This window comes from Arvicola amphibius, chromosome 14, assembly GCF_903992535.2.
Source record: "Arvicola amphibius chromosome 14, mArvAmp1.2, whole genome shotgun sequence".
In the NCBI taxonomy this organism is placed as follows: domain Eukaryota; kingdom Metazoa; phylum Chordata; class Mammalia; order Rodentia; family Cricetidae; genus Arvicola; species Arvicola amphibius.
Window position 1 is genome coordinate 10240658 of NC_052060.1, and position 118319 is coordinate 10358976.

Consider the following 118319-nt stretch of genomic DNA (forward strand, 5'->3'; position numbering starts at 1 on the left):
CATAATGCTTTACTAACCTTAAATTTTCTCAACGCTAATGAGAAGGGGACAACGGCTGCAGAAAGACATTGGATAATAAAAAAGTCTGCTGAATTAAATCAACCAGTTTATTTCAAGGATGTGCTGACCTCACAATGGAAGCCAGGGGATATGCTGCGTTGGGGAAGGAGTTTTGCTCTTGTCTCCACAAGAGAAGAAAAATTGTGGATACCATCAAAGTTAATAAAGTTTAAAGAGGAGAAACCCCTTAAAAAAGAAAAATAACAATTCATACACAAGGATGGTAAACATATTGATGGTAAGAGAACTATAGTTTGGGGGCAGGGTTCTTTTCTTATCTCCACAGAAAAACACTCACCTTCAAAGGATCTGAGGGACCCTGGATATCTAAATACGGATGGATGGAAACCAGTTACAACACACTAAGTATCAACAATAACATTGGATAATCTTCGTGAGTATGAAATACACTTTTTTAAAATGTGTGTCAATGTACATTTATTTATAAATATTTAGAGCTGGTTTTTGGAGTTGTACTCTGGCCCAGTCCCTCTCCAATTCCAATCCTGTTTATAAAAGATTTCTCAGAGTTTCTATCTCAGGTTAGGAGTCATGTTATGAGACAAAATAATAATAGTAATAATGATAGTAATGATACTGATATATTTGCCTTCTGTGCCTTCCCTCATATCTGTGTCTGTCTTCAATACACCTTTCATTGCATATATATATGTCTGTATATGTCTGTGTAGATAATGCTTACCTTTCCCGTAACAAACAAAAAAATTTTTCTTCAGTAATCTTTAAAATTTCCAGGATGAAGATGGGGCCCCACAACATCAACTCCAACTGGTTATTATGATGTCATGTTTTTGTAGCGCTAAAGTTAGGCCTGTTTTTTGGTACCAATTGCACAGAACACTTTTAAATAGTGCACATTTTTGACAACATTCTGTCCAGATCTCCTCAAAATATTCAGAGGCTAGACACATTCTTCCTAGATAAAATGTTACCCTGGGTATTTTACCGTCATTTGCTTTCACAGGACCCCCTGAGAAGAAAAGTCACCCCTATGTCAGCTGAAAGCAGTCTTAGATGACGACGCCCCCTCTCCCAACAAAGTTTACTCTCGGGTTTAGGGACACTAATTGGTGGCTGATATAGGGTTGAGGGGTTGAGGGAGGTATTATATGGACTCAGGGGTATAAACTATGTATATATACATACACACATATATATATATATATATATATGTTAAAAAAAGGAGGGATTAACTGGTCTAAAGGAATAATTGATATTTGTGAGTTATTGTTTTTTGAAAACTGTATTGGTGCTGATTCTTATATATTGATATATTGAACATTGTATGAGAGTATGATCCTACCTCTGTTTGAAACAATTGTTAGATTGAGATATATACCATATTGCAATGTACATCTCTACCTCTGATATTATTTATGTAATGACATTGTTTACCATATTGCAATGTACATCTCTACCTCTGATATTATTTATGTAATGACATTGTTTACCATATTGCAATGTACATTTCTACCTCGGATATTATTTATGTAATGACCCTGTTTACATTTGGAAATCATTGTCTTCATTTATTGCACAGTTGTCCATTCTATTAGTCTTAAAGTTAGATAAGTGTTGAGAATTATATGTTTGTCATATTTATATTTAGGATAATCAGGTTTTTTAGAGACATAGAGATTATATTTAATATAGATAGTATAATCTTCTACCTCTTCGAAGAGCTGTAGAACATGGCCTTTAATCTAACCTAGAGTTTTGTACTTATGAGACACAATCACCTCTGGCAACAATGCTCTACTCCCCAGAGAACCTTGAGCACCAAAGGCACTCCACTGGGAGTTTGTCTTCTTCTTGGCAGAACTGGCCTTTGGGCAAAGAAAAGCTCATACCTTCACTACTGACTAAGATACCAAATATCTATAAGAAAATAAAACAGAATTGTCTTATCTTGCCAAGACAGGATAGAATAGTTCTACTAAAGGTTCATTGCCATTGAAAAATGGTATGTCAGGTAGTGTTAGGCCTTAGGCAAAGTTGGTTGCCTCAACATTGCTAGCGAGACTTTGTGTGGTTACCCAGGTAGACAGTTGTCTCTGTCATCTGTTGCACATTTTGGAAGTTTCTCGTTTGTGCTTCCTGGTTGCTTTAGTAATATTACTTCCCTTCTCAGATCTTTGATGGGGTTAAAGATTAGATAATTGTAGCTACCTTCTACATTATTTAGACTTCCTGAAGTAGAATGTGTTGTAAAATTTGTTATATGTTTCTCGCCTAATATTGTTTGCTTCTTGTAATTTTATATGATCTATTCCCATTGTATATAGTTGTACTTGGTTTCTGAATCTGCCTTAATTAGACAAAAGGGGGAGATGTTGGGGCAGCTGACCAATCCCTGCTTTCAGGGGCGTGGCTGCTCCAGGTGAAAAAGGTACCTTTAAAAAGAACCGGGTTGGGGATAGGCGACCCTGTTTTTCCTCCCGCTTGACTCTCTGCTTCTCTGGAACCTTGGCTTTGTAAGTGTATCCCACTTTCTCTTTTTATTAAAACTGGTTTATTCTAAAAGGACTATTTTTGGTTATATCCAAATTCCTCCGACTGCCGATACATATAACTTATTTACAAATTTTTTCCTCTTAATTTAAATTTTGTCCTACATTTCTACATTCCTTTAAATTCTGATCTCTATTTCTGAGCACTTAATACTCACATATCCACCGATTTTTTTCTCGTGGGTCCCTCATGTCTTGTCACTTCTTTTTTGGGGGGGGGGTTGCAATTATCCTCACATCTGGGTCCCATTATGCTGGGATTTGATGCTAGCCAGGACCCTCAATTATTTCTCTCGACCAGACCCTAACCTAAACTATCTCTCTCTGGACTGGTGTGGAGTCACAGAAATAAAGACACTACTCACATGAATTTATCAGGAGGGAGATTCTCAGTGGTCCTTCATGAAGTCCTGAGTTCACATCCTGAAGAATTCTTCTCGTTTATTCTTCAAACAGTCTTTATATCAAAACTTAAGTTAGGGGACATACATTAGCATTCTGTCTCCTAGGTAACCAGGTTAATGGCTTTCAGTCACATCCACAACTACCTGTCTACTGTGTATGCTAGCTGTCACATAGGTTTGAATTAGCATTCCTCTTAGGCATCCTCCAAATTACAAAGAAGGAGCCTGCTTGTTGGGGTTTCTGTCCTGCCTGGTTCCCACAGTTGTTAGGTCCCAAAGAATCACCCAGAAGGTCTACATACGTTATAAAATTGATTGGCCCATTAGCTCAGGCTTTGTATTAGCTCCAACTTATATTAACCCATTATTCTTATCTATGTTAGCCACTTGGCTTGGTACCTTTTACAGTGGCGAAGGTCACATCCTGCTTCTTTGGTGTCTGGCCAGGATTGCACAGAGAGCTTCCTTCTTCCCAGAATACTCCTGTTCTCATTGCCCTGCCTCTACTTCCTGTCTGTTTGTCCTGCTTATGCTTCCTGCCTGGCTACTGGCAAATCAGCATTTATTTAAAACATAATTGACAGGATATAGAATTGTCCTGCACTATTGATTCAAATAGTATTTTGCCCCTATACCCATGTAGGATGATCAATTTGCACATCAGGACTGCTCTGAACCTCCACCAGAGTTTCCTTGGGCGTCGCCCTGCCCAGGCATAGGTCACCACCTTTCTGGTCCTAATGTGTGTGCTCGTGCTCCACCTCCCCAGACCTTTAATCATTCACTTTACCAGATAAAACTGTGTTCTGCAAGAGCGCCAGCTGTAGGAGGTTCTTCTATGTGTCATTTTCATTGGTTAACCAATAGAGAAACTGCTTGGCCTAATAGGGTAGAACTTAGGTAGGTGGAGATGACAGAACTGTATTCTGGAAGGAAGAAAGCAGAGAGTCGGAGAGAGCCACCATGGAGCTGTCAGGTCAGACAAGCTGAATCTTTTCCGGTAAGCCGTGACCTTGTGGTGATATACAGATTATTAGAAATAGGTTAAATCAAGATGTGAGAGTTAGCCAATAAGAGGCTAGAGATAATGGCCAATCAGTGTCTTAATTAATACAATTTCTGTGTGATTATTTCAGATGTAAGCTAGCCAGGTGGCTGGAACAGAACAAAACCTCCCCCGGCTCTCCATGCAACAGTTTGGTGGCCCAACGTGGCCAACTAAATCTACTTAAAAACCTGAGAAAGCTCAATTTTAAACACAGAAAAAAAAACAGAGTTTAACACAGCTTTTTGCTGTTTGCTGGTAGTGTGCTGCAGAGAGATTTTCCTGACTTAGCAGTAAAAACAAAACAAAACGAGAAGAATAACCCCCCACCCTTTTAAAAGGAGGCTTCCTGGGCCCTGCCACTGGTGCAAACTCTGGCTATGGAGCATTTGTGGGCCTGATGTTTGTGTTCCCACTTGGAGTTAGGAACAGAGTTCCTGAGACCATGCCTGTGCTTGGTGCTCCCTGCCTGGGCAGGCAGTGGGATCAGGTCTACTAGGCATGCACAGGCAGGAGAGCATGGCAGATTCCTGCTGCCATACACAGGGATTTTTCCACACTCTGCAGGGCTCTGTGTGGCAGATTTGGCTGTACCTCAGATAAAAAGAGCTTATGTGCTGCAAACTCATTCTCAGAGTTAAAGTGCCGAGTGTGGCTCCTACCTGGTGGTCCCAGAGCTAGCAGAAATGGTCCATCCACCATTTTGAAATTGGAGAGAGGTGGAGCCAACATCCAGAACAGCTGCAACCAACCTGCTTAGCATTTTAAAATCTCTTCAAGACAGTAGAGAATTAAAGACAATGCAATAGGACAGATTCAGACATAAAAGACCTCTAAATTGGTCACAATCTTGGATAAATGTATGAGGCTTGGGAGAGAGAAGAAAAAGAGTATAGAGATTCCTAAAATAAAGTTAATGCTTTAAAAAAGGGTAAAGTCTTTAAAGAGACAGAGTACAGATAATCATAGTTTAAAGGAAATAAAAAAATGAGACACGTAAAAATGGAAAATTCACACAGAGTCTGGATTCTGTATATTATTGTGTTTTCTTTAAATTTTTTGACTGTGAAGGAGCTAAGTACAGAGAGATGTTTCATTGTGTGGGCTGTTAAGCTAAACCAGCATGGATGTTATAAAGGTATTATGACTTCAGAATTTGGGTCTAAGGATATGATGTTTTGGAAAAGAGGTTCTTCTTTTGTTTTCACAGAAGATGAGAACCTGTGGATTGCCTCTAGGCAAATATGGTTTGATAGATCACGCCCTCCCGAAAGGTTTCTGTGAACACCCTCAAGAAATTATTTTGCCCAACTGGTGACTGAGATGAATCTAGCACACAGGATACACCTTGAAAGACCTGATTAACAGTGCCCCCAATCAACACGAAGCAGTATGGATAAATCTATGCCATATTCCCAAATATTGTTTATAAATGTTCTTTTACATTTAAAGGGAGAATATTATATAGATACGAATAATTTGCATTGGTATAAATCTTGCTTAATTGATATAAATTTAAGGTCAATTTTGTTATATGTATATGTATTTCTGATCTTGATTAAGGTATTGTGTAGCTCATTTAAAAATGTAATGTATAATTAAGAAATATAGGTTAATAGGTAATCATCTATAACAGTCAATTTGTAGTTACATTAGTTAGATTTTCTAGATGTGCATATTTTTATTTTTATTTATATTTCAGATAGGCATTCTTCAGATCTTTCAAAGACTACAGAATATGGCATTTAAAATATTTTAATAAGTTAGGACTTTTCATGATAATGAGACACATCTGCTCCTGGCAGCACCAAGCTACTTCGTGAGGATGTTGGGCATTGAAGATGCTCCTTATGGAGTTAGTTATGGAGTTTCTGGCCATTTGGGCCAGAAACTGCTCTTGCCTGGACTGTTGTATAAACTTGACATGACAAACCCACAGAGAGATGACTGCTGAACTTGCCAAAAGGCGAGATGGTCTTTCGGGGTTCCTGATTCATAAAAGAGTCTGTGAGACATTCTGCAGGATACAGAAGAAAGTGACTGAACTGTCTTTGAAATTTCCTGCTTCCTGGAAAAGTCTGCTGGATACTACGGGCCTGTAGGCTGAAGATCGATGCCCCAATGGTACAGAATAACTTTGGGTAGGCAGCGAGATGTCTCTGTCATTTCTAGAGTTTTGGAAGTTGCTTACAATGCACTTCCTGTTTACTTAGGTAATATTATATCCTTCTGGAGTCTTTGATGGAATTGAAGAATAGATAGATAGTTATAGTTTTCCTTTGTTATAATAAAAGTTAAAATAGATATAAATATTGTAACTGTAATTCTTGCTTGATAACTGTTTTGTTATAGGTAATTTTACTATGTTAAAGTTAAAGCCTTCCTTTCTTTTTAAACAGAAAAGGGAAAATGGTGTGAGAGGTCCTTCTGTTTATGTGTTGGTTTCATTGGTTAATCAGTAAAGAAACTGCTTGACCTGATAGGGCATAACTTAGGTAGGCAGAGAAGACAGAACTGAATTCTCGGAGGAAGAAAGCAGAGAGTCAGAGAGAGCCACCATGGAGCCTCCAGGTCAGACATGCTGAGTCTTTCTCAGTAAGCCACGACCTTGTGGTGATATATACAGATTATTAGAAATGGGTTAAATCAATATGTGAGAGTTAGCCAATAAGGGGCTAAAGATAATGGGCCAGGTAGTTATTTAAATGAATACAGTTTTGGTGTGATTACTTCGGGTGTAAGATAGCCAGGCAGCTGGGAACAAAGCGCCACCCTCTTGCCATCAACAGAGCAACAACATCCTGACCTTTTGTTAGGTTGTAACTGCCTGTCTAGTAGGCTAGTGACCATCCTCATGTGGGGCCTATGGCTTTAGAGCCTGGATGCCACACCATACAGAAATATGGGCCTACAACAGTTCAACAATTTCATTGGCAGATAAGCTTAATTTGTTATGTTATTGTCACACATGCAATTCATATGGATTAAACTCTTTTTAAAACTATTTTATAGACTCTTTGAAATTTCATAGAGTGTATTTTGATCCTATCCACCTGCAACTCCCTACCTTTAGCTTCTCCCAGATCCACCCCTACTCAACGTAAATAAAAATGTTTGCTGGTAAATAGATAGAACTATTTGGGAAGGGGAGAAAAGAGACAAGGGAAGGAATACTGGGCAGGATAGCTAAAACTAAGTGCCATTTGAGGGGTTGTTTAGAAACTTCTTAAAATATAACATACATAAAATAATTCTAAACTGGAATCACCACTTGCAGGGGAGACAAAGCCCCAACTAGACATCTCTCACCACCAAATGAAACCACCAGTACTGGAAATGGTTACCTATAATCTAGTTTGGTTGTTGGCCATTGGAGCCCCATAGCAATCTATAGATAACCCTGGCTATTGGCAAGTCTGTTGGTTGTTCTCCCCAAACTGGTGTTAAGGTCTTATTGTTGAAGAGAGCACTTTCATAGCTCACTAAACATGGACAAGTTGAACTGGTGCCTGCATAGAGCAAATAATTTTGTTTGTGTTTTCTTCCTTGACTCCTTTCAGTTTTCAAGTCTTGAACTGTTTCTATTATCTGTTTGATTGTTTTTCCTTGGTTTCCTAGGATATCATTTACGGATTTACTCAATTCTTCAAACTTTTTGTTATTCTTCTCATCTATTTCTTTTTCTCTCTCATTTTTTTTAATTAAAATTTACCATCTCCTCCCCTCTTACTTCCCCTTCCCTCTCCTCCCCTCCACCCATACCCCAACTCCCTCCCTCTCCAGGCCAAAGAGCCATCAGGGTTCCCTACACTATATTAAGTCCAAGGTCCTCCCAACTCCCTCCAGGTCCAGGAAGGTGAGCAACCAAACTGACAAGGCTCACACAGAGCCCGTCCTTGTCGTAGAGACCAAGCCCATCGCCATTGTCCTTGGCTTCTCAGTCAGCCTCCACCGTCAGCCACTTTCAGAGAGTCCGGATTGGTCGGATGTTCCATCAGTCCTATTCCAACTGGACTTGGTGATCTCCCGTTAGTTCTCTCCCGCCGTCTCCGTGGGTGAACGCATCCCTCACGGTTCTGACTTTCTTTCTCATGTTCTTCCTCTCATCTATTTCTTTAAGAGAGTTTTCACCTTTTGTTTAAGGGCCTCTATCACTTTCAAAAAGTCAATGCTTTCTACTTCTTCTTGATTGAGGTGTTCAAATCTTCCTGTTGTATGATTGCTGGGTTCTGGTGATTTCATGTTATTTTTCAGATTGCTGGAGGAATTCTTGCATTGGCGCCTGCCCATCTCTTCTTCTGAATGCTACTCTATGGATCTTCTTTTACAGGATCAGGTGTCCATGCTTGCCAAGGAGATCCCAGAAAAAGGGCCTACCTTGCTGCAGGCAGGCTATTGAAACAAAGAAACTCCCTCCCGCCAGTTGCACTCCCTACCTGGTCCCAGTGCCCAGATCAGGCTGAGCTGGAGATGTTATGTACCCGAAGACTGGAGGAAGAAGGGAGGGTTTTTCTGGATGCAAGCCGGATGGGGTAGGAAGAGAGAGGCAGTAGCCAGGGTGGTACATTAACTTTTAAAGTCAGACTTTCCTTGTTTTTTTTTTTAAATTTTTATAGCACAGCAGTCCTATGGGTATTATTTTATTTTAGAACTTTATTAAATTTCCCTTCTTGTTCCTTTGTAGGTGATATTTGCTTTCATGGAAGTCTTCTGTGTCTTCTCAAGTCTGTCAGTCTCTTTTCCTGTGCCTGCCTCCCTTTCTCCTTCTGTCCCTCCTTCCCTCCCTCTCCCTCCCTTTGTCCTACCCTCCCTTCCTCCCTCCTTTCTCTCCTTATCATGCTCCCTCCTTTACAGGTGATGTGAAGGAGCCCTTCTTACTGCTGTGCTCCCGAGTGCACCCCGATTCCCATAATGATGACTTATAAGGCTTGCTGAAATGCCCAAGTCACTTCTGTTGCTGTGATAAATTCCCTGGCTAGAAGCAGCATAAGGGGGAGAGAGTTTTATTTGGCATACTGTCACGGGTTATGGTCCATTGTTTTGGGGAAATCAAGGCAGAGACTTAAGAGGCTGGTCACATACACAGTCAAGAGCACAGAGGTGCAAATGCATCCATGCAGCCGGCCTGTGGCTTCTGCTCCCTGTAGCTTTCTTAGCTCTCACACCATCTCACCTTGATTAAGAACAGACATGCACAGGGGTCAACCTGTTCTACATACTTCCTTGGAAAGGCTGTCTTCCCAGGAGATTCCAGGTCAAGTCAAGACCATGGTTATAACTAACCAGCAGAGGGGGCTGTGTGATGTCAGGTTTCTATCTGGAGCAAATGAGCCCTGGGTTAGCAGTGAGGAACCTTTTTCCTCCCTGGTGTCTCGTCCACTCCGCCCCAAGCTTGCCTCACTAGACCTGAATTCCATTTTGCTGCAGTCACATGCACCTGACATCCATCTTACTATTAGATTCTTGGGGTGTCCCCTCATCTTTTCAAATTCATCTGCCCCAGGAAGCTGAACGTAAATACCTACTGCTTTTCATAGGATATTGAGCAGGGCCTGGGGTCTGTCCCGTGACTGTCATTATCCATTACTAAAGCTGACAGTTTCTACTTCCCTCATCCAGCTAGAATACCGCCCTCCCTTAGCACTTGACCACTCTCGGGGCACTGATCCCCTACCCAATGTCACGGTTTTCTCCCTCTACTAGACTATAAGCCTAGATATGAGATGGAGCACTGAGGTCAAAGCCCCGGGTTCAGCATCAACTACGTTTTCTTAGCCTGCTTACTTCTTTTCTGTCAGATTGCAAGTCTTTAAATTGAAAGCTTGTATCAAGTTTTCTGAAGGTTCCGGTTTTGATGATGTGTATGTGTGGGAGTCACACCAAGGGCAAAGAGTTAGGTCACTGTTGCCTCCCATCATCTTGTTAAGAAACAGCATTCCACACTCTTACCGGGGAGCAGGAGCCACCCACCCTCTTCCTTGAGCTGTGTGTTCTCACTCTGCTTGCCAAAGCTCACACTCCAGTACTTGGCGATCTAAGACCAAGCATTGCCTCTGGCCATTGTCCTACAGATGGTCTCATTCGCTGGACACTCTGCTGGGTCCCCAGAGGCCACCCTTGTCCAGTGCCTGACTCTGTATGGCACCCAGGACACGCACCGACTCTCAGCAAACCCGGCTTCAGTGGTGTCCAGTGTCTTTACTCACCTCGGCCCTCCCCTGCTTGAACACGCCTCCTCTGCACCATCTCTCCAGCTGTCGGCCCAGCATGGATCCATCTGACTCGCCTTTCCAAGTCCCACCTGTCTCCTGAACCTTTCCCAGACACCTTCTGCTCAGTTCCTTTCTTTCAGTCATATGCACACCACACTTAAACCCGTGGGGGAGCTCTGCCCTGTGCTTCCCTTATTCCATGACCACAGACTGCATAATCCTGGGGAAAAGGAAAGGGGGTTCACAGGCTTGGGCAGGTGCCGTTTTTTTGAGCCTTTACTGCCTCCTTGTGGTAATTTGCATGTAGTACATAGCCCCTTTGTGAAGGCCTTTACCACTCTGTGTTTAGATGAGTAGGTAAGGGGGGGTCTTTGTTATTCAAAGCATACTAAGGCCTTATGTTTGTCAGGCTAGATACACAAACCAGTTTCTTCTTTCCAGCCACTCTGGCTAGACCTTGGGAGACTGCTTTTCCCAGAGAAAACGGTCCAGTGGATTCAGTGAGGGATTTCAGCAGGCTGAAATCAAGATTGAAGATCCTTTCCCATACCCCACCAGAATCACTTCCTTCTGAGCTAATAGAACCTGCTTATGGAAGGTGTTCAGTGTACCCCAGGTGTGTGGACACTCACTCTGGACAAGCTGCCTGGGGTGTATGTGCACCAGTCCTCAGCTGTGCCCAACCTGGATGCCCAGTAAGAGCTTTTCCTTGTGTCATTGCAGATAGAGCATTTCCCCCTTCCTTCTGGACAGTGACTGCTGGGGCTAAATCCTTAGTCACTGTTCAGCTCAAAGAATTTATGGATGTAGGAGTCAACACATAATCATATAACCAACTGTTGTTAGAAAGAAATCTTCCTTGGGATTAATGTTCCAAGGTAACTCTTCCTTTTATTCCATAGGACATCGTCCAGTGAGCTGAACTGAGGGGGGTCTCTTGGCCTGGCAGGGACAAAGAAAGCAGAACCAGATAAGAAGGCAGAGCGTACACTGCCAGATGACCAAGGCAGAGCGTACACTTCCAGATGACCCTCTGTACACGTGAGACAAAGTGGACTTCCTAGGCTATGAACGGCCTGTTTGAAAGTGAGGCTGTTTCCTCATATGTCAGTGGTCAGGGTAACACTCTTCCATTTGGTTTACTGTAAGGAACTCCAGCGTGGCTTTGTCTCCTGATCCTAGCACAGGAGCTCAGTCCCAGCCAATGGCTTCCTATAAACATTAATTAATGCAGGGTGAGAAAGAAGTTTTGATGTTGGGTGAGACTTTAGTGTTGTCTGTGAAACCAAAAGGCAGGCAAGTTAATACCCAGTTGGGACAAGAGACAGTTTTTTCCTCTATACTGTGTCCCCACAGCTCCTTCAGTTTGATGGTGTCCGGTGGAGCTGACAGGGCTTCTTTGAACTGCGGGTTCTGTAGTCAGCGACTTACTCAGTTCTCCTGTAAGACCTCAGGTTTGCTTTGACTGGGTTCCTATGCTCAGGGAAACTGAGGGATGAGGAGGGAGAGGGGGTAAAAGATGCTAAGGCAATAGAAGGATGTGGCGTGGGAGATGGGGAAACAGAAGACAAGAGAAGGAGAGGCAGTTACATTTAGAGGTCGGATTGTAGATCTTCATTATAGGCTCAGGAGGAAGTACATTAGAAAGAGACTCTCAGATCATCTCTGATGCCCAGGGCCATCTGTGACAGTTCTCACACCCTCCCAGGTACCTCTTAAGGCTTGTCCTGGTTCTAAAGAGGCCCTCGAAAGTTGGTAAGAAGGGTAAGAAGGAGGGAGACGAAGGGAGGCAAGACTCTTCCCTCAAGGAAGAGTCTATGTTCCAGGGCTCTGCTGGTACCCACTGACAAGCACTGTGAGCTCCACCATGCAGTGGGAGGAGGGTTTGAACTTCCTAAGACCATAGGCAAGATGCTGTCTGTGACCTGGTGATGCTGAACCGAGGAACTCTAGGTCAGTCAGGTAGTCTGTGCTTGGGCCCGTCGACCGACGCAGGAGTGAGATCCTGTTTCTGTTCTGACTATAGCCTTAACTGGATACGGAAAGGGAAGCCGGAAATGAGATTGACCAAACCAAGTTGCAGATTAGGCATTAATATTTTTTTATTGTTCTTTACCGCGAGCTTTATGAAGCCATGGAAATCTTCCCTGACAAAAAATGCTGTGGGTCTCTGAGAGGGGAAGTGGAAACACTGACGGAATTCTAAGTTACAAGAGGCTCCAGGCAGTTCAGCGCCAGCAACTGAGCCTTTGGTCCTAGCAGCTGAGGCACAGCCTCTTGTTTTGCTGCACAAGTGTTTAGGGCAGAAGGTTGTGGCTGGACCAGAGGCTGGCAAGGCTTCTGGTGACCTGAAGACAAGTTGGCCAGTATATCAAAGGGAAGTGTAAGAGTTGGCTTGTGTCTTAGACCTGTTCTTGAGGCTCTGATGGCACCTAGGGCCATGTTCCTGCCATCATCACGTCACTGAGTCTTTGTGTTCAGTGTCCCCTTGTGCTGCTCCACCAGTGACCCGACCCACTCCGAAGTTTTCTCCCTGGCTTCCTCCCAGCTGACAGGTGGCTCATAGCCCAGATCTCTCTGCGCTTTCTTGTATGAGAAGGTGAACACACTATTTAACACTGTGACCATGAAGCGGCTTAAGGGAGGCTGGTAGTTGTAGATTGGATGCAGCAGGAAGCTCACAACTTCCAGTAGGAAGCCAAGCCAGTACAGCAGGGACAGAGGAAGGCTCCAACCGGAATCGAGGTGGAGGCCCCATTCCTTGCTCATGTTACTAACTAAATCACAAAAGCTTTGGTGAGGAGTGTCATCTGAGATGTAGTAGAATTGTCCTTGGATGTTTGATGACGTCTTGGGGTCTCGAAGGTTCCTGGCAGCCAGAATGTGTGCCCAGGCCCCATTGGTCACATACACTGAGTTGGCCACAGAGAATTTGGAAAAATTCCGAATAACGCCATTGTTTTTGAGTGCTCTATTCACTGTGCCCAAAAGCAGTTGGCTTCCTTCTCCATAGATGAATGGGAGTCTTAAGGCACAAGTCTGCAAAGTGCCGCCAGCTTTCAGGGTGCGCCCATTGGCTGCCAGCACAGCCTTCTCACCCATCTTCTTGCTGTATGGGTATGGGTGAGACCACTTGCTTTCGAGATTCTCTTCCTCACAGGCATTCCGGACGATCTCCTTGTAGGAGTTTGGTCCAGCCACGGACACTGAGCTGCTGTAGATGAAGACTGGAACACTCTCTTCCACACAAGCATCCAACAGGAGCTGAGTACCTGCTCATAGGAAGCTCGCCATTACCGACAGGAAATAAACCAAAGGGCTCATTGTGGTCATGATGTCAGATTCAGGGCCTCCTCGACCCCACTGGAAGGGCCGCTACAGATCCAAATGCCTTCTGACCTGATCTTGACTCAAATCGCCATTCTACAGCCACAGACTAACCCTAAAATTAGATTCTGGAAAACAGGGATTTCTAGGTTTCTCAATTCATAGGTCTCTCTCTCTGTCTCTCTCTGTCTCCCTCTGTCTCTCTCTGTCTCTCTGTCTCTCTGTCTGTCTGTCTCTGTCTCTCTCTGTCTCTGTCTCTCTCTGTCTCTGTCTCTGTCTCTCTCTCTCTTTCTGTCTGTCTGTCTGTCTCTCTCTGCATGTACTTACTTTTCAGTGCTAGGGATCAAACCTAGGATTTCCATATGTTAGATTAGGCCCGCCCCACCGAGCCACTGAGTCTTCGTTTGCTTTTTGTTCCTGTGAAAAGGTTTATATATTGCTTAGATGTTCTGATAAGTTTCACAGAGGAAAGTCACCCCAGGAACCAAGGCAGAAACCATGGAGGAATGCTATTTATTACTTTGTTTCCCATGTTCCCAGCAAGCTTGCCCATAGAATAAAGGACCACCTGCCAAGTGGTAACAGCTCACAGTGGCCCCAGAGCCCTCCCATATCAATCATTAATCAAGAAAGTAGCCCACTGATATCCCCAGAGGCCAATCTGATAGAAGCAACTCTGCAGTTGTGGGTCCCTCTTTCCAGGTGACTGCTATGTTTCAAGATGATACAAACTAAAGCCAGCATTTTTATTCTGGAAAATTATTCCTTTCTGTTTTCTAAAAACTGGCATCAATAAATTCCCATTTAGTTTGGGGATGTTGCTCAGTGTTTGAGCCTTTGCCTTGTGTTGAGAGTTTGATCCCGAGAAACAACATAAACAACATCAAAAAGATTCCTCCCCCAAATAAAAGCAAACAGTTACTTATATTCATGCATTTCCTTTCATTAAAGGAGGGCCAGCTTTTAATCCAAAAATTCAAGACACATTTTCTCAGAAGTAGCGCAGAACTTACAGCAGGCCCACTCAGGTCCACACATAGAAACAATATGTATTTTTATTCTACTTCTCAGGTAGAGTCTTATGACTGTGCAGTCCAGACCAGCCTGGAAGGTGTGATCTTCCTGACTCAGCCTCCTGAGTGCTAGGATTACAGATGGGCACCAGTACACCTGGGGATGCAGTGTACACTCACAATTAGACACTAACGGCTGGTATTTTTCTTTTCTCATTTAGTAAAGACTAATACAGGATTGAGAATCCGAGTATTCCCAGCACCAGCCTGCAGAGCAGAGTATGAACAAAGGACCTAGGTAGAACTCAAAGGGATCCTTTTGAGTTGGTAATGGAGAATCCCCAAGTAATTAGTTGATTTGGAAAAGGAGCCCGAGTCACTAAATTTGGAGGTCACCTGGAGCATACAAGCCAGGCAAGACCTCAGAGCACAGTGGTACTAAGAAGACTGACTTGGGGATGGGGGACAGTCAGAGTGATCGTGTTATACAGTAAAGTCCTTTATTAAAGTACATCAGAAGCTACTTTCAGAGGCACTAAGCATTTAGGGATGGGGATTTGAGGAAGAGACTGTGCTCTGGCTAGGAGCAGTCTTCAAGAGGAGATGGATGCTGATCTGAAGAGATGGCATTGTGGAAATTGAAACACTGTTGCCTTTAAGACAACAAGTGCTGGGTTCTTCTTCTTGGCAGACCCCTGTGGAGCAGCTGTGGTGGCCTCGACAGAGCAGAGGCCAGGGTCTGCTGCAGAGAGACCCCTGTGGAGCAGCTGTGGTGGCCTCTGCAGAGGAGAGGCCAGGGTCTGCTGCAGAGAGGCAGTGGGTGGATGGACATCAAACATTTGGAGATGGAGTCCCCTCACTTTGGCAGGGAGGAACAGTAGAACTTCCCTAGCAGTCAGAATGTCATGGTTGTGACTTTGTGTCTTTTCTGTCCTACGGACTATCTGTGGGGTCACTGTTCCTTCCTCTCTCAGTCCGGTGTCTTCTTGTAAACATCGAGGACAATAGCCCTGAGTTCTGCTCACTGGGCTGGTAAGCCGAGGCAACCCAGAGCGGAGCAGGCGTTCCACCATTGGCACGTCCCTTCCTGTCCTCATGCTATTTGGCCATTCAGATTTTCCCACTCACTCCATACCTTCCTGAGGTACTGTACCTTTCAGATTGATATCTATGATGGTCTGTCTGGGTATGACACCTGAGATGTCAACAGCGGCCGCGGTATGGATGACAACAGACATGCCCTGGCAGGCTCTCCGCAGGCACTGGGCATCCAGAATGTCTCCTTTCAGCACGGTAACCTTGGCTTTTGTCTTCAACTCTGAGGAGCACAAAGCAGGTCACTGGGAAACCTTTCTGCACGGGATGAAAGATTCCTGACAGAGTAGGCCCAGGCCTTCAAGGGCTGTCAGAGCGTGGGGAACTTGGGGAGGGGGCCTTTCTGCTGAAGGAACAATAATTGCACCACAGTCAGAATGCAGCATTTGTAGGGAAGGAGGGAGCATCGTTTCCACCCCCATCCTTTTGTAGAAGTGAATCTGAGCAGTAAAATGTCATTTGTGCTTTGCACATGAAAACAGAGTTATGGAAACTCATAAACTCATTAAAGCAACCAGAGAACTGGTGGTAGTCAAATGTAAAAAGGGAGAAGTGGGATTTGATTGACAGAGAAGGGGAATCACTTGTGGTTTTGGACTGAGGGAGAAGCAGAGACAGAGTCCTGCCGTGGGAAGCTGTAACAGCGGTCGCAGGTTGTGAATGTCTAGGCATGAAGATGTCAGAATAACCCGGACCAGGAACAGGTTACTCAGACTGTGTCCTCCAGAGCTCCAGTGAGGAGGACCCAGAAGAGGGGGGGCACAGAGATGGGAAATTCAGTTCCGCCCTGATAGGACTCGATGTTTTCTGGGTCTGTGCTGAGTACAAATGGAGAGTCAGCTTAGTTACAAGGGGAAACTTGAGCAGGAATGGGAAAAACTCAGAATGGGCTCCAGTGAGGGTTTAGGTGAGTATTTCTTATCAGATAGATACATTGTAAACGAGGTCTCCTCCAAAGGACCGTACTACATTAGGGGCAATGGATTCTCTTCAGGTTCTTCTCAAATTTAGGGGATGATACCAGCAATCACAATGCTGGTTCACAAAATTGACAGTGTGCCACATGCAGCCTGTACCAATGACCCGCACTGGTTTGAGCTTCATAATTTATATTTGACTTTCTCAGTCTGCTATCTTCTTTCCCGGCTACCTCATGAAGCTGGGATCCTGATGTCCCTGGCAAATGTTGGGGTAAGTGCAGAACGCTCCAGGACATGTCTGCGGACACACATATTTCCAGTGACGGCTCTGTTGTCCCTCTGCCTCCTCCTAATCCATCCTCACTTCTCTACGAACTCTAAAAACGAGACTCCTTTGGAATCAACTCTCTTGAAACAATCCGGTCAACTGAATTTGCAAGGAATGCCAAAGAATCCTTTGACAGAGGCAGAAGTAAAAATCTAGAGCAAGAGAAATCCCTCTCGGGATAGACTCCAGCCTCTGCTGAATGTGTCTACTCTAGGCCCCCATCCCTCGTCAGACAACCCCAAGAAGACCTTGAAGTAGAGAAGGATGGGGGGAAGCCTTTGGGATGGAGGTAGATATCAGGATCTGAGTCTCTTCCTGTGCGGTTTTTCCTCTGCTCTGCTTTGCTACTGACTTTAGACAGACTGGGTCCAAAGGGCTGATGTGCCAGGGCCGGAGGAGCCCAGACACAGGATAAAGTAGACTCACAAGTCAGTTCTTTGGGGAGTCCTGAGATAGCAGGAGGGGATACCTTGAGTGTTATGTTGTAGAGCCACATCTCCCACCTTGTCCAAGACACCACAGACTTGGCAACTGTTCTCCCCTGCCACATTGTGGAGCTGATGTTGTGCTGTGGGGAAGCAGTAGAAGAACCAGAGAGAAGCTACTACACCCCAGCCTTTAAAGGACAGGACTCCTACCCTTCCTTGTCTTATTTTAGCTGCAGGATCGTGGAGAAGTCCGTTGTCTTCTTGACTGTATGTGGCACCAACTGTGGTTATCTCTGTTGAGCCTCTTTACAGATCTACCTGTTTTGATTTGGTGACCAGAGACCCCTCCCCACACCTAGTGCATGTTCACCAGCCTCTAGGTCACTTACTGGATAGCTCCTCCCTGTGTTTTGGAGTGAAGGACCTGTACAAGGCCCTGATCTCCTGCAGATCTTCCTCCTGAGTCAACATGCGGACGACCCTCTGGCCCAGAAACCCTCCTGCTCCTGTCACCAGGCAGCTCCACCCAGGCATGGTCAACACAGGAAGCAGTCGGCAGAGGGAGCAGGCACGATGTAGGAGACCCTGGGGAGGGGTAGAGAGAGAGAGAGAGAGAGAGAGAGAGAGAGAGAGAGAGAGAGAGAGAGAGAGATGCGATGGATTGGTACAGAGTCATGGAGTTTTTACTGTGATGGCATAGTAGAAAAGAGGTGTTTCCTGACCACTTCCTTCATAACATCACTTCTGTGATTCCAAAGTGTGTGGATCATCTTCAGAAAGTAAGCAGAAGGTCACTTTCGCAGCAGACACTAGGCATGCAACCTCTAATTCAGATCAGCTCTGACACCGAGACACCTTTGGATCTCAGTGTCAGGCTGTACTCCACAGTTGCCCCTCTCATATGAGCTGCCACTTCCAAGGCCCAGACTCTTAACCCGTGCTTTTGATAAACCTCACACACACTGGGATTTCACAACCCCTCATTGCATGTGGTTAGTTCCTGCAGCTTCCCATAGACTTCAGAGACCGATGCTTACATTGGTTGTCTTCCTATGAAGAATGCCACAATGTAATGGAGGAAGAGATGCAGAGGTTGAAGAATGAGAAACAGGAACAAGACGTCTACATTTTGCTTGACGTACCAACCTTCAAGATGCTGTGGGATTTCTTTCCGTACACTGTAAATATGTATTGCTCTCATTGGCTGATTAAAAAAAAGCTTCTTTGGCCTATGGCAAGGCAGGATAGAGCCAGGTAGGAAATCCCAGCAGAGCTCCGGGAGAAGAAATGTGGAGTCTGGGAGATGCCAAATAGCCACGCAAGGAACAACATGCCAGTGGAATAATAAATGTCACGGCCATATGGCAATACTTAGATTAATAGAAGTGGGTTAATTTAAATGTAAGAGCTAGCTAGTAATAAGTCTGAGCCATCTGTCAAACATATATAATTGATATTTAGCCTCTGAATGATTATTTAAGAACTTGCAGGCAGGAGAAAAACCTCCATTTATATCAAGAATATCTAACTGTTTGGCTACCCAGAAGCTTAGAAGGCTGGGTCCTTCTGTGCCAATTAACAATCGAGACAATGCCTCACAAGTCAATATGATGTAGGCAATTTGAGATTTCCTTATTTCTGATGATACTAGGTTATGCTGTATATAATCAAGGCTAATCAGATGAGATCAGGTGCATTCAGGGTGGTATGGCTGTAACAGAGACGGAACCAAGCCTAATCAAACATGGCCAAAGAGTAGTCTCTCAGTGTGTTAGCTGTAATGTTCCTTATTACTGTTTTTATAAACTTCTCTTTGTCCCAACTTCTTTGAGAAGCTCACATGTAACTACAGAGCGTGCATATGCTCATCTAAAAGACACATCAATATTTATTAGAATAAATGACTTCTGATTATTTGTTTGTGGGTTGGTTTGTTTATATTGACAATAGTAGGCAAAAAAAAGTCACCTTATGGCTTTGTCCAATCCAGCCTATAGGCCCATGTGGCCAAAGATATCTATAAATGCAGCCCAATACAAAGTTAAGAATTTACTTAGAACATTATGAAAAGTTCATTCCATTTTTTGATTCCATTGTGAGTTTTGTAACCATGAACTTTGTAGGTGAGCAAGCCTTGTTGCGGTTTCCAGTGGTTGAGCATACCTGCATGGAAGGGGCGTGCAGCCCTTCTACTGGTTAGGGTGCACACAGACCCCAGTGTAGGTCCCACATGGGTCGACTTTGTGGAGCCCTCAAACACAGCAGCACATGCTCTCTCCACAGAAAGCACATACATTTCACCCATTCATACTTAAACTCTTCCTTCATATTACCTGAAAGTCATGTAGACACACCTAGGTACACACTTAGATTATAGAACTCGATGGATGAATATTTTCCAATGAGATACATACCCATGCCTATAATACAGTGAAGTGCAAGGGAGGTAACCGTAACACGAGAAGCCCATTGCAGGATGACCGTGAGCTTTTCTCTTTACTCCAGCCACCCTCACTTTTCCAACTAAAACATCCCTTGAGACTCTGTGAGTACCTTGGTTTGACAGTTCCTCATAGAAGAGTATGCTCAGAACAGACAGGTACCCCTTCCCATCACACATGCAGGTGCAGGAGACACAGCTTGCTTGTACACAGTCTGTTTCAACTTTTCAGTTTCCATAATCTTTTTTAAAGCACCATTGTTTTCTTTATTGAAAGTACGTTCTTTTCTCACATAATATTTCCTGATATGGTGTCCCCACCCTTTACTCCTGTAAGCATCTCTCCCCTCCCCTCCCATTTGGATCCACCCCCTCTCTGTCTCTCATTAGAAAGCAACTAGGTTTTTATGTGGTGATGGTGATATAAAATATAATAAGATAAAAAAAACGATCACATCAGAATTGAACAAACAAATGACGAAAAGAGCCCAAGGGAAGGTACAAGAAACAGACCCACTAGTTTGCACACTCAGGAATTCCAGACAACCACTAAATTGGAAGCTACAATGTATTGCAAAGGACAGGGTTTTTAATCAAACAAGTCCTCCACTTGCTTGGTCAGAGTTACCCCCAAGATATTTTGTATTGTTTGAGGCTATTGTGAAGGGTGTTGTTTCCCAAATTTCTTCCTCAGTCCATTTGTAATTTGTATACAGGAGGGCTCTTGGTTTATGTGAGTTATCTATCTTGCTACTTTGCTGAAAGTGTTTAATAGCTTTAGGAGTTTTCTGGTGGAATTTTTTTGATCACTTAAGTAGACTATCATATTATCTGCAAATAAAGATGTTTTGGCTTCTTCCTTTTCAAGATGTACCCCTTGATCTTCTTCAGTTGTGCTGTTGCACTAGTCAAGACTTCAGGTGTAGAGAGAGTGGACAGCGTTGTCTTGTTCCTGATATTAGTGCAAATACTTTGAGTTCCTGTCCATTTATGTTGACGTTGGCTGTGGATTTGCTATAAATTGCCCTTATTATGTTGAGGTACGTCCCTTGTGTCCCTGATCTCCCCAGGACTTTTATCACAAAGGGCTGTTGATTTCTGTCAAGGTCTTTTTTACGTCTAATGAAATGACCTTGTGGTTTTTGGCTCTCAGTTTGTGCCTATGGTGTGTTAGATTTATTGACTTATATATGTTGACCCATCCTTGTATCTCTGGGATAAAGCCTACTTGATCATGGTGGATGATCTTTTTGGTGCTCTTCAATTCAGTTTGCAAGTATTTCATTCAGAATTTTTGCATCTATGTTTATAAAGGAAATTGTTCTGTAACCCTATATCTTTGTGGGTCTTTATGTGGTTTGGGTATTCTAAGTTTAAACTGTCTGACCTATCTGACCCTGGGCTCTTATTTGGTTGGGAGACTTTAGATAATAGCTTCTATTTCTTTAGGTGTTATGGGTGTGTTTAAGTTGCTTATCTGATCTTAGTTATTGAGAAAATCCTTTTTCCCTTTTTTTAGTTTTTCCAATTTGTTTGAGTATAGGTTTTAAAATAATCCTTGTAATCCTCAAGATTTCCGTATTGTCTGTTGTAATAACTTTCCAGCTATGATTTTGTTAATTTGTATATTCTCTCTGCCTTTTGGTTAATATGTATATGGATTTATCAATATTGTAACTTTTCTCAAAGAACCAACTCTGTTTTTTTTTATTCTTACATTTTTGTTTCTATTTTATTTATTTCAACCCTGAGTTTGCTTATTTCTTGCTACTCCTGTTAAATGTAATTCTTCTGTTTGCTCTAGTGCTCTCAGGTGTGCTTTAAGTTACTAGTGTGAGGTTTTTTTTTTTTTTTTTTAATGTAGGCAGTTAGTGCTATGAACTTGCTTTCTAGAATGGCTTCATTGTGTCCCTTACATTTGGGTATGTTGTGTTTTCATTTTATTCAATTCTAAAATGTCTTAAATGTCTCTCTTATTTCTGTCCTATTTTTCATATAGTAGAGAGTTGTTTTCTTCCATGAGTTCGTAAGCTTTCTGTTGTTGTTGGTAGCCAGTTTTATTGTGTGGGGTCAGACAGGATACAGGGTGTTATTTAAACATGTTTTTCGTATCTGTTGAGGCTTGGTTTTTGTCCAAGCATGTGGTCAATTTTGGAGAAAGTTCCAGGAGGTGGGGAAAACTGTACTGAATGCTGGGAGAAGGAAGGCGAAGTGGGAGACACCATGGAGCTGCCACCAGAGTAAGACATGCTAAAACTTTGCCAATAGGTCATGATCTTGTGGTGATGCACAGATTAATAAAAAATGGTTAAATTAATATGTAAGAGTTATCATTAAGAATCTAGAACTAATATGCCAAGTGGTATTTAATTAATATTGTTTCTGTGCAATTATTTTGAGTCTAAGCTAGCTGGTTGGCCCTGATGAAGAAGCAACTCCCTCCTACACATGTGGGTCCCAGGGACAGAATTCAGGTTACCAGGTCTGGCAACAGGCACCTTTACCCACTGAGCCATCACTTTGGAGTAGCCTGAATGGTTATTTTAGCAAACATGATGGGGATTCCATAGGATCAGTTAGTTAATTGCCTCTTTTCCTTCTTGGGCATGAAGTATAAGCCAAAAACTTTATATATGCCTAAGGAAATGGAAAATATGAACGTACAATATAGGGTTTCTGATGCATTGCCTGTGGGCTACTGGAGGCTTCCTTTCTCATATGCTCTCCAAATGGTGGGGTCATAAATATAGTCTGTACAGTGCCTGTGTTTGATTTCCAATAATAGGCAAGAAGAGGCCTGGGAGACAGGCCTGGGAGGTGTGCCTACCTATCCTTCTGTTTGTCCTCTGACTGTTTGCTTTTCTCCCTGCCTCTCTGACCTCCATTCCCCACTCATCTCACTAACTAGAAAACTCTCCACGTCACTCCTCCTCAGCTTTCCTTGAGAATCTGGATACTTCCACTCCCTCTGCTCTGGTGGCAAAGGGTGCACAACCTGCCAACTCAGGATGGGTAGTCTAGTGCCAGGCTCTGTGGTTTTCCCTTCAGAGTCCCCAGTGACTTACAGGTTTTTGTTCACTGCAGCCAGTCTGAGCTTTCAAAGTCAGCACCTCTGACTCAAAGCACATTCCAACGTGCTTCCATTTGCCGCTGCCCTTGAGGGATGCAGGCAGGAATTACTCACTCTGCCTACATCTGGTGCCTTGCTTGTCCCAAGCAGCAAGACATTGCTTGTCTTGGACACTATTGAGAGGGGGTGGCTATGTATCCCCTTGTATGCAAAGATGGCTGACTATGTTACACAGCGATGCTCAGGGGAACAGTCCATCCAGGATATGGATTGCATCAAAGCTTCAAACCCACCAGCTCCTGGGAGACACTGGTTAGATCCAGGAGTTTTTAAGGTAAATGGGTACAGACTGGAGACCATGCGATCACTGTAGGTAGCTTGATGCTGTCATTCTATTTGCAACACGCTCCACACCACAGGACAAGTTATCTGAACAAGGGAGGGCACAGATCCACACGAGGTTCCATAACGTCCTGAACAAATGATTAGCTGTGATAGAGCTCTCTCATGGTTCAGATCTCTATCTCATTTATAGCACCATAAATATATGGTGCAGCCAGGTACAGGGCTGGCAATCCAATGCCGCGTAAGGGTGAAAGGCTTCTGTGTTCCCTGCCAATCATCAGTCCAGATCCTGCACAGCGAGGAATTTCACAAGTCATCAAGCTAGCTTTTGATATTTGACCTGAGGGAGGCTAGCATGAAGCAGGGCCAGAAACACGTCCTGCGTCAGTTCCAAGGTTCCCTTCATGTGCTATCCACTGGCTACTATTTTACTCTTTTTGTTTATTCTGGTTGTTCCAGTCAGGGTTTCCCTGTAGCTTTTGGAACCTGTCCTGGATCTAGCTCTTGTAGACCAGGCTGACCTTGAACTCACAGAGACCCACCTGCCTCTGCCTCCTGAGTGCTGGGATTAAAGGCGCGTGCCACCACTGCCCAGCTTTGGTTAGCATTTTAAAGCAGTGAAGACTCAGGGTTTAAGCACGTCATCATAAACTTCATGCAACCTAAGAGGGAAGGGGCAGTGTCTAGGAAGTGAGCGGAGCAGAGCAGAGATGTTCATCAACAGAGTGTGGTCTTGATCGAGGCTCTGACTTTTCTGGGTGTCTGTGTCCCCACTGTGATGTTCAGTGGCTGCAAATGAGTTTCAAACTCACCATCCCCTGGGAAACACCTAGAATTCAATGCAGGAATGCTAGGCAGTCCTACTGGTGTCAACATTCAGCCAGCAAGTCAAGGAGGCCACTGATATATCAGGGAAAGGGCTGGCTTCAGGCTCTCAGCTTCCCAGTCCTTGAGAGGTCTCATGACCCTCGACAGGTGTCGGGAGGACTGGGAATCCCTGCCACTCCACTGCAGCTGTGCCTTCATACCAGCAAATATTCAAATGCAGGACTGTTGCACTTTTCAGGTGAGGAAATTTCCTGAAGCCCGAGGGAAAAATGGAAGTGGCAGCCCAGGAATTTGGCTCTAACTTGGGGGAGGCATCTGCTTGTGAAACAAGAGAACCCTGTCTTCTGTGTTTGTCCTCTCTACCTTTTGCAGAACTCACTGGCAGCTCGTTTTACTGTGCTGCATCATGAAGGTCCACCTTTGTCCACCACGATTACCCAGAACAGTGCCTGCTGGCTCTGTTTGTGGGGAGACCTGGGGCTGAGTTGTTGAGATTTGCCTCTAGGTCTTTTCCTCATTCTTCCCGTGCTCTCATCCCAGGTACTTTTGTCTCGTTTTGTTTTTAGACAGGGAAGCTATAAAATGTCTTGTATGAGACCTTGTGTGTACCTGGTGCCATTGGAAGCCACAAGAAGAGGGCATTGGATTTCCTAGAGCTGGAATTATAGGTGGTTGTGTGAATGAAAATTCCTGAATGGAAGCTGTGTCTGATTGTGAGCAAAAACCTCCTGCAAGGTGTGTGTGTGTGTCTGCAGAGACTGATGGGCCAGTTGGAATCTCAGTCCTGTGGGGAGATTGGAATTTTGTTGGTTCAGGAGCTCAATATTTTATCTTGGGCTAGTTTTAGCTTTATGAGACATCCATTCCTTGTACCACTCTGTATCTGAACCAATACCTAGTGATAATAAATAAGCTATTAACTTAGAAATAATTTCTAGTAATAATAAGTAAATATCTCTTAATAGTTATTAACCAAGCAAAACTTAAGCTTCCACCAATCCAAGAGCTAAGAATAACATCAGACAGCATCATCCCATGTCTCATTCTACCTGCCTTTCTGGTGTGCTCACCAATGTATTTTAAAGTTGTCTTGATGTGTGACTGTCCTTGTTTTCTAAAATGATAAAAAAAAAAAAAAAACCCCTGTGAAACTGCTTCCATGTTGGAACATGGCTTTTGAGTTAATCCATGTTTCAGGTCATTGTCACTCAAAATGGCTTCAGAACAAACTTAAGTTTCTTTTAAGATGAGAGCTGTGTTCTTACATTGATAGTTGAGAGCTGCTCTCTGTGTGCTGGGAACAGAAGATGGCCCTTTGGTTTTTTTCTTTTTTCTAATATTTTATTACAAATTTTCACCTCCTTCCCTCCTCCCATTTCCCTCCCCTCCCTCCTTCCCCCTCCCTCTCCAGTCCAAAGAGTAGTCAGGGTTTCCTGCCCTGTGGGAAGTCCAAGGACCTTCCCCCCTCCCTCCAGGTCTAGGAAGGTGAGGATCCAAACAGCCTGGGTTCCCAAAAGCCAGTCCATGCAGTAGACTCAGAGCCCAGTGCCATGGTCCTTGGCTTCTCAGTCAGCCCTCCTTGTCAGCCACAGAACATGGCCCCTTTGTAAGAGAAGCGAATGCTCTTAACCACTGAGCTGTCTCTTCAGACCCTCAATTTATCTTCTCCCCGTTTCTTGAACAAAGCTGTCTAAAAGCGGCCAGCAACAACCAATGCCACAGCCTGAAAGGCAGTGATGGCATTTGGAAAACTGTTGTTGGGTGGCTTTGAAGGTCATAGTCTGGCCCTTTGAAGGTCAAACTTCTAGCTTTGTTCTCTTCATGGTTCACCACAAAAAGGCTGGAGAATTCCTAGGCTACCAAAAGCATATAACCTTTTGCTGATTCTTTGTGGGTTTCCCATCATGCATTCTTATCCTGCTCATCTCCCTGTCCCCTCACACCCTCCCTCTACCCTTGCAATCTCCCCTACCAAAAAAAAAATAAAATAAAAACTGAAAAATCAAACAAAACAAAGAAATAAAACAAAACCAAAATGAACAAAAATCAAAAAAGGAAGGAGGAGAAGGAGGAGGAGGAAAAGAAGAATCTTATCATAGAAGCTGTATTATCTTAACACAAGTAAGTAAAATTTTATCCTTCTCAAAATCTCTGATGCAGTTTGACAGATGAGACCTCACCAAATAAATTTTAGTAAAATACAAATACATATACAAAACTTGCAAGTTACGAAGTTGTGAGGACAAATACAAGTTATCAAATTTCTCTCTCATGTTGCCTTTTATAGTCTTAAAAATACTTTTCATTGTGAAAAAATATCTGTCACAGTTATTCTGACATGAATATGCTACTGTTTATGGAATGTATATGTCTAAAACTTCTGTTTCACAAACTCAAAGAATTCTTGTGAGTTCCAGGGAGTGGAATTGAAGGATCCACCTTAAAATGTCAGATACACCCCCTTAAATTCCCTAGTCCTATTTTTTTCCTCTAAACCTAACTTTGTCTTCTGTTCTGCCAATACCTTAAACAGACACCAGACATTTCCGTACCACAAACACTGGACAGGAGCAAGGAGAAGAGCTATGCCAGGATGCCCGCCATGGTCTCTTGCCCATTGCCCACTACCACCACTCAGGGACATGTGGCATTTTAGTTTTACCATAACAGTAAGGCCATAGGGATATGACAGCCCAAGCCAGTTGGAACATACTGGACATGGAGCCTCAGGGTCTTTTTTATGGATATTGTCTTCTCTCAGTCTTGCCTCCTGCAAATTCAGGCAATACTCATTTTGACCCCAGTTCAGATATGAGCACAAGTTTTTGGTGCAAAGGTCTCAGGGGTTCTGCTGGAGTCTAGAGAGACCAGTGGGATGATCAGTAAGTTAAAGAACAATCATAGTCAACAGGGAGAGGTCCCCTGAACCAGTAGGCAACTCTGTCTAGTGGGCTGAAAATTCCCCAGAGAAGGTAGCCTGAGACAAGAGGAAGTGGTTAAAAACCACCATAGGGAGTAGGAGGCACTGTGAGAAGGCTAGTCCTGGAGGAACTAGGCTGGGCAAGGTGACCCAGGATGAGGAGCAGGGTCCCAAAAGCCAGTAAAAGAGTCAGCTTCCCCCTTTCCTTTCCTCCTTCCATATGCTTCCCTCTTTCCTTTTCTCTTATATATAGTATAGTGATTAAATGTTTTGGCTGTAGACTCTCAGTAACCTTCTGTTTCTTGATTCTCCTCATGATTATGCAACTTGCTTATGTTCAACAACACTTTAAATTCATATTTATGTTCAAAGAATTCTGCCTCTTCCCTACTTATGCCAGCTATTTGATAAAAATCTGTGTATGCTGTACCTTATTTTTGTCTTTATTCACTCTTAGTTGCCTACCTGATCAGACACTGTTGACATATATGTGAAATAGGGCATACACCCTCAACACAGAAATGAGCTAGATGACACTCATCGATGGCATTTATAAGGGCAGTGCCATCAACTATGGAGCACACATGGAGGTGGTGAACTGAGAAGCTTTGTATAGTGAGTGAGCAGGGAGCTGAGAAGTGTTAGCGGAAGACACGCCTGCTCCTTCTCTTGTTGGTAAATTGATATGCACTGTTTATACATATTGGGAGCCAAATCTGAGAGCGTGAATCCTCCAATTTCAGACACAAGCATTTATCTCAAACGTCCTTTAAGAGCCCTTCCCCAGACAGACTCCCTCTCTCTCACCCCTGTGATGAGGAGAAAAGAGAACAGAAAACAATTAAAGGTGTTCAAGCCATTGAGCCCCCAGAACAGAGGGTTAGAACAGCTAGAGCAATCATTGCCAAAAGAGGTTATTGCTTGTCTCATGGTATCAGAATACCTACTGGGGGAACAACAAACAGGAAGCTCACTCATGTAACCAGAAACTTTCCTACAAGGCCAGGATTAGTTGCTTTGTATTGCTGTCAGTAGACTTCACTGCCAAAGCAGTTTACAAAAGCAAACATTTAATTGGACTTACGTTTTGTTTCCAGGGGTCGGAGATCTGGGTGACAGCAAGCACAGCAGAGAGAGCTCCTTTCTAGATCTGGAAGAGGGGGTAGAGGTTGCTCTAGGAGCAGCAGCTGCTCAAAGTCCACCCTCAGGGACACCTCTGCCCTACTCCCTTTCCAACATTTCTACCAATGGGGACCAAGGATTCAAGCAGGTGAGCCTGTGGAACTGTTCTCTAGTTACAATATTTATATCTACTTTATCTTTTATCATAACAAAGGAAAACTATAACTATCTTAACTCCCAACATTTACAGGGTGTGTCAATCTTTTCTCGGCAGTGGACAGGTCAATATCATAATTCTTAGCACTGTTGGTCAATACCAACTTTCTAAATATCTTTGTCAGTATCATAATTCTCAGCATTGTTGGTCAATACCAACTTTTCCAAGTATCTTTGTCAGTACCATAATTCTCAGTATTCTCGGTCAATACCAACTTTTCCAAATCTCTTTAGGTCAGTACCATGATTCTTGCCATTATTGGTCAATACCAACTTTTCTCAACATGTTATCTACAGTTATAAATATCAGGTCAATACCAGTAAGAGTACAATGACATTGCTGTTCTCAAATACCAGTTCAAGTCTCTGAACAGCACTAAACCTTTAGTCTTCCCCCTTCTCAAGTGAAGAGGGGTTTTAGTCATTTCTTATTTTGAGTCTTTCTTTCCCTGAGGGGAAAATTTAGGTCTTAGTTCTTAGGTTCAATATTTTAACCAAAATGAATTCTATGTCCCAGAAATTAAAAATACTCAAATGTTCAGCCTGCATCTCAGTTCCAAAGCAAACAGGATTCAAACTTCAGAAAATTGTAGTCATCGCAGTCAGGTCATCTCAGCAGGGCCTCTGGGTCTGTGTGTGTCCCAGGTTTCTGGAAGCAGCTCAGCATCTGTCCCTCAGTGCAGCATGGCACCCTGCAGTGTAGAGTGCTGGCAGCAGTTCCTGCAATCAGGCACTCCTCTCTGTTGGGGGCAAGGAAGACTGGACCATGAATTCTTCTCCAACTCCTTTCTCCAACTCCTCTACGGGGCGTTTGCACTATGATGCCATCTGGTCTGCCGCTCCTTACTGTATATTCAGTCATCTCATCCAGCTTTTATTTTCTTTCTGTGAAAAAAGAACATAAACACATCCTTGACCCTAAATATGTATAGGTCGGGTCTTTTTATAATTCATTGCAAGGGCTTTTAAAAAAATATATTTATTTATTATGTATACAATATTCTGTCTGCATATATGCCTGCAGGCCAGAAGAGGGCATCAGACCTCATTACAGATGGTTGTGAGCCATCATGTGATTGCTGGGAATTGAACTCAGGACCTTTGGAATAGTAGGCAATGCTCTTAACCACTCAGCCATCTCTCTAGCCCCATTGCAAGAGCTTTTACACCTTGCCTTAGCAAAGGTCACCTTGGTGTCATTATGTCAGATCTATCTGTAGCACATCTGTCTGCAACTTTTATAACTTGCTTTCAGGGAGCCATATCACGCTCCATGATTCTTTTTATTATTAATCGTATATGCGGTTCTTCCATTGGAAAATCCATTTGTAAAATTTTGCATAACATCCTTTAAAGGATCTTTAGCTATAACATTAGCAAAATATAGTTGTGCAAATTACAGTAACAATCATCTGAAAAAGATTATTTTTCTGACCTTTGAATTCAGAAAATACAATTGTCTAAAAATTAGCAATACCCCTTTTGGGCCTATGTACAAAAGATGCTCAAGCATACCATAAGGACACGTGCTCAATTATGTTCACAGAAGAATTACTTTATCATAGCCAGAATCTGAAAACAAACCAAAATACACCTCTTCTACATATGTGATAAATGAGATATAATATTCTATACAATAACCGCAAATATCATAAAGTATCTTTGAGTATCTCTAATCACACAAATTGAAAAGCCTGTATAAAAAGAACTTTAAATCTTTGAAGGAAGAAATTTGAGACATCAGAAAATGGAAAGATCTACTTTCTTGCTAAGATAGAGCCAACACAACAAAATTGACAATCTTACTGATCTCAATCTGCAGATTCAATGCAAATGCCCATTAAATTATAACAAAATTCTTCACAGACCTTGAAAGAACAATTCTCAACTTTATAAGAAAAAAAAAAAACCTCAGGATAGCCTAAACAATTTTAAAATCCTATATAATCAAGGAACTTCTGAATGCATCACTATCTCTGACTTTAAAACTTCACTATAGATCCATAGTACTGAAATCAATCCACCTTGGATACGATTTCACATGCCTACAAACAGCAGACTTTTGACAAAGAAGAAAAATTGTGAAATGGAAAACAAACATGTTTAACCTTTTTATTTATTTTTAATTGACCTGAAGCTGCAGTTCTCAGAGGCTACCTTATTTTAAACCTGTCTTTCAGTTTCCAGTTGAAGCTGTGCCTCACTGTAGGGGGTAGGACACAGGCTCTCCCCACCTGCCAGCCTGCCTTCTCAAGCTCTGGTGGGCAGATTTTTAACTATCTTTTTTTATTTTAACTTGTAAATCATAAAATTAGGAGAATTTCTGAATCCTCTCCTCTGTTCTATTGACTGACTCTGGGGTACTGACTATGTGAGGTTAAATTTGTTCTCTAAATTTACCCTGTCTCCTGCTTGCTCTCCCCCCAACAAGTGTGTTTGATTATCTGGCCACTATGCCCATGTGGCTCCATAATCTCAGCAGTAACCTGGTGATTTTTTGGGGCCAAAAGTCATTTTCCTTCACTTTTTCTACCCGTTTATGTAGTATGAGGTGAGTGGGCTGCATCCCACCACCCGGCTAGCTTAACCCCTGAAATAACCACACAGAAATTGTATTAATTAAATTACTGCCTGGCCCATTAGCTCTAGCCTCTTATTGGCTAATGCTCACATCTTGATTAACCCATTTCTAGTAATCTGTATAGAACCTCGTGACTGTGGCTTACCAGCAAGATTCTAACCTACATCCATCTCAGGCTGGAGATTCATGGCATCTACCTGTCTCTGCCTTCTTCCTCCCAGAATTCAGTTCTGTCCTCTCTGCCTACCTAAGTTCCACCCTATCAAAAGGCCAAGCAGTTTCTTTATTCAGCCAATGAAAGGAATACAAGTACAGAAGGACCTCCTACACATTTAGCAAGTGATAAAAGTTGTAATTCTGCATCTATCATGCTTATAGATCTAATGTCTCTGCCATTGTTTCTGCTCTACTTTATAACTCACTTTAGATATCAACATATATAACTGAATACTTTTTCCTTATCCCATTTATATAACTGTTGGGGCAGCTGACCAATCCCTGCTTTCTTGGGCATGGCTGCTCCAGGGGAAAAAGGTACCTTTAAAAAAATCGGGTTGGGGATAGGCGACCCTGTTTTTCCTCCTGCTTGACTCTCTGCTTCGCTGGAACCTTGGCTTTGTAAGTGTATCCCACTTTCTCCTTTTATTAAAACGGATTTATTCTAAAAGGACTATTTTTGGTTATTTCCAAATTCCTCCGACCACCAGTACACTTGGCGCTCTTGTGGGGCTCGAACCCACGACCCTGAGATTAAGAGTCTCATGCTCTACCACCAAATAAAGACGGATAATGGTCCAGCTTATGTCTCTAGGAAAATTAAATGTTTTTTGATTATTACAATAGTAAGCATGTTACAGGCATACCCTACAATCCTACAGGTCAAGCAGTCATTGAAAGATCAAATACAACTATAAAGGATTTGTTAAACAAACCAAAGGGGGTGTATAATACCCCCAGAAATAGATTACATAATGCTTTACTAACCTTAAATTTTCTCAACGCTAATGAGAAGGGGACAACGGCTGCAGAAAGACATTGGATAATAAAAAAGTCTGCTGAATTAAATCAACCAGTTTATTTCAAGGATGTGCTGACCTCACAATGGAAGCCAGGGGATATGCTGCGTTGGGGAAGGAGTTTTGCTCTTGTCTCCACAAGAGAAGAAAAATTGTGGATACCATCAAAGTTAATAAAGTTTAAAGAGGAGAAACCCCTTAAAAAAGAAAAATAACAATTCATACACAAGGATGGTAAACATATTGATGGTAAGAGAACTATAGTTTGGGGGCAGGGTTCTTTTCTTATCTCCACAGAAAAACACTCACCTTCAAAGGATCTGAGGGACCCTGGATATCTAAATACGGATGGATGGAAACCAGTTACAACACACTAAGTATCAACAATAACATTGGATAATCTTCGTGAGTATGAAATACACTTTTTTAAAATGTGTGTCAATGTACATTTATTTATAAATATTTAGAGCTGGTTTTTGGAGTTGTACTCTGGCCCAGTCCCTCTCCAATTCCAATCCTGTTTATAAAAGATTTCTCAGAGTTTCTATCTCAGGTTAGGAGTCATGTTATGAGACAAAATAATAATAGTAATAATGATAGTAATGATACTGATATATTTGCCTTCTGTGCCTTCCCTCATATCTGTGTCTGTCTTCAATACACCTTTCATTGCATATATATATGTCTGTATATGTCTGTGTAGATAATGCTTACCTTTCCCGTAACAAACAAAAAAATTTTTCTTCAGTAATCTTTAAAATTTCCAGGATGAAGATGGGGCCCCACAACATCAACTCCAACTGGTTATTATGATGTCATGTTTTTGTAGCGCTAAAGTTAGGCCTGTTTTTTGGTACCAATTGCACAGAACACTTTTAAATAGTGCACATTTTTGACAACATTCTGTCCAGATCTCCTCAAAATATTCAGAGGCTAGACACATTCTTCCTAGATAAAATGTTACCCTGGGTATTTTACCGTCATTTGCTTTCACAGGACCCCCTGAGAAGAAAAGTCACCCCTATGTCAGCTGAAAGCAGTCTTAGATGACGACGCCCCCTCTCCCAACAAAGTTTACTCTCGGGTTTAGGGACACTAATTGGTGGCTGATATAGGGTTGAGGGGTTGAGGGAGGTATTATATGGACTCAGGGGTATAAACTATGTATATATACATACACACACACACATATATATATATATATATGTTAAAAAAAGGAGGGATTAACTGGTCTAAAGGAATAATTGATATTTGTGAGTTATTGTTTTTTGAAAACTGTATTGGTGCTGATTCTTATATATTGATATATTGAACATTGTATGAGAGTATGATCCTACCTCTGTTTGAAACAATTGTTAGATTGAGATATATACCATATTGCAATGTACATCTCTACCTCTGATATTATTTATGTAATGACATTGTTTACCATATTGCAATGTACATCTCTACCTCTGATATTATTTATGTAATGACATTGTTTACCATATTGCAATGTACATTTCTACCTCGGATATTATTTATGTAATGACCCTGTTTACATTTGGAAATCATTGTCTTCATTTATTGCACAGTTGTCCATTCTATTAGTCTTAAAGTTAGATAAGTGTTGAGAATTATATGTTTGTCATATTTATATTTAGGATAATCAGGTTTTTTAGAGACATAGAGATTATATTTAATATAGATAGTATAATCTTCTACCTCTTCGAAGAGCTGTAGAACATGGCCTTTAATCTAACCTAGAGTTTTGTACTTATGAGACACAATCACCTCTGGCAACAATGCTCTACTCCCCAGAGAACCTTGAGCACCAAAGGCACTCCACTGGGAGTTTGTCTTCTTCTTGGCAGAACTGGCCTTTGGGCAAAGAAAAGCTCATACCTTCACTACTGACTAAGATACCAAATATCTATAAGAAAATAAAACAGAATTGTCTTATCTTGCCAAGACAGGATAGAATAGTTCTACTAAAGGTTCATTGCCATTGAAAAATGGTATGTCAGGTAGTGTTAGGCCTTAGGCAAAGTTGGTTGCCTCAACATTGCTAGCGAGACTTTGTGTGGTTACCCAGGTAGACAGTTGTCTCTGTCATCTGTTGCACATTTTGGAAGTTTCTCGTTTGTGCTTCCTGGTTGCTTTAGTAATATTACTTCCCTTCTCAGATCTTTGATGGGGTTAAAGATTAGATAATTGTAGCTACCTTCTACATTATTTAGACTTCCTGAAGTAGAATGTGTTGTAAAATTTGTTATATGTTTCTCGCCTAATATTGTTTGCTTCTTGTAATTTTATATGATCTATTCCCATTGTATATAGTTGTACTTGGTTTCTGAATCTGCCTTAATTAGACAAAAGGGGGAGATGTTGGGGCAGCTGACCAATCCCTGCTTTCAGGGGCGTGGCTGCTCCAGGTGAAAAAGGTACCTTTAAAAAGAACCGGGTTGGGGATAGGCGACCCTGTTTTTCCTCCCGCTTGACTCTCTGATTCTCTGGAACCTTGGCTTTGTAAGTGTATCCCACTTTCTCTTTTTATTAAAACTGGTTTATTCTAAAAGGACTATTTTTGGTTATATCCAAATTCCTCCGACTGCCGATACATATAACTTATTTACAAATTTTTTCCTCTTAATTTAAATTTTGTCCTACATTTCTACATTCCTTTAAATTCTGATCTCTATTTCTGAGCACTTAATACTCACATATCCACCGATTTTTTTCTCGTGGGTCCCTCATGTCTAGTCACTTCTTTTTTTGGGGGGGGGGTTGCAATTATCCTCACATCTGGGTCCCATTATGCTGGGATTTGATGCTAGCCAGGACCCTCAATTATTTCTCTCGACCAGACCCTAACCTAAACTATCTCTCTCTGGACTGGTGTGGAGTCACAGAAATAAAGACACTACTCACATGAATTTATCAGGAGGGAGATTCTCAGTGGTCCTTCATGAAGTCCTGAGTTCACATCCTGAAGAATTCTTCTCGTTTATTCTTCAAACAGTCTTTATATCAAAACTTAAGTTAGGGGACATACATTAGCATTCTGTCTCCTAGGTAACCAGGTTAATGGCTTTCAGTCACATCCACAACTACCTGTCTACTGTGTATGCTAGCTGTCACATAGGTTTGAATTAGCATTCCTCTTAGGCATCCTCCAAATTACAAAGAAGGAGCCTGCTTGTTGGGGTTTCTGTCCTGCCTGGTTCCCACAGTTGTTAGGTCCCAAAGAATCACCCAGAAGGTCTACATACGTTATAAAATTGATTGGCCCATTAGCTCAGGCTTTGTATTAGCTCCAACTTATATTAACCCATTATTCTTATCTATGTTAGCCACTTGGCTTGGTACCTTTTACAGTGGCGAAGGTCACATCCTGCTTCTTTGGTGTCTGGCCAGGATTGCACAGAGAGCTTCCTTCTTCCCAGAATACTCCTGTTCTCATTGCCCTGCCTCTACTTCCTGTCTGTTTGTCCTGCTTATGCTTCCTGCCTGGCTACTGGCAAATCAGCATTTATTTAAAACATAATTGACAGGATATAGAATTGTCCTGCACTATTGATTCAAATAGTATTTTGCCCCTATACCCATGTAGGATGATCAATTTGCACATCAGGACTGCTCTGAACCTCCACCAGAGTTTCCTTGGGCGTCGCCCTGCCCAGGCATAGGTCACCACCTTTCTGGTCCTAATGTGTGTGCTCGTGCTCCACCTCCCCAGACCTTTAATCATTCACTTTACCAGATAAAACTGTGTTCTGCAAGAGCGCCAGCTGTAGGAGGTTCTTCTATGTGTCATTTTCATTGGTTAACCAATAGAGAAACTGCTTGGCCTAATAGGGTAGAACTTAGGTAGGTGGAGATGACAGAACTGTATTCTGGAAGGAAGAAAGCAGAGAGTCGGAGAGAGCCACCATGGAGCTGTCAGGTCAGACAAGCTGAATCTTTTCCGGTAAGCCGTGACCTTGTGGTGATATACAGATTATTAGAAATAGGTTAAATCAAGATGTGAGAGTTAGCCAATAAGAGGCTAGAGATAATGGCCAATCAGTGTCTTAATTAATACAATTTCTGTGTGATTATTTCAGATGTAAGCTAGCCAGGTGGCTGGAACAGAACAAAACCTCCCCCGGCTCTCCATGCAACAGTTTGGTGGCCCAACGTGGCCAACTAAATCTACTTAAAAACCTGAGAAAGCTCAATTTTAAACACAGAAAAAAAAACAGAGTTTAACACAGCTTTTTGCTGTTTGCTGGTAGTGTGCTGCAGAGAGATTTTCCTGACTTAGCAGTAAAAACAAAACAAAACGAGAAGAATAACCCCCCACCCTTTTAAAAGGAGGCTTCCTGGGCCCTGCCACTGGTGCAAACTCTGGCTATGGAGCATTTGTGGGCCTGATGTTTGTGTTCCCACTTGGAGTTAGGAACAGAGTTCCTGAGACCATGCCTGTGCTTGGTGCTCCCTGCCTGGGCAGGCAGTGGGATCAGGTCTACTAGGCATGCACAGGCAGGAGAGCATGGCAGATTCCTGCTGCCATACACAGGGATTTTTCCACACTCTGCAGGGCTCTGTGTGGCAGATTTGGCTGTACCTCAGATAAAAAGAGCTTATGTGCTGCAAACTCATTCTCAGAGTTAAAGTGCCGAGTGTGGCTCCTACCTGGTGGTCCCAGAGCTAGCAGAAATGGTCCATCCACCATTTTGAAATTGGAGAGAGGTGGAGCCAACATCCAGAACAGCTGCAACCAACCTGCTTAGCATTTTAAAATCTCTTCAAGACAGTAGAGAATTAAAGACAATGCAATAGGACAGATTCAGACATAAAAGACCTCTAAATTGGTCACAATCTTGGATAAATGTATGAGGCTTGGGAGAGAGAAGAAAAAGAGTATAGAGATTCCTAAAATAAAGTTAATGCTTTAAAAAAGGGTAAAGTCTTTAAAGAGACAGAGTACAGATAATCATAGTTTAAAGGAAATAAAAAAATGAGACACGTAAAAATGGAAAATTCACACAGAGTCTGGATTCTGTATATTATTGTGTTTTCTTTAAATTTTTTGACTGTGAAGGAGCTAAGTACAGAGAGATGTTTCATTGTGTGGGCTGTTAAGCTAAACCAGCATGGATGTTATAAAGGTATTATGACTTCAGAATTTGGGTCTAAGGATATGATGTTTTGGAAAAGAGGTTCTTCTTTTGTTTTCACAGAAGATGAGAACCTGTGGATTGCCTCTAGGCAAATATGGTTTGATAGATCACGCCCTCCCGAAAGGTTTCTGTGAACACCCTCAAGAAATTATTTTGCCCAACTGGTGACTGAGATGAATCTAGCACACAGGATACACCTTGAAAGACCTGATTAACAGTGCCCCCAATCAACACGAAGCAGTATGGATAAATCTATGCCATATTCCCAAATATTGTTTATAAATGTTCTTTTACATTTAAAGGGAGAATATTATATAGATACGAATAATTTGCATTGGTATAAATCTTGCTTAATTGATATAAATTTAAGGTCAATTTTGTTATATGTATATGTATTTCTGATCTTGATTAAGGTATTGTGTAGCTCATTTAAAAATGTAATGTATAATTAAGAAATATAGGTTAATAGGTAATCATCTATAACAGTCAATTTGTAGTTACATTAGTTAGATTTTCTAGATGTGCATATTTTTATTTTTATTTATATTTCAGATAGGCATTCTTCAGATCTTTCAAAGACTACAGAATATGGCATTTAAAATATTTTAATAAGTTAGGACTTTTCATGATAATGAGACACATCTGCTCCTGGCAGCACCAAGCTACTTCGTGAGGATGTTGGGCATTGAAGATGCTCCTTATGGAGTTAGTTATGGAGTTTCTGGCCATTTGGGCCAGAAACTGCTCTTGCCTGGACTGTTGTATAAACTTGACATGACAAACCCACAGAGAGATGACTGCTGAACTTGCCAAAAGGCGAGATGGTCTTTCGGGGTTCCTGATTCATAAAAGAGTCTGTGAGACATTCTGCAGGATACAGAAGAAAGTGACTGAACTGTCTTTGAAATTTCCTGCTTCCTGGAAAAGTCTGCTGGATACTACGGGCCTGTAGGCTGAAGATCGATGCCCCAATGGTACAGAATAACTTTGGGTAGGCAGCGAGATGTCTCTGTCATTTCTAGAGTTTTGGAAGTTGCTTACAATGCACTTCCTGTTTACTTAGGTAATATTATATCCTTCTGGAGTCTTTGATGGAATTGAAGAATAGATAGATAGTTATAGTTTTCCTTTGTTATAATAAAAGTTAAAATAGATATAAATATTGTAACTGTAATTCTTGCTTGATAACTGTTTTGTTATAGGTAATTTTACTATGTTAAAGTTAAAGCCTTCCTTTCTTTTTAAACAGAAAAGGGAAAATGGTGTGAGAGGTCCTTCTGTTTATGTGTTGGTTTCATTGGTTAATCAGTAAAGAAACTGCTTGACCTGATAGGGCATAACTTAGGTAGGCAGAGAAGACAGAACTGAATTCTCGGAGGAAGAAAGCAGAGAGTCAGAGAGAGCCACCATGGAGCCTCCAGGTCAGACATGCTGAGTCTTTCTCAGTAAGCCACGACCTTGTGGTGATATATACAGATTATTAGAAATGGGTTAAATCAATATGTGAGAGTTAGCCAATAAGGGGCTAAAGATAATGGGCCAGGTAGTTATTTAAATGAATACAGTTTTGGTGTGATTACTTCGGGTGTAAGATAGCCAGGCAGCTGGGAACAAAGCGCCACCCTCTTGCCATCAACAGAGCAACAACATCCTGACCTTTTGTTAGGTTGTAACTGCCTGTCTAGTAGGCTAGTGACCATCCTCATGTGGGGCCTATGGCTTTAGAGCCTGGATGCCACACCATACAGAAATATGGGCCTACAACAGTTCAACAATTTCATTGGCAGATAAGCTTAATTTGTTATGTTATTGTCACACATGCAATTCATATGGATTAAACTCTTTTTAAAACTATTTTATAGACTCTTTGAAATTTCATAGAGTGTATTTTGATCCTATCCACCTGCAACTCCCTACCTTTAGCTTCTCCCAGATCCACCCCTACTCAACGTAAATAAAAATGTTTGCTGGTAAATAGATAGAACTATTTGGGAAGGGGAGAAAAGAGACAAGGGAAGGAATACTGGGCAGGATAGCTAAAACTAAGTGCCATTTGAGGGGTTGTTTAGAAACTTCTTAAAATATAACATACATAAAATAATTCTAAACTGGAATCACCACTTGCAGGGGAGACAAAGCCCCAACTAGACATCTCTCACCACCAAATGAAACCACCAGTACTGGAAATGGTTACCTATAATCTAGTTTGGTTGTTGGCCATTGGAGCCCCATAGCAATCTATAGATAACCCTGGCTATTGGCAAGTCTGTTGGTTGTTCTCCCCAAACTGGTGTTAAGGTCTTATTGTTGAAGAGAGCACTTTCATAGCTCACTAAACATGGACAAGTTGAACTGGTGCCTGCATAGAGCAAATAATTTTGTTTGTGTTTTCTTCCTTGACTCCTTTCAGTTTTCAAGTCTTGAACTGTTTCTATTATCTGTTTGATTGTTTTTCCTTGGTTTCCTAGGATATCATTTACGGATTTACTCAATTCTTCAAACTTTTTGTTATTCTTCTCATCTATTTCTTTTTCTCTCTCATTTTTTTTAATTAAAATTTACCATCTCCTCCCCTCTTACTTCCCCTTCCCTCTCCTCCCCTCCACCCATACCCCAACTCCCTCCCTCTCCAGGCCAAAGAGCCATCAGGGTTCCCTACACTATATTAAGTCCAAGGTCCTCCCAACTCCCTCCAGGTCCAGGAAGGTGAGCAACCAAACTGACAAGGCTCACACAGAGCCCGTCCTTGTCGTAGAGACCAAGCCCATCGCCATTGTCCTTGGCTTCTCAGTCAGCCTCCACCGTCAGCCACTTTCAGAGAGTCCGGATTGGTCGGATGTTCCATCAGTCCTATTCCAACTGGACTTGGTGATCTCCCGTTAGTTCTCTCCCGCCGTCTCCGTGGGTGAACGCATCCCTCACGGTTCTGACTTTCTTTCTCATGTTCTTCCTCTCATCTATTTCTTTAAGAGAGTTTTCACCTTTTGTTTAAGGGCCTCTATCACTTTCAAAAAGTCAATGCTTTCTACTTCTTCTTGATTGAGGTGTTCAAATCTTCCTGTTGTATGATTGCTGGGTTCTGGTGATTTCATGTTATTTTTCAGATTGCTGGAGGAATTCTTGCATTGGCGCCTGCCCATCTCTTCTTCTGAATGCTACTCTATGGATCTTCTTTTACAGGATCAGGTGTCCATGCTTGCCAAGGAGATCCCAGAAAAAGGGCCTACCTTGCTGCAGGCAGGCTATTGAAACAAAGAAACTCCCTCCCGCCAGTTGCACTCCCTACCTGGTCCCAGTGCCCAGATCAGGCTGAGCTGGAGATGTTATGTACCCGAAGACTGGAGGAAGAAGGGAGGGTTTTTCTGGATGCAAGCCGGATGGGGTAGGAAGAGAGAGGCAGTAGCCAGGGTGGTACATTAACTTTTAAAGTCAGACTTTCCTTGTTTTTTTTTTTAAATTTTTATAGCACAGCAGTCCTATGGGTATTATTTTATTTTAGAACTTTATTAAATTTCCCTTCTTGTTCCTTTGTAGGTGATATTTGCTTTCATGGAAGTCTTCTGTGTCTTCTCAAGTCTGTCAGTCTCTTTTCCTGTGCCTGCCTCCCTTTCTCCTTCTGTCCCTCCTTCCCTCCCTCTCCCTCCCTTTGTCCTACCCTCCCTTCCTCCCTCCTTTCTCTCCTTATCATGCTCCCTCCTTTACAGGTGATGTGAAGGAGCCCTTCTTACTGCTGTGCTCCCGAGTGCACCCCGATTCCCATAATGATGACTTATAAGGCTTGCTGAAATGCCCAAGTCACTTCTGTTGCTGTGATAAATTCCCTGGCTAGAAGCAGCATAAGGGGGAGAGAGTTTTATTTGGCATACTGTCACGGGTTATGGTCCATTGTTTTGGGGAAATCAAGGCAGAGACTTAAGAGGCTGGTCACATACACAGTCAAGAGCACAGAGGTGCAAATGCATCCATGCAGCCGGCCTGTGGCTTCTGCTCCCTGTAGCTTTCTTAGCTCTCACACCATCTCACCTTGATTAAGAACAGACATGCACAGGGGTCAACCTGTTCTACATACTTCCTTGGAAAGGCTGTCTTCCCAGGAGATTCCAGGTCAAGTCAAGACCATGGTTATAACTAACCAGCAGAGGGGGCTGTGTGATGTCAGGTTTCTATCTGGAGCAAATGAGCCCTGGGTTAGCAGTGAGGAACCTTTTTCCTCCCTGGTGTCTCGTCCACTCCGCCCCAAGCTTGCCTCACTAGACCTGAATTCCATTTTGCTGCAGTCACATGCACCTGACATCCATCTTACTATTAGATTCTTGGGGTGTCCCCTCATCTTTTCAAATTCATCTGCCCCAGGAAGCTGAACGTAAATACCTACTGCTTTTCATAGGATATTGAGCAGGGCCTGGGGTCTGTCCCGTGACTGTCATTATCCATTACTAAAGCTGACAGTTTCTACTTCCCTCATCCAGCTAGAATACCGCCCTCCCTTAGCACTTGACCACTCTCGGGGCACTGATCCCCTACCCAATGTCACGGTTTTCTCCCTCTACTAGACTATAAGCCTAGATATGAGATGGAGCACTGAGGTCAAAGCCCCGGGTTCAGCATCAACTACGTTTTCTTAGCCTGCTTACTTCTTTTCTGTCAGATTGCAAGTCTTTAAATTGAAAGCTTGTATCAAGTTTTCTGAAGGTTCCGGTTTTGATGATGTGTATGTGTGGGAGTCACACCAAGGGCAAAGAGTTAGGTCACTGTTGCCTCCCATCATCTTGTTAAGAAACAGCATTCCACACTCTTACCGGGGAGCAGGAGCCACCCACCCTCTTCCTTGAGCTGTGTGTTCTCACTCTGCTTGCCAAAGCTCACACTCCAGTACTTGGCGATCTAAGACCAAGCATTGCCTCTGGCCATTGTCCTACAGATGGTCTCATTCGCTGGACACTCTGCTGGGTCCCCAGAGGCCACCCTTGTCCAGTGCCTGACTCTGTATGGCACCCAGGACACGCACCGACTCTCAGCAAACCCGGCTTCAGTGGTGTCCAGTGTCTTTACTCACCTCGGCCCTCCCCTGCTTGAACACGCCTCCTCTGCACCATCTCTCCAGCTGTCGGCCCAGCATGGATCCATCTGACTCGCCTTTCCAAGTCCCACCTGTCTCCTGAACCTTTCCCAGACACCTTCTGCTCAGTTCCTTTCTTTCAGTCATATGCACACCACACTTAAACCCGTGGGGGAGCTCTGCCCTGTGCTTCCCTTATTCCATGACCACAGACTGCATAATCCTGGGGAAAAGGAAAGGGGGTTCACAGGCTTGGGCAGGTGCCGTTTTTTTGAGCCTTTACTGCCTCCTTGTGGTAATTTGCATGTAGTACATAGCCCCTTTGTGAAGGCCTTTACCACTCTGTGTTTAGATGAGTAGGTAAGGGGGGGTCTTTGTTATTCAAAGCATACTAAGGCCTTATGTTTGTCAGGCTAGATACACAAACCAGTTTCTTCTTTCCAGCCACTCTGGCTAGACCTTGGGAGACTGCTTTTCCCAGAGAAAACGGTCCAGTGGATTCAGTGAGGGATTTCAGCAGGCTGAAATCAAGATTGAAGATCCTTTCCCATACCCCACCAGAATCACTTCCTTCTGAGCTAATAGAACCTGCTTATGGAAGGTGTTCAGTGTACCCCAGGTGTGTGGACACTCACTCTGGACAAGCTGCCTGGGGTGTATGTGCACCAGTCCTCAGCTGTGCCCAACCTGGATGCCCAGTAAGAGCTTTTCCTTGTGTCATTGCAGATAGAGCATTTCCCCCTTCCTTCTGGACAGTGACTGCTGGGGCTAAATCCTTAGTCACTGTTCAGCTCAAAGAATTTATGGATGTAGGAGTCAACACATAATCATATAACCAACTGTTGTTAGAAAGAAATCTTCCTTGGGATTAATGTTCCAAGGTAACTCTTCCTTTTATTCCATAGGACATCGTCCAGTGAGCTGAACTGAGGGGGTCTCTTGGCCTGGCAGGGACAAAGAAAGCAGAACCAGATAAGAAGGCAGAGCGTACACTGCCAGATGACCAAGGCAGAGCGTACACTTCCAGATGACCCTCTGTACACGTGAGACAAAGTGGACTTCCTAGGCTATGAACGGCCTGTTTGAAAGTGAGGCTGTTTCCTCATATGTCAGTGGTCAGGGTAACACTCTTCCATTTGGTTTACTGTAAGGAACTCCAGCGTGGCTTTGTCTCCTGATCCTAGCACAGGAGCTCAGTCCCAGCCAATGGCTTCCTATAAACATTAATTAATGCAGGGTGAGAAAGAAGTTTTGATGTTGGGTGAGACTTTAGTGTTGTCTGTGAAACCAAAAGGCAGGCAAGTTAATACCCAGTTGGGACAAGAGACAGTTTTTTCCTCTATACTGTGTCCCCACAGCTCCTTCAGTTTGATGGTGTCCGGTGGAGCTGACAGGGCTTCTTTGAACTGCGGGTTCTGTAGTCAGCGACTTACTCAGTTCTCCTGTAAGACCTCAGGTTTGCTTTGACTGGGTTCCTATGCTCAGGGAAACTGAGGGATGAGGAGGGAGAGGGGGTAAAAGATGCTAAGGCAATAGAAGGATGTGGCGTGGGAGATGGGGAAACAGAAGACAAGAGAAGGAGAGGCAGTTACATTTAGAGGTCGGATTGTAGATCTTCATTATAGGCTCAGGAGGAAGTACATTAGAAAGAGACTCTCAGATCATCTCTGATGCCCAGGGCCATCTGTGACAGTTCTCACACCCTCCCAGGTACCTCTTAAGGCTTGTCCTGGTTCTAAAGAGGCCCTCGAAAGTTGGTAAGAAGGGTAAGAAGGAGGGAGACGAAGGGAGGCAAGACTCTTCCCTCAAGGAAGAGTCTATGTTCCAGGGCTCTGCTGGTACCCACTGACAAGCACTGTGAGCTCCACCATGCAGTGGGAGGAGGGTTTGAACTTCCTAAGACCATAGGCAAGATGCTGTCTGTGACCTGGTGATGCTGAACCGAGGAACTCTAGGTCAGTCAGGTAGTCTGTGCTTGGGCCCGTCGACCGACGCAGGAGTGAGATCCTGTTTCTGTTCTGACTATAGCCTTAACTGGATACGGAAAGGGAAGCCGGAAATGAGATTGACCAAACCAAGTTGCAGATTAGGCATTAATATTTTTTTATTGTTCTTTACCGCGAGCTTTATGAAGCCATGGAAATCTTCCCTGACAAAAAATGCTGTGGGTCTCTGAGAGGGGAAGTGGAAACACTGACGGAATTCTAAGTTACAAGAGGCTCCAGGCAGTTCAGCGCCAGCAACTGAGCCTTTGGTCCTAGCAGCTGAGGCACAGCCTCTTGTTTTGCTGCACAAGTGTTTAGGGCAGAAGGTTGTGGCTGGACCAGAGGCTGGCAAGGCTTCTGGTGACCTGAAGACAAGTTGGCCAGTATATCAAAGGGAAGTGTAAGAGTTGGCTTGTGTCTTAGACCTGTTCTTGAGGCTCTGATGGCACCTAGGGCCATGTTCCTGCCATCATCACGTCACTGAGTCTTTGTGTTCAGTGTCCCCTTGTGCTGCTCCACTAGTGACCCGACCCACTCCGAAGTTTTCTCCCTGGCTTCCTCCCAGCTGACAGGTGGCTCATAGCCCAGATCTCTCTGAGCTTTCTTGTAGGAGAAGGTGAACACACTATTTAACACTGTGACCATGAAGCGGCTTAAGGGAGGCTGGTAGTTGTAGATTGGACGCAGCAGGAAGCTCACAGCTTCCAGCAGGAAGCCAAGCCAGTACAGCACGGACAGAGGAGGGCTCCAGCTGGAATCATAGTGGAAACCGCATGTCTTGCTTAGATTGTAATATAAGTCATCATAGCTTTGGTGAGGAGTGTCATCTGAGATGTAGTAGAATTGTCCTTGGATGTTTGATGACGTCTTGGGGTCTCGAAGGCTCCTGGCAGCCAAAATGTGTGCCCAGGCCCCATTGGTCACATACACTGAGTTGGCCACAGAGAATTTGGAAAAATTCCGAATAACGCCATTGTTTTCGAGTGCTCTATTCATTATGCCCCAAAGCAGTTGGCTTCCTTCTCCATAGATGAATGGGAGTCTTAAGGCACAAGTCTGCAAAGTGCCGCCAGCTTTCAGGGTGCGCCCATTGGCTGCCAGCACAGCCTTCTCAGCCATCTTCTTGCTGTATGGATATGGGTCAGACCACTTGCTTTCGTGATTCTCTTCCTCACAGGCATTCCGGACGATCTCCTTGTAGGAGTTTGGTCCAGCCACGGACATTGAGCTGCTGTAGATGAAGACTGGAACACTCTCTTCCACACAAGCATCCAACAGGAGCTGAGTACCTGCTCACAGGAAGCTCGCCATTACCAACAGGAAATAAACCAAAGGGCCCATTGTGGTCATGATATCAGATTCATGGCCTCCTCGACCCCACTGGAAGGGCCGCTACAGATCCAAATGCCTTCTGACCTGATCTTGACTCAAATCGCCATTCTACAGCCACAGACTAACCCTAAAATTAGATTCTGGAAAACAGGGATTTCTAGGTTTCTCAATTCATAGGACTCTCTCTCTCTGTCTCTCTCTGTCTCTCTGTCTCTCTCTTTCTATGTCTCTCTCTGTCTGCTTCTCTTTGTCTCTGTCTCTGTCTCTGTCTCTCTGTCTCTGTCTCTTCCCCCCCCTCCCTCTCTTTGCATGTACTTACTTTTCAGTGCTAGGGATCAAATCTAGGTTCTTCCATATGTTAGACAAGGCCAGCCCCACTGAGCCACTGAGTCTTATTTTGCTTTTTGTTGCTGTGAAAAGGTTTATATATAGTTTAGATATTCTGATAAGTTTCACTGAGGAAAGTCACCCCAGGAAAAAAGGCAGAAACCATGGAGGAATGCTATTTACTACTTTGTTTCCCATAGAATGCAGGACCACCTGCCACATGGTGATAGCTTGCAGTGGCTCCGGGGGCCCTCCCATATCAATCATTAATCAAGAAAGTAGCCCACTGATATCCCCAGAGGCCAATCTGATGGAAGCAACACTGCAGTTGAGGGTCCCTCTTTCCAGGTGACTGCTATGTTTCAAGGAGATACAAACTAAAGCCAGCATTTTTATTCTGGAAAATTATTCCTTTCTGTTTTCTAAAAACAATTCCCATTTAGTTTGGGGATGTTGCTCAGTGGTTGAGCCTTTGTCTTGTGTTGAGGATTTGGTCCCGAGAAACAACAACAACAACAACAACCACAACAAAAAAAATTAAAAAGATTCCTCCCCCAAATAAAAGCAAACAGTTACTTATGTTCATGCATTTCATTTCATTAAAGGAGGGCCAGCTTTTAATTCAAAAATTCAAGACACATTTTCTCAGAAGTAGCGCAGAACTTACAGCAGGCCCACTCAGGTCCACACATAGAAGCAATATATATTTTTATTCTACTTCTCAGGTAGAGTCTTATGACTGTGCAGTCCAGACCGGCCTGGAAGGTGTGATCTTCCTGACTCAGCCTCCCGAGTGCTAGGATTACAGATGGGCACCAGTACACCTGGGGATGCAGTGTACACTCAAAATTAGACACTAACGGCTGGTATTTTTCTTTTCTCATTTAGTAAAGACTAATACAGGATTGAGAATCCGAATATTCCCAGCACCAGCCTGCAGAGCAGAGTATGAACAAAGGACCTAGGCAGAACTCAAAGGGATCCTTTTGAGTTGGTAATGGAGAATCCCCAAGTAATTAGTTGATTTGGAAAAGGAGCCCGAGTCACTAAATTTGGAGGTCACCTGGAGCATACAAGCCAGGCAGGACCTCAGAGCACAGTGGTACTAAGAAGACCGACTTGGGGTTGGGGGACAGTCAGAGTGATCGTGTTATACAGTAAAGTCCTTTATTAAAGTACATGAGAAGCTACTTTCAGAGGCACTAAGCATTTAGGGATGGGGATTTGAGGAAGAGACTGTGCTCTGGCTAGGAGCAGTCTTCAAGAGGAGATGGATGCTGATCTGAAGAGATGGCATTGTGGAAATTGAAAAACTGTTGCTTCTAAGAAAACAAGTTCTGGGTTCTTTTTCTAGGCAGACCCCTGTGGAGCAGCTGTGGTGGCTCTCAACAGAGGAGAGGCCAGGGTCTGCTTCAGAGAGGTGGATGGATATCAAACATTTGGAGATGGAGTCCCCTCACTTTGGCAGGGAGGAACAATAGAACTTCCCTAGCCGTCAGAATGTCATGGTTGTGACTTTGTGTCTTTTCTGTCCTACGGACTATCTGTGGGGTCACTGTTCCCTCCTCTCTCAGTCCAGGGTCTTCTTCTAAACATCGAGGACAATAGCCCCAAGTTCTGCTCACTGGGCTGGTAAGCCGAGGCAACCCAGAGCGGAGCAGGCCTTCCACAATTGGCACATCCCTTCCTGTCCTCATGCTATTTGGCCATTCAGATTTTCCCACTCACTCCATATCTTCCTGAGGTACTGTACCTTTCAGATTGATATCCACGATGGTCTGTCTGGGACTGACACCTGAGAGATCAACAGCGGCCGCGGTATGGATGACAACAGACATGCCCTGGCAGGCTCTCCGCAGGCACTGGGCATCCAGAATGTCTCCTTTCAGCACAGTTACCTTGGCTTTTGTCTGCAGCTCTGAGGAGCACAAAGCAGGTCATTGGGAAACCTTTCTGCACGGGATGGAAGTTTCCTGACAGAGTAGCCCAGGCGTTCAAGGGCAATCAGAGCGAGGGGATCCTGGGGAGCCTGCCTTTCTGCTGAAGGAACAATAAATGCACCACACTCAAAATGCAGCATTTGTAGGGAAGGAGGGAGCATCGTTTCCACCCCCATCCTTTTGTAGAAGTGAATCTGAGCAGTAAGATGTCAGTTGTGCCTTGCACATGAAAACAGAGTTATGGAAACTCATAAACTCATTAAAGCAACCAGAGAAGTGGTGGTAGTCAAATGTAAAAGGGAGAAGTGGGATTTGATTGACAGAGAAGGGGAATCACTTGTGGATTTGGACTAAGGGAGAAGCAGAGGCAGAGTCCTGCCGTGGGAAGCTGTAACAGCGGTCACAGGTTGTGAATATCCAGGCATGAAGACATCAGAGTAACCCGGACCAGGAACAGGTTACTCAGACTGTGTCCTCCAGAGCTCCAGTGAGGAGGACCCAGAAGAGAGGGGCACAGAGATGGAAAATTCAGTTCCGCCCTGATAGGACTCGATGTTTTCTGGGTCTGTGTTGAGTACAAATGGAGAGTCAGCTTAGTCACAAGAGGAAACTTGAGTGGCATTGAGAGACCTCAGAATGGGCTCCAGTGAGGGTTTAGGTGAGTATTTCTTATCAGATAGATACACTGTAATTGAAGACTCCTCCAAGGGACGGTACTACATTAGGGGCAATGGATTCTCTTCAGGTTCCTCTCAAATATAGGGGACGATACCAGCAATCACAATGTTGGTTTAGAATATTGACAGTTTGACACATGCAGCCTGTACCAATACCCGCACTGGTTTGAGCTTCATAATTTGTATATGACTTTCTCAGTCTGCTATCTTCTTTCCCGGCTACCTCATGAAGCTGGGATCCTGATGTCCCTGGCAAATGTTGGGGTAAGTGCAGAATGCTCCAGGACATGTCTGCGGACACACATATTTCCAGTGACAGCTCTGTTGTCCCTCTGCCTCCTCCCAATCCATCCTCACTTCTCTACGAGCTCTAAAAACGAGACTCCTTTGGAATCAACTCTCTTGAAACAATCCGGTCAACGGAATTTGCAAGGAATGCCAAAGAGTCCTTTGACAGAGGCAGAAGTAAAATTCTATGGCAAGAGAAATCCCTCTCAGGATAGACTCCAGCCTCTGCTGAATGTGTCTACTCTAGACCTCCATCCCTTGTCAGACAACCCCAAGAAGGCCTTGAAGTAGAGAAGGATGGGGGGAAGCCTTTGGGATGGAGGTAGATATCAGGATCTGATTCTCTTCCTGTGCAATTTTTCCTCTGCTCTGCTTTGCTACTGACTTTAGACAGACTGGGTCAAAAGGGCTGATGTGCCAGGGCTGGAGAAGCCCAGACACAGGATAAAGTAGACTCACATGTCAGTTCTTTGGGGAGTCCTGAGATAGCAGGAGGGGATACCTTGAGTGTTATGTGGTAGAGCCACATCTCCCACCTTGTCTAAGACACCACAGACTTGGCAATTTTTCTCTCCTGCCACATCGTGGAGCTGATGTTGCGCTGTGGGGAAGCAGTAGAAGAACCAGAGAGAAGCTACTACACCCCAGCCTTTAAAGGAAAGGACTCCTACCCTTCCTTGTCTTATTTTAGCTGCAGGATCGTGGAGAAGTCCGTTGTCTTCTTGACTGTATGTGGCACCAACTGTGATTATCTCTGTTGAGCCTTTTTATAGATCTACCTGTTTTGATTTGGTGACCAGAGACCCCTCCCCACACCTAGTATATGTTCACCAGCATCTAGGTCACTTACTGCATAGCTCCTCCCTGTGTTTTGGAGTGAAGGACCTGTACAAGGCCCTGATCTCCTGCAGATCTTTCTCCTGAGTCAACATGCGGACGACCCTCTGGCCCAGAAATCCTCCTGCTCCTGTCACCAGGCAGCTCCACCCAGGCATGGTCAACACAGGAAGCTGATGGCAGAGGGAGCAGGCACGATGTAGGAGACCCTGGGGAGCAGAGGAGAGAGAGAGAGAGAGAGAGAGAGAGAGAGAGAGAGAGAGAGAGAGAGAGAGAGAGAGAGAGAGAGAGACAGAGAGAGACAGAGAGAGACAGAGAGAGAGAGAGATGCGATGGATTGGTACAGAGTCATGGAGTTTTTACTGTGATGGCATAGTAGAAAAGAGGTGTTTCCTGACCACTTCCTTCATAACATCACTTCTGTGATTCCAAAGTGTGTGGATCATCTTCAGAAAGTAAGCAGAAGGTCACTTTCGCAGCAGACACTAGGCATGCAACCTCTAATTCAGATCAGCTCTGACACCGAGACACCTTTGGATCTCAGTGTCAGGCTGTACTCCACAGTTGCCCCTCTCATATGAGCTGCCACTTCCAAGGCCCAGACTCTTAACCCGTGCTTTTGATAAACCTCACACACACTGGGATTTCACAACCCCTCATTGCATGTGGTTAGTTCCTGCAGCTTCCCATAGACTTCAGAGACCGATGCTTACATTGGTTGTCTTCCTATGAAGAATGCCACAATGTAATGGAGGAAGAGATGCAGAGGTTGAAGAATGAGAAACAGGAACAAGACGTCTACATTTTGCTTGACGTACCAACCTTCAAGATGCTGTGGGATTTCTTTCCGTACACTGTAAATATGTATTGCTCTCATTGGCTGATTAAAAAAAAGCTTCTTTGGCCTATGGCAAGGCAGGATAGAGCCAGGTAGGAAATCCCAGCAGAGCTCCGGGAGAAGAAATGTGGAGTCTGGGAGATGCCAAATAGCCACGCAAGGAACAACATGCCAGTGGAATAATAAATGTCACGGCCATATGGCAATACTTAGATTAATAGAAGTGGGTTAATTTAAATGTAAGAGCTAGCTAGTAATAAGTCTGAGCCATCTGTCAAACATATATAATTGATATTTAGCCTCTGAATGATTATTTAAGAACTTGCAGGCAGGAGAAAAACCTCCATTTATATCAAGAATATCTAACTGTTTGGCTACCCAGAAGCTTAGAAGGCTGGGTCCTTCTGTGCCAATTAACAATCGAGACAATGCCTCACAAGTCAATATGATGTAGGCAATTTGAGATTTCCTTATTTCTGATGATACTAGGTTATGCTGTATATAATCAAGGCTAATCAGATGAGATCAGGTGCATTCAGGGTGGTATGGCTGTAACAGAGACGGAACCAAGCCTAATCAAACATGGCCAAAGAGTAGTCTCTCAGTGTGTTAGCTGTAATGTTCCTTATTACTGTTTTTATAAACTTCTCTTTGTCCCAACTTCTTTGAGAAGCTCACATGTAACTACAGAGCGTGCATATGCTCATCTAAAAGACACATCAATATTTATTAGAATAAATGACTTCTGATTATTTGTTTGTGGGTTGGTTTGTTTATATTGACAATAGTAGGCAAAAAAAAGTCACCTTATGGCTTTGTCCAATCCAGCCTATAGGCCCATGTGGCCAAAGATATCTATAAATGCAGCCCAATACAAAGTTGAGAATTTACTTAGAACATTATGAAAAGTTCATTCCATTTTTTGATTCCATTGTGAGTTTTGTAACCATGAACTTTGTAGGTGAGCAAGCCTTGTTGCGGTTTCAAGTGGTTGAGCATACCTGCATGGAAGGGGCGTGCAGCCCTTCTACTGGTTAGGGTGCACACAGACCCCAGTGTAGGTCCCACATGGGTCGACTTTGTGGAGCCCTCAAACACAGCAGCACATGCTCTCTCCACAGAAAGCACATACATTTCACCCATTCACACTTAAACTCTTCCTTTATATTACCTGAAAGTCATGTAGACACACCTAGGTACACACTTAGATTATAGAACTCGATGGATGAATATTTTCCAATGAGATACATACCCATGCCTATAATACAGTGAAGTGCAAGGGAGGTAACCGTAACACGAGAAGCCCATTGCAGGATGACCGTGAGCTTTCCTCTTTACTCCAGCCACCCTCACTTTTCCAACTAAAACATCCCTTGAGACTCTGTGAGTACCTTGGTTTGACAGTTCCTCATAGAAGAGTATGCTCAGAACAGACAGGTACCCCTTCCCATCACACATGCAGGTGCAGGAGACACAGCTTGCTTGTACACAGTCTGTTTCAACTTTTCAGTTTCCATAATCTTTTTTAAAGCACCATTGTTTTCTTTATTGAAAGTACGTTCTTTTCTCACATAATATTTCCTGATATGGTGTCCCCACCCTTTACTCCTGTAAGCATCTCTCCCCTCCCCTCCCATTTGGATCCACCCCCTCTCTGTCTCTCATTAGAAAGCAACTAGGTTTTTATGTGGTGATGGTGATATAAAATATAATAAGATAAAAAAAACGATCACATCAGAATTGAACAAACAAATGACGAAAAGAGCCCAAGGGAAGGTACAAGAAACAGACCCACTAGTTTGCACACTCAGGAATTCCAGACAACCACTAAATTGGAAGCTACAATGTATTGCAAAGGACAGGGTTTTTAATCAAACAAGTCCTCCACTTGCTTGGTCAGAGTTACCCCCAAGATATTTTGTATTGTTTGAGGCTATTGTGAAGGGTGTTGTTTCCCAAATTTCTTCCTCAGTCCATTTGTAATTTGTATACAGGAGGGCTCTTGGTTTATATGATTTATCTATCTTGCTACTTTGCTGAAAGTGTTTAATAGCTTTAGGAGTTTTCTGGTGGAATTTTTTTGATCACTTAAGTAGACTATCATATTATCTGCAAATAAAGATGTTTTGGCTTCTTCCTTTTCAAGATGTACCCCTTGATCTTCTTCAGTTGTGCTGTTGCACTAGTCAAGACTTCAGGTGTAGAGAGAGTGGACAGCGTTGTCTTGTTCCTGATATTAGTGCAAATACTTTGAGTTCCTGTCCATTTATGTTGACGTTGGCTGTGGATTTGCTATAAATTGCCCTTATTATGTTGAGGTACGTCCCTTGTGTCCCTGATCTCCCCAGGACTTTTATCACAAAGGGCTGTTGATTTCTGTCAAGGTCTTTTTTACGTCTAATGAAATGACCTTGTGGTTTTTGGCTCTCAGTTTGTGCCTATGGTGTGTTAGATTTATTGACTTATATATGTTGACCCATCCTTGTATCTCTGGGATAAAGCCTACTTGATCATGGTGGATGATCTTTTTGGTGCTCTTCAATTCAGTTTGCAAGTATTTCATTCAGAATTTTTGCATCTATGTTTATAAAGGAAATTGTTCTGTAACCCTATATCTTTGTGGGTCTTTATGTGGTTTGGGTATTCTAAGTTTAAACTGTCTGACCTATCTGACCCTGGGCTCTTATTTGGTTGGGAGACTTTAGATAATAGCTTCTATTTCTTTAGGTGTTATGGGTGTGTTTAAGTTGCTTATCTGATCTTAGTTATTGAGAAAATCCTTTTTCCCTTTTTTTAGTTTTTCCAATTTGTTTGAGTATAGGTTTTAAAATAATCCTTGTAATCCTCAAGATTTCCGTATTGTCTGTTGTAATAACTTTCCAGCTATGATTTTGTTAATTTGTATATTCTCTCTGCCTTTTGGTTAATATGTATATGGATTTATCAATATTGTAACTTTTCTCAAAGAACCAACTCTGTTTTTTTTTTATTCTTACATTTTTGTTTCTATTTTATTTATTTCAACCCTGAGTTTGCTTATTTCTTGCTACTCCTGTTAAATGTAATTCTTCTGTTTGCTCTAGTGCTCTCAGGTGTGCTTTAAGTTACTAGTGTGAGGTGTTTTTTTTTTTTTTTAATGTAGGCAGTTAGTGCTATGAACTTGCTTTCTAGAATGGCTTCATTGTGTCCCTTACATTTGGGTATGTTGTGTTTTCATTTTATTCAATTCTAAAATGTCTTAAATGTCTCTCTTATTTCTGTCCTATTTTTCATATAGTAGAGAGTTGTTTTCTTCCATGAGTTCGTAAGCTTTCTGTTGTTGTTGGTAGCCAGTTTTATTGTGTGGGGTCAGACAGGATACAGGGTGTTATTTAAACATGTTTTTCGTATCTGTTGAGGCTTGGTTTTTGTCCAAGCATGTGGTCAATTTTGGAGAAAGTTCCAGGAGGTGGGGAAAACTGTACTGAATGCTGGGAGAAGTAAGGCGAAGTGGGAGACACCATGGAGCTGCCACCAGAGTAAGACATGCTAAAACTTTGCCAATAGGTCATGATCTTGTGGTGATGCACAGATTAATAAAAAATGGTTAAATTAATATGTAAGAGTTATCATTAAGAATCTAGAACTAATATGCCAAGTGGTATTTAATTAATATTGTTTCTGTGCAATTATTTTGAGTCTAAGCTAGCTGGTTGGCCCTGATGAAGAAGCAACTCCCTCCTACACATGTGGGTCCCAGGGACAGAATTCAGGTTACCAGGTCTGGCAACAGGCACCTTTACCCACTGAGCCATCACTTTGGAGTAGCCTGAATGGTTATTTTAGCAAACATGATGGGGATTCCATAGGATCAGTTAGTTAATTGCCTCTTTTCCTTCTTGGGCATGAAGTATAAGCCAAAAACTTTATATATGCCTAAGGAAATGGAAAATATGAACGTACATTATAGGGTTTCTGATGCATTGCCTGTGGGCTACTGGAGGCTTCCTTTCTCATATGCTCTCCAAATGGTGGGGTCATAAATACAGTCTGTACAGTGCCTGTGTTTGATTTCCAATAATAGGCAAGAAGAGGCCTGGGAGACAGGCCTGGGAGGCATGCCTACCTATCCTTCTGTTTGTCCTCTGACTGTTTGCTTTTCTCTCTGCCTCTCTGACCTCCATTCCCCACTCATCTCACTAACTAGAAAACTCTCCACGTCACTCCTCCTCAGCTTTCCTTGAGAATCTGGATACTTCCACTCCCTCTGCTCTGGTGGCAGAGGGTGCACAACCTGCCCACTCAGGATGGGTACTCTAGTGCCGGGCTCTGTGGTTTTCCCTTCAGAGTCCCCAGTGACTTACAGGTTTTTGTTCACTGCAGCCATTCTGAGCTTTCAAAGTCAGCACCTCTGACTCAAAGCACATTCCAACGTGCTTCCATTTGCCGCTGCCCTTGAGGGATGCAGGCAGGAATTACTCACTCTGCCTACATCTGGTGCCTTGCTTGTCCCAAGCAGCAAGACATTGCTTGTCTTGGACACTATTGAGAGGGGGTGGCTATGTATCCCCGTGTATGCAAAGATGGCTGACTATGTTACACAGCGATGCTCAGAGGAACAGTCCATCCAGGATATGGATTGCATCAAAGCTTCAAACCCACCAGCTCCTGGGAGACACTGGTTAGATCCAGGAGTTTTTAAGGTAAATGGGTACAGACTGGAGACCATGCGATCACTGTAGGTAGCTTGATGCTGTCATTCTATTTGCAACACGCTCCACACCACAGGACAAGTTATCTGAACAAGGGAGGGCACAGATCCACACGAGGTTCCATAACGTCCTGAACAAATGATTAGCTGTGATAGAGCTCTCTCATGGTTCAGATCTCTATCTCATTTATAGCACCATAAATATATGGTGCAGCCAGGTACAGGGCTGGCAATCCAATGCCGCGTAAGGGTGAAAGGCTTCTGTGTTCCCTGCCAATCATCAGTCCAGATCCTGCACAGCGAGGAATTTCACAAGTCATCAAGCTAGCTTTTGATATTTGACCCTGAGGGAGGCTAGCATGAAGCAGGGCCAGAAACACGTCCTGCGTCAGTTCCAAGGTTCCCTTCATGTGCTATCCACTGGCTACTATTTTACTCTTTTTGTTTATTCTGGTTGTTCCAATCAGGGTTTCCCTGTAGCTTTTGGAACCTGTCCTGGATCTAGCTCTTGTAGACCAGGCTGACCTTGAACTCACAGAGACCCACCTGCCTCTGCCTCCTGAGTGCTGGGATTAAAGGCGCGTGCCACCACTGCCCAGCTTTGGTTAGCATTTTAAAGCAGTGAAGACTCAGGGTTTAAGCACGTCATCATAAACTTCATGCAACCTAAGAGGGAAGGGGCAGTGTCTAGGAAGTGAGCGGAGCAGAGCAGAGATGTTCATCAACAGAGTGTGGTCTTGATCGAGGCTCTGACTTTTCTGGGTGTCTGTGTCCCCACTGTGATGTTCAGTGGCTGCAAATGAGTTTCAAACTCACCATCCCCTGGGAAACACCTAGAATTCAATGCAGGAATGCTAGGCAGTCCTACTGGTGTCAACATTCAGCCAGCAAGTCAAGGAGGCCACTGATATATCAGGGAAAGGGCTGGCTTCAGGCTCTCAGCTTCCCAGTCCTTGAGAGGTCTCATGACCCTCGACAGGTGTCGGGAGGACTGGGAATCCCTGCCACTCCACTGCAGCTGTGCCTTCATACCAGCAAATATTCAAATGCAGGACTGTTGCACTTTTCAGGTGAGGAAATTTCCTGAAGCCCGAGGGAAAAATGGAAGTGGCAGCCCAGGAATTTGGCTCTAACTTGGGGGAGGCATCTGCTTGTGAAACAAGAGAACCCTGTCTTCTGTGTTTGTCCTCTCTACCTTTTGCAGAACTCACTGGCAGCTCGTTTTACTGTGCTACATCATGAAGGTCCACCTTTGTCCACCACGATTACCCAGAACAGTGCCTGCTGGCTCTGTTTGTGGGGAGACCTGGGGCTGAGTTGTTGAGATTTGCCTCTAGGTCTTTTCCTCATTCTTCCCGTGCTCTCATCCCAGGTACTTTTGTCTCGTTTTGTTTTTAGACAGGGAAGCTATAAAATGTCTTGTATGAGACCTTGTGTGTACCTGGTGCCATTGGAAGCCACAAGAAGAGGGCATTGGATTTCCTAGAGCTGGAATTATAGGTGGTTGTGTGAATGAAAATTCCTGAATGGAAGCTGTGTCTGATTGTGAGCAAAAACCTCCTGCAAGGTGTGTGTGTGTGTCTGCAGAGACTGATGGGCCAGTTGGAATCTCAGTCCTGTGGGGAGATTGGAATTTTGTTGGTTCAGGAGCTCAATATTTTATCTTGGGCTAGTTTTAGCTTTATGAGACATCCATTCCTTGTACCACTCTGTATCTGAACCAATACCTAGTGATAATAAATAAGCTATTAACTTAGAAATAATTTCTAGTAATAATAAGTAAATATCTCTTAATAGTTATTAACCAAGCAAAACTTAAGCTTCCACCAATCCAAGAGCTAAGAATAACATCAGACAGCATCATCCCATGTCTCATTCTACCTGCCTTTCTGGTGTGCTCACCAATGTATTTTAAAGTTATCTTGATGTGTGACTGTCCTTGTTTTCTAAAATGATAAAAAAAAAAAAAAAACCCTGTGAAACTGCTTCCATGTTGGAACATGGCTTTTGAGTTAATCCATGTTTCAGGTCATTGTCACTCAAAATGGCTTCAGAACAAACTTAAGTTTCTTTTAAGATGAGAGCTGTGTTCTTACATTGATAGTTGAGAGCTGCTCTCTGTGTGCTGGGAACAGAACATGGCCCTTTGGTTTTTTTCTTTTTTCTAATATTTTATTACAAATTTTCACCTCCTTCCCTCCTCCCATTTCCCTCCCCTCCCTCCTTCCCCCTCCCTCTCCAGTCCAAAGAGTAGTCAGGGTTTCCTGCCCTGTGGGAAGTCCAAGGACCTTCCCCCCTCCCTCCAGGTCTAGGAAGGTGAGGATCCAAACAGACTGGGTTCCCAAAAGCCAGTCCATGCAGTAGACTCAGAGCCCAGTGCCATGGTCCTTGGCTTCTCAGTCAGCCCTCCTTGTCAGCCACAGAACATGGCCCCTTTGTAAGAGAAGCGAATGCTCTTAACCACTGAGCTGTCTCTTCAGACCCTCAATTTATCTTCTCCCCGATTCTTGAACAAAGCTGTCTAAAAGCGGCCAGCAACAACCAATGCCACAGCCTGAAAGGCAGTGATGGCATTTGGAAAACTGTTGTCGGGTGGCTTTGAAGGTCATAGTCTGGCCCTTTGAAGGTCAAACTTCTAGCTTTGTTCTCTTCATGGTTCACCACAAAAAGGCTGGAGAATTCCTAGGCTACCAAAAGCATATAACCTTTTGCTGATTCTTTGTGGGTTTCCCATCATGCATTCTTATCCCGCTCATCTCCCTGTCCCCTCACACCCTCCCTCTACCCTTGCAATCTCCCCTACCAAAAAAAAAAATAAAATAAAAACTGAAAAATCAAACAAAACAAAGAAATAAAACAAAACCAAAATGAACAAAAATCAAAAAAGGAAGGAGGAGAAGGAGGAGGAGGAAAAGAAGAATCTTATCATGGAAGCTGTATTATCTTAACACAAGTAAGTAAAATTTTATCCTTCTCAAAATCTCTGATGCAGTTTGACAGATGAGACCTCACCAAATAAATTTCAGTAAAATACAAATACATATACAAAACTTGCAAGTTACGAAGTTGTGAGGACAAATACAAGTTATCAAATTTCTCTCTCATGTTGCCTTTTATAGTCTTAAAAATACTTTTCATTGTGCAAAAATATCTGTCACAGTTATTCTGACATAAATATGCTACTGTTTATGGAATGTATATGTCTAAAACTTCTGTTTCACAAACTCAAAGAATTCTTGTGAGTTCCAGGGAGTGGAATTGAAGGATCCACCTTAAAATGTCAGATACACCCCCTTAAATTCCCTAGTCCTATTTTTTTCCTCTAAACCTAACTTTGTCTTCTGTTCTGCCAATACCTTAAACAGACACCAGACATTTCCGTACCACAAACACTGGACAGGAGCAAGGAGAAGAGCTATGCCAGGATGCCCGCCATGGTCTCTTGCCCATTGCCCACTACCACCACTCAGGGACATGTGGCATTTTAGTTTTACCATAACAGTAAGGCCATAGGGATATGACAGCCCAAGCCAGTTGGAACATACTGGACATGGAGCCTCAGGGTCTTTTTTATGGATATTGTCTTCTCTCAGTCTTGCCTCCTGCAAATTCAGGCAATACTCATTTTGACCCCAGTTCAGATATGAGCACAAGTTTTTGGTGCAAAGGTTTCAGGGGTTCTGCTGGAGTCTAGAGAGACCAGTGGGATGATCAGTAAGTTAAAGAACAATCATAGTCAACAGGGAGAGGTCCCCTGAACCAGTAGGCAACTCTTTCTAGTGGGCTGAAAATTCCCCAGAGAAGGTAGCCTGAGACAAGAGGAAGTGGTTAAAAACCACCATAGGGAGTAGGAGGCACTGTGAGAAGGCTAGTCCTGGAGGAACTAGGCTGGGCAAGGTGACGAAGGATGAGGAGCAGGGTCCCAAAAGCCAGTAAAAGAGTCAGCTTCCCCCTTTCCTTTCCTCCTTCCATATGCTTCCCTCTTTCCTTTTCTCTTATATATAGTATAGTGATTAAATGTTTTGGCTGTAGACTCTCAGTAACCTTCTGTTTTTTGATTCTCCTCATGATTATGCAACTTGCTTATGTTCAACAACACTTTAAATTCAGACTTATGATCAAAGAATTCTGCCTCTTCCCTACTTATGCCAGCTATTTGATAAAAATCTGTGTATGCTGTACCTTATTTTTGTCTTTATTCACTCTTAGTTGCCTACCTGATCAGACACTGTTGACATATATGTGAAATAGGGCATACCCCCTCAACACAGAAATGAGCTAGATGACACTCATCGATGGCATTTATGAGGGCAGTGCCATCAACTATGGAGCACACATGGAGGTGGTGAACTGAGAAGCTTTGTATAGTAAGTGAGCAGGGAGCTGAGAAGTGTTAGCGGAAGACACGCCTGCTCCTTCTCTTGTTGGTAAATTGATATGCACTGTTTATACATATTGGGAGCCAAATCTGAGAGCGTGAATCCTCCAATTTCAGACACAAGCATTTATCTCAAACGTCCTTTAAGAGCCCTTCCCCAGACAGACTCCCTCTCTCTCACCCCTGTGATGAGGAGAAAAGAGAACAGAAAACAATTAAAGGTGTTCAAGCCATTGAGCCCCCAGAACAGAGGGTTAGAACAGCTAGAGCAATCATTGCCAAAAGAGGTTATTGCTTGTCTCATGGTATCAGAATACCTACTGGGGGAACAACAAACAGGAAGCTCACTCATGTAACCAGAAACTTTCCTACAAGGCCAGGATTAGTTGCTTTGTATTGCTGTCAGTAGACTTCACTGCCAAAGCAGTTTACAAAAGCAAACATTTAATTGGACTTACGTTTTGTTTCCAGGGGTCGGAGATCTGGGTGACAGCAAGCACAGCAGAGAGAGCTCCCTTCTAGATCTGGAAAGAGGAGGTAGAGGTTGCTCTAGGAGCAGCAGCTGCTCAAAGTCCACCCTCAGGGACACCTCTTCCCTACTCCCTTTCCAACATTTCTACCAATGGGGACCAAGGATTCAAGCAGGTGAGCCTGTGGAACTGTTCTCATCCAAAGTCACCAAAGCTGTCAACCTTCAGTATGACTACTTCAACAGGGCCTCTCTAATCTGTAATATCCGGGTCTTAAGAGTCTTATGTGAGATTACATTTCCTTTTTCTCTCATGTGGGCTACTCTTGTCCTTCCTGTAGGGTTATTTAAGCTCCTGATTTGATGATGTTTCTTTGCCACTTCTCTCTACTTGGCTACTTTTTATTTGTAATTTTACTCTTGCTAGCTATATATAAAACCACTCCTTCAATACTGGAAGAATAATAGAGCATTTCACTATATGGAACATAATTGATGTAGTTGTCAAAATCAACAAGATGATGTTTCTGTTTTTGAAGATGTTATTATAAAAAAACAAAAGGGGAAAATGAAGACTTAAAGAAAGGAGTATATCTGGCCATTGCCACTGTGCAGCTGCGCTGGGAACTTGACAAGTGAGCTGGGGGTGTAATGTGATGATTAAAGCCTCACCCCATGGAAGCTTGGCCTTTCATTCCCAATGGGTAGGAAAACAATGGGAGCAAATGACTTTTTAAAACTTCAACAAAGGGTTAACATGTAAAGATTTGTTGGCTCTCTGTATTTTTTCTTCTCCTTTTTCCTGGTTGCAGAGTTCAATGGTCATGTTGACTTGGGAATTCCTTTATCTTAGCTGGCTCGAGCTCAGTGTGACATTTTGCAATTATCAGACTTTTATAGGAGAAATCAATGTGTGAAAAAAAAAAAAAACATTTAATGAAATCCAAGCAGCTGCAAGGTTTGCCCAAGGAACGGCAATAGGCAAAACTCTTATAAGGGTCTGATGCTAGCCCAGACCTTCAATTATTTCTCTCGACTAGACCCCAACATAAACTATCTCTCTCTGCACTGGCGTAGAGGCATGGAAATAGAGACACAACTCGTATATTTTTATTGGGAGGGAGTTTCTCAGTGGTCCCTCATGAAGTCCTGAGTTTACATCCTGAAGAATTCTTCTTGTTTATTCTCCAAACAGTCTTTATACCAAAACTTAAGTTAGGGGACATACATTAGCATTCTGTCTCCTAGGTAACCAGGTTAATGGCTTTCAGTCACATCCACAATACCTGCCTACTGTGTATGCTAGCTGTCACATAGGTTTGAATTAGCATTTCTATCAGGCATCCTCCAAATTACAAAGAAGGAACAACAACATTCTGACCTTTTGTTAGGTTGCAACAGCTTGTCTGGTAGTCTACGTGTCTGTCCTCAGGTTATGTCTATGGCTTTAGAGCCTGGCTGGCACACCATATAGAAATATGGGCCTGCAATCTATTCTCTCTTCTTAATTTTAATAAAATCTGTGCTTCTGCAACAGGATAGAATGATCATGCCTGACTTGGGCAAAGTCCTCTTCATTTACCCAAATTTTTTCATCTTTGGAACAGGCATTCATATATGCGAGCTCCTGTCCTAGGCATCTGGGGAGAAGAAGCTTTAAACCCATCATTGACTGCTGATCTCTGAGAAGAAAAGAGATTAATGGAGAGAGATACTTTTGGGCCCTGGGTCTTGGAGCCATACTTTCTTGTCAGGACAAATTATAATGCTTTATAAATAATCACGCTCCCAAAGGCTATAGTATGCTATTTAAAGGAGAAGAGAATCACCTCAATTGAGAATGCTTCTTTAGCTAGTTTAGTGCAGCTCTTAAATCTTTTACATTGTATCAAAATCTAAAATTCTTAACTCCCAACATTTACAGGGTATGTCAAACTTTTCTCGGCAGTGGACAGGTCAATATCATAATTCTCAGCATTGTTGGTCAATACCAACTTTTCCAAGTATCTTTGTCAGTACCATATTTCTCAGTATTCTCGGTCAATACCAACTTTTCTCAACATGTTATCTACAGTTATAAATATCAGGTCAATACCAGTAAGGGTACAATGACATTGCTGTTCTCAAATACCAGTTCTAGTCTCTGAACAGCAGTTAAACCCTTAGTCTGCCCCCTTCTCAAGTGAAGAGGGGTTTTAGTCATTTCTTATTTTGAGTCTTTCTTTCCCTGAGGGGAAAACTTAGGTCTTAGTTCTTAGGTTCAAAATTTTAACCAAAATGAATTCTATGTCCCAGAAATTAAAAATACTCAAATGTTCAGTCTGCATCTCAGTTCCAAAGCAAACAGGATTCAAACTGCAGAAAATTGTAGTCATCGCAGTCAGGTCATCTCAGCTGGGCCTCTGGGTCTGTGTGTGTCCCAGGTTTCTGGAAGCAGCTCAGCATCTGTCCCTCAGTGCAGCATGGCACCCTGCAGTGTAGAGTGCTGGCAGCAGTTCCTGCAATCAGGCACTCCTCTCTGTTGGGGGCAAGGAAGACTGGACCATGAATTCTTCTCCAACTCCTTTCTTCAACTCCTCTACGGGGCATTTGCACTATGATGTCATCTGGTCTGCCGCTCCTTACTGTATATTCAGTCATCTCATCCAGCTTTTATTTTCTTTCTGTGAAAAAAATAACAAACACATCCTCGACCCCAAATATGTATAGGTTGGGTCTTTTTATAATTCACTGCAAGGGCTTTTTAAAAAATATATTTACTTATTATGTATATAATATTCTGTCTGCATATATGCCTGCAGGCCAGAAGAGGACATCAGACCTCATTACAGATGGTTTTGAGCCACCATGTGGTTGCTGGGAATTGAACTCAGGACCTTTGGAATAGTAGGCAATGCTCTTAAACACTGAGCCATCTCTCTAGCCCCATTGCAAGAGCTTTTACACCTTGCCTTAGCAAAGGTCACCTTGGTGTCATTATGTCAGATCTATCTGTAGCACATCTGTCTGCAACTTTTATACGTTGCTTTCAAGGAGCCATATCATGCTCCATGATTCTTTTCATTATTAACCGTATATGCGGTTCTTCCATTGGAAAATCCATTTGTAAAATTTTGCATAACATCCTTTAAAGGATCTTTAGCTATAACATTAGCAAAATATAGTTGTGCAAATTGAAGCAACAATCATCTGAAAAAGATTATTTTTCTGACCTTTGAACTGAGAAAATACAATTGTCTAAAAATTAGCAATACCCCTTTTGGGCCTATGTACAAAAGATGCTCAAGCATACCATAAGGACACGTGCTCAACTATGTTCACAGAAGAATTACTTTATCATAGCCAGAATCTGAAAACAAACCAAAATACACCTCTTCTACATATGTGATAAATGAGAAATAATATTCTATATAATAACCGCAAATATCATAAAATATCTTTGAGTATCTCTAATCACACAAATTGAAAAGCCTGTATAAAAAGAACTTTAAATCTTTGAAGGAAGAAATTTAAGACATCAGAAAATGGAAAGATCTCCTACTTTCTTGCTAAGATAGAGCCAACACAACAAAATTGACAATCTTACTGAAATCAATCTGCAGATTCAATGCAAATGCCCATTAAAATTATAACAAAATTCTTCACAGACCTTGAAAGAACAATTCTCAACTTTATAAGAAACAATAAAAACTCAGGATAGCCTAAACAATTTTAAAATCCTATATAATCAAGGAACTTCTGAATGCATCACTATCTCTGACTTTAAAACTTCACTATAGATCCATAGTACTGAAATCAATCCACCTTGGATACAAATTCACATGCCTACAAACAGCAGACTTTTGACAAAGAAGAAAAATTGCGAAATGGAAAACAAACATGTTTAACCTTTTTATTTATTTTTAATTGACCTGAAGCTGCAGTTCTCAGAGGCTACCTTATTTCAAACCTGTCTTTCAGTTTCCAGTTGAAGCTGTGCCTCACTGTAGCGGGTAGGACACAGGCTCTCCCCACCTGCCAGCCTGCCTTCTCAAGCTCTGGTGGGCAGATTTTTAACTATCTTTTTTTATTTTAACTTGTAAATCATAAAATTAGGAGAATTTCTGAATCCTCTCCTCTATTCTATTGAATGACTCTGGGGTATTGTGTGAGGTTAAATTTGTTCTCTAAACTTATCCTGTCTCCTGCTTGCTCCCCCCACACATGTGTGTTTGATTATCTGGCCACTATGCACATGTGGCTCCTCAATCCCAGCAGTAACCTGGTGATTCTTTTGGGCCCAAAGTCATTTTTCCTTCACTTTTTCTATCCATTTATGTAGTATGAGGTGAGATGGCTGCATCCCACCGTCCAGCTATCTTAACCCTTGAAATAACCACACAGAAATTGTATTAATTAAATTAATGCCTGGCCCATTAGCTCTAGTCTCTTATTGGCTAACTCTCACATCTTGATTAACCCATTTTTAATAATCTGTGTAGAACCACGTGACTGTGGCTTACCAGCAAGATTCTAACCTACATCCATCTCAGGCCGGAGATTCATGGCATCTGCCTGTCTCTGCCTTCTTCCTCCCAGAATTCAGTTCTGTCCTCTCTGCCTACCTAAGTTCCACCCTATGAAAAGGCCAAGGCAGTTTCTTTATTCAGCCAATAAAAGCAATACAAGTACAGAAGGACCTCCTACACATTTAGCAAGTGATAAAAGTTGTAATTCTGCATCTATCATGCTTATAGATCTAATGTCTTTGCCATTGTTTCTGCTCTACTTTATAACTCACTTTAGATATCAACATATATAACTGAATACCTTTTCCTTATCCCATTTATATAACTTCTTTACAAATATTTTCCTCCTGATTTAAATTTTGTCTCACTTTTCTACATTCCTTTAAATTCTGATCTCTATCTCTGAGCACTCAATACTCACATATCCACTGATTTTTTTTTTCTCGTTGGCTCCTCATGTCTGGTCACTTCTTCCTTGTTTTTTGGGTTTTGCAGATCAGCCTTATGTCTGGGTCCCATTATGCCAGGGTTTGATGCTAGCCTGAACTTCAATTATTTCTCTCAACCAGACCCCAACATAAACTATCTCTCTCTGGACCAGCGTGGAGACACGGAAATAAAGATACAACTCACATGGCTTTATCGGGAAGGAGATTCTCAGTGGTCCCTCATGAAGTCCTAGGTTCACATTCTGAAGAATTCCTCTTGTTTATTCTCCAAACAGTATTTATTACAAATCTTAACTTAGGGGAAATACATTAGCATTCTGTCTCCTAGGTAACCAGGTGAATGATTTTTAATCACATCCACAACTACCTGTCTGCTGTGTATGCTAGCTGTCACATAGGTTTGAATTAGCATTTCTGTTAAGCATCCTCCAAATCTTCCAAATTACAACGAAGGAGCAATGTAACATGAGGGCCTGCTTGTTGGGGTTTCTGTCTTGCCTGGTTCCCACAGTCGTTAGGTCCCAAAGAATCACACAGAAGGTCTACATAAGTTATAAAACTGATTGGCCCATTACCTCAGGCTTTGTATTAGCTCTTATAACTTATATTAACCCATTATTCTTATCTATGTTAGCCACATGGCTTGGTACCTTTTCAACAGGGCAGGTTATATTCTGCTTCTTTGGTGTCTGGCCAGGATTGCAGAGAACTCCCTTCTTCCCAGAATACTCCTGTTCTCATTGTCCTGCCTCTACTTTCTGTATGGTTGTCCTGCCTATACTTTCTGCCTAGCTACTGGCCAATCAGCATTTATTTAAAACATAATTGACAGGATACAGAATTGTCCTGCACCATTGGTTCGATTAGTCTTTCACCCCTATACCCAGGTCGGACATGCTACGGACCTCCACCAGAGTTTCCTCTGGCTTCGCCCTGCCCAGGCATGGTTCACCATCTTTTGGGTCCTAACATGTGTGCTCATGCTCCACCTCTTCGGACCTTTAATCATTCGCTTTACCAGATAAAATTATGTTCTGTGAGAGCACCAGCTGTAGGAGGTTCTTCTGTCTATGTGTCGCTTTCATTGGTTAACCAATAGAGAAACTGCTTGGCCTAATAGGGTAGAACTTAGGTAGGTGGAGATGACAGAACTGTATTCTGGGAGGAAGAAAGCAGAGAGTCAGAGAGAGCCACCATGGAGCCACCAGGTCAGACATGCTGAATCTTTCCAGTAAGCCACGACCTTGTGCTGATATATACAGATTATTAGAAATGGGTTAAGTCAAGATGTGAGAGTTAGCCAATAAGAAGCTAGAGATAATGGCCAAACAGTGTTTTAATTCATATAGTTTCTGTGTGATTATTGTGGGTGTATTTTGCCCCCTCCTGCTCTCTATGCAACAGTTTGGCAGCCCAACATGGCCAACTAAATCCATTTAAAAACCTGAGAGAGCTTAATTTTAAACACAGAAAAAACAGAGTTTAACACAGCTTTTTGCTTTTTGCTGGTAGCGTGCTGCAGAGAGATTTTCCTGACTCAGCAATAAAAACAAAAGAAAACAAAACAAAACAACAACAACAACAACAACAAAAAGCTGTACCATTTTAAAATGAGGCTTCCTGGGCCCTGCCACTGGTGCAAACTCTGGCTATGGAGCATTTGTGGGCCCAGATGATTGTGTGCTCACTCGGGGTCAGGAACAAAGTACCTGAGACCATGCCTGTGCTTGGTGCTCCCTGCCTGGGCAGGCAGTGGGATCAGGTCTACTGGGTGTGCACAGGTAGGAGAGCATAGCGATTCCTGCTGCCATACACAGAGATATTTCCAGGCTGTGCAGTGCTCTGCGTGGTAGATTTGGCTGTAACTCAGATAAAAAGGGTTTATGTGCTGCATGCTCATTCTCAGAGTTAAAGTGCTGTATGCGACTCCTACCTGGCAGCCCCAGAGCTAGAGGAAATGGTACGTCCACCATTTTGAAATTGGAGAGAGGTGGAGCCAACATCCAGAGCAGCTGAAACCAAGCTGCCTAGTATTTTAAAAGCTCTTCAAGACAGTAGAGAATTACAGACAATACAATAGGACAGAGTTAGGCATAAAAGATCTCTAAATGGGTCACAATGTTGGATAAATGTACGGAGGCTTGGGAGAGAGAAGAAGAAAATATAAAGAGTCATAAAATAAAGTTAGTGCTTTAAAAAAGGGTAACGTCTTTAAAGATACAGAGTACAGATAGTTTAAAGGAAGTAAAAACTGAGCCATGTAAAAATGGAAAATTCACAGAGAGTCTGGATCCTGTATATTATTGTGTTTTCTTTAAATTTTGTGACTGTGAAGAAGCTAAGTACTGAGAGACATTTTATTGTGTGGGCTGCTAAGCTAAACCAGCATGAATATTATAAAGGTATTATGACTTCAGAATTTGGGTCTAAGGATATGATACATTGGAAAAGAGGTTCTTTCCCCATAAGCCACAACCTTGTGGTGGTATATATAGATTATTAGAAATGGGTTAAATCAACATGTGAGAGTTAGCCAATAAAGGGCTAGAGATAATGGGGTTGTCAGTGATTTAAATGAATACAGTTTCTGTGTGATTATTTCGGGTATAAGATAGCCAGGTGGCTGGGAACAAAGGGCCACCCTCTTGCCATCAACAGAGCAATAACATCCTGACCATTTTTAGGTTGCAGCTGCCTGTCTGGTAGGCTAGTGACCATCTTCAGGTGGGTCCTATGGCTTTAGAGCCTGGATGCTACACCATACAGAAATATGGGCCTACAACAGTTCAACGATTTCATTGGCAGATAATCTTAATTTGTTATGTTATTGTCACACATGCAATTCATATGGATTAAACTCTTTTTAAAACTATTTTATTGACTCTTTGAAATTTCATAGAGTGTATTTTGATCCTATCCACCAGCAACTCCCTCCCCTTAGCTTCTCCCAGATCCACCCCTACTCAATGTAAATAAAAATGTTTGCTGGTAAATGGATAGAACTAGAAACAAAATTATTCCGAGTGAGGTAACCCAGACCCCAAAAGATAAATATGGTATTTGTTTCTACATTAGCTGTTAAATATTTGGTAATCAGGCTATGATCCCTACAACCACAGAGGTTAGGTATAGATCAGGAACTAGGGATGAGGGAAGGAGCTCCCTGGGAAGGGAAAATAGAATAGATAGTTATGGATGAGTGGGGAGGGGTAGGGAAAGGGATAATCAAGTGGGGATGGGAGAAAAGAGACAAGGGAAGGAATACTGGGCAGGATAGCTAAAACTAAGTGCCATTTGAGGGGTTGTAGAGAAACTTCTTAAAATATAACATACATAAAATAATTCTAAACTGGAATCACTACTAGCAGGGGAGACAAACCCCCAACTAGACATCTCTCACCACCAAATGAAACCACCAGTACTGGAAATGGCTACCTATAATCTAGTTTGGTTGTTGGCCATTGGAGCCCCATAGCAATCTATAAATAACCCTGGCTATTGGCAAGTCTGTTGGTTGCTCTCCACAAACTGATGTTAAGGTCTTATTGCTGAAGACAGCACTTTCATAGCTCACTAAACATGGAGAAGTTGAACTGGTGCCTGCATAGAGCCTTGGCCTTTACTGAATAGTAGTGTTAATACTGGAAAACACTCTGTACTCTGCCAGAGGAAAAAGTTAAATATCAATCCATGTACAAACCCTGCTCTTGGCAGAAGTTTCTGTCCTGCATGCTGCTCCCAAGTAACCACTCAGAGGTTTAATATTAATTACAAATTCTTGGGTAAAAGCTCAGGCTTCTTACTAGCTACCTCTTACATTTAAATTAACCCATATTTCTATTTATGCTGTTGTGGGAGTTTGAGCCGTTTAGCCAATAACCTTTGTGGCAACAAGCCCTAGGGCGTGGTCTTGTCTGCCTGTGATAATTTATAGGTTGAGAGAAAGTGTATCTGGCTCTCTTGTTCTCACACTCTCTTGGGTGGTCAGAGCAGAGCAGGCAGCTGTTGTTGGTGCTCTTCACCCCTGTGCAGAACGACTTTTCTGAGCAGCTGGATCAGTAACGGCATCTAACCTGCTCACTATCCGTGAGTGTTTACCCCTATTTTATACCTAAATCCATTCTTGAAAACCTTTACCAGACTCTCGTGGATTCACACTACAGTCCGCTTTTCCACGTGACTTGGTACCTTTTCTCAGCACATCTTGCTTCTCTCTGCATCAGCTCACAGCTCCAGACTCTGTCCTTCCTCTTCTCATCTTCCTCTTTGTGTCAGGTTGTCACACCCAATCTCTTCCTGCCAAGCTACTGACCAATCAGCTTTTTACTTGCAATGGGAGCGATGCGCGTTTACAGTGTACGAAGATGGTTTCACAGCACCCTGTACTCAACAGTGGAGGCCTGCTCTGTGAGATAGAACCCATGCCAAGAATATTTGGTTCCTTCTAGGTCCCTGGCCTATCTAGCCTATGCTCTGCTAGAGATGAACCTGAGGCTAGATAGGCCAGGGACCTAGGAGAAACCAAATATTCTTCTGTTAATGAACTGTGGCAATAAAATGAGTCCTGATGACATCTGCTATGCTCATAGATCAGTGCCTCGCTCAGCCATCATCAGGGAAGCTTTTTTTCCTGCAGTGGATGGAAATGAATGCAGAGATCCACAGCTGGACGTGAAGCAGGGAGCGTGAGAGACCTTGGAGCACTCAATCCTAAATGGGTTGTTTTCAACAAGTTCCTCCCTTCAGGACTCAGGGAACTCTGCAGAAGAGGAGGCGGGAAGATGGTAAGAGCCATAGAGAATGGAAGACATCAGGGAAACAAGGCCGTCTAGACACAGCAGGTTCACACACAGGTGAAGTCGTCTGCAGCAGGCACAGGGCTGCGCAGGTCTAAGCCGGACAGAGAATCGGTGCTGGGAGTGCAAGTAGAGAGAGACCCCTTCCCTAAACCAGAAGTTACCTCCAATTAATAATGGATCATAAAGAAAAAAAAATGCTTTTTGGAGTCTCACTGGGTATACGAAGCACACTGAAGGGCGAGCCTCATGTCCACCAGTAGTTGGCCAACACAAAACAAACTCAGTGGTACTTTTGGAGTTGTTTTCTTTTTTAAACTTTACAGATCTTTTGTTTACATACTATTACTTCCAATTTCGTTTTCATCGGTTTTCTGTCTGTGCAAATGTGTTAGGGAACAGGATAAAGAGGTGACTACTTACAGGAGTGTGGAGGCTTCCTGCAGAAGGCTAGACTAGAAAGTCCGGACATACCAGGGGTGATGTGACAACTTTTCTCATGACCAAACAGGCAGAGCTCTCCTCTCTCCAGTCCTATCGACCCTCGCCCTTCCTTGAGGCCACATGCAATTAGAGCAGAATTGCATACAGTAAGAGGTATGGAGTGACTGGACACTCAGATGAGGGGCCCACGATCCTTCCTGCCCCTTCTTCTGCCAAACCATGTCAGTGGTTGACTAGTCCAGCTGGGATGATCTGCATTTAGGCACAGTGGAACTTGCTAAGATGGCTGTTGTTTGGCTCAGAGGATAGCCCTGTATAGCTGGAAAAGAGGTTGAGAACATCTCTGCTTATCTCTCTTCTGACTAGGATTGTTTGTTAAGGCAAATGTGGCATCCCAGGTGCTCCTCAAGATTTCTCTTGATTCTATAGAGTATCACATGCAGGACTGGGTGGGGGAAGATTGAAGCCAGGAAACCTAAGGGGGCTCTATCAGGAAGCAGCAACCCATACTCCGGGGCTCTGCTGTTCCTCTGACTAACCGGCATAGACTACAGGATTCAGAGGGAACATGAAGGCTTTCAAAACAGTTTCCCTGATGAACTATGTTGATTCCTTTCCAAGGAAAGTCAGCTGAGAACAGGAGCTGGTACAGCAGGGACAGAGGAGGGCTCAAACTGGAATCAAGGCGGAGGCCCCAGCCCTTGCTCAGAGTGTGATGGAGGAGGGTCATCTGTCTATGTGTTACTTTTATTGGTTAATAAATAAACTGCCTTGGCCATTTAATAGGACAGAAAATTAGGTAGGCGGAGTAGACAGAACAGAATGCTGGGAGGAAGAAGGCAGTGAGGTCAGTCGCCATGATTCTCTGACCCGAGATGGATGTAGGCTAAGATCCTTCCCTGTAAGCCATTACACACATTAATAGAAATGGGTTAATCAAAATATGAGAGTTAGCCAAGAAGAGGCTAGATATAATGGGCCAGGGAGTATTTAAATGAATACAATTTGTGTGTTGTTATTTCGGGTGTAAAGCTAGCCGTGCGGGAGCCGAGTGGGACAAAAAGCAGGCCTGCTCACCTCCTCACTACAAGAGTGTAATTTAAATCATCACAGCCTTGGTGAGGAATATCATCTGAGATGTAGTAGAACTGTCCTTGAAAGTTTGGTGACTTTTTGGTGGCCCCTGGTAAATGTGTGCTGAGGCTGCATAACCCACGTACACTGGGTTGACTGTGGAGAATTTGACAGTAATGTCCAGAATAGCATTAATTTTGAGGGCCTTAACCATTGCCTCGGAAAGGAATGAGATTCCCTCCCCATCAATGTGCGTGGGTCTTAAGGAACAAGTCTGCAAAGTGCCACCATCTTTCAGGGTGCGCCCCTTGGCTGCCAGCACAGCCTTCTCAGCCATCTTCTTGCTGTATGGGTATGGGTCAGACCATTTATTTTCACGCTGTTCTTGCTCATGGCCATTCAGGACGATCTCCTTGTAGGAGTTGGGCCCTGAAACCTCAACTGAGCTGGTGTAGATGAAAGCTGGCACACTAGCCTGGACACAGGCCTCCAACAGGTTTTGTGTACCTAAGCTCAGACAACACGCTGTCAGGGTCACGAAATCAACTATGAAGTCCACGTGATACCTTTCCACCCTGATTCCAGGTCCCTGCTGCATTCCTTGCTGTTCCTGGATCAGCAGGGGCCAGGGCTCACGAGCAATAAAAAAGGAAAATGGTGAAATATGCTATATGCTCATCATGGTTTCTAGTCTTCCAGCCTCAAAAGGTCTCTCTCTCTCTCTCTCTCTCTCTCTCTCTCTATATATATATATATATATATATATATATATATATATATATATATATAAATACCTTCCCTCTCTAATTGTGTGCGCGCACACACACACACACACAATTTTGACAAAATTTTTTGATTCAGAAAAGAACAAAGCATTTTTAGTCTTTGCTTTGTAGGTTTTGTACGTTTTGCTTTTGTACGTTTTTAAAAATGACAATTTGTCATTTTGTTATTGGGAAGCAATTTTTTTTCTTTTCTTTCTCTCTCCCTCCCTCCCTCCTTACCTCCTTCCCTTCCCCTTCTTTTCTTTCTCTTTCCCTTCCTCCTTCCCTCCCTCCCTCCCTCCCTCCCTCCCTCCCTCCCTCCCTCCCTCCCTCCCTCCCTCCTTCCTTCCTTCCTTCCTTCCTTCCTTTCTTCCTTTTTTTCCAAGACAGAGTTTCTATTTGTAGGAGCCTGTCTGAAACTCACTGGGTAGACCAGGCTGGCCTAGAACTCACAGAGATCTGCCTGCCTCTGCCTACCGAGTGCTGGGATTAGAGGCATGCACGCAAACAACCAGGTAGCAATTTTTAAATTACCAAAAAAAAAAAAAATGTAGTCGTTGGCAAGGACAGGTGAGAATCCTAATGCTACAGTGCCACCCACAGTTTTACAGAGGTAATTGCACAGTGAGATGGCCATTATAATGCTGGAACTGTGGGGATGTCAGAAATTGTCACAAGCATCATGCCTAGTGGCCCAGCAAAGGTTGCTGAGCTGTGTGGAGATATTACACTTTCTATGACTGAGGTATCCATCTCTTCTACCTTGTCTTCAACACTGGAGACTCCCTCTTCCATGTTTTGTGCTCTGAGGTTTTAGTTACACTTCCTAAAGTTTTCATTTCCAGTTTGAACTCTGTTTGGCTTTGCTTTAGCAACTCCATCTCTACTTTCATGTCTTGAGCTGTTTTCATCACGTCCTTGACTGTTAATTTATTTTTCAGACTTTGATAAGATTTTTTTTTCATGTGCTCTTTAAGGTCCTTGAACATATTCATAATTGCTGCTTTGAAGTCCTTGTGTTTTCACACTGGTGCCTAGGCTTCTGGGTTTGTGATGACTGAGGTGATTTTAGATGTTGGTTTCAGGTCTTTGTTGCAGGGACCTTTGCTGTTTGGTTTCTGTTGGCCTCTCTTGACTTTAGGAGAGGGTGGAGGCTGTGGGTTGCCAGGTAGACAGTGCTTCTGCAGGTTGGTGGGTGGCAAAGGGTAAAAGAGGTTGGCTAGGTAAAATGCCCGAGAGGGGCTTCAGGAAAGAGTCAAGGGTTCCCGACTACATCAAGAGATGGGGTGCTCAGGGATTTGGAGTTGTGGTGGAAAGCGGGCCTTGTGCATTAGGTTGACCTAAGGCAAAGAGTAATCTGAAGAGACAGGCTTGACGGGCAGGGGGACCCTGTGTCTGCAGTAAGAACTGGAGTCTCTGGTGAATGGAGCTGAGGTGGGGACCTGTGAGCAGGCTGTCGCCAACCTGAGGGTGAGAGTGGGGAGATCATAAATGAGGACAGAGAAGAGAGTGGGGTTCCCCTGTGTGAGTCCCTGCTAGGTGTAGCCACTGGGGGCCAGGTGGAAAGTGAGTGCTGACAGGAAGGAATGGGGCTAGGCTAGAAGTGGGGGGCAGTGGAGTGAGAGGGTCCACAGGCAAGAGGAAGTGTGGGTCTGCTACAATGTTTGGTACAGTTCCTGGAAAAGGAAGTAGGATGGATGGACAGACTCCTGCAAGCAGGCTGCTACAGGGCTGGGGTGGGGATGAAGAGAATGTAATGGAGGACAGGAAAGAGAGTGGAAATCACCTACCTGAGTCCACCGCAATCCTGGGTGGAGAGCTTTTGTAGGCATAGTTTGCTGACACAGAGGGATGGGAGGAGGGAGGAAGGCTGTAAGTTTCCAGGAGTCTCCCGGGATTGGAGGGTGTCAGGCTAAGAGGGGAGCGCCCAGCAAGCCTATATCCACCTTTGAAAGTGGTATCTTTTACTTTTGGCAAACGTCTAAACTAGCAATAACAGTTAGAGTTAATGTATTTCCCCCTTTAATCTCTTTTGAGAATTAGCTCTCTTTGTCTCCTCTCTCTCTGTCTCACTTGAGACAGGGTTTCCATGTGTAGTTCTGGCTGTTCTCAAACTGGCTTTGTGGACCAGGCTAGTCTTGAACTCAGAGATCTGCCTGAGATATAATTGCACGTGCCAAGAATTGACTCCTAAATGATTACATTTCAGTTGAGTGACCTGATAAAGAACCTCCTCCCCTAGGAGTTGTTGACGTTCCTTCCACACTGGAAATGGGATATGCTGTCTACTTTGAACACTGCTAGACCTATGGATGTAGGGGGTCAGAAGCCAGATACTTCTGGTAAGGGCCTTGTCCCTCATTACCAGAGTGGGTTGGAGGGACAATTTATTTTCTCTCTGAGCTACAAGAGTCTGGTCATCACAGATTACATTACAAAGCAATGTGACAAGGGCAGGCTCAGAAATAACATGCTCTTTAATAAGTTAGTGGAGGCTGTCCCTACCCAGAGCCTCTGGGGAGGGCAGAGCAGCAGGCTTTTGCTAAAACTCACACTTAAACAATCTCACCCCTTGATTTCATAACCCTTCTCGGGGAATTACTAACAGATTTGTAGAACACAAACTTCCAAAGCCCCATTCAGCTTCCTTGCACACCCAAGGGAGAGAGTGCCAGTGCTGTGTTCAGTCCCAGGTGTGGAATCTTAAGCCCACGGTAGAGGAGAGTGTCTGCATGGAGTCTGGAGTCTGGGTCCTGTGAAGTCCAGGCATGGGGAGAAGAGACTCCCATGGGGCAGCAATCCTAATGCACATGTTTCTTACCCAGAACTCAGTGCAATGTGTTCTCATGCCCTGGGGCTGCTGCCTTAAGCAGAGGTTCTAAGAAGCAAGCACTCTTCACTGTTGAATATTAGTTAAAGATGTGTTACATTCCTTTATGCTGCTCTATATTTGTTTAATGATGCAAAGATGCGTTGCTTTCTTTAGTGTATCATTTGTTAAACTCTGTAAAATGGTGCAGCTGTGCCTGTCTAAGACACCTGATGCTCTAATAAAGGGCTGAGTGGCCACTAGCTAGGCAGGAGAAAGGATAGGAGGGACTGGCAGGCAGAGAGAATGACTAGGAGGAGAAATCTGGGAAGAGGGACGGAGGAATGGAGAAGGGGCGAGGATGCCAGTCACCTGGCTACACAGCAAGCCACAGAGTAAGACGTAAAGAAAGGTATATAGAAGAGAGCAAGATAATAGCCCAGAGGCAAAAGGTAGACGGGATAATATCAGTTAAGAAATGCTAGCTAAAACAAAGCAAGCTAAGGCCAGGAATTTGTAAGTCAGAATAAGTCCCTGTGTTAATTTGGGAGCTGGATGGTGATCCCCCAAATATAAAGAGTAAAACAACAACAACAACAACAACACAACTACACCTTTCACATTTTTTTTGAAACCAACAAAGGTAAGTGAGAAGATTTAGAATTCCTAACAACGGCTACAGAGAACTTTCCAACCACAAACCCAATAGTACAGCTTCCTTCCAAATTAGGCCCTGCTGGAGCCCATTGCCCATTCTCAATATCCCCTTATAGGCAGCTAGTGCCACCATGCTTGGAAAGGGGGATATCTCCCCCACCTCCAGCAACTGCTGCCAATCCGGGAGTGTCAACCTACAGCTACCCTCTGATGTCTAAGCTTATCAACAACTGGTCCCTGGAGTCTGGGATTTGAGATACAATTCTCTGTGCTTTAGAAACAGAAAACTCTGAGGCATTATCTTGTAAGGGGAAGTGGGTTTCTTTACAGTTCTGTCCAGAGCTAGGGAGAGAAACATTCTTAGCCTCTGTCCACTGTTCTCCTCCTAACAATTTTACAGGAAGACTGGAACACAAACCATCAAACAGACACGTGTAGATTTAGCTGTGAGGAAAGCTGTAACTCTGAGAATGATCACTGGAGGGAGTCTCCTCCTGTCCCCACTGGAGAATCTCCTGGACATACTGTGACTTTAGCCTTGCTACTCCCAGGTTCCGTCACTATTATATTAAATACAGTAATCTAGTCATCTAGGACACCCCAAAGAAAATGGGCAGGGATCAGTCTCATATCCCTCACCCTGCCCTGATTTTTCTCTGTCTACCTTAGATCTCCAATCCCTTTCTGATCCTAGCACAGCCTTGTCTGGACAGGGTAAGAGGAATAGAACAGAAAAGCACTGACTGCAGATAAAGTATTAGCAAATATTTATTGTTCCTTTGCTTAATTTTTATAAAGCAATGGGAAATTTCTCAGAATGAGACATATGTTATGGGGAGGTTAACCAATGAGAGCTCAGGTTATGGGGTCTGAATAGATTGGAATTAGGAGCTGAGGCACCACAGCCCGCGTGCGGTTGGGCAGGTGCTGAGGGAAGCCTGTGGCTGGGACAGGGATTGGCAAAGCTCTGGTGAGTTGAGGAAGAGACTGAGTTGGTCTCTGTGTGAAAGGGAGGCAGCAGGACCTGGGTTGTGCCTCTGTCCCTTCTGGAGGACCTGACAAATATTTCTTGATGGCACCCAGGGCCATGTCCCTGCCATTGTCACATCACTGAGTCTTTGTGTTCACTGTCCCCTTGTGCTGCTCCACTAGTGACCCGACCCACTCTGAAGTTTTCTCCCTGGCTTCCTCCCAGCTGACAAGAGGCTCATAGCCCAGATCTCGCTGAGCTTTCTTGTAGGAGAAGGTGAGCACAGCATTTGACACTGTGATCAAGTGGCGGGTGAAGGGAGGCTGGTAGTTGTAGATTGGACGCAGCAGGAATCTCACAACTTCCAGCAGGAAGCCAAGCCAGTACATCAGGGGCAGAGGAGGGATCCAAGTGGAATTAGGGCGGAAGCCCCAGTCCTTGCTCAGGTTGTAATTTAAATCATCATAGCTTTGGTAAGGGGTGTCATCTGAAATATAGTAGAACTGTCCTTGGATGTTTGGTGACTTCTTGGGGTCTCGTAGGCCCCTGGCAGCCAGAACGTGTGCCCAGGCCACATTATCTATGTATACTGGGTTGATTGTGGAGAATCTGCCAGTATAGCCCAGAATAGCATTATTCTTGAGGGCATTAATTATTATATCAGAAAGGAATCGGCTTCCCTCCCCATAGATGTACATAGGCCTTAAGGCACAAGTCTGCAAAGTGCCACCATCTTTCAGGGTGCGCCCATTGGCTGCCAGCACAGCCTTCTCACCCATCTTCTTGCTGTATGTGTATGGGTGAGAGTTTGTATTTTCATGCTGTTCTTCTTCATGGCCATTCATGACAATCTCCTTGTAGGAGCTGGGCCCTGCAACCTCAACCGAGCTGGTGTAGATGAAGGCTGGCACACTAGCCTGGACACAGGCCTCCAACAGGTTCTGGGTACCTAAGCACAGACAACAGGCTGTCAGGGTCATGACATAGACAATCCAAGGGGTTCATGTGCACACCTTCATAATTCTTTTCATCTTTATTGTAACAGAGCAACCATTACACATCACACCATATGCATTTTCTGTGCCCTGCTCTCACAGCTACCACGCTATAACCTGGGGACCACAGGTGGATTGCCAAGAGCAAGAATCTTTAGGTTTTTATGTCCACTGCCCTGTGAGTGTTTGCATGCATGAATGTGCATAACTGGGTCTCTTTTATTTTCAAAGGCACCTAAGCTGCTTGCTTGTCATGCCTAATGAGTCCATGAAATAATTATACTTTTATTCATATAAATTCATGCTTGTCTTTTAAATATACAAAAGCAGAAGATCATATTCTTAGATTATGAACAAGGATAGTTCTTTTTAACTAAGAATTGTTCAAGAATTAAAATGGTCCAAGGTCAAGTACAATTGCGTAGAGGTGATGTGCATGTTACATAGACATTTCATAGTTACAGTTGTTTTTTTTGTCATTTGATGATAATCTAAACTGTCACAAGGACAACTAGTCTGAGTCATAATAATTGCTGGGTTTTGGGGGGGCAGTAGAGATACTATGGGTATTCGAGATTGTATACACAATGTTAAAGCATTCTTGCTTTTGTCTGTGACTTTATTTACTCAGTTATACAAAGAAAAGGTGATGAATATTCCTTCTAATTTTCATTCCCAAAGCCAGCACTGACTGACTTCATCTGTTCCTCCGGGTGGAAAACTAAGAGGAGCTGAGTGTTCCCTGCTGGGAATTCCCAGAAGGGCAGACCCTTGAGAGGCTGGAAGCACTCTCAGAACTAACAGCTTGCAGAGCAGCTGCCTGCAGGGTCTAGGTCTGACCCTAGGGAGGCACTGGGTGGATGGTTATCAACTGCCTGGGGTTGGAATCCAGTCTCATGGACATGGAGGACAACGGATAGCTTGAAGTTGAAGTGGCATAGATGTGATTTACATCCTAGGTCACCGACTTTCTATGTCCTGAGCCATAGCCATGTAATAGCCCTGAGCTCTTCCAGCTGGGTCTGCTGAGCAGAGACATTAGACTCAGAGGTGTTCCCTGAGGAGAGATCCCCTTCCTGATCTGTGTTGACACTTTCAGCTTCCCAAGTTTCACCTTCCCTCCAGATACTGTACCTTTCAGATTAACATCTATGATGGTCTCTCTGGGAATGTCACCCATGACATCAATGACGACCGCAGTATGGATGACGACAGAGATGCCTTGGCAGGCTCTCCTCAAGTACTGGGCATCCAGAATGTCTCCTTCCAGCACGGTCACCTTGGTCTTTGTCTGTAGGTCTGTGGAACACACGACAGGTCATCGGGAGGCTTTTCTGTGGGCTGAGATGTTCCCTGTGCACAGGTGTCAGCCAGTTATCTAGGTTATTGAGAATTACTACAGTAGCAAAGTCAAAGAGGAAGCCTGATATATCGAAGGAAGTAAAAAAAAAAAGCATTCTTTTCCACTGCAGGAAACAAATCAGATTAGCAAGCAATCAAATGTGCCTAGGGTGTCAAACTTGTTCAAGAAAGTGGGGGGAAGTTGATCCATTCATCAAGGAGATTCAGGAGTTAATGGGGATGGAGGGATTGAGAGTGTGAGGGGGGTTGGGATAGGAGTGGACTGGGTAGAAGTGAGATTAGCAATCAGAATGTCTGTCCCAGGGTTATGATGAGGAAGACCCTGTTCCTAGTGGAGAGGAGTAGAGAAGGAAGTCACACAGATATGAATCTTAGGTACGTGTTCCCCCCCCTCCCATACACCCCTTGTCAGAGCCTGATATTTTCTGGGCTTGTGCTGAGCACAAAAGGAAGAGGTAATGCAGCACCAATTGCTCACCTTAAAAGACTCAGGAAAGTAGAGGTGCTGGCAAAATAGAAATAGGATAGGCTCCCTGGCAGGGAGTGGCACATACCTTTAATCCCAGCACTCGGGAGGCAGAGGCAGGCAGATCTCTGTGAGTTCAAGGCCAGACTGGTCTATAGAGTAAGTTTCAGGACGTAGGATGGGTTCACATATAGTAGATACAATGGAGTATCTCCTATGAGATATTATCAAAAACCAGAAGTCTATGTTGTAACAGGCTCTCCAGGGACTCCCTTACAGCTGTCTAAGCCAAGGCAGTAGGTACAACGCCAGTACCTTTGGGTTCTTCTGCAACCCACAGCGACCACTGCCTATCATTTTGCCACTCAACTCTCAAAATGAACTGTGTGCCACATGCCTTCTTCACCAGTGCCCTGTGTTTGCTTTGGCTTCTTAATTTGCACCCAACTTCAGGAGTTTCCTTCCTTCCTCCCCACACTTCCTAGAGCTTGGCCCTCTGATGAGGAAAGTGGGTGCACAGGTGTGGCGGTACCAACTGAGGGACCTCACTTGACCTATCTCCGCTGGTGCCACTGGCCCCATTCTCTGGGGTTGTTTGGAATCAGGTTTTCAGAGGCGGATTAAAGTCACTGAACCGAAATTACCAAGGGAGCCAAATAGCAGCGAGGAGGGCAGGAGAAATCCGGAGCTGAGGAAACATCTCCAGAGACACAAATACAATGGCTTGCTCCTAAGTCTCTAATAAGTGTGTCCTCTCTGCAACCCCTCCTCTTGTCATGCAACTACAGGAAAGCCCTGAAGGAGAGAGAGGCAAACAGGGGACTTCTCAGGAGAAAGCTGGTACCTGGCACAGGGTTAAATTCCCGGGTTATGATCCTATCTGCCCATGCTGTTCTTCTTCTCTTTCACTACTGATTTAGACAAACGGGTTCGGGGATGTCGCCTTGACAAGATAGGAGGAATCGAGACCTCTATTAAAACAGACTCTTATCCATGAGCTATTTGGGGACCCTGATATCCCAGGAGAAGCCTCTTAGAGTGTTTCCTGGTGGAGCCATAGCTGCAACCTTATCTAGGAGACCTGGATGTGGCAAGTATTTGCACAGCCACATGGTGGAGTGTTGCTCTCATGAGAATTGATCAGAGAGAGAGAGAGAGATCCCAGGAAGCTTCTACTCACAGAGAATGTGAAGCGTATAAAGGTTGCAGCTAAATTTCCTGGGCTCCCATTCGGTTGGTTGATTTTAGCTGTGGTATTCGGGCAAGTCAGTTAACTTCTGTGTCTATTTATCCTCAGAGATAGTGGCGGGGGCCGGGGGAACACAGTAACTACATTCCAGGAAGGTTGTACAGAGCGAATGAGCTATTGCCACAGAATGCACCAGAGAGGCCGGCACAGAAAGCACACACACACACACACACACACACACACACACACACACACACACACACGTACAGGAGTCTCAGCTTTTTCCGTTATGCAGGGCCTCTATCCTAATGGTATTCACTATGGCGCTCTTCCTCCAGACCAAGGCTTGGCTACTTACAAATATTGCTGAGATATTGGGATTCTAGCTAATAGAATTGGCTTCGTGTTCGTACGTGATTTCTGGAAACAGCACTCAAGCCAATAGAGGAGTAAATTGACCTTGGAAGAGGTCGGAGATAAGGAAGTTGTATAGAGGGTAAGGGTTGTCTCAAAGGGTTGGCGGGGGTCTGTGTGTAGGGCAGATCCCTAAGTAGTAGACTTTACACTTGAAGCTGTGAAGGGGGGTCAAAGAACTAGCTTGAGGCAAATATAGACAATGGGAAACACTGAAGATTCTGGGGCCAAGACAAAATAATGGAGCTTAATTAAGTGAGAGAACCTCTGGCTTGATCTATGATCCTCATTAATCAGATGACGTTGCTATAGTCATTTTTATTTTCCTAGCTCAAAGTCCTTGCTTTGAGTCCAGATGAGTGAGCATTCTCTCCTACTTTCCTCACAAGGTTCGTTTAATGACGGGGGTTGAAGAGGTGGTTAAAATACCCCATGAAATCAGCTCGTCCAGTTGTACCTGAGATAACAAATTGGCAAAGGAATAAAGGCCTGGCCCAGTAAATTCTGTCATCTTTTTCTTAGTGATGACAAACTCCAGTGAGGAAAGCTGATTCGAATGTAAGAACAGCCCAGGTGAGGCATGGGCAGTCCTGCTCCCACTGGCTTTGTGTTGGTCCCTTGGTGTGACCTCTTGCAATTGCTCAGAAACTCACTTCCTCAGAGCTCGTTCTCCATATCTGTCTTTTTCTGGCTGCCTGGCTGCCCCTGTTCCTTTTCTATCTCTGTCTCTGTCTATTTCTCTCCCTTTTACGTCTTTTTACTCCTTTTATTTGACCTCTACCCAAGACACTAATTGAATGACACCTCCCACCCACGCCCTCCACTGCAACAGAGAAATCCAGAACAAAACAAACAATTAAACTGGTAGCAATTAAGAGAGACAGGGAGCTAGCACCAAACCCTCCAGCTTAATGATCTTTATGGATATATTACCTGGCAATTGGCAAGTCTGCATTGAAGAGCAGACGGAAGAGAGAACCCGTCAGTCTTCCTCAACTGTACAGTGTCTTTTATGCTGTGTGGTCTGTTGCGTCCTGATTAATGTGGATGTGGGGAAGTGTTATGATTGCCAGTGTTTTTTATTTACTTGACAAGGGAGGAGCCCTCCAGGCCTCCCGTCATCCCACCAGCTATGGTTATGCAGTAGCATGTCTGAAGAGTCCAAGACTAAGAATATAGAAATGTAGGTTCCAGACATAAGAACGGGAAAATAAAGAAATATAAAGTGGTAAGCCTAGGAGAATGAGAGCAGGCTGTCAGCAACTTTCTCAGCAGCTTAAGGACTGGCAATTAAGAGTGGGTCACTTTGCTTGACAACCCATAGTGCTGTCTGCAATGCTGAAGTGGCCCTGTGAAAACTCAGGGCCGGCTTTTAGATACCGCCCCCTGCCCTGCGGCCACACTTGACCAACAACTGGTGTGAGCTAAGTTAACCTTTAATGGGATGTACGTGACTTCTTGGCTGTGCATTAACCCATACCCTTCCCTGCTACACACAAACTGGTAGTATCAGGAGATGGGCAGAGCTTAGGTAAACACCATCAGAAAGTGCCAAAGAGAAATAATAGGCAAAGTACAAACATTAGTTTAACTGAAAAACCCTGTTAATGGAAGTTGTAAAGAGGGCAATTTGTGTCTGAGTTTTACCTCAATTGTAGAAATTCTGTTCATGCCTAGTGCTTGCTTCTTGCTATAAAAAGGGGGAGTTCAAAAGCAGCCCTTTGCCACAGCCATGCAAATCCATCTCCAACTGTGGTCTCAGCTAGCTGAGAAGCTTTGTGTGCCATGGATTTTTTTTCTTTTTCTGGAATAAAGTTTGCTTCTGGTTTAATAGACTTTGATGGGTCTGTCCCCCATCTTTGTGCAACCTTGTGGACCCAACAACACCAGATGCTCAAGTTGACTTACTGAAGAATTCCTCCCTGGTTTCCGGCCTGAAGACCTTGTCCAAGACTCTGACCTCCTCCAGATCCTTCTCCTGCACCAGCAAGTGGACGATCCTCCGGCCCAGAAACCCTGCTGCGCCTGTCACCAGGCAGCTCCACGCAGACATAGTCAACACAGGAAGCAGGTCCAGTGAGAACAAGGGGTGATGTGCGGGTGATTCTGGAGATGACTGGAAAGAGAGAGCCAGGGATTACTCAAGCCCAGTTTCTCCCACCAACCTCTCATAACTCAGATGGCAAGACATGGGGAAGTTTCTCCACAGCACTAAGCGACGCATTTCAATGTATACCCAGAAACTGTAAGACCTTCAGGGCGGTTGTGTCCCAAGATTTCTGCTTTCCCAGATGACTGTTGCAAGCCCAGGGTGTGTTTCGGAAAGGGCCCCAAACTCGCTGCACACAATCAAGTTACATAAGCAGTTTGCAGAACTCGGAGACATGTTTACTTTGTTAGCTACAAAAAGTGAGCCACAAAGAAAGAGATCCAGAATTTTTATGCCCTTGGAGAATATCCTCCAGGGACCTGCACAGGTCCAGTAACCTGGAAACACAGAAGCCTGTTATTGGGCATCTGTTTTGAAGACCTCATTTATGGGCGTACTTGAACCATGTACAATTTTGTTGAAATGAGATAGGATTCAGAGGATCCAAGTGTTATCTGACTGGATAGGTGACCTCGTAAGATCTGTCTTTTGAAATCCTTCAGCATTTCTTCCTTGAGGGTGTGGGACAGATGATGTTTGGACTAGGAAGGCTCTGCCCATAAGGTACAACCCATTTTGGAGTGAGATTTGAATCACGTATCATACAGAAAAAACACATTTAGGTGATAATAGCAAATCAACAGTCTCTATATCTATATCTATATCTATATCTATATCTATATCTATATCATCCATCTCTCTCTCTCTCTCTCTCTCTCTCTCTCTCTCTCTCTCTCTCTCTCTTTCTATCTCTATCTCTATCATCTATCACAAATCCCTAAATCCCTCATGTCAAACAGAAATGTACTCAAGAATCTGCCATATTGATGGAATTCCATTTAACCTTTATTAGTAAGTTCCGTGCTTTATGCTATGTGAATACATTTTCGAAGGCCAGAATCAGCCACCATCTTTTCCCTCTCCCATGACGTTACCAAGCAAGGTTTTTTGGCAAACTTACATACACTTTCATCTTTCCAGGAATCTGGTGTAATTGGGTTATGACACAGAGTACTGTCTTACTCTAGATTCGCTGGAGGTGTAGATGTAAGGTAAGAGCCCAGTTATTCCTTTCTGTTCTCTCAGGGGCTCCTCCTTTTCTCCCAGTTCACCAACACCCAAACATTTTCAGGCTTGGAAGGGGCATTAATTGAGGCCATTTGCTCAGCTAGATTGCATGCAGCCACGATAGCCTAATAAGTAGCCTCTCTCCCACGTAGTAGTAGGGCTAACTACACCTTGTAGAACTGGTGGGCTATCTGAACCACTAGCCAACATAGCAGATATCACTGTTAATCCCAGCATCACCCACCCCTTCAGAGCCCCAGGAAGTGTGACAGAAGTTTCCATGGGCACAACACTTTCAGTCGCTTGAATCCTGGTCCTCAGACAGTAGCCTTGGTGCATTCAGAGCTGATCTTTGAAGTGATATGAGAAGCAAGAATGTTACACACTTGCACACATTTGTGCGTGCACTCACTTGTGTGCCCGTGCATGCACACACACACACACACCCACGCCATTTTTCTAACCTCTGACTTGCATGGCGACTGTTTTACACACCAGGCTGGAGAAAGATTTCTCTATTAGATTCACCCTCTGCTCCCACAGAAGCAGGCAAAAGTGACAAGGAGTTTGGGAAAGGCTGGAAAAGATACCTCTTCTGTGAACCTTGTCTTTATCCCACCACCGTATCCAGTTGGCCTCCATTAAGAATTCAGCAGCGCATTTTGCTCTACGAGGACTTCATCAGGGAGCACAGCTCAGCTAGAGATCACTCCCACCTCAACCAACACCAAGAAACCAACATCAAGACAAAATGGCTCAGTTTATCATATAATAATGCCAGTTTACACACTTCAAGTCTCTTATAATTTAATATTTTAGTGCCAAGTTAATTTCCTGAATGCATTTTTCAATCCAGTCCACTAGGCTGCTCACCCACTTGGAGGATAACCTGGTGTCTGTTTTGACCAGGTAGAGCCTGCTTTCTGCAGTCATGCGTCCTGTCCTAACCCTAGTGTGTTCATCTCTGTGCAGTTTTTAGAACCAAATCACTTTGCTCGACCAGCTACTCTCGCGATCCATTTGGACAACACCCATGTAAGAATTCCTTCATGTTACACCTTCCTGCTTCCACTTCCTCTTGCTATTGCCTTTCCTGTTAATGGATTGTGCTTTTGGTGACCAGGAGACAGAAAGATAACCCCTGTTGTGCTTGTGTAATTCTTCTTGGAGGCTCTGCTGATGGTGGAGGCCTGAGGTGAAACCCAAGTTGCTGTTCTGAGCTCCAGCTAGCATCAGTCTGAGCCACTGTTCTGGGTCCTTTCCTCTCACATCAGGCATCCTCTGTCTGTATCAGTCTGACCCAGCATTCTCTGCTAACAATAACCAAAGTTTCACCCCTTTCTTACTAGTCTGTGTGTTTCTGTGCACACAGGGACACAATTCCCCAGATGTTGTAGCCATTTCTAAATTTCAGTGATAACTTTAAATAAATTATTGTGAAATGGGACCTACAGGAAGAAAATAGGGAATGGAAAAAGGGCTGTCTACAGCCATGTGCTTTTCAGGCACCCTTTCAGGACATATCAATATATTTATTTCCTCTAATTTATTAAACTTTCTCTGATATGTTGATATTATATATCGACCAAAGAGGAGGGCAATTACCCATGACAGTGAGCAATCCATTTCTGAGAATCACCTTGTCACCTTAAGCAAGATGATCTTTCTTGGGCAACACCGCAGAAGCTGGCCTGGGACAATGATCAGTTAGCTCACATCTTGACAAACATTGCCGTAACTGTTTACCCATGGCTCCTATAGCAGCTTTTCCTCTGCTGATTGTGAGCTCAGTACAGTATCATGAAGATGAACTTGGGGGTCACCGAGCGCTGTTATCTGTTTTTCTTCCCCCCTCCCCGAGCCACGTTGAAGAGATTTTTCTCTCCTTTTAGCAAATACTTGTTTCTTTAAGTGGTATGTTAGGATGGCTGCTCCAGTCCAAGCTTTTAACTTAGAAGTTCTGGTTACAAAATGCTGTGACTGATGGTGGATAGTACCATCCACAAACAGCATGCGTGGTAGTTAGGAATAGCATAGTGTTGCCAGATATAGATTGTGTGTTTGGGTCAGGATTCTATAGAGCAACAGAACCAAGAGGATGCCTATCTATCTATCTATCTATCTATCTATCTATCTATCTATCTATCTCTCAGAATTTATTAAATCAGCTTTAAAAAGAGTAAGAACAGTTAAGTCACACCTCAGGAACTAGTGGTTACCTGGTTCTTGAGGCTAAATGCCTCAGCAGTTTGAATGGTCCCACAATAGATGTTCGTCGCTGTGGGGAGACAAACTGTACTTACGTAGCCTCAAGGCCGATGTGTCAGTAGTCCCAACCTGGAGCTGGAAGTGTGGAAGGTTCCTGAGACCCAGCTGGTCACGGAGCAGCCTTGGAAAAAGATGGTTTCTGCTATCTACAAAGGAGCCAGCAGCAGCACTGCCAATCAACTCCGATGCAAGAAGGAACCAAAGCCAGCAATGGGCCAGATGTTCCTCCTGGGCAGGACGTTTTTTTATTTGGGCTACTACCAGAGGGTTCCGCCCACAATCAGGGTGGGGCTTCCCACATCAGTCAAGGTAATCAGGGCACTTTGTTGAGTGATTCTCCTCTGTGACCAAGGGACACTATAACCCAGGCAATTCCTGTTTTGTCAGAACCATCTGAGGACGGCTTCTTTTGGCGGAAGGCTACTCTTGAGCTAAAGAGAACATCTTGTTCAATAGTCCAAAGACCTGCCTAAAATTAAAAGGTACAAAAGAAAATAGATTTGTTTAACTTAAAATGAAACCAAAACATCTTATAGAAAGGGGTTTCCATAAATCTGTGGGGAGCCCCTTTATTTGTCTTATGGCATCTAATTTTATATCTTTAACTATAGATAAATCTAACTTTAAAAGGTTTTGAATAGTGATGGTCAGCTCTTTCTTTGTTGTCAAGGTTAAGGGTGGAGTCAGGCAGAGCGCTGTGAAGGCCGCAAGAAAGCCCAGCAGAGGGCTACAGCTGGCAGTGTTTCTGTTGATTGGAAGACAGCGTGGGGGGGGGGGCACTAGGCTTCAAGAGATCGTAAGAGGGCTGGTGGCTATCTTTGTGCTGTCCCCTTTCACATTTTGGGTATATTTTAGAGGCTGGAGAAGGTTTGCAGACTGAGATTTAATGTATGACCATGACCACCGGTATATGTCTCCTGCTTCAATGGATAGTTCCATACTCTTTTATGTGGATTTTATCCTAAAAAGGACACAGAGTTGGGAGGGGCAAGGGGCAAGGGGCAAGTGTTGGGGCAGGGATGCTTGGGGAGTGTTTGAAAAGAGTGGATGGGGGATGAATATGATCATGCTTCACTGTATATACATATGAAATTCTTAAGAATAAGGAAAAGTTAGCATAAGAACCCACAATACGCAACCAACATGACTGTTTTAAAATCTAATTTCTATCTATTTTTATGTAAAATATAACACGGACGTTATAACAAAACCCTCTCAACCCCACTTAAAGATTTGTCAAAGTCCTTCTACAGTCCAAGTATGGATGTCTAAGTGATAAGAACAAGAGAGAATGCCAATACTTGGATCTTAGTCCTGGAAGGTCAGCGAGAACCCAGGGGTAGGCAGGTGCCCCTAGAAACTCCAGCATGAACAGATACCAAGGAGGCACTAAAGGGTGAACACTAACCAGAATTTTCTAGGAAGAGGGGAACCATGGAAGAAAAGGTCTCTCATGCTTGAATGGTCTATAAGACTTTGACCCATCCCTGAAGATGGTGACGATAGGTTACCCCCATCCCCCAGCTAAGGTTAAATTAGCAATTCAAGGTTAATTATTGGCCACCAACTTGGTCTTGAACACCAATAGGAAAGAATAATAACAACACCAAACAGTTATGATATTTTGAAACACATACTACCAGGCCCTTACTGAGGCTCCTGGACTGACGTCATTCAGTTAGGGGCCCTATCTACCTACAGGAGAGTCAGTAAGTGACTGGTCTCAGTCATTCTCAAAGGGACTTTACTAGGTGTTACTAACTAATCCAGTCGCTGTCAAACTTCATGGGGTTACTAATGAGTTTCACCTGATCAGGGTCAGCATTCCTTTCCAGAAAACGGCTGAAATAAGCAGAAAGAGAGGCCCCTACCAGAGCACTAAACCAGCCAAGTAAGTACCGATACTTTCCCTTTAAAGGGAGCCCTAGACCTCGGTTGTAATAACTAAGTATAAAGGTCCAAGACACAGAACTTCCACTTTTAAAACTGTCCTAGTAGAAAGTTGTAGCACGACTAATAAAAACCCAGAGACAAAAGTTGGGGTTCAAACCGAAAGCCAGAAAAACAAAACAGCCAGCCACTGGCTCTTATTTCAGTCCGAAATGGCTATCCTGCATCTCAGAATGAGACTGTGTCTGAGAGCTGTCTCCTCCCATTTTATAATCCTCTCCAGTGCTGGGATTAAAGGAGTGCACCCCTACCACCCGGTTTCCATGGCAAACTAGTGTGGCTACTGGGATCAAAGGTGTGCGAGACCACTGCCTGGTCTGTATGGCTGATCAGTGTGGCTGTTTTACTCTCTGAACTTCAGGCAAGCTTTATTTTTTAATGTACAAATGAAATAACACTACATTTCCACTTTTTGTCTAATATTAAAAAGGAAATGTTATAACCAATGTAAGAAAAACTATATACAATAAGTACAATGACTATAAACAATATATACAGGCAATAAGTACATTAACAATGTCTAGTCTATTTGCATTTGACAAATTCAGAGAAAATACTCCATATCTATCCTATCTTGGTGAGTCCAAAGTCTAATATCTAATTTACTTTCTATCATAGCTTGCTTTTTGAGTCTGGTAAACCACGACTCTAACTATCTAATCTTCAGCTTTTTCAGAGACCTAAGAAGGAAATAGTATTAACTGAGTAGGCAGGAAGTGTGAGCAGACAAAATTCAAATGAAATATTACTACAGAAAGTGTCTCAGTAACATGCATGCTCCCCATCACTCCAGGCAAATTATTTCTTGACTGCCATAAAATTCTTCCCGGGATATTCTGTCAAAACTAATTTTGTCTGGCTCTGACTAAATAAGAATCTAACTCTCTGTCAGATATTTCCCCAAATCCTCCATCACAGCTCTGTCGTTCATCCACGGGCTCAGCATACTCTTCCTGCCCTTTAGACAGACTTCAAAATGTCCCCCTTCACTCCTGCATGGCTCAGAACCCAGACAATGCACAGGGAACCAGTGGGCTCCCGGGACACACTAATTGATCATATCTGGGTCTGTCCTATTTGCTGTCTGTAACCTCAGAGAACCTTATGGCAAGCAAGTCAGTGAATTCTTGTTGTAATACAGCAGGCTCTTGTTAACCTCTTCTCTTCTGAAGGGGCAGAATTTATGTACTCATTTATTTTTAATGCCAGGCATTCTGCTGTGCCTCTTCTCACACCCAGTTTTCACGGGTCCTTGTTAGGCTGCATGGCCACGGATGTAGCATTTCTTACTGTTCTTATTCAACTGGACATTTTCGGTCCCTGACACCTACAGTGGCTGAGTTCCTTTAAGAACGCTAAAGACCTTTTGGCTAGAACAATTCTGAGGTAACTTGTCCAGATGGGTTTAAAGGCTCTTGGGGTCTTAGGGTTTCTATTGGTGTGATAGAACACCGTGACTAAAAACGAGACGGTGAGGGAAGTGTTTATTTCTGTTTATAGCTCCACATCATAGTCTATCACTGAGGGACGTCAGGACAAGAACTCAAAACAGAGGAGCCTGGAGGCAGGAGTTGGTGCAGAGGTCATGGAAGAGAGAGTTGCTTATTGGCTTATTCTGCATGGCTTGCTCAATCTGCTTTCTTACACCATCCAGGTCACTGCCTTAGTGTTGCACTGCCCACAGTGAGCTGGGCCCTCTTCCATCAGTTCTCAGTCGATGAAATGCTCTCCAGTCATGCCACGGACCAATTGCTATGGAGGCATTTTCTTAATTTAGATTTCCTTTACCTACATGGTCCTAGCTTTGTGTCAAGTTGACATAAAAACTACCCAGCACACATGGCTTTGCGCTTTTATGTCTTGACCTCTTGTATGCTTGATCTTCTGATATAATTGGAATATTCTATATAGTGAAATGTTAAGATACTATCTTTGGGATATCAGCCATTACCTTCAACAGTGAAGCCTGTTTCACATCTTTGAGACTGTCTTGAATTCCAAAGGCTGTCACAGGCTAAGCCTTTGGTCTCTTGTAATGATCATTCCTCTCTTCTTTAGAATAACCCAGTGCCTTCTAGGCCTGAGAGCTTTACAGCCTTATGGTAGATCAGCAACAGCAGCTATGACACCATGACCTATGCTCAGCTCTGAAGCGGTTTCAGTCAATACCTTGACCTTGGTGATCTGCAGGTAGAAATGTAGAGATAAGTTCCTCAAACAAAGCAAAGTACTACATTTTGACCATCAGCCTAAGAGCTTGGTACTTTCTTCTGATTTGCTTTGAGGCCTCTGCTCGTCATGTGGGTCAAGCACGTCCAAATACCAATTAAGATGCTAGTCACCTAGAGTCACCCAGAACAGGCTAGCATAAATGTTTGTCTCTTACCTTTGGATTCCAGGGAACTCATATGGATCAATATGTAATGAATTCATTGCTATAGGCATCAAGTTTTCAGCTTCCATCAGATGCAGACTAATAAATTAATATATAAGATAGTACGTAAAAGTTACATTGATAGTACACTAAGGGACTAGCCAGCACCAGTTTTCTCTAGGTGATATGGGATTCCCCTCTGTATGCTGTGAATACCATTGGTTAATAAGGGACATCTTTGGACTTATAGCAGGGCTATAAGACTTAGGGCTATAAGACCTAGACTTAGCTAGGTGGGGAAAACTAAACTGAATGCTGGGAGAAAGGAGGCAAAGGAGAGAGAAGCCATGGAGTCCTGCTGGAGACAAACGTCGAAACTTTATTATTTCAGGGCTGAGCAGTCAGGAAACAAACGAGCAGCCTCCTTACAACATCGAGGGGCCTCAAAGATAGCATGCTTACTATTTCTCATATCTACACAGAACCATAGCCATAATTCAACAAGTTATTCTGGTTTTTCATGTGCTTTTAAGGGTTTTACCTTGGGACCTGCCTATCTGGGATCAGATTGTTGATAAAATTTTTGTTGTTTTTCAGTTCAGGTTGTCTTTCTGCTTTTGGTGGAATAGTGTTCAGGAAAGACTAGGTTGTGGTGGGCTGGAGGTGACACTTTCTTCTGTTACTCTGTTGTTCAGGCACCAGGTTGTATCCCCAGACGTCTGCAACTGAAGTTGAGTACTTTCTGTAACCTAAGTCACGGTCTAGCAATAAACACACCACACGAAGTGTTTATTGACAAAACAATCATTCTGCAAATAAAAAAATGCTGCAGGAAATAGAAGACGACCCTGTTGTATGGTGTACATGGATTATTGTGAGAGAAAGTGAAGAGAAAGAAATAGTGGGGTAGTGGTCGATTTTTGGCTACTCTACTGGAGGTATAGAAGGGAATATGCACAGGAAGGAATGGCAGACACAAAAGCAAAAGGAAGAGGTGAGATGTAGAGGTTCTGCTTAGAAGTAGACTAAAGAGAAAGAGGTCCTGATATGTACTAAAACGACGTTGAACATGCTTATCTCTAACTAAGGAGGTCGACTTTTGCGCAAAGATTCTACAGTGTAAAGTAGTCTGTGTTCTTTGGGAGAGAAAACTTATAATGTGTGGACCAAAACAAAACAAAGGTGTGAACCACTGGGACCTAGGTGGCCTGCTACATTGACCATGTGTGTACTACAAATCAGGAAGAACTGCGGGGGACTGACTATGGGGTTACCATCTAACTTCCTGGGCTGGCAGGGAAACTTGGGATAAGGTCCAGAGCATGAGTAAGGTCTCCAACCTCAAATGGTGAAGAAGAGCTCAGGCCAGAGCCTGGGTGGCTCTCCAACCTCAAGTGGGGAACTAAGGCTGTGATGAAGCCTACAGAGAAAGGACAACCTCAGATGGTGAGGCAGGGCCAGAGCCTGGGCGAACACACCAACTGCAAACCGTGAACCCAGTTTCTCTTTTTTCTTACTTGATGGGTCCTTTCTGTCCTTTCAAAATTTAGAAGAAATCTTTAATATGTTTGTGTTTGTGTGATTACACTTGTGTGTATATGTGCTTGTGTATTGTATGTGAATGTGCTTGCATGTGTATGTGCTTGTGCAGCTTAGCCTCTGGTATACCCGCAAATGTCCATCCTATTTATGAAATAGGATCACTCGTTTGCTCTGGAACTCTCTGACTACAACAGGCTTGTTGACCAGCAAGCGGTTGGGCTCTCCCTGACTGGGAACCTGTGACAGATGTTCATCACACACCGGGTAGAACGTTAGATTATAAGTGTAATCATTCCAGTGTTTGGGTTATGAGCTAAATGCTTTGGTTTGACACTTTCAAATGCATAAGAAGATATATCATCTAACCCCACCGAGCCATGTGGATAGTTCACTGTTTCTAAAATCTTGAGTTTTAGCTCATTTGAAAGTGCAAGTATACTAACTTTGTAGGACAAAGAAAATGTAAGACAGAGACTACTAAAATCCTTTACATCCTTATTCTTGTCTTCTGTGCCAATGAATATTTCAGGAATGTCTGCATATTTAATGGAACGTAATATTGCAAGTGGGGAAGAAATCAACAGAGAGACAAATCGCTCTTGTTTTCTCATCACCTTGAATATCTGCTTTTAAAAAAATCAGGAAAGCTTTTTTTTTCAAAAGGAGATTATTTAAATTTGATCTTAGAGTAATTTAATCACGCAATTTGGAATAGAGATTTAGACTTAAACCTTTTATCTGTTAATGTGAAGAAAAAAAATGGCTATAGCTAGGTTTCTAAGCAAAATAGCCAACATAGACAGCACCGGGTTGGTTTTGGTAACTCCCTTATAGAGTCCAACAGGTGTGCTCCTTGTGATGTGGTGGGCTTTCTACCACGCCTGCATAATGTCTGTTCCCTGTTGCAAAAAAATTAAAAAACTTTGCAGCCCTAACATCTGTGTTTATATAACATGTCCTTGCTATAACCAGTTGATATGGGGGAGATATGGGAGGAGGAAAACACCAGAAAACCACCATGACCTTAATGCCCTAAATATCATCTCGAATTGAGGAGAAAAACATCTTGCCTTGAATTCCATTCTGGCTGTGGAGAGAATGTGCAGCTGCCTAGCTGGGCAGCTGGGTTTAAGGGAGTGAGCAGGGGCTCCCTCCTGCCAGGAAAGCTGCATGCTTCTCTCTGGCTGCCTGCTTTTGTGGCTCCCAGGTTTGCCAGCTGTGCCAGCTGCAGGATTCCAAGTGCTCCCAACTTTCCTTACTAATTAAATTATATTTCAAAGGACACGCAGGAATCTGTAGCGGAAAAACAGAACAGATGTACACTGTATCCTAAGTAATCAATACTGAAAAATACAGGAAAATATGTCAATAGTTTTGGACTCTCTTAATCACCCTTTGAAAGACATACTATTTTAAATAAGTCATTTGGGGACTGTACGCATGTGTGCAATGTATTTTGATCATGCTCATCCCCACTCTTCTACCCAGCTTCTCCAGGCTCTAACTCCCTATTCCCCACCTCTTCCCAATGTCATATTCTTAGAAAAAACCCTACCCACCCAATTTGTGCTGCCCATATAATTATGGGTGGTACGCTACCCACCGAAGTTTGGTCAAGCTACTGGGGACCACATCCCCAAAGAAAGCTTTGTCTTTCCTAACAGTCATCAGTGGTCAAAAGCATCTCAGCTAGAGGTGAGGGCTCCGAACCCTTCCCCATTCCAAGATGTGATGTTAACTGAGTTAATCTCGTGGAGGTTTGTAGAAGCAACCACAGCTGATATGACATTATCAGTACAATAGCCCTGTCACGTCCAGAAAACAGTTTGGCTTGGTTTCTTACTGACCTTGGCTCTTACACTCTTTCTGTGGCCTCTTCCCCGGTGTTCTCGGAGGCATTGGGAGATGACCTCTGCATCAGCTTCTGCCTCTGCGTTCCTTCCCTGTTAAGAGTTTCTGTCCTGGCTTCTTTTATGATGAATAGCGGTTTGGAAGTACAGGTCAAGTAAATCCTTTCCTCCCCACCTTGCTTTTGGTCATGGTGTTTGATCACAGCAACAGAAACCCTAAGATAGCGTGTGACATAAATGTCCCACTTACAGCTGAGGGTGTAACGGGTACCTGTTTTCTGTACTTTGACCAGTTGTGAATTTCTGTTTTGTTGTCCACTACACAACAAAACTTCTCTGATGAGGACTAAGGGCTGCACTGGTCCTTGAGTACAGAGATGAGTATTTAGAGAACAGTTTGACACTAAGTCTACCTAGCAAAGTAATTGTAGCAGCTTCCCCCAAATCCTATGAGCTCCAGAACCATGGGTTCTTCAGATCTACAGGACGAGGGATGCATTTCTGCTTGTGTGTGGTCCTTATATCGCACAAGAATGTTGTTGGCTACTCCCATACCGTTTACACCAGCATTACATCAAAGGCATATATATGTTTCCAGGCTGGTTATTATTGTGGCTAACAGAATACACAGTTGTATAGAAATGGCAATGCTTCCTTTCTCCCTGTGGACTTCATGACACCTTTTGAAAGCTAGCCAGGAAGCAGGAAGCTTCCTGGATAGTGCCAGCTTAATTTTTCCATGTCCTATGACCAAAGGGTATGGTGTATACAGCAATAGGGTCTTACCATAAGTTCTGATTGGCAACCAGGTGTGATAGCATAATTTGGCAATCTGGGTTTCCTGAGAGGAACAGCATTATCCTGAGTAGAGCAACAAACTTGTATATACACAAATTAGCAGGTTTCTGTTTGACTTTTTCAAGTATCTTAGTATTAATTATCCCTTCGCAAGCTCTTCTGTTCTAGCCTCCTAATCCCCTTCTCACTTAACCCTTCCTCTTCATTATATCCTTTCCCTTTCATATTACCTGCATTCTACGACCCATATCCCACATATTCACTATCTTTCTTCCTCCCTCTCAGTGGCCAAAAGTGTTACTCCAAGTTAAACACACAAATCTAAAGATTTACTTCTGAACCCAACGCATTGTCTTTCTGGGTCTGGGTTAGCTCACTCAAAGTAATTTTTCCAGCCTTCTTGACATCGTTAACTAAGCTAGTTGTTAAAGATTTACCTTGTATTAACGGATACGTAGAAATTGTTTTTGATTAAGAGTTTCTTCCCATTTGGGTCCACAAGGCAACTGGAGGCAGAATGGGAGCCAGACCTTCTGTCTCAGCACTGCTTTCATCTCGTGGACTTTAGGGTGACCTGAGTTATTGTCCCAGTACATTAAAACAAGGGAAGTTAAAACTGCTGGAGTAATGACTCAGCAGTTAAGAGCACTTATTGCTCTGCTGTAGGACCCAGGTTAGACTCCCAGAATACACATGGCAGCTCACAACTGGGGGAGGCACGGAGGTCCTTGTGCTCACAAATGAGCAGTAGGGTGACTATGAATGTCAAGCACACAGGCTTGCCTCTTTCAAAGGTTGGGAGAAGACCTTTGCACTCTCTGTGTGGCTGAGACCACACCAAATCCTCTTCCAGACCCTTATCAAGAGCTTCTCAATCTACAGAACCCACCTTTATGGAAGATATCACATGTAGTCAATCTATAGAACACCCATCTTTATGGTGATGTCATATGCACTTTACAAGGAGTTTCGGTGCAGTCATGTCTCAAGCTTTATTGTACATTTGAGTTATTTATTACGAGGACATTTTCCACCAAATTGTGCTGTGCTTGAATATGCCAAAGGAGATACTATAAATGATACTACAGAAATACAGCATACAATTACAGATGACTTAGCAACAGATTGACACTTCAAAGAAATGAGCAAATCCATGGAGACATTTAGGTCTGCTCACTGCTTTTGTTTAATATGTCTGTGTGCCTTGGCATCATGTGATTATCAGTTTACAACTTTACCTTAATTGTTACATAGTGACCTTTTTCTTTCTTCTTAGCATTTTTTATATTAACATCTGTAGTTGGAGGCTACTTGTTCATTTCCCGGCCACCCAGACTCCTGAAGTAATCACACAGAAACTGCGTTAATTAAATCACTGCTTGGACAACCACTATAGCATATTCCTAGCAAACTCTTACATATTAAATGAACCCATTTCTATGATTTTATATTTTACCATGAGGCTCATGGTCTACCTGCAAGGTTCCAGTGTGTCTTTCTCTGGCTATGGCTCCAGGGCTTCTTCTGACTCCGCCTCCTTTCTCCCAGCATTGGTTTAGTTTCCCAGCCTAGCTCTGTTCTTTTGTGTTTGAACTTACTTTTTAAGCTTTCTCAGGATTTACATGGATTTAACTGGTACACATTGGAGTGCTAATTTGATCATACATCTGTGTCCCTTACACCATTGCAGGGTTCTCATCCAATTCTGCAGCTGAAATCTCTGCTTTGTTTAGGCTTGTTTTCTTTTCTTTCTTTTCTTTCTTTCTTTCTTTCTTTCTTTCTTTCTTCTTCCCTCCCTCCCTCCCTCCCTCCCTCCCTCCCTCCCTCCCTTCTTTCTTTCTTTCTTTCTTTCTTTCTTTCTTTCTTTCTTTCTTTCTTTCTTTTTCTCTTTCTTTTTTTTTTGATTTTTCGAGATTGGGTTTCTCTGTGGCTTTGGAGCCTGTCCTGGAACTAACTCTTGTAGACCAGGCTGGACTTAAACTCACAGAGATCCACCTGCCTCTGCCTCCTAAGTGGTATGATTAAAGGCATGTGCCACCACTGCCCAGCTTCAGACTTGTTTTCATTGCTGCCTCAGGATCTCTCACTTCTCACATGGGCCTTTGTATGCTCCAATGCATCTAACTGTGTAATGGGAGGTTTTTCTCCTGCCCCAGTTCCTGAATAATCAGTCAGAGACTTACTATTATTCATAAATGCTTGACTGATGGCTCAGACTTATTATTAGCTGGCTCTTACATTTGAATTAATCCATATTTTTTATCTATGCTTTGTCACCTGGTTTGTGGCTTGTTACCTCATTGCTTCTACCTGTCTTGCTTCTTTGGTGGATGATTGGCATCTCCCAGGCTCTGCCCTTATTCTCTTGTATTTCTGCTTGGATTTTCCAACTGGCTCTAACCTGCCTTACTAAGGGTCAAAGCAGCTTTATTTATCAACCAATGAGAGCAATGCCTATTCACAGCATACAAAAAGACCATCCCACAGCATGCCTGGATTATTTTTCCTTTTACATGGTGAAATCCCACCCATTTACCATCATGCAGCCCAATGACAGGGGCTTTAAGTCTTTGTCTAGACACGGTATTGCCCTCAGTAATGACCTTTCTCAAGCATTATACACCTTCCTGTTGACAGCCAAGACCAGATCTCATGTTTTGTCTCCAAACTATACCATGAATTAGGAACAGAGATGCATCTGGAGGCCAAAGGTCAGTGATCACCTCACAGATAGGCTTTCTTAGTTTATATACTTCGCATTGCCCCCTAACTGACTTTTTAAAAAGGATCTTCAGTCAATTGAAAACATGTAGAACGTTAAAATGTGGTAAAATGTATTCTTGGGTCGAAGCAACACGAAAGAACAGATACGTCACCATCTTGCCGAGAAAGATGATTCCACACCCACCTTCTTCCTTGAGCTTCCCAAAGCTCACACTCCAGTATTTGGAGATCAAAATCAAGCCCTTGATATTTTACCACACTCTTGGAAATGACCTCTAAAACAGACCATCCACTGAACACTCTGCTGGGTCCCCAGAAGCCCCCTTGTCTAGTGCCTGACTCTGACTAGCACCCAGGACATCCACTATCTCTTAACAAACCCTGCTTAAGTGGAGTCCAGTGTCTTTTACTCACTTTGGCTCTACCCTCCCCTTATTCCTCTTCCGCACCATCTTTCGGGCTGTCCACCCTGCATGGATCCACCTGATTCACCTTTCCAAGTCCTACCTATTTCCTGAAGCTTTCCCGGATATCTTCTACTCAGTTCCATTCCTTCAGTCATATGTACACCACACTTAAACCAGTGGGGGAGCTCTGCCCTGTGCTTCTCTTATTCCATGACCACAGACTGCATAATCCAGGGGAAAAGGGAAAGGAGCTCACAGGCTGGGGCAGCTTCCATTTTCCTGTGTCTTTGCTGTCCCTTCTTGTGTTTTACTTGTGTTTCAAAGGCTTATGTTCAGGAGTATTTACCTCTACCTAAAGTAGCTGACAACTGTTGGTTAACTGTTAGTAATAGTGTGTTCACATTTAGGTTACTACTCATTTCCTGACTTGATGGAAGAGGGTCATCTGTCTATGTGTTACTCTCATTGGCTAATTAATAAAGAAAACTGCATGGTCTGATAGGTCAGAACATAGGTGGGTAGAGTAGACAGAACAGAATTGTGGGAGAAAGAAAGCAGAGTCAGGCAGACGCCATGCCTCTCCTCTCTGAGACAGACGCAGGTTAAGATCTCTCCTGGTAATCCACCACCTCGTGGTGCTACACAGATTCCTAAATATGGGTTAAAGCAAGATGTGAGAATTAGCCAATAAGAGGCTGAAACGAATGGGCCAGGCAGTGTTTAAAAGAATACAGTTTCCATGTAATTATTTCGGGTAAAGCTAGCCAGGTGGCGGTAAGCAGCCGGCCGCTCCTATCACAACACTGACTGGCTTCCTCTCCTCGGAGAATATGGAAAAGGATGAGGGGAGAAATGGAAGTAAAGACAAAGGCACAATGTCAGAGGAGTCCCTGCGGAAGGGTGATGGAGACGTGCAAGATGACAGGAGTGAAGCAAATCTGGAGTTTGGATAATATCTTTGAGATTCTAGGTAGAGAAGGAACGCGTTTGATTGAATCTGTTCTGTTCCTTTTAACCTCCCAGGAACTTAGGTTTGTCTTTAGTGCGTAAGTTTGAAGGTAGAATATGGGGTAATTAATGACTAAAATAGCTGTCACAAATATACCCATGTGTGTTCTATAAGCTTCAAGGACCTTGACATTGGAGGTGGTGGCTGAGAGGGCTTCTCCTTCTCCTGCCCCTCTCTCTCCAAGGCCATTTATTAAGGAGTACACAGTTTTCAAGGTACCTTCAAGGTTCTACGGAGTCTTGTGTGTCAGTCTAGGTAGGCAGAAAGGAGGCCAAGAGAATTGGAGCTCTTCCAAAGAGGAGTCATCCCACTTTTCAGGGATGCTGTCCCTATAGAAAGCAAGTACGGGCTGCAAGGTTTAGTGGGAAGATGAGACATTTCACGTCAGTCTCTCTGGTGAAGTGAACTTTCCATCATCCCATCAGGGGGATGGAGAGGAAAATCCGTCATATATGACATGGGAATGGGAATACCTGCTTCCTGTCTGAGAAGTGTGAATTGAGGTAATAATATATGCCAGTCATGCAGTCAGTGCTCACACATTTGGTTAAGCCCAATCTCGAACTTGTACTTCCTGTGAGTAAATGCCTGTTCTAGGTTCCATTTGTGATCTGGATGGGCCAAGCCTGGCTACGGAAGGGAAGTCATAACAACGCCCAATAATAGAAAGATGCTGCATTCACGTGAGGCATCGCAATATTTATTGCTATTTCAGTTGAGCTTCATGGGGTTTTCTCAAAGGCAGGATGTGACACAGGATTTGAGAGTGGAAAGAAACCAATGCTGAGCTCTAGGTGACAGGAAATTGCAAGTGTCAAAGCCTTTAGTCACAACAGCTGAGGCACAGCAGCTCCCATGTCACAGGGCAGGTGCTAACGGGAGAAAGTCTGGGGCTGGGCCAGTGACTGGCAAAGCTTCTGGTGACTTGGGAAAGACACTAGGTTGATCTCTATGTCAAAGGAGGCAATAGGACCTGTGTTGTGCCTCTGTCCCTTCTGGAGGACCTGACAAATATTTCCTGATGGCACCCAGGGCCATGTCCTTGCCATTGCCACATCACTGAGTCTTTGTGTTCAGTGTCCCCTTGTGCTGCTCTACTAGTGACCCGACCCACTCTGAAGTTTTCTCCCTGGCTTCCTCCCAGCTGAAAGGCGGCTCATAGCCCAGATCTCGCTGAGCTTTCTTGTAGGAGAAGGTGAACACAGCATTTGACAATGTGATCTTGTGACGATTTAAGGGAGGCTGGTAGTTGTAGATTGGACGCAGCAGGAAGCTCACAGCTTCCAGCAGGAAGCCAAGCCAGTACAGCAGGGGCAGAGGAGGGCTCCAGCTGGAATCATAGTGGAAACCCCATTTCTTGCTCAGGTTGTAATATAAATCATCATAACTTTGGTAAGGAGTGTCATCTGAGATGTAGTAGAACTGTCCTTGGATGTTTGGTGACTTCTTGGGGTCCCGTAGGCCCCTGGCAGCCAGAACGTGTGCCCAGGCCACATTGCCTACGTATACTGGGTTGGCTACAGAGAATTTGCCCCAAACATCCAGAGTACCATTATTTTTGAGAGCCCTGATAATTGTGATAGAAATAAAAGGACTTTTCTCCCCATAGATGTACATAGGCCTTAAGGCACAAGTCTGCAAAGTGCCACCATCTTTCAGGGTGCGCCCATTGGCTGCCAGCACAGCCTTCTCACCCATCTTCTTGCTGTATGGGTATGGGTCAGACCATTTATTTTCACGCTGTTCTTGCTCATGGCCATTCAGGACGATCTCCTTGTAGGAGTTGGGCCCTGCAACATCAACTGAGCTGGTGTAGATGAAGGCTTGCACACTAGCCTGGACACAGGCCTCCAACAGGTTCTGGGTACCTAAGCACAGACAACACGCTATCAGGGTCAGGAAATCAACCACGGAGTCCACACAATTCGTGCTCCTTTCCGCCCTAATCCTAGCTCCCTGCTGCGTTCTTTGCTGTTCCTGAATCAGCAGGGGCCCGGGCTCACGAATAATAAAAAAGGAAAAAAAACCGGTGAAATGTGCTCTCTGCTCGGCATGATTTCTAGCCTTCCAGCCTTCACAGATCTCTGTCTTTCTCTGCCTGCGAACTTTGATTCTGGTGAAGAAGAAAGGCTTTCTACTGTGTACTTTGGCAACACAGCTTTGAGAATGAGAATTTGCTGTTTGTATCACTTCATTATTTTTTCTATCGAGCCTGCTGGAGAATTGAAAAAAAAAAACGAATGTGTACCTACTGCTGGTCATGCCTGCAATGGCAGAATACTGTAGACACAGTGCAGACCTGCAGATCCTGAAGGAGAGGCAAGGACATTGTCCCTTGAGAAAGGAATGTCCTGGGCAAGGAGATATTATTACTATTCCCATCCACCCATTTATTCATAAGTCCCTCTGCTACTTGATTTCCTGGAGAAATCACTTGATTATCTCAAGTTAAATATATTTCCTAATTAAATTTGAACTTAGCTGATTAAATTTGGGGAGTGGATAGCCTTCATTGTAATTCATTGTATTTTCTCCATCTGTGACAATGATTTAGTAAAATAATGCCTTAGTCACTCTCCCCGTTATTTCACATTCCTGCTGGGAAATGCAACAGGCAATTGTTATAGGTGCGAGATGGTCAAGCAACCCCAAAGGCTTTTGACACCTTTATAGGTATGCCTGTGTCATGTCAGGGACATGCAGGAGGATTCTAAACTAGAAACGATTTTTTTTTGAGGTGTTTATGGAAATCCTAAATCCATTATTTTCTTTTGTAAAGGAGTATTGGAGCAACCAAATGAAAAATCAGCACAAGGAGCACACAGGGGGATTTTGCAGAAGGGTGTAATAGTCATAGAGAGATCAGTCCTCGGTGCTCAGAGTGAGAACAGTTCAGAGAAATCCTACGCAAACTTCCCTGTTTCACCCTAACTTAAATTTTAAAGCCACGGTGTAGAAAGGCCCACCGAGTACAGGGAATTACCCACGTCCTCCAGAGGAGATCCACAGTGGTCTGAGAAGCTAGCGCTAAAGACACGGAAAATAATGGCTCCTAAGTAAACCAAGTGGCCTGGGACGTGCTGGGTCATTCTTCCCTGCCGACATCTGTGGAGAAGCTTGCCTATAGTCTGTGCAGGGGGCACCTTCCTTCAGGTGGGCAGGGCGGCTCTCCCAGAACTAAAATAGCGCATGTTGAGCTGTCTAACACCAGTCAAGTCTGGATCTGACCTGCAAGGGGCCAGGTGGAAAAGAAGGATTTGGAGTTGGAGTCCAGTGCGTTGGCGTGGGGGAGGAGAGCTGCTTTTCTGGCACTGGAAAGGACAGGAGTGTGACTTTAAATGCTCAGTCTCTTACCATCTCTGGGGTCTTGATCGTGTTCCTTTACCTCTCAGCCTTTTTTCCTCACAGGAACTGTTGAGGCTAGGGGTCGGCGGGATGGCAAATCACTTAAGAGCACTGACTGCTCTTTTAGGGGATCTGAGCTCAATTCGTCATACCCACATGGCCACTCACAACCTCCGTAACTCCAGTTCTAGGGTATCTAATGCTCTTTTCTTACCCCGTGGGCAGCCCACCCATGCAAATGGTGCTCAGACCTACATGCAAACACAAACTAAAAATAAAATAAAGATTGAAAGAAATATCGAGACTAGCAGGTATGGGTTCTGCTCTCTGAAAGAAGTAAGGACAGCAAAGTAAGGGTCCTGCTTCTCCCCCTCCCCCAGCAAACCTGTTTATCTGTTTTCATTTTCCCACTCATTCCATACCTTTCTGAGGTACTGTACCTTTCAGATTGATATCTATGATGGTCTGTCTGGGAATGACACCTGAGATGTCAACAGCGGCCGCGGTATGGATGACAACAGACATGCCCTGGCAGGCTCTCCGCAGGCACTGGGCATCCAGAATGTCTCCCTCCAGCATGGTCACCTTGACTTTTGTCTGCAGCTCTGAGGAGCACAAAGCAGGTCATTGGGAAACCTTTCTGCACGGGATGGAAGTTTCCTGACAGTGTAGGCCCAGGCCTTCAAGGGCTGTCAGAGCGAGGGGATCCTGGGGAGGGGGCGTTTCTGCTGAAGGAACAATAAATGCACCACAGTCAGAATGCAGCATTTGTAGGGAAGGAGGGAGCATCATTTCTACCCCCATCCTTTTGTAGAAGTGAATCCGAGTAGTAAGATGTCATTTGTGCCTTGCACATGAAAACAGAGTTATGGAAACTCATAAACTCATTAAAGCAACCAGAGAACTGGTGGTAGTCAAATGTAAAAAGGGAGAAGTGGGATTTGATTGACAGAGAAGGGGAAATCACTTGTGGATTTGGACTGAGGGAGAAGCAGAGGCAGAGTCCTGCCGTGGGAAGCTGTAACAGCGGTCACAGGTTGTGAGTGTCTAGGCATGAAGACGTCAGAATAACCCGGACCAGGAACAGGTTACTCAGACTGTGTCCTCCAGAGCTCCAGTGAGGAGGACCCAGACGAGAGAGGCACAGAGATGGAAAATTCAGTTCCACCCTGATAGGACTCGATGCTTTCTGGGTCTGTGTTGAGTACAAATGGAGAGTCAGCTTAGTTACAAGGGGAAACTTGAGGGGCAAAGTGAGAACTCAGAACGGGCTCCAGTGATGGGTGTGATTGAATGATCAGCATTTGGCAGATGTCAGAAGTGTGCACTACACACAAGCCACCCTCTAAGAGACCTGCATTGCAGATATGAAGCCAGGGCAGTCACGATGCTCGTAATTCAGCTGACGGTATGACAGCCAGTGTCATCCTGTGGGTGTTAGAGAAGCAGGCAGATACTGCCTGATCCACTGCCCTGGCTTCACGTCCTTTATGCTGCTCTTGTGTATGTTTTGTCTGTTGTAGTCTCTCACTCTCTGTTCTCTCAGTCTCTCCTTCACTCGCAGATTCTACATGTCTATGTAGATGTATATAAAGTTCCAATTCAGTGGGAGAAAGCTAAATGGCTTTCCTCTGTAAAACAAAATGACAAAATGAACAGCCAAGACCAGTAGGAAGGCAGCAATCTACAGATAAGGTCTACAACCCCCCTGACATTGCTTATGCTGTGGAGCCATAGGCAAATCTACCATAGTATAAATCTACAAATCTATAATGCACTTTAAAAAAAAGAGAGAAGAGACATGAGATTTCCAAATGGGAAGAAGGCCAGAGGCCTGGAGGTCCATCAGTTGCCACCCTGACCACCATCTGTAGATCTGGGACAAGCCAGACGTGGGCCTCGTTGCATGGTGTATTTTATGCTGTGCCGTTGTGAGTCTTCCTGATGAGTGTGAGCACGGGAGAAGCATTAGGCTCCAAGTGCTCCATATTCGCTAAACTCCAAGCCTTCTCAATGCCCAGCCAGCATTCACAGTCATCACGCAAACAGAGCCCCTGGTTTACTTACTAGTGAATTCCTCCCTGGTTTCTGGTCTGAAGACTTTGTCCAGGGCCCTGATCTCCTGCAGCTCTTCCTCCTGAGTCAACATGCGGACGACCCTCTGGCCCAGAAACCCTCCTGCTCCTGTCACCAGGCAGCTCCACCCAGGCATGGTCAACACAGGAAGCAGACGGCAGAGGGAGCGGGCACGATGTAGGAGACCCTGGAAAGGGCTAGAAAGAGAGGTGCGATGAAACCCATTTTCCGGTAGTCCCTCAGATTCACTCTATCCGATTTTTGCAGACACTCGATGTCCTCACCAGCACCAAGGGACTACAGTAAATGTGGTGTCCTAACCTTCTAAACTGCTAACAAGTGAGCGGGAGATCAGGCTGCTGGTTGTCTCAGTCCTCAGGACCCGCGTTTTATGCTCTGATCTCTTGATTCATCTTACCTTGACTCATGCCCACTTTGAGGTCATTATTTATCTTTCTCTGTGGTTTCCTCCTCCGCGGAGACTGATAAATGTTATGGCCTTTATGCTTGACACAGGAAGAAAAGCCTGCTTCAAGGCTATGTTGTGATAAAGACTTTATTTTGCTTGGATATGCGCACATCTTACAGGAATATTGACGACATACAAAGGACCAATAGACATAAAATAATAAAGAATTTTTTTAAAAAAAATGAGGGGCATGGTGGTTCATGTCTTTAATTCCAGCACTTTGGAGGTGGAGTCAGGTGGATCTCTGTGAGTTCAGGACCACGCTAATCCACAGAAGGAGTTCCTAGATAACCCTGTCTCCAACAAAACCAAAAAGAACCAAACAAAAATAATTAGAATGACTAGATACAACCAATTACTAGGTGGCATCTAAGGATAATTATATGAAAGTTTTTTAAACCACAATTTGAATTTGTTTCATGAATACCTACAAGGTATCCCAGTAAACATTTATTGAGAGTACTTTAATATTCTTTATTAAGAAATCAAGTCATACAAATAGCTACAAGTTAACAAACTTTATTAGAAAGGACAAGCACAGAGACTTCTCACTTCAGACTGTAGGAAATGGTAATGACAGACAGACCCGAAGGAGTGTCTGAGTATGGTCATGGTGGGTCAGAACCACGGTAGGATAGCTTCAAGGGTTGTGTAACCTTGGAGTTGGATCTTGGTCTCTTTAAATAGTGAGGGAAAAAAATCCAAGAAAATACAGATAAAGTTCACTTAAAGCAGAGGGATATGCTGTGCCAGTGTTTCAAGAATTCTGGGAATCAAGGTGATTACTTTTTAACTTGTAGACCATTTCCCAGTACAGATAATGGGTTTTCTGTCAACAAAAACAGCCAACGGTTCACACAATCGACTGAAGTTCAGGGTGTGAACTTAAACTAGAATAAATAGATAAACCTCCAGTTTGTTCTGTGACATAAGCACGTCTGAAAAGAATGCCAACCTTGGCAGATTCTTTTGTTTATAGCTTTGAGTATGGCCAGAAATGCCCATCCTTGCTTGCAAATGTTAGAAACTTGCAATGGTAGCACTTTTAGTCATTAAGTAATGCACATAGATTCCAAAATCTCCGTCCCGAGACCTTTGGGCTCTCATTGAAGGAGGTGAGTTAAACAGCAGCCACTTTCTTACGTGACTGTGGTCACAAGAGAGATTGTACGCTTATGCCACAGTGGCGCTCCTCATGGGGGCTTGTACTAGTTTGAACTGAAGGTAGTGGTGGTGCTTCTGAAGCCTGCAGCTCAGAGTACTCCAGCACCATGCATGTGCTACTTAGGACATGGCTCTTTCCTCTACCTTTAGAACTGGTGGATGTGAACACACGCCACAATAGCCAGAGAGTATGCTATTCAGGTCGGTCAGTCTTCACATGGATACCACCCCCCCACACACACACAGAGAGAGAGAGAGAGAGAGAGAGAGAGAGAGAGAGAGAGAGAGAGAGAGAGAGAGAGAGAGAGAGAGAGAGAAAACATGTCCACATGTCCACTACCCAGGCAACTCCTCCCTGCCTTTTTACAGAGCAGACTGTCTCCACCCAGTCTACTGCAGAGATGACTACCATCTGATTGTGTGCATGTGAACTTCTCATTTTATTCCCACCCCCTGACAGTTTTTTCTAAGCTACCTTTGATTCTTGATATATGTTGAAACATACCAGCAAAACTAAAATTAAGCTTTGTTTCTAGAGTGCAGAAAAGAAGACTTGATTTTTCTCCAGTTTGTCTACTTCCTTGTTTCTTTTGTTTTTATTATTTGCATCTGCTGATTTAATTTGGACTTACTCTCTTCTTTTTTTTTTCTGGCATCTTACGGTAATGCCTGAGCTGATTAAAATTTTCTTCAACTGTAATCCGCACTCAGTGAATCTGTTTCCCACTGTCCCAAGTAGGTCTTTCGTTCAATCAGGTGCTGTTTACAAGTGTGTTTCTTAAGCTATGGAAGTGAGGAGCTTTCTAAGCTTTATTGCTATTGGTTCTTAATTCAGTAGTCATGTGACCATAACATGATCACTGAATGTTTTTTTGACTCTTTGATGCTTATTGAGATTTTTTTTAAAGAGTGTTTTCTGAAATGGTTGGGGATAACTTCTATTTGAAGAGTTTCACATTTTCTACTCTGGACGACCTCCTTGCCATTCTGTCGATATTTTTCTCTTCTGCCCTGGGTCCCGAATCCCCGAGCTTCAGACACACTTGCTCAGGGAAGGATGACCCGGTGTATCATGCAGCTGTTAGTTAAAGGGCTTTCTTCTGATGACCTCTTCAGGCTTTCTCAGCACCCCCTAGGTGAATTGCACCTTTGCCAGTGATAGCTAACATCATAGCGTACCTTAAAGACTCCTCCGTTTCCCTAAAACTAGAGAATTAATTCCATAGTTCTAATTATTTCTGTAGCAGTGTCAGAGGCTGGGAGATTGAAGCTAGTATTTCCCTGAGAATTGCTTTGATTAAGGGAGCTGGGAGAATAAATATTTGGGATTCCAGATAGTTCCATACAAACTTAAGCAAGCTTGAGAAACAAAGTGAAGGGGGTTATTATGCAGCTCGTGTTTTCACACTGTTTTACTGAGCTATGACTTGTGTGGACTCATCAGTTTTAATTGTTCGGTTTAATGATTTCCAGAAAAAACTTAGACTTGTGTCACCACCACCATAATCTTGCTCAAGGACATTGTTAGGATTCCACAAAGATCTTTCACGTCACATAGCTGCCAGTCCTTATTCTCACCCTCTAACTCGAGATAAAATCTAGCCTATTTAAAAAAAATACCTTTAAAGTGTTGTCCCATATGAGAGAAGCTTCTTTTTTGGAGTAGATGCTGATTAATACAGAGACCTGCAACCTATCGATGTGTCTAGAATAAGGGGCTGTGGAGCGCTCAGCTTTAAATGGGACGTCTATGTCACAATCTGTCTTAGCTACTCTTAATGCTGTGACAGAACAATACAACCAAAGCAATTTATAAAGGGATGTTTTTATTCGGGCTTAGAATTTGCGAGGGTTAAAATCCATAACGGTAGAGAAAGGCATGATGGCGGGAGCAGCTGAGAGCTTACAGCTCCATCCATAAACAGTAGGCAGAGAAAACTGCCTGGGAGGACTGTGGGTTTTTGAGGCATCACAGCGCATCCCCAGGGGCCCACCCCTTAATGAGACCCCACCTCCTAATCCTTCCTAAACAGTTCCACCAAAGGGGGACTAGGTATTCATAGATACCAGCCAATGGGAACCTTTCTCATTCAGATCTCCATTCTAGTCCCTGGCTCCCAAAGGCTTTTGGCCATCCCATAATGCAAAATGCATTCCGTCCAATGGGAAAACTCTCCATGGTCTTTGAGTTTCAACACTGCTTAAAAGTCCAAAAGTTCAAAAGCCTCTTCCAAGACTCAAGACAATCTCTTCAATGTATCGCTTTGTAAAATGAGAAAGCAAATCACATTCTTCCACCATGTGAAGGCATAGAAGATCCAAAGCCAGCAGGACAAAGTCCAAATCTTGTAACTTCATGTCTGATGTCAGAGGACTTAGATGGTTCTTTCCCTTCTAGCTTTGGTGCCCACAACATACTCTTTCTCCTGGAATGATTCCACTCCCTCTCTACCTCTGCAAATGCCTCATGGCTCTGGCATAGTCAACATCTTTGGGATCTTCAACACAATCCAGGCTTCCATCCCACAGCTTCACACAATGGCCTCTCCAGGCCTCCATGTAGGGCCTTCCCCTGCCACTTTCCTGGCCTCAGTGGCTCTCCTTAACTGTGGGGGAAGATTCCGCAACTCCTTTGACTTATATATCCTTCATGTCTTTACAGACAGAATCGTACAGAAGATACTGCCAAATTCATCTACCAGCCTGGGGTGAGGCAGGACACCTTTGAGAACCACATTTGTAGCAGCTTTTAGTTGTTGCCTTTTGCGTTTTAGGAGCAGAAGATTTCTTAGGTCTTTTCTTTCCACATGTTGGAAGCTTAGCTGGGTGAGATCTTATGCTGAGGGCAACCCTCCTCTCCTTATCTCAATGTACACCAGGCCTCTCCTTGAGCTCTTTATCTCTTTCAATACAAGCCTTGGCTCTAGCATTAAATTTCCTGCTATTCTTTTTTTCTTTTGCTTCAAACTGTATTTTTTAAATTTCCTTTTTGCCCCACTGGCTCCTTTTTAATTGTAGGCCTAGATCAAATTGATATCGAATGACCATGCAACAGAGTCATTAATTTAAGCTGTCTAGAAAACTACTTTGCCAAGGAAATTAGTCTATTACTTTCTAATTTAGTTTCAGGGAAATTCTTAGAATAAAGGTCCAAAGCAGCCATATTCTTTGCTGAACTAAAACAAGAATGGTCTCTTGATAGGGGATGATGTCCTTCTGTATGCTGTGAATATGTGTTGCTTTTATTGGTTGATATATAAGGCTGATTCAGCCAGTGGCTTAGCAGAGTAAGGCAAGAAGTTCAACAAAGATACAGAGAGCGAGTAGGAAGAGTTGAGGAAAGGACATGTAGCTGCCCAAGACATGAGGTCAAAATATAAACTATAGAAATGGGTTAATTTATTGTTAGAGCTAGCCAATAAAATGCCTAAGATATTGACCAAACAATTGTAACTAATATAAAGCCTCAGTGTGGTTATTTCATAAGTGACTATGGGAACTAGTGAGTGGGGACCCAATGGGTGGAGAGAAATCGATCCAGGGAGAACAAGGAGACGAGCAAGAAGGAGAAAGCTTTCGTTTACAGTCCCTAGCCCAGTTTCTACTATTGCTCCCCTCGGAAACCTCTTGAGCTGGTCTTCTACATACGGTACATTGTTACTCTCAGCAGTTACTCTCAGCAGTACTACTGCCTTATGAGCTCGCACTACCCTTCTTTGTTACGTTTTCATGTGAAGAAAGCACAACCAGAGAAGCTTTACTATCAGAGGAACACTTCGGCTGGTACTGCGAGGTAGTCCGGGCTGCATGTATTAGTTGTCCACAGGGGGAATATGGGGGAAAAGTAGCACGCAGTGTCTGGAGTTCTTGAGACTTGTGGAAGAAATTTTCCCTCTTCTACATCAGTTTTGAATGATTGTGTCCCTGTCCTCTAATGCTCTAGAGAGGCAAATTTGGAAAGCATCTATCTAGGACAGGTTTTTAAGCTACAGGACAAAAGGGAATAGTCTAAAAATAGGCTTGATAAAAGTGCTAAATCTTAAGATAGAATCCTGGACAGACATATCAAGATTCAGAGTCTGATCAGGAGTACAAGAGCCATTCAAAAAGACTGAGTAGGAGGTGGGAGGTGGAGGACAATGAAGATGGCACGACACCATGGAGGTCAAGACAAAAAAGAGTGGTTTCAGCCAGAGAGATGGCTCAGTGTTTCTGTGTGTACAGCGATCTTCCGGAGGACTTGAGTTTGGTTTGTAGCACCCATGTTAAGTGGGTCACTATGTCCTGTGATCCCACTCTAGGGCTTTCAGTTCTTTCTTCTAGCCTCCATGTATATCTGCATACATGTAGCAGCACATGCACATACATACATAAATAAAATAAAGTAAATTTTAGGGAAAGGAAGAGTGTCTCTAAGAGGAGTGTGCCGGGTGTCATTAAGGCGCCTAATTCAAGAAGACAGAATTGGCTGTTGGTTTAGGTAATGTCAAGCTCATTATTAGAGCAATATCCTCAAGAAGTTGGGGGTGAAATCCACTTGGAAGCCAACAACAAATTCATCTTGGTAGGGGGAGCAGATAAAAAAAATGAAGGAAATGAACAAATGTGCAAAAATCTGATTTAAGAATTTGTATGTTGAAGATCTCAGTTTAAAAAAAAAACTTTTGAAGGCCAAAAGGTCAAAGTTTTATTCTTATCGTGCAGCTATTAAATCTGAGCTACTCTTTTAACCAGTATCAAACCAGCATTCCCTTTGTGTTGAATTCCTATTCTCTATGATTCATTTTGGCCACCTACAGCTCTAGGAGCTAGGTACTGGTTAAAAGAATAGCTCAGATTTAAGAGCTTTGTGTTAAGAACAGAATTTTCAGCAGGCGAAAGAGAGAGACATCCCTCACTTCCACTTTTGGAGTCTCACAAGAACACCAAGCTACACAACCATGAGGAATATGAAGAGGGCCTAGCTCAGATCCACACAGGGTGTAGGCTTGTCGCTTCAGTCTCTGTGAGCCCCTATGAACCCAGGTTAGTTGATTCTTTGGGCCATGTTCTCAAACCCTCTGACTTTTACAATCTTTCCTCACCCACTTTTGTGGGGTTCCCATGGCTCTACCTAGTATTTGGCTGTGGGTCTGTGCATCTGCTCCTGGCAGTTAATGGCTAACAGTCCTCTGCTGACAGACGATCTATGAGTATAGCAGAATATCATTAGGAACAATTACATTGGTTGTTCTTTTTTTTATCAGTTTGGTTTTATCCAGGGTCTCTGGACTGTCCTAATTCAGGCAGCTTCAGGTGTGGGCCTCAAGTTGGACCAGTCATTGGTTGGCCAATCCCACAAGTTTTACACCACCATTACCCCAGCTCATCTCACAGGTTGGACAAATTGTAGGACGAAGGTTTTGTGGCTGGATTGTTGTCTCAGTCCCTTGCTAGGAGCCTTGCTTGGTTATATAGAAGATGACCAGGTCCATATCTCCCACTCCTAGGAGACTTCACTAGGGTTACTCTTTTAGAGTCCATTGCCTCCACATGCCCCCAGTTCAGTCATCTCTCCCAGTACTCTCTTGCCCCACTGCTCACACCCCTACCCGATCCCTCCTGTTCCCACCCCACCTTCCAAGTCTACCAACAAAATCTATTCTATTTCCCCTTCCCAGGGAGATTTATATGTCCCCCCTTGAGCCTTCCTTGTTACTTAGCCTCTCTGGGTCTGTGGATTATAGCATGAGTTCCCTTTACTTTATGGCTAATGTTTACTTATAAGTGAGTCCACACCACGTTTGTCTTTCTGGGTCTGGGTTACCTCACTTAAGATGATATTTTCTAGTTCCATCCATCTGTTACAAATTTCATAATGTCATTTAACAGGTGAGTAAGGCTCCATTGTGTAATGTACCACGTTTTCTTTATCCATTCTTTGGCTGAGGGACATCTAGGTTGTTTCCAGGTTCTGGCTCTTATGAATAAGGCTACTATGAACATAGTTGAGCAAGTGTCATACAGTGGTAAATTTCCACATGACTTTTTCAAAAATTCTTCTTTTTATGGATAATCATAAGGATGTCAGTTCATACATATTTGAGAAATGTCAGATTTTCAAAGGAACCAAAAATAGCCAATGATACTTTGACTCTTGTCTGTAATGTTTTAACTCTCTGTAACTCTTGAGATTTAGCCATTTGATCTCAGAATCTTTAACACAAGGTTAGTTTCTCTCCCTGTTCCCTTTCCAACCTCCCCTGCTCCTCTTTGCCTTTCCTGGAACTTCAGTTCATAACGGGATTCAATGATTCCATTTATCTTTGGGGTACTGACACAGAATTTGTGCTTAAGTAGAGAAAGAACTGGGATAGGGAATGATATGAATACATAATTAACGAGCAGTCCTGGTCAAAACATGGTCCTGCCCATGATTATCCTAGCTCCAGTTCTACAGGGTAATCTGAGGATTTGCGCATTGCTTGAGCAGACAGGGTGTCTTAGGTGTCTTCAGGGCATGGTTACTTCTGCTCCTTTTCATGGGTAACTGCCCACATATCAGGGTAGAGGGACTCTCGGAGAACACCTCTAAATTTTGCTCCCTGAAGAAACAACAGGGCTGCCTACTCTGGTCCTGGGTCAAGTGTAGGCCCATATTTCGGTATGGCACAAGAGCCATAGGCCCGGTCTGAGGTGGTCACATAGCTTTGCAGACAAGCTGTCTCAGCCTAACAACAGCCTGGATGTGCTGCTCTACTTCTTTTGTTATTAATGTAGATCACCTGAGGAGAGTTGTTGGCTGAAGCTGATCAGAATGTTTGGTGCTCCTTCCTTTCGTAATTTGGAGAATGTCTTATAGAGATGCTAATTCATGGCCTACATGACAGCTAGCATACTTGCAAACAGGTAGATGCCTATGTGACAGAAGGCCATTCACCTGGTTACCTAGGATACAGCCTAATGTGTTTTCCTGCTCAATTGTTGTGATGATATATAAACTGTTTGAAGAATAAATGAAGGATGAGATCTTGCCCTTCAAGGATGACCGTGTAAGCTGTGTCTGATTACTCCTCGCGACTCCGTTCCAGTCTAGTTAGGGAAAATAGTTATCTATGTTGGGGCCCACATGGGCCACGACCGTCAAGGCTAGGCTAATATTTTGAATGGAGTGGCCCCATAGTCACATTCTCCCCCTGGCTCCTGTTTCCATCTTTGGTTTTACTCCTCCTTCCTTAAAACATGTTTTCAGGATTGATTGACTTCACTGTGCTGTCCGGGTGTAAGGTGCAGAGCCTGTTCTCTTGAGTGTGGCAGTTGAGGAGGCGCAAGGACAACTCTCTCCTGCTCTGAGGACCTCAGGGCCAGCTCTCCCACATGCCTCTAGCATTGACAAGGATGATTTCTCCCTTGCCATCACGTGACAGATAAGATTGACTGGGAGAATCTCCCCTGCCACGTGACAGATGAGTAACAGGGACAGCTCTCCCGCTCTCACAACCTTGGAGCTGGCTCAGCCACGCCTCTACCAATGGGGTTATCGCTATTGTGCTCCCCATGGGAGGTGCAGGGCCTGCCTGCCAGAGTTTTTGCCAGCTGGTGAGGGACAGGGGCAGCCCTCCATCGCATAAAAATGGCCTCAAGGCCAGTTCTTTTACCTGCCTCAGGTACTGATGGGCGGGGTTGGGGTTGGTGGGGAGGGCATCTCTTTCCTGTCCTGTGTTACCACAGGACAGATGAGTAATGTCGAGAGCTCTCCTATGCTCACAGCTTTGGGGTTGGCTCACCGCCACCTCCACATTGGTCATCCATCAAGTGGCGGCATGGGCAAGGGAGAGACACCTTCCCCCACCCCCACCCTACCATCCATCAGTGCCTCAGGCGGGTGGGAGAGCTGCCTCTTTTCCCCACCAGCTGCAACACCTGGGAGAGCAGGCCCCGTACCACACCTGGGCAACACAGGGAGCCATGTTGGCAGAGGTGTAGGTGATCCAGGCCTGAAGGTGTGAGCATGGGAGAGCAGTCCCTATTACTCAGGTCATGTGGCAGGGGAGATGCTCCCTATCAATGCCTGAGGCAAGGGAGAGCTGGCCCTGAGGTCATCAGAGCAGGAGAGCCCTTCTGTCCCTCATGGACTGTAGCACTAGGGAAAGTTACCCCAACACTGTGCCTGGGCTACACAGTCGAGCTGGCCCTGAAGGTGTAGGTTAGGGAGAACCAGCCCTGAAGACTTGAAAGCAGAAGTGGCCCAGCCCTTTGCTCATCACCGCAAAGGGTGAACTAGCCAGGGCAATGCAGGAGAGCTCACCACAGTGGTGAGGACAAGGGAAAGCTGGCTGGCCAACCAACCCTGCAATTATCCAGGCCCCAACCAGGACTAAGAGTTGACCTACCCCAACATTCACACCATCAGTGATCTGCACATGAAGGGACTGTTCTGTAGACCCCAAACTGCAGGATTTTCACAACACAGGGCCACAACAGAATAACCAAGAGGAGTTCCAGTGAGGTTCCAGTATGGATAATGTGACAGAAATCAGAGGTCTTGAACCAGATCAATGACTCTTTGCAATGAGAATTTGCATGTGAAGATGTATGGATAAAAGGGTAAACTGTGTGACTCTGTGTCACACTGTAGCTTCTATGGAGATATTGATTTTTCTTTTTCCTTTTTTCTCTTAAGTTTTATTTCATTTTATTTTGAGGGAGGTTGCAAGAACAAAGGGCAAATTCAAAGGGATGGAGAAATGGATGGGATGGATATGCATGATGTGAAAGGCACAAAGAATAAATAAAAATGAAAGTTAAAAAATATTTTCAGAGACTGGAGCTATGGCTCACGGATTAAGGGAGTGCTGTTTACTGCTCTTGCAAACACTAGAGCTTGCTTCTCAGCCTTATGTCTGGAGACTCACAACCAGATGAATAATCTCCAGATGAGTAATCCTCCAGGTCTAAAGACTCCAACATCCTCCTCTGGCCTCCATGGGTACCTGTACTCATGTACATGGACACACATAGATATGTACAATTAAAAATTTAATAATGAAACAAAATCTTTCAAGAATATTTTTAGCAAATTATTATTTACAAAGCTTATATCGTGTTTTTCTTTAGGCAACTTTATAGACATAATTTATGTACCAAATGACTCATAATTAAAAGTACAAAATTCTAAGTTTTTTTTAAATATCTATGGTTGTAACTATCAGAGCTCCATAAATTAGGATGCTTCATACCCATGGAAATGGCACACACCCACTAGTAGCTGCTACTTGCTCCCCATCTCCATTCCTACCGGGCGAATGTTGTCTCCGTGGTTTTGTCTGTTTGGACATTTCATATCAAAGTGATTTATACAGTATTTGATTATTTTGCCAACTCCTTGTGTTTAGTGTAATTTTTAAGGTTTACCCAGGTTGTAGCATATTTCAGTACATTTTTCTTTTTTCTTGAGAATACTTTAGAGATAAGAAAAAACACAAAGAAAAAAAAGTAAAAAGCAAAGTCTTGTTGCAAGATAGCATTGCTCACACATGGGTGTGCCTCTTTCTCACCTCTTGGGTGAGTTTGTGGACGTGTACACGTGCATTTGTATTTGCGTGGGTGTGTTGCATTGAGATAATGGGAGATATAGTCTTATATCCTGCTTGTGGCACCTGGATATACTAAAAAGTGGTTTCTCGCTGGGCGGCGGTGGTGAACGCCTTTAATTCCAACCCTCTAGAGACAAAGGCAGGCGGAGCTCTATGAGTCCCAGGCCAGCTTGGTCTATAAAGTGAATTCTAGGACAGCCAGGGCTACACAGAGCAACCCTATCTCAGAAAAGATAAACAAAAGCAAAAATGTGGCTTCACATAGTATTGTTATTTTTTGATAACATGGTCTTGTGACAGTCCCTCACGATATACTACAAGTAAAACCTTTTTCTTTATTGTTGAAAGTTTAGCTGATTTTTTTCATATTCTTACTATTAAGTAATTATAAATAATATTGAATTGACCTCATGAGAAGTTTAAAAGAAAACACACACCCCCCCCCCCCACACGTATGATCACTATATGCCAATATTCTGATTCTTCTAATTCTACTCGTTTGAAAAGAAGACAGTAAACTGTCATGTCTCCCTTCTCTTCCCTTCTTGTGGATTTCTTTTGCATTATAAAGCACATTAAGCCTCCACTAAACCTAGTTCAAATGAGGTTCTCGAGAACCACAGCTCGTTTTGCAAAGAAACAGTTGTAGTCATTAGGTGTTGGTGAAGTTATGGGGAGACGAGTTTTCAATTTGTGCGAACTGTAATTGAAGCAAGTCTGTGTCTGACAAAAATAATTTAAGTATTCACCTACTTGACTCAAAAATATAAGGTGTAGATTGTTCGGATCAAGCCAAGATGGACTGAAGAGGTAGCTCTGTGTTTGAGAGCACTTATTGTTCTTGCAGAGGATTTGTGTTCAATCCCTAATAGCCACATGGTAGCTCACAACTGTCTGGAACTTCAGTTCTAGGGGTTCCAACACCCTTCCTGTCATCTGGAGACAAAACACACACACACACACACACACACATAAAATCATATATTTTTAAGAAGATCAAGAGTCATCTTGCCCATAAAATCTTGACATGAGAACCATAATACATCTAGTATTCATCGTCACTGTGCATCAAGTATGTTACCCATGTGTCCACTGTCAGCTGGGATTGAACCCAGAACCTCATGCACAACAATCAGATGCTCTGCCACGGAGCTATGTTCCTCCAGTGGGGATTAATATTTACGTAGATTATTTTAAGTAACAATTTGAGTTTCAGAGAAAAATTGGGCAGGAGGTACAGGGTTCCCGTAGCTGCACAGTTCATAAATGCCCAGCCTCCTTGCGTCAATATCCTGAATTCAAAGAATGTGTTTGTTACATCAGTGAGTCTGCGCTGGCCCTGTCTCCAAGGTTTTGCTTTTTCCACAGAGTCACACATTTGGAATTTTACAATAATGAGCTTTTTATAACCAGCTTTTTCACTTACTGACATACCTTTAAGGTTCATCAAGTCATATTGTGATGCAGAGTACTTCTGTTTTAAAGCGTCTCTTTCTGAGATATAATTTGTATTCTTTTGAAGTGACAAAGGTAACGCCATCTTGTTGTGACTTCATTGTGTATCTTCTTAGCCCTCTACCCCAGAACAGTCACGTTTGCCTTGGCAACATATAACCATGGTCCAGATGCATGAATCAAAATAATTAATGCTTAAAATAATCAAAAAAGGGTTTAAGTAGAAAATAATTTTTATGTTATACCTGAAATAACTATTATGTTGTAACTAAACCAATGTTGCAAGTTTACTCTGGCCCTTATCTAATATTGATGCAATTGTGGTTTTTGCTTTTAAAGATGCTGAGCCCCTGAGCTTTGGTGACAAGAGACTTTGAGTCATGAGCCTGCTCTTGGTCACTGGCTAAAATTAAAGGACCCTCATGCTCTTAATTGGCTTAGTTAGTGTGGTAGCTATATCTTTCTCAAATGAAAGTATTACCCTCTGGATCAGGGTGTCATTTTATGCTCAAGCTCCTGAGCAATAGGGAGCACTCAGTTGGTATTCTCTTTATGTAATCGCCTTGGTTTTTTTCCTTTAGAAGTTTCAATTTATCTGTTGGAGCCTAGAAGAAAAAGCAGCTTCATTGTTATTTTAAATCTAGGCTCCAGACAATGCAGGGCTATTACTCAAGGGAATGTTTTCAGGGAGCACTTGCATTTTTAGACAAAATGATGCCACTATCTGCTTGTCAAATTATACTCATACCCTGGACTTCTTTCTTTCTTTCTTTCTTTCTTTCTTTCTTTCTTTCTTTCTTTCTTTCTTTCTTTCCTTCCTTCCTTCCTTCCTTCCTTCCTTCCCCCCCCCTCTCTCTTTCTTTCTTTCTTTCTTTCTGAGACTATGTTTCTTTGTGTAGCCTTGGCTGTCCTAGAACTCACTCTGTTGGCCAGGCTGGCCTTGAACTGAACTCACAGAAATCTGCCTGCCTCTGCTTCCCAAGGACTGGGATTAAAGGCATGTGCCACCATGCCTGGCCCTGTTTCCCCCTCGAAGCAAACAAATCTACAACAACTCAATCAAACCTCCAGCTGCTAAATCTGAGATTGAAGAGATGATCTATGTTGTGCCCATTTGAAGTTATTACAGAAAGCATGGCTATTATCAGGGAAGTTGGAGGAAATTTCACAGCATATTCATCAGCAGGGGTGCACGAACAAGTTTAGTTATGAGGTGGTTAGAGGGTAAAGGTTGACTTGGCCCTCTGGCTTGCTTAGCTAGCTTTTTAAATACAGCTCAGGCTCATCTGCCCAGGGATTTCTCTGTACACAGTAGGCCAGGCCCTTTATCAATT

The 118319-nt window shown here is 43.5% G+C and overlaps 3 protein-coding genes and 1 long non-coding RNA gene across 9 annotated transcripts; 1 reads left to right on the top strand and 3 right to left on the bottom strand.

Annotated features, from left to right (window-relative positions):
• Positions 1-3476: 3476 nt before the first annotated feature.
• On the top strand, positions 3477-11181 carry LOC119801292. The gene is made up of 3 exons (XR_005283157.1): positions 3477-3995; positions 8895-10947; positions 11155-11181. It is a non-coding gene; the product is annotated as an uncharacterized LOC119801292 (long non-coding RNA).
• Positions 11182-12336: 1155 nt separating this feature from the next.
• LOC119801286 (NADPH-dependent 3-keto-steroid reductase HSD3B3-like) lies at positions 12337-59972 on the bottom strand. 4 transcript variants are annotated; one of them, XM_038311804.2, is made up of 7 exons: positions 59855-59968; positions 28212-29189; positions 28051-28116; positions 17753-17948; positions 17405-17503; positions 15746-15910; positions 12337-13524 (listed from the first exon to the last, which is right to left on the bottom strand). In XM_038311804.2, the coding sequence occupies exons 4-7, from the start codon at positions 17895-17897 to the stop codon at positions 12713-12715; spliced, it is 1221 nt and encodes a 406-aa protein (XP_038167732.1). In that variant the 5' UTR covers positions 17898-17948; positions 28051-28116; positions 28212-29189; positions 59855-59968; the 3' UTR covers positions 12337-12712. The 4 variants fall into 4 exon arrangements, with proteins under 4 accessions (XP_038167732.1, XP_038167731.1, XP_038167733.1 ...); XM_038311803.2 differs by lacking the exon at positions 59855-59968 and adding an exon at positions 31031-31057 and having other exon boundaries at positions 28051-29189; XM_038311805.2 differs by lacking the exons at positions 28051-28116; positions 28212-29189 and having other exon boundaries at positions 59855-59972.
• On the bottom strand, positions 44191-59993 carry LOC119801288 (NADPH-dependent 3-keto-steroid reductase HSD3B3-like). Its single transcript, XM_038311809.2, has 4 exons — positions 59855-59993; positions 49504-49699; positions 47502-47666; positions 44191-45378 (listed from the first exon to the last, which is right to left on the bottom strand). Exons 2-4 carry the CDS (start codon positions 49646-49648, stop codon positions 44567-44569), a joined length of 1122 nt encoding a protein of 373 aa, XP_038167737.1. The 5' UTR covers positions 49649-49699; positions 59855-59993; the 3' UTR covers positions 44191-44566.
• A 16123-nt stretch (positions 59994-76116) lies between these two features.
• LOC119801287 (3 beta-hydroxysteroid dehydrogenase/Delta 5-->4-isomerase type 1) lies at positions 76117-104728 on the bottom strand. Of its 3 annotated transcripts, none has more exons than XM_038311807.2 (4): positions 104314-104519; positions 102687-102851; positions 100513-100769; positions 76117-77028 (listed from the first exon to the last, which is right to left on the bottom strand). In XM_038311807.2, exons 1-4 carry the CDS (start codon positions 104456-104458, stop codon positions 76474-76476), a joined length of 1122 nt encoding a protein of 373 aa, XP_038167735.1. In that variant the 5' UTR covers positions 104459-104519; the 3' UTR covers positions 76117-76473. The 3 variants fall into 3 exon arrangements, with proteins under 3 accessions (XP_038167735.1, XP_038167734.1, XP_038167736.1); XM_038311806.1 differs by lacking the exons at positions 100513-100769; positions 102687-102851; positions 104314-104519 and adding exons at positions 78466-78630; positions 82671-82878; positions 86283-86475 and having other exon boundaries at positions 76117-77285; XM_038311808.1 differs by lacking the exon at positions 76117-77028 and adding an exon at positions 104644-104728 and having other exon boundaries at positions 99580-100769.
• Between the last annotated feature and the right edge of the window lie 13591 nt (positions 104729-118319).

Coding starts and splice junctions, on each gene's coding strand:
- LOC119801287 (XM_038311807.2), bottom strand. CDS start 104,458: ATGCCTGGGTGGAGCTGCCTGGTGACAGGAGCAGGAGGGTTTCTGGGC. Junction 100,770..102,686: donor CATAGATATCAATCTGAAAG/GTACAGTACCTC, acceptor GTCTGTGCTTAG/GTACCCAGAACCTGTTGGAG. Junction 77,029..100,512: donor GTGCCTTAAGGCCTATGTAC/ATCTATGGGGAG, acceptor AGGCCTATGTAC/ATCTATGGGGAGGGAAGCCG.
- LOC119801286 (XM_038311805.2), bottom strand. CDS start 17,897: ATGCCTGGGTGGAGCTGCCTGGTGACAGGAGCAGGAGGGTTTCTGGGC. Junction 17,504..17,752: donor ACACAGGGAGGAGCTATCCA/GTAAGTGACCTA, acceptor GCTTCCCCACAG/CACAACATCAGCTCCACAAT. Junction 13,525..15,745: donor CATAGATATCAATCTGAAAG/GTACAGTACCTC, acceptor TCCTATGAGCAG/GTACTCAGCTCCTGTTGGAT.
- LOC119801288 (XM_038311809.2), bottom strand. CDS start 49,648: ATGCCTGGGTGGAGCTGCCTGGTGACAGGAGCAGGAGGATTTCTGGGC. Junction 47,667..49,503: donor ACACAGGGAGGAGCTATGCA/GTAAGTGACCTA, acceptor TGTGCTCCTCAG/AGCTGCAGACAAAAGCCAAG. Junction 45,379..47,501: donor CGTGGATATCAATCTGAAAG/GTACAGTACCTC, acceptor TCCTGTGAGCAG/GTACTCAGCTCCTGTTGGAT.